At 46.8% G+C, this 101,996-nt stretch overlaps 1 protein-coding gene across 1 annotated transcript; it reads right to left on the bottom strand.

Moving 5' to 3' along the window:
- Positions 1–18,504: 18,504 nt before the first annotated feature.
- Positions 18,505–79,872, bottom strand: LOC139056161 (uncharacterized). Its single transcript, XM_070534140.1, has 5 exons — positions 79,726–79,872; positions 65,653–65,717; positions 58,865–58,942; positions 50,735–50,770; positions 18,505–18,582 (listed from the first exon to the last, which is right to left on the bottom strand). Exons 1-5 carry the CDS (start codon positions 79,853–79,855, stop codon positions 18,505–18,507), a joined length of 387 nt encoding a protein of 128 aa, XP_070390241.1. The 5' UTR covers positions 79,856–79,872.
- Between the last annotated feature and the right edge of the window lie 22,124 nt (positions 79,873–101,996).

The raw sequence follows: 101,996 nt of genomic DNA on the forward strand, positions 1-101,996 counted from the left end.
TGTCGCTGTTCCCACTGGGACCTTGTGTTCAATTCTGTCCCATTCCTTACTTGTCATCCTTCTGTACTCCTCCTCTAATTCTGTCCTGCTGTTGTCATTATTCTCCATTTCGTTACCCACTGGCTCTGCAAATGCTGCCTCTATTGTTAACCTAATATATTCCTGAGCTTCCTCTCCCTCTACCTTTGTTCCATCTGGCAAGGTCAGTGAGTGCTGAACCACCTCTGTCTTCTTATTCTGTTGCCTAATATGTTCCCAAAATTTCTTAGAGGCATTCCTGTCTTTTTTTCGTATCTCTAACATCCACTGTACCCCAACTTTTGCTATCTTGGTTTGAATTAATGCCATTGCTTCTCTTTTCATTGCAAGGTATTCCTCCCATTTAGTCTCCACCTCTTCTGGTGTGGCTCCCCTTTTCTTCGCTGCTCTGTGTTTTCTGCACGCATCTTTGCGTTGCTCTACGGCTTCCTTAACTTCTCGGTCCCACCAGCTTTTCGGTTTATATTTACCCTGCTTACTTCCTAGTTTCCTAATCTGTCCCTTCTCTAGCTCTCGTTTAAAAATACCTATTAACTCGTCGTATGTCCATGCCCTTTGTGGTTGCTTGGATACCATGCTTTCAATGTTTTTCGCCACTTCTTGTAGCTGCCTGTCATTCAATTTGCTCATACCTTTCCTTTCTTTAGTTTCTACCAGTGGTACTGTCCTTCCAAAACTGATTTTGATTCGTTTGTGATCACTCCCCAGGCTTTTTGTACCTTCCTCATCAATTTCCATACATCCCAACCGTTCATACAGCTTGTGGGACATTAGGCAGTAGTCGATTGTCGAGTGGGTGTTATTTCTTTCCCATGTTATTTTCCCATCACATTTAATTTCAGTATTAACTATCACAAAATCATGAGCCTCACAAAAATCTACTAACATCTGCCCTGTTGCATCTGTTGCCCCGTCAAAGTATTCCAAATGTGCATTCATGTCCCCTAGGATGATTATCTCCCGTTTCATAGCTACCTCCCTGATGTCCTTGGCCATACATTTGAAATGTTCTGCATTCTCCTCTTTCGACCCATTCCCCGTTTTCAGATACACAACTCCCAGGATTGTCTCAACATTCCCTACGGTGCCCTTGAGCCACATGTGCTCACTGCAGCTCTCTCTTACCCTTTCCCAGTCCTGTCCCTTCACTAGCGCCCCAAGGCCTCCTCCTCTGCGTTCTTCCCTTTTTCTGTTGCAACCAACCCAGGTGTATCCCGCAATGAATGGTGGCTCTTCCTCATCTCTTAAATGGGTTTCGGCAACTCCATATACCTGAAAATGTTCCGTTTGTAACTGTTCTGCTATTTCGTCCCACTTAATGCGATTTCTTCCCCCCTGCATGTTGATGAACCCTACATTTACTGCCTTCTTCCTCTTCCTCCTCCGTGCTCCTGTCCTGCCCCCCTTCCCCTGTCCTTCATTGTTTACGTTTTGGCTTGCAGGGTCGCCCTGCGCGCCTGGGTCGCCCTGCGCGCCTGGCCAATGTTGCCAAAGGAGCATTAGTAGTCGGCTGTCCTGCGTTTTTTTGATAGTGCGACTTATGTTCGGTGCATTCGGTGGCAGAATGGCACAGCCTGCAATAAGCAGTAGATTAAAACAATTTTAAAGGGAGTTTATATTGCAACAGTTTACTGCCATGTCTACAGGAACAGGCCCGCTAGTGCTAGGTAGTGTGTACCATAGAGTTTCCTGCAATAATTTTTGTAGGAAACTCTATGGTGTGTACTAGACTATGGCGGAGTGGGACGAACGGCGCTTTCCCGCTGAGGCAACGCGCCTGGATAAATTTTGCGAGGGTGCTGCGAGCGAACTGGATTGGTGTGCAGACGCGCTTCACGGCTTATTCAACGTAACTTATATGGTAATTTCGCTGCTGCCGCTGAGACCGATTGCACACGTGCGCTCTTATAATGGTGCTTTATTTTAATTGCAAATTTATAGTGACGCCTTTTTGCTACGTATATATATTTGACGCATCGGTTATACAACATGACGTCTTCAATTTTGCTTTCGTTGTCAAGTGCGCCGTCTGCTAGCGAGCGCGCGTCCATTGCGCGGGCGCTGGCGGACGCCCAGTTTTTCTCGCAGAAAGTCTGTACAGTAAAATTTTTAATGGTTTTACTTGCTTTGGTGCGCTCGCGACTTTTGTAGGCCGGTACCAATTGTAGTTTTAGCCAGGTGAACTGCTATTTCTAACATCGTTTTCTAAAGGTAACACGTACGTAATTTTTGCCACAGAAGCCGCCTATCTGCAGTAGGAAGCCACATTAAAAATGCTATTGATATCGTGTCATTTGACGCGCGCATCTTGGTGGAATATCGATCCGGGACAATGATCAAAGAAAACAATATTATAGTGAAGTAAACTAGGTTTATTGACTGCGTGGCGCGAAGAGATGCAGATGACCAATGAACTTCTAGGAAATGTAAGGGTGCATATACATGTATGACAAATACATGCGTGTAAGAGAAAAATAAAATATTCTAAATGCACTGATTGAAAAACTTAAAGCTCCCGACCGGAATAAGCGTGTTTCTTTTAAAAGCTACACCAGCCCCAGGTGAACCAATAGACTTTCCAAGAAAAGGAATCAAGGCAATTATTGGACTTTAATATGAACAACAGTGTTAGCGAAAATATATTGCATATGGTACTCAGACTGAATCGGGGAGACCGGGAAGTCTTTAGCAATTTAATCTCCGTGGCTTGTCTGGTGATCTCCTTCAACGTGCCAGCAGGCTAATTGAAGTAGAAACATATAGTATAATAGAATAGTATTTGCTATTCAGATCGTATTTGACTTCAGGATTCTCTAAAAAATTAGAATAGCCGTTTCCGTTCGAATGTAACGCGTAACAGCACTTTTGAAGTTTCGAAGGTGAGGGGTCGATGCGAGTGAGGACTGGTATTCCGAATGATTGTGCTGCTAGACAGTCGTGGCTGTTGCGCAGAGGCGCATCAGTTCCTGAGAGAATTAACGCAAGGGTGCTAATCGCTTTTGCTGAACAAGTTTCCAGCTGTCATTCAATATAAGCACTCCGTTTTGGGGCAGCCATGTAAATCTCCTAACTTGATTCAGGCAAGCAATTTTTTTTTTGTCAGTATCACCATGTCTGCAACGCCTTAAAACTGGGTGCCCATTGTGGTACCACACTTATCTTCTTCAACGAACACAGCAGATCTACAAATATCTTTACGTGTAAGTGAGGCATGCGGTTCCTTTAATCACTTCATTATTGTTCTTATGATAGTGCACCGGATAACTGAAAGCAGCTGTTTATAATGCAGAATCTTCTTATAGTTGAGCGGACGTACAGTTGGGAACCGCATTAAATTTAGTAATGAAATATAAGATAAGCGCAACGTGTTTTTCTCAGAAATCATACTCGACAATGATTTCTTTCGTTTGCACCCCTGAAAAGAGGTGAAGAGCGCAGCGACCTCCCTTTTTTTTGTATTTTTTTTTAAATTAAAGAACTTCTGGCGTTTTACGCCTGGCGATATGATTATGAGGCACTCTGTTCAGTTCTTACCACCTGAGGTTATTTAACGTGCACGTATATAAACGGAACTACACGAGTGTTTTTCCCATATCGTTCCCATCGAATTCCGCGACCTGGCTTGAACCCGTGAGTTCGAGTTCAGCAGAGCTGCGCCATATCCTCTATATATAGCCACTAATTAGGCTACCGGGCCCCCTTTTCCCCCTTTTTTTCCTTGTTGTTGTTAAGCATGGAGTGGGGAAAAAATTTCACACGGCTTACGGGCCCAAGGGTAGCATGCATACATCTACCTTAGAGTGCCGGCCGCAAATACTCCCGTACCAAATACTCCGCATTGTGTTACGCGAGTAACACAGAAACGTGAATGGGATGTTGCACTGCAGCTTTCTTTTTTTTTTATGAGAATACTGCCCGCAAATCTGAGTACAGGGCGCCGGATGGGGCAGATGTATCTTATTTTTGTTTGAAGTGGCGATCAGGAAGCTTAGATATGTTTTTCTGTCTGCGTATCGCAAGACCTGCTAATGGTATACTATATGCGCAAAAATACACGCGAGAGATACAGGCTGCCTGAAGAACGAGAAAAATATTTGTTCTCCGAACGGAACCGTACAATAACGTAGTAGAATGAAAACTGACACTGCGGCCGCAATGCACACGCAGTCGCCGAGTAGCATTAAAAAAATGAAATAAAAAAGATAAGGAAAGGAATCTATTGCGAAGGCATAAATGCTTGTCATATACAATTATAAACATCGTTTGAGCGGCCTGAACGCATATAACAGCGCGCGAAGTAGAACGAATGACCCTTCCGACATAGCGTTACTATATATGCCCGAGAAGTATAGCCAGCAGTTCGGCGCGACACCGATGCGGCCCAATCCACCTTTAAATCCACTTCGATCGCAGCGCCGCTACAGCATTTTTCGTTGTCGCGCCTATATAGGTACAGTGTACTAGAACACTGTAATATATATGTGTTCCGTGGTCACGCGCGTCACTACAAAGCATGCGCCGTCCCAGCCACTCGGTGCTCGTCCCACTCAACCGTATGTACACTCTAAAAACAGTTGCACCCTTGATAATCGTCATCTGTCTTGTCCGCATTTCCTTTCTTTAACGCGGCGAGCCCGGTACTTTCCAGTTACAAATGGCATGCGCGTTATCAGCATGACATAGCATTCCCGACAGGAAAGTAACGAGCGCAGCGTTTTCGAGAAGCACCGCGCGCGTAAAGCTTGGAAACTTTGTTTTTCGATATGTCGTTTTTTTTTAGCAGATAGGCTTCGTTTTTTTTTAATATACGCAATTGCACCGCCAAGTCTAGGTTAGTTTGAAACTTGTAGTGGCGTGCTTGAGTAACAGTTCACTTTTCATATGTGGTCGCGAGATTATTTTTTTAAAGTAAAATTCGTTATTTAGAGGAATCCGTTGAACCGCGCGATTTAGAAAGTGTTAGTACCTACTGTCCCTTTGAAGCGTGTCGTGCTCGGACACAAAGAAGCATAGCATTTGTGCGTGTCTCGCACGTGTATTCATCGGATGACAGCGTTTTAGAATCGCTTAGAGCCTGCGTGGTAGAAATTAGAAGTAAGCTCGAATCTTCGTGTAATTTCAAGCGCGCAATTTACGCAACATTTTTTTAAAATTTTTGCATTAGTGCGGTTCCTTTGTGGACCAGAGCAAGAAAAGCTGGTGCGTGAGTCGCACAATAGGGGAAGATTAACGGAGCTTATTCGGAAAAGTTGCATTGCTTGAGAAGGAAGCTTTGTCTTCACGGCGTGTGCTTGTCTCTTGTCTCCTCTGCGGCGAATGCATTCTGTGTGACGCCAGCAACCGTGGTCAAGGTGTCATCCTTGCCCAAATTAACGAAAACGCTGGAGCGCATCCTGGCCTGTACCTCAGTCGAAAACTGACACCGCGAGAAGAGGCTTTTAGCACCTCGGAGAAATAGTGTTTTTGCATGGTAGGATGTGATATCCAAGGCGCTAAATTCACGGTCGAGAGCGACCATGGCCCCCTTGCATGGCTGAAGCAAATGCCGGTAAGAAACGGGAGACGGATGAGATGGTCGCATTTGGCCGGAATCAGAAGGCAGACGAGCTTAGCCGGGGACACGAGCTCATAGTTTTTTTTTTTCTTTAGGAACGTGTTTTGTGGGCATCGCTAGGGATGCTATTGAGTTAGGCACGCTATTTCTTCCTTGTCTATAGCTGACCACGACTAGAAAGGAGGAAAACAGAGAGAGAGGTAAAACAATAATGTGAAGCGATACGGGGATCATAGCGTCAGGCGTGTCGCTCGGGCGCGCCGACGAGTGTGTGTGTGTGTGCTTGTGTATTCCCAGGGACGTGGACACAACGAAGCGAGGGCTGGGCCTTCGAGCTGCTGTGTGACATCAGTCATCACTTCTAGAACGATCCCCGGGGCCGCGACCGAACATCGACGCTTCGGGCAACCTGACATCTGGTCACCCTCAGTCGAATCTCTTGGCCACGGAGGTGTTTGTTACCCACCCCACCATTACCTGGAAGCCTGAGCAAAGGATGAAAAGGAGGGGGACAACGACGACGAACTGCGTGTCGCGGGTTGCTTTCTTGCCACAGATTCCAAACCAGTCTCCTCGGAGGCAGAGTTGCAGCGGGTTATTGCGAGCATGGGATTGGTATGGTCGCGAAGTCGAGGAGTGTGATTTGCTGCTGGATAGTCTTCAGATTCCATAGTCGACTCGCCTAAGGAAAACGACGGGATTAAAAGTAGAGACTTTTCGAGAGTGAAGACAGAGGGTCCTGATGTAAACTGAGACGTTTAACTTGCTCCTGCATGGAGTGGGCTTCCGTAACTGGAGCCGTGTAACTAAGCTAAATAAACCCATTTTCTTTCATTTTCTACAACGACGTAGCAGTAGATGGACTTGGTAGATTCCATGCCCTGAACGCGACCCTAGCCGCAACACCTGTAACTGAGGAAGAGGCAATTAATTGAATTCATTTGTACAAGATCTGTGCCACTCTCAAACCTGCTTTTGATAGGACATGACAGAGTTGTTCAAAGGAACGTACCCAGCGAATTTCATCGACATCCGCTCACATGAAAAATCGCCGGAGCTGCAGTTTAATGGTTGTCGGCTTTTGTCTTTCTCCCACTCTTGTGGTGAAGGCGCTCGCCTAAAGAGTTCTCTCGGGGGAGGGTTCTTTGGGCATCCTTATAAGATGTGATCTTGGTATATGCCAGAGGGCAATTACAATGTTTGCAGTTCGGTGGATATTGACCACCGGTCATTGCAGCTAGTCTTTTTGGACTAAGTACTGACCTAGTCTGTACTCTCCTGAGGTTAGTGGCCTGTATTCTTGTCACTGTCTCGTGCGGGGATGGATATATTCACCTCGATTCACGGTGATCAATGGTCATCTCGTTAAAGGTGTGGATACTGTTAAGAACGGCCCGCTGACGTGCAAGTTTTGCCAGTCAGTTGCGACAGCGTGCGTCAACTTTTCCTGGAACGCCACCGCAAACCTCTAGCCACGGCGTCACTAAGTCGACTGTGTGTGGAGAACAATACGCGCGTCCTCGACTCTTCGTTGCTGGAGCCAAGATAAGTGCGACGAAGCAGGCTTTGTGCCTGAACCCGCCACCGCCAACCTGGTCTGCTGTGAACGAGGGAGTCCCCGAGGGAACGCAGTTCGAGGTCCCTTCCCACGCGCCGTTCAAGACGCAAGACAATGGGCAACCGGCGGGCGCGCTGCGGGGGTCAGCTCGGGGAATAAAATGCGCCTTTATTCACGTAAGCCCCGAGTTCTGCGAAGACCACCTGACCTCGGTTAGGGACCATGAACCTGTGAGGAAATGTGTGTGTGTAAGCCTTCCCGCCTACGGTGCCTGGTCGTCTCGCCTACGGTGCCTGGTCGGCTCGCCTACGGTGGCTGGTCAGCTCGTCTACGGTGCTTGGTCGAACGTTTCCCTCACCTTGGGATCGAGGGAGGACCAAGTGTTTATAAACCGCTGTTGTGCGGCTGCTCAGTGCACTTTTCTCTCGCAGTCATGCTAGACTGATGAACTGCAACGTCCTAATGTAGATACTGTAAATAAACTCATATTCCTCGTTCTCGATGAGTAGCAGTCCTTCCCTTCAACAACGTCCTCAGCGTGGATAAGTTGGACGACGGCATGGGCCAGCTACCATCTAATTCATGCCCGACTCCAATCTTGACAACTGGTTACGAGCGGTGGGGTTGAGCCCCCAATCATAACAATACCTTCATGCCGGTCAAGCCGGTCGGGCAGGCCCACCTTCTGCATGGTTACTTCCTGCTCGGGCGGCCAGAGGGTTGCCGGCACGAGCGGGTACCCACACCAACTTCAATTCATTGAGTTCTTCGTTGATGACTCTGAACTGTCGAGGTGAAATGAAACCCGAGGTGTAGTTACGGATGGCTGTTTTTGAGTCGGATATAATAATCTTGGTGCCCGGGACGGAGGCGCCGATGGCGACGGCGGCCTCTTTCGCCTCCGCAATGGAGGATGTGGTTACTGTCGCACAGCTAATGGTGTGTCCATCGCCATTATAGTGACGGCTGTAGTGTGTCGACCGTCACTGATGCGAGCAGCATCCACGTATATGGCGGGTTGGTTTTTGTAGCGTTGCCAGTGCGCCGCTTTGCGTCTGACGCTGTTTTTTATAGTGCTCATGTTTTTCGGAAGCAGGGGGACAATGATCTTGGTCCGGATAGTGTTAGGTATCCGGTGTCGTTGCGGGATGTCTAAGGCTGGGCGATACCTCTAGGCGCGGTATTCCTCTACGATTCCCTCCTCACTGTTATGTATCCCTCGACTTAAGAGTGTATTCGTATTAGTCCATTTTGGTAGCCCAAGAGCCCGTTTGTATATGTTCGGATTAGACCGTTAATCCGTTCCAAGTCCCTCTTCCTGAAGTGTAAGTAAGGACAGACATACACCACTCTGCTCATGAAGAAAGCCTGGATTAGTTGGCAAGCATCTTTCTCCTTCACCCCGTGCTATCGGTTCGACACCCTCCTGAGGAGGTTCTGTAGTTCGAACTGTATGTGATTTCTTACATATCGGAATACATCCCATTTGGTAAGTGTAGTTAGCTGCGTTTTTCTTTTGTGCCCTTTGGAAGGGGTAGTGATGAGAATGAGATAGTGATCGCTCCCAAGACTAGTTTCGGTGTTATCCCAAAGAGCCCCATTGGCACTTTTGACGAAGCATAAGTCGGGCGTGGTATTCCGGTTTACACTGTTACCGATACGCGTGGACCTATATGGGTCGGTGATGAGTGTAAGCTTTACGAAAATTGAGTCCTCACAAATAGCCGTCGGATTTTTATTATGTGGTCCTCTTCGGATATGACTGCTTTACAGGTCCAAAAGGCAATGCCGAAGCACAAAACGTATATGTATCATGCTGATTTACCAAGCGTAGTGATCGCTGTGTTGAGCAATGCCATTGGCATCATATAGGAGGCTAACGTAGACAAAACATGGTTTTTCAGGTCTGCTAGACTTGAAATGCGTGGACCAGATGCCGGGGGCTGACGCAGATATTTTATAACGATTGGGGCATAGATGTTTCGGGGTTGCATTAGGTTGGCCGTAGACGGGCACTCTTGTGTTTTAGTTCTTACGTCAAGTGATCAGATATTGAGGTTTTCCAATAAACTGGGGCAACTCAGAGACGCCGCTGCTCCTCGTTGAGTAAAAATCGATACAGCCAAATAGTTCACAACACGCACACACACCGCAGCTGATGATGCCCTCCGCATGTTTGCGCAGCTAAGAGAACCGCAAAATGTAGTTTACGCTGCATCGAATTGCCACACACATGGTTCTTCAACGACCTTGTATGAACTGAAGTCACGTAAATTTCGCGGAGAGCGAGCTTAAAACAATTCCAAATTGTTCCGCAGCACGAGACGGGAACACATTCAATCAGCGCACAAGCCAGAGACACGGAAAGGCTCGCGCGCGCCCTTCTCGCACGGAGAAAAGGGCTATATAGTGTGCTTATAGATTAGCACGGTCAGTGGCACAGTGTAAAAAGAACAGTATTCAAGCGAAGCTTTCTTTGCGTGCGACAGTGTGTCTGATATCCAATGCGAATAGAACGCATCGAGTGTCGGAGCCCCGAATTGGCTGTGAAGCATAATAATAAACAACTTTTTAGCTTCTGTAGGATCCATAAAGGCTTGCTTACGCTCTTCTATGACTTGTTTTATTTCCTTGTTCCCCACCGCTTACGCGGTTTTCCCTTCCCACTCCAATAATTCTTTAGCCGTGCTTGTATTATCTTCTGCTGCTTGACGTCCACCAGTTCATTGGAATCCCAGAATGCTGTAGGAAACGACCTCAATTTTATTCTCCATGCTTGTTGTGGTCTCTACTATGTGCTTTTCATTCTTCTGCCGCTGTTGGTTTCTGCCTTCCGTCGTTATCTCGCCCAATATATATATATATATATATATATTGTGGGGTCTGATTTCGGATTCTCACACTGTACTCTTGGGACAAAGGAACGACAATACAGTAGTGCAAACAATCACAAGGGCATTTATTGCACCTTTCATACATCAATGCCTGCTAGCCGAGTTGCTATCCACAAAACATGCCGATGGGCGCGCGACAAATCTAGAAGTCCGACTCACCGCGTCCTCGCGAGCGAATATGTTCGCTCCATGCTGGATCCCAACGCCTGGTCGTTCGCGTGTATAGTCACGCGAATCGTGGCGCGTTCGAAGGCGGCCACGCGAGGCGGTCTCGCAGATGCATCGGTCGCCGCGCGCGCGGAATGTCCGCGCTGTTCGGCGACCCGCCGGGGAAGAGGGTTGCTGCACGTGCGGCACGTCCGTCCCGCTTCCTGTCTCGAACCCAAGAGAGAGCGCCTTGTCTCTCCCGCACCCAAGTAACCCCGCAGCAGCGCACACTAGCGCCATCTCTCGGACTGCGCTTCAAACACATCGACCGCGCGGACGTCACGCAGGCCACGCGGCAAAGCGGGATTACAGGAGACGCGCGAGAGTCGCGCATCCCCACAATATATATATAGTAGGCAAAGAGGGATTCCTCAGGCTACCTATCAAACGTAAAGAACTTTAGTGGTGCTACAAGGTAAACAGAACAAGTATTTAATTTCGACAGCTTCGATATATATATATATATATATATATATATATATATATATATATATATATATATATATATATATATATATATATATATATATAAATGTTCAGCGGTGGCGTAGAGGTAACACCCGCCTTGCGTGCAAGAGGTCCGTGGTTCGAATCCCGGTGCCGCGCAATTTTCCACCGGATTAAAACAAAAAAATCCGCGTGTTGATAAAATTGCATAAACAGGCCTGGAGTGTCTGGAGGCCTGCTGGAGTCCCCAGCAGCTGCGAAGCAACTGACCACGGCGGCGGTCAGACCTGCGACGCTGCAGAGGGTGCTAAGAATCCCTGGCTCCGGACAGGCCGCCATTGGAATATGAACCTGGCAACGTTTAACGCTAGAACGTTATCTAGTGAGGCGAGTCTGGCAGTGCTATTGGAGGAATTAGAGGGCAGTAAATGGGATATAATAGGGCTCAGTGAAGTTAGGAGGCCAAAAGAAGCATATACAGTGCTAAAAAGTGGGCACGTCCTGTGCTACCGGGGCTTAGCGGAGAGACGAGAACTAGGAGTCGGGTTCCTGATTAATAAGAACATAGCTGGTAACATACAGGAATTCTATAGCATTAACGAGAGGGTGGTAGGTCTTGTGGTAAAACTTAATAAGAGGTACAAAATGAAGGTTGTACAGGTCTATGCTCCTACATCCAGTCATGATTACCAAGAAGTCGAAAGCTTTTATGAAGACGTGGAATCGGCGATGGGTAAAGTCAAAACAAAATACAGTATACTGATGGGCGACTTCAATGCCAAGGTAGGCAAGAAGCAGGCTGGAGACAAGGCAGTGGGGGAATATGGCATAGGCACTAGGAATAGCAGGGGAGAGTTATTAGTAGAGTTTGCGGAACAGAATAATGTGCGGATAATGAATACCTTCTTCCACAAGCGAGATAGCCGAAAGTGGACGTGGAGGAGCCCGAACGAGACTAGAAATGAAATAGACTTCATACTCTGCGCTGACCCAGGCATCATCCAAGATGTGGACGTGCTCAGCAAGGTGCGCTGCAGTGACCATATGATGGTAAGAACTCGAATTAGCCTAGACATGAGGAGGGAACGGAAGAAACTGGTACGTAAGAAGCCGATCAATGAGTTAGCGGTAAGAGGGAAAATAGAGGAGTTCCAGATCAAGCTACAGAACAGGTATTCGGCTTTGACTCAGGAAGAGGACCTTAGTGTTGAAGCAATGAACGACAATCTTGTGGGCATCATTAAGGAGTGTGCCATAGAAGTCGGTGGTAACTCGGTTAGACAGGATACCAGTAAGCTATCGCACGAGACGAAAGATCTGATCAAGAAACGCGAATGTATGAAAGCCTCTAACCCTACAGCTAGAATAGGACTGGCAGAACTTTCGAAGTTAATCAACAAGCGTAAGACAGCTGACATAAGGAAGTATAATATGGATAGAATTGAACATGCTCTCAGGAACGGAGGAAGCCTAAAAGCAGTGAAGAAGAAACTAGGAATTGGCAAGAATCAAATGTATGCGTTAAGCGACAAAGCAGGCAATATCATTACTAATATGGATGAGATAGTTCTAGTGGCTGAGGATTTCTATAGAGATTTATACAGTACCAGTGGCACCCACGACGATAATGAAAGAGAGAATAGTCTAGAGAAATTTGAAATCCCACAGGTAACACCGGAAGAAGTAAACAAAGCCTTGGGAGCTATGCAAAGGGGGAAGGCAGCTGGGGAGGATCAGGTAACAGCAGATTTGTTGAAGGATGGTGGGCAGATAGTTCTAGAGAAACTGGCTACCCTGTATACGAAATGCCTCATGACTTCGATCGTACAGGAATCTTGGAAAAACGCTAACATAATCCTAATCCATAAGAAAGGGGACGCCAAACATCTGAAAAATTATAGACCGATCAGTTTACTGTCCGTTGCCTACAAAGTATTTACTAAGGTAATTGCAAATAGAATCAGGAACACCTTAGACTTCCATCAACCAAAGGACCAGGCAGGATTCCGTAAAGGCTACTCAACAATAGACCATATTCACACTATCAATCAGGTGATAGAAAAATGTGCGGAATATAACCAACCTTTATATATAGCTTTCATTGATTACGAGAAAGCGTTTGATTCAGTCGAAACCTCAGCAGTCATGGAGGCATTGCGGAATCAGGGTGTAGACGAGCCCTATGTAAAAATACTGAAATACATCTATAGCGGCTCCACAGCCACCGTAGTCCTCCATAAAGAAAGCAACAAAATCCCAATAAAGAAAGGCGTCAGGCAGGGAGATACGATATCTCCGATGCTATTCACAGCGTGTTTACAGGAGGTATTCAGAGACCTGGATTGGGAAGAATTGGGGATAAGAGTTAATGGAGAATACCTTAGTAACTTGCGATTCGCTGATGATATTGCCTTGCTTAGTAACTCAGGGGACCAACTGCAATGCATGCTCACTGACCTAGAGAGGCAAAGCCGAAGGGTGGGTCTAAAAAATTAATCTGCAGAAAACTAAAGTAATGTTTAACAGTCTCGGAAGGGAACAGCAGTTTTCAATAGGTAGTGAGGCATTGGAAGTGGTAAGGGAATACATCTACTTAGGACAGGTAGTGACTGCGGATCCGGATCATGAGACTGAAATAATCAGAAGAATAAGAATGGGATGGGGTGCGTTTGGCAGGCATTCTCAGATCATGAACAGACGGTTGCCATTATCCCTCAAGAGAAAAGTGTATGATAGCTGTGTCTTACCAGTACTCACCTACGGGGCAGAAACCTGGAGGCTTACGAAAAGGGTTCTACTCAAATTGAGGACGACGCAGCGAGCTATGGAAAGAAGAATGATAGGTGTAACGTTAAGGGATAAGAAAAGAGCAGATTGGGTGAGGGAACAAACGCGAGTTAATGATATCTTAGTTGAAATCAAGCAAAAGAAATGGACATGGGCAGCACACGTAATGAGGAGGGAAGATAACCGATGGTCATTAAGAGTTACGGAATGGATTCCAAAGGAAGGAAAGCGTAGCAGAGGGCGGCAGAAAGTTGGGTGGGCGGATGGAATTAAGAAGTTTGCAGGGACAACATGGCCACAATTAGCCCATGACCGGGGTAGTTGGAGAAATATGGGAGAGGCCTTTGCCCTGCAGTGGGCATAACCAGGCTGATGATGATATATATATATATATTGATACGAGGGTCTTGACTAGGGTGCAGGCTCCTTTCCCAAGCGTATATCACCCTCTGAAGAAAGCCGAACCCGAGGTGGGGGTACACACTTGTGCCCATTTGAGTGAGTGAGTGAGTGAATAAACTTTATTGTAGGTCCGGCGAGGACGCGAACTCGTCGCGCACCCGGCTAGTCCCACGTCGGGACCGGCAGGTCTAGCCCGGTCGCGGGCACGCCGGACGGCCAGGATTTGCTTTTCTAGAGCGGGGCTACGCAAAAGCGAGTCCCACTCCTCCTTGATGAACTTGGGGTATGTCGACCCGCACTCCCAGAGCATGTGAGGTAGAGTGGAGGTCTGGCCGCAGGATGGGCAGGCGTCGTCGCGATACACGTCGGGGTAAGCCTCGTGGAGAGCGGACAGACACGGATATGTGCTGGTCTGTAGGAGCCTAAGCGAAACGGCTTGCGCCCTATTCAACTTGGGGTGAGGGGGTGGAAAGACCCTTCTGGACATGTAGAACTATTTAATAATCTCGTTGTGAGTAGCGGGAGCGTCCCTGTGACCGTAGAGAGAAGGGGAGTCAGTGCTCCTTATAGAGGAAGCGCGGTCGGTGAGGTCACGCGCAGCCTCGTGGGCAGACTCATTGAGGTTGGGGGGAGCACCCTCGACCGATCCTACGTGAGCGGGAAACCAGTGAATTGAATGGTTTGTGAGGGCATGTGGACTCGAGCGCCTAAGAAGACGAACAGCTTCCTTGGCGATGCAACCCTTTTGAAAAGCCCTAACTGCCGTTTTGGAATCACTATAGATTTAGGACCCACGACCGTCTAGCAGGGCGAGGGCGATGGCGACTTGCTCGGCGACTCCGGGGTCTGAAGTGCGAATCGAGGCGCTATTGGAAATGTTTCCGCTCGAGTCGACCACAACGACGGCAAAAGTCTTCCCGTCACTGTACTCCGCAGCGTCGACGAAGCTTGCGCTAATGTCGTGTCGCTTGATCTGTTTGAGGATGGCTGCTGCTCTGGTCTTGCGTCTGCCCTCGTTGTGGACGGGATGGACGTTTCGGGGCACAGGGGCCACTACGAACTTGTCTCGAATGCACCTAGTGATCGGGGTACTGACCATGGATCGAGAATTCCGCAGGGTGGTAACCCAGCTCTTCGAGGATGCGTTTACCTGCCGCTGTGGTGGCCAGGCGACTGAGTTGCGTGCGTTCTTGGGCTTCGGCAATCTCCTCGGCGGTGTTATGTACGCCCAGCTTCAAGAGATCCTCGGTATGGGTCCTGATGGGTAGCCCGAGAGCCCTCTTGACTATTTTGCGGATAAGAACGTTGAGCTTGTCTCGCTCCGCTCTGAGCCAGTTGTGCATAGAAATCGTGTACGTGAGGTGGCAGAGTACGAAGGCATTGATCAGCCTGAGAAGATTGCTCAGTGGGTGCTCTCCATGCGCACCATTCATGTCTCCTACTAATATCACCCTGCCCGATTGCTTGAACTCATTAATATCGCCTCTAATACAGCCAGTCAATCAATCCGCTGCGGTAGCTTAGCGGCTATAGTATTGCGCTGCTAATCACAAGGTTGCGGGATCAAATCCCGGTCGCGGCAACCGCATTTCGATGGAGGCAAAATACAAAAAACGTCCGTGTACCATACTTTCGGTGCACGTTAATGAACCCCAGGTGGTCAAAATAAACGCGGAATTACGGCGTGCTTCACAATCAAATCGTGGTTTTGGCACGTAAGACACCATAATTCAATTCTTTATTTTGATCTCTGCTATCCTGTCCTGCTGTACCTGTTCACAAGTAAGGTACTCCCAACCACGTCTTTTTTACTTCCCATGCATGTGCCACTTATCCCTAAATGCTCCTTATATGTCTATTTTACCCTTTGCTTGACGTATACGCATAATGAGAACGTCGCTACCTCTCATTGACTCAGTCATAATGTATAGCACCCTTACTTTGCAAAATTATCAATCACAGGCACCTGTTCCAAATCGCGTAGATGCGTTTCAGTCAAGGCGCACACGCTATTAGCTTCGTCATTCAGCTGCGTTTGAATTTCTAGTCATTTATCCTGCTTTCGACCATCTTGCATGTGTATGTAAGAAATTGTGCGGTCTATATACTTACTTGTGCGGCGTTTCTTTGCTCCTTGTATTTTAATTCTGCTCTTTGCTGGTGTGCCACTACATTAAATATTTAATTCGTCGGTTATCTTTTGCGGATCACTGCATGGTACAGTCGACAATCTCAATTGTGGACGAGCACTGTCATACGAGGATGAATTAGACAGCCTTTGTCCTTATTTTTTTTCCGGCCAAATTATGGCTGTAAATGCGAAGTCAACATATTCATTCCAAGCGGTGGACCTTTCTTAGACCCGCCCGGTCTTACCTGCCGGTAGCTCCGCGGCACGGCGCTGCTGTCAGTTGAAGATGGCGGTTGTGCTTCACACGTCCACTACAGTGTGTTAGAATAGGGCGCAGAAGGTGGGCCTGCCCGACCGGCTTGACCGGCATGAAGGTATCCACACCCAACATTCTAGTACACTGTACGTCCACGGCGTACGAGAAACGAAGTGTGATTCATTTTCTATGGAGCAAGGGATGAACGACCAACGAAATCCACAGGGAAATGCTGCCCAAGTATGGAGAAAGGTGTATCACTTTCAGAAGCGTGAGGTGGTGGCGTTTTGAGCTCGCAAAAAGCCTTGAAGACTTTGCATGACAATGAGCGTTCGTGGAGGCTGCGTGCGTCGCTGACTGACGACAGGAGCATCTCCAATTTAGTGCTGCGATGGGACAAATGTCTGAACCGGTGTGGGGACTATGTGGGAAAATAGTGTAAGGTACGTAGAATAGCACGTATATTTGTAATTACGTGTATGTACCTTACTTTGGCTAATAAAAAATAGGGGCGAATACTGTTTGATTCGCCATCGTATTTGACGGCTCTTGACTTGTTCGAAACGCCGACATTCGTTGAAAGTGGCGTCAATGGTGGTGCAGTTGAGGTAAACCAGGATATCGAAAGCGTCGTCCGCAGTGCCCATGCCGGGCCTTCTAATTTCCACCAGCTTATCGCAAACTTTCCTGAAACAAGTCAGCGCGTCCTGTGTAGTATATGCTGTGTAGGGCTCCGTCGATGTCCGAACGGGAGATACAAGTTCCCACTTCGCCACTATCTGACGCCCAACGGACTTCCCGAACAGGTCAACGAGTCTTTTGTTGCAAGTCTCCCAGCTGTTTAAGTGATCTTCGCGATTATGAAACCGGACGCGAGGCGTCTATCGGAGAGGGAATATTGCAATGGCAAGCATGAGTGTCGCGCCCCACCTTTTGTGATGCTTACGCGTTAGTATCGGCGCGGCAACTGCTAGCGGGTACACGGGAGGTCGTGGCATCGCTCCGCTGAGTGCCACCACCGGCGCCTCGCGAAGCCGTGGCAGACGACTCACCATATAGCAGACGACTCGCCGGGCTTTTCGCCAATCGCTTTGATTGCACCTGCGCCGCAAGAGCTCATGAGGCGCCGGCGGTGGGGCTGTCCGCGGAACGATGCCACGACTCCCACTAGCAGTGGCCGCACCTGTGCATGGCATGCAATTCATTCCTCCCCTTCCATACCACCAGTTCCGGATAAATTAAGTTCCCGGGTTCCGCGGTTGCGACAAGATGACGGCAGGCGCGGGCTGCTGCGCCGGGGATTCTGACATCTTCTTGTGCCATCATGAGAGAAGCAAGGTGGCGACCGCTGTGAAGTTCCGCGCCTGATAAAGCGGGCGGCGGCAGGGTACTCCATACCTCCGCCAAGATGTCGCGTGGAAAAACAAAAAATGATTAACCATGCACTAATTATATTTCGGGAAAACAGAAGGTGGCGAATGGCTTCACTAACTTGCGTCTCGTCGTCGCTGTCCGAACGTCTCCAGACAGCCAGTTAGCTGAGTTGCCTCGGGGCACTGTCCTCGAACGCGGTCCTCAAGTCCACCTATAAGATACTTGGAGAAAATACCCTGAACTGAAATGAAAATGGCGGGCGAGCGCTGTGCCACAGTGCGGCATAGCGCAATGAATGGACCTCACGAGAATGCGCGCAACGCGTAGTTTTATGAAGTGAAGCTGACATAATTTCGGCGACGAATATCGTGAAGTAGAATGCCAATAGAAAAAACTAAGCGCGCGTTTCCAATCTGCACTATGGAATGCCCTATAAGGTGAGCAATTAAAAAATATTATTTGCGAATTTTTTTGCTCCAATTACTAATTCACTGCAAAAGTGTGAGAGCGTCATTGGCGATTAAAAAAAAAACTTGTTCAATTTAAAAAAAGACGGGGAGGGGAGGGGGTGGGCACGGCTGTTATTTACAGCAGAAAATTACAGGTTCAGTAGGCTAACGCCCTGAACTACAATTAGAACAAACAGCGAAAGATGCTGTGGCCATTTGACCTCCAGTTCAAAAGGCCACAAGCTTTTAACAAATTTTACAAACAGAGCGATATTAAGCGAAACTTCGTCAATGCAAACATTCGTTTAGGGCACTGTTAAAAAAAAAAAGGTATTTTCCAGCTTCAGCCAACACAGACGCTGTCAGAAGAAAGAAGGACATTTATTCAAACATGAATGCGTCGTGTTTAACTCCGAAGCTGCGTTTCACATTTTTTGAAATCTTCATGTAAGTCCGGTTCCTCAGCTTCACCGTCAGTTTTGTTCTGTGATGTGGGAGGGGGAAAAGACACGAGTAAACAGCGGTGAGTACCATGCTCTTACTACTTATACTCACTAAGAATAAAACTCTACCAAATGTAACACCTAAGCGCAGTGAGACGCTGACAATCGTCCCAGCCTTAACTGATCTGAATTGTCGACTTCGTCCATAAATATGCAAAATCAGCGCCTACAACTGCCGCAAGCTGGAAAAGGGGCTAGCGCGTCGTCTGTCGCAAATATCTAAAAACAAATTATATTCTATGGTTTTACGTGCCAAAAGCACGATCTGATTACGAGGTCTGCCGTAATGGGGGAGTCCGGATTAATTTCGATCTGCCGGGCGTCCTTAACGTGCGCCCAGTCGGCCCGGGCGTTCTTGCATTTCTCCCCCGCGAAAATTCGGCCGCCGCAGCCCGCATTTGACGCCGTGACTTCGTGCTTAGCAGCGCAGCGCCAGAGCCACGAAGCAGCCACGACGGGTACATATCTCATCACACAAAACATGAAGTGATGTGCGGAAAATATACACGTTTAGCTGAGCATCATGCACGCCTACAGCAGTACTTTTGCTACGTGTTATGGCCGAGTTCAGGTGCAAACAATTTGTAGGCAGTAAAAACCGCAAATTATTGCACAGTTAAGAACTATGTGAACGAGGTACGTTACGGAGGGAAAATTCCCAGTATACAATAAAGTTTATATCAATGTTTTTGTTTTTGAAATGTATTATTGTACCTATTATATACACGGTGTTTCGTCGAACTTTACAAATTCTTAAAGGTCGCCTGTGGCAGATAGCACAATTTTATAGTTCCCGGGGTGGTCTACTCGAAGTGGCGGACATTACTTGCACAAAATATTGAGATGCATAATAGACTAATTAGCAAAAATTCATTAATTAAGCGTTCAACTAATTAACTTATGACCCATATTACAATTTACAAGTTGTAGCCGTGGAGTTCGCAAGGCGGATCCACTTGAAACGAATTCTCAGGATGACACCAATTTCGAGATATTAATTCCCGAACTTTGCAGAAAAATGCATTGGCGTTCAAGTTACTTGTGTGCTTGAATGCATAAACGAAGTATTAAGCAAGTAACTGGAAGGCCAATGCATTTTTCTGCAAAGTTCGGGAATTAATATCTCGAAATTGGTGTCATCCTGAGAATTCGTTCCAAGTGGATCCGCCTTGCGAACTCCATGGCTAGAGTTTGTAAATCGCAATATGGGCCATAATGTAATTCGTTAAAACATAATTAGCCAAATTTTGTTAATTAGTCCATTATGCATTTCATTCTTTTTGTGCAAGTAATGTCCGCTTCTTCGAGTAGACCAACTCATGAATTAGAATTGCGCTATCTGCCTCAGACAGCCTTAAATAATTTTGAAAGTGTTCGCTGAAACAACCGATATAATATGTGATTCAAGCAGGAGGTAGTGGGCGTAAACAAACGTGGTCGCTCGAACACAAGCTTTATTTTTCGTCTTCCTCTTCCTTTCAGACAGCGTCCATCTGCTCACCGTTAGGCATTCCCCGTCCCTCCAGGAGAGCGCGTGCAATAAGCAACATGAAAGTGAGCAGGGAGACGATGATAAGCGAAAATACGAGAAGCTGCAATTAGTGCAATGGTTCACCTGTAAACTCATTACAACCTCCGAGAAATGTGGGACAGTTCGGTGACGTACAGCCGAGCTTAGATGGTTGATGCTTCCTGTTGCGCTCCAGTCGGCATATATGCATACCCCGATGAAGGAAGGTTTTGCAGCAGTGGAGACTCGGATGTAGACGGTGTCGGCTTACTTATCGCTACTTGTAGACACGCGGTGCCTCCTGCTCGAACGTTCTGTGGACTGAGTAGTTGCGACATCTATGTTGGCCCGGTATGCCCGGAAAAGTGCCCATGTTCTTTTCGCCGTAGTGCACAGCGTTGTCGCCGGAATTCTTGGGGTAGGAGCAGTCCTTATAGATGGCGCTGAAGGGGTACTCGGCAAAAAACCCCTCAATGCATCATCATCATCATCATCATCATCATCCTGGCTACGCCCACTGCAGGGCAAAGGCCTCTCCCATACTTCTCCAACTACCCCGGTCATGTGCTAATTGTGGCCATGTTGTCCCTGCAAACTTCTTAACCTCATCCGCCCATCTAACTTTCTGCCGCCCCCTGCTACGCTTCCCTTCCCTTGGAATCCAGTCCGTAACCTTTAATGACCATCGGTTAACTTCCCTCCTCATTACATGTCCTGCCCATGCCCATTTCTTTTTCTTGATTTCAACTAAGATGTCATTAACTCGCGTTTGTTCCCTCACCCAATCTGCTCTTTTCTTATCCCTTAACATTACACCTATCATTCTTCTTTCCATAGCTCGTTGCGTCGTCCTCAACTTAAGTAGAACCCTTTTCGTAAGCCTCCAGGTTTCTGCCCCGTACGTGAGTACTGGTAAGACACAGCTTTTATACACTTTTCTCTTGAGGGATAATGGCAACCTGCTGTTCATGATCTGAGAATCCCTGCCAAATGCACCCCAGCCCATTCTTATTCTTCTGGTTATTTCAGTCTCATGATGCGGATCCGCTGTCACTATCTGTCCTAAGTAGATGTATTCCCTTACCACTTCCAGTGCCTCGCTACCTATCGTAAACTGAGGTTCTCTTCCGAGACTGTTAAACATTACTTTAGTTTTCTGCCGATTAATTTTTAGACCCACCCTTCGGCTTTGTCTCTCCAGGTCAGTGAGCATGCATTGCAGTTGGTCCCCTGAGTTACTAAGCAAGGCAATATCATCAGCGAATCGCAAGTTACTAAGGTATTCTCCATTAACTCTTATTCCCAATTCTTCCCAATCCAGGTCTCTGAATACCTCTTGTAAACACGCTGTGAATAGCATTGGAGAGATCGTATCTCCCTGCCTGACGCCTTTCTTTATTGGGATTTTGTTGCTTTCTTTATGGAAGACTACGGTGGCTGTGGAGCTGCTATAGATATCTTTCAATATTTTTACATATGGCTCGTCAACACCCTGATTCTGTAAGGCCTCCATGACTGCTGAGGTTTCGACTGAATCAGACGCTTTCTCGTAATCAATGAAAGCTATAGGGGTTGGTTATATTCCGCACATTTCTCTATCACCTGATTGATAGTGTGAATATGGTGTCTTGTTGAGTAGCCTTTACGGAATCCTGCCTGGTCCTTTGGTTGACGGAAGTCTAAGGTCTTCCTGATTCTATCTGCAATTAGTGTAGTAAATACTTTGTATGCAACGGACAGTAAGCTGATCGGTCTATAATATTTCAAGTCTTTGGCGTCCCCTTTCTTATGGATTAGGATTATGTTAGTGTTCTTCCAAGGTTACGGTACGCTCGAAGTCATGAGGCATTGCGTGTACAGGGTGGCCAGTTTTTCTAGAACAATCTGCCCACCATCCTTCAACAAATCTGCTGTTACCTGATCCTCCCCAGCTGCCTTCCCCCTTTGCATAGCTCCCAAGGCTTTCTTTACTTCTTCCGGCGTTACTTGTGGGATTTCAAATTCCTCTAGACTATTCTCTCTTCCGTTATCGTCGTGGGTGCCACTGGTACTGTATAAATCTCTACAGAACTCCTCAGCCACTTGAAATTTCTCATCCATATTAGTAATGATATTGTCGGCTTTGTCTCTTAACGCATACATATGATCCCTGCCTATTCCTAGTTTCTTCTTCACTGCTTTTAGGCTTCCTCCGTTTCTGAGAGCATGTTCAATTCTTTTGCGGTTGGTTTTATACACACACACACACACACACACACACACACACACACACACACACACACACACACACACACACACACACACACGCACGCACACACGCACGCACACACGCACGCACGCACGCACGCACGCACACACACACACACACACACACACACACGCACGCACGCACTCACACGCACGATGTCAGAAAAGCTGGTCAGGCCCCCGTGGGCCTGACCAACTGACCAGTCGGGCCTGATGTGAGGGCGGCAGTCCAATCGGAAAGGGGAAACGGGAAGCGGTAAGGGTGAGGGAGAAGGTCGGAGATCCCGCGCGGCTGCGGAAAAATTCAAAAGATGACGCCACTTTTAGACATAGGCGTGATTTTTCATTTTCCGAAGGGGGGGAGGGGGGACGTTAGGAAAGCTCATTTTTCTGAAAGGGGGGAGGGGGCACGGGGGCCTGACCAGCTATACACATGCATACATACATACATACATACATACATACATACATACATACATACATACATACATACATACATACATACATACATACATACACACATACATACATACATACATACATACATACATACATACATCATCATCATCATCATCATCAGCCTGGTTACGCCCACTGCAGGGCAAAGGACTCTCCCATATTTCTCCAACAACCCCGGTCATGTACTAATTGTGGCCATGCCGTCCCTGCAAACTTCTTAATCTCATCCGCCCACCTAACTTTCTGCCGTCCCCTGCTACGCTTCCCTTCCCTTGGAATCCAGTCCGTAACCCTTAATGACCATCGGTTATCTTCCCTCCTCATTACATGTCCTGCCCATGCCCATTTCTTTTTCTTGATTTCAACTAAGATGTCATTAACTCGCGTTTGTTCCCTCACCCAATCTGCTCGTTTCTTATCCCTTAACGTTACACCTATCATTCTTCTTTCCATAGCTCGTTGCGTCGTCCTCAATTTGAGTAGAACCCTTTTCGTAAGCCTCCAGGTTTCTGCCCCGTAGGTGAGTACTGGTAAGATACAGCTATTATACACTTTTCTCTTGAGGGATAATGGCATCCTGCTGTTCATGATCTGAGAATGCCTGCCAAACGCACCCCAGCCCATTCTTATTCTTCTGATTATTTCTGTCTCATGATCCGGATCCGCAGTCACTACCTGCCCTAAGTAGATGTATTCCCTTACGACTTCCAGTGCCTCGCTGCCTCTTGTAAACTGCTGTTCTCTTCCGAGACTGTTAAACATTACTTTAGTTTTCTGCAGATTAATTTTTAGACCCAATCTTCTGCTTTGCCTCTCCAGGTCAGTGAGCATGCATTGCAGTTGGTCCCCTGAGTTACTAAGCAAGGCAATATCATCAGCGAATCGCAAGTTACTAAGGTATTCTCCATTAACTTTTATCCCCATTTCTTCCCAATCCAGGTCTCTGAATACCTCCTGTAAACACGCTGTGAATAGCATCGGAGATATCGTATCTCCCTGCCTGACGCCTTTCTTTATTGGGATTTTGTTGCTTTCTTTATGGAGGACTACGGTGGCTGTGGAGCCGCTATAGATATTTTTCAGTATTTTTACATATGGCTCGTCTACACCCTGATTCCGTAATGCCTCCATGACTGCTGAGGTTTCGACAGCATCAAATGCTTTCTCGTAATCAATGAAAGCTATATATAAGGGTTGGTTATATTCCGCACATTTTTCTATCACCTGATTGATAGTGTGAATATGATCTATTGTTGAGTAGCCTTTACGGAATCCTGCCTGGTCCTTTGCTTGACAGAAGTGTAAGGTGTTCCTGATTCTATTTGCGATTACCTTAGTAAATAGTTTGTAAGCAACGGACAGTAAGCTGATTGGTCTATAATTTTTCAAGTCTTTGGCGTCTCCTTTCTTATGGATTAGGATTATGTTAGCATTTTTCCAAGATTCCGGTACGCTCGACGTTATGAGGCATTGCGTATACAGGGTGGCCAGTTTCTCTAGAACAATCTGCCCACCATCCTTCAACAAATCTGCTGTTACCTGATCCTCCCCAGCTGCCTTCCCCCTTTGCATGTCTCCCAAGGCTTTCTTTACTTCTTCCGGCGTTACCTGTGGGATTTCGAATTCCTCTAGACTATTTTCTCTTTCATTATCGTCGTGGGTGGCACTGGTACTGTACAAATCTCTATAGAACTCCTCAGCCACTTGTACTATCTCATCCATATTAGTAATGATATTGCCGGCTTTGTCTCTTAACGCATACATCTGATTCTTGCCAATTCCTAGTTTCTTCTTCACTGTTTTTAGGCTTCCTCCGTTCCTGAGAGCATGTTCAATTCTATCCATATTATACTTCCTTATGTCAGCTGTCTTACGCTTGTTGATTAACTTCGAAAGTTCTGCCAGTTCTATTCTAGCTGTAGGGTTAGAGGCTTTCATACATTGGCGTTTCTTGATCAGATCTTTCGTCTCCTGCGATAGTTTACTGGTATCCTGCCTAACGGAGTTACCACCGACTTCCATTGCACACTCCTTAATGATGTCCACAAGATTGTCGTTCATTGCTTCAACACTAAGGTCCTCTTCCTGAGTTAAAGCCGAATACCTGTTCTGTAGCTTGATCTGGAATTGCTCTATTTTCCCTCTTACCGCTAACTCATTGATCGGCTTCTTATGTACCAGTTTCTTCCGTTCCCTTCTCAGGTCTAGGCTAATTCGAGTTCTTACCATCCTGTGGTCACTGCAGCGCACCTTGCCGAGCACATCCACATCTTTTATGATGCCAGGGTTAGCGCAGAGTATGAAGTCTATTTCATTTCTAGTCTCGCCGTTCGGGCCCCTCCACGTCCACTTTCGGCTATCCCGTTTGCGGAAGAAGGTATTCATTATCCTCATATTATTCTGTTCCGCAAACTCTACCAATAACTCCCCCCTGATATTCCTAGTGCCTATGCCATATTCCCCCACTGCCTTGTCTCCAGCCTGCTTTTTGCCTACCTTGGCATTAAAGTCACCCATTAGTATAGTGTATTTAGTTTTCACTCTACCCATCGCCGATTCCACGTCTTCACAGAAGCTTTCGACTTCCTGGTCATCATGACTGGATGTAGGGGCGTAGACCTGTACAATCTTCATTTTGTACCTCTTATTAAGTTTCACAACAAGACCTGCCACCCTCTCGTTAATGCTATAGAATTCCTGTATGTTACCAGCTATAGTCTTATTAATCAGGAATCCGACGCCTAGTTCCCTTCTCTCTTCTAAGCCCCGGTAGCAGAGGACGTGCCCACTTTTTAGCACTGTATATGCTTCTTTTGGCCTCCTAACTTCGCTGAGCCCTATTATATCCCATTTAATGCTCTCTAATTCCTCCAATAGCACTGCTAGACTCGCCTCACTAGATAACGTTCTAGCGTTAAACGTTGCCAGGTTCATATTCCAATGGCGGCCTGTCCGGAGCCAGTGATTCTTAGCACCCTCTGCAGCGTCGCAGGTCTGACCGCCGCCGTGGTCAGTTGCTTCGCAGCTGCTGGGGACTGAGGGCCGGGGTTTGATGGTGTTGTTCATATAGGAAGTTGTGGCCAAGTACTGCACCAGGGTGGCCAACCCTGCTCTGGTGAGGGAGTGCGTTACCGGTTGTGGTCACCGGGATCAGGCCACACTCCAGGCCTGTTTATGCAATTTTATCAACACGCGGATTTTTTTTTTAATCCGGTGGAAAATTGCCGGCACCGGGATTCGAACCACGGACCTCTTGCACGCGAGGCGGGTGTTCTACCTCTACGCCACCGCTGCAACCATACATACATACATACATACATACATACATACATACATACATACATACATACATACATACATACACACACACGCACGCATGCATGCATACATACATACATACATACATACATACATACATACATACATACATACATACATACATACATACATACATACATACATATAAAGGTAGCGTCATCTTTTGAATTTTTCCGCCGCCGCGCGGGCTCTCAGACCTTCTCCCTTAACCTTACCGCTTCCCGTCTCCCCTTTCCGATTGGACTACCGCCCTCACGTGACAGCGCGCGTTGTTCCATTTTGTTGTTTTTTCATCAGAGAAAAAAGCGCACGGTTTCGGAAGTCTCTCCGGTGCCATTTTCGTTGCAAATGAATGAATACGCGGCGTAGCGTATGTAGTATGTGGTTGATATGGTGACGGCGGCTTCCGTCGTGAGCACATCGTTAAGAGCAGCGCACTTCCTTGGCGATATTTTTACTCTTCGTCATGAGTTGCTGCAGCTACGATTGCAGTAATCGCTTCAGCGAAAGAAAAAAATATTTTTTGCGTCTGGCAGGCATGATGTGGAGCGAAGAAAGACAAGGATGCACCGGATTGGTGGCACCAGCTTCAATGGGCCGCCATCCACGAGCCTTCGTGAGGTAAGTATAGCGGGTTTCTAAATAATACAGTGTATCCGAGGAATTTATTCCCAAGCTTTCACACCACGCGATGTTACCGCGAATGTGAGTGAGTGAATAAACTTTTATTGGGTCCAGCAAAACGCGATAAAACGCGCACCCGACTAATACCACGACGGGACTGACAGATCTAGTCTGCCGGCCCGATCGCCGGCGCGCTGAACGGCCAGGATTTGGTCCTCAGAGACCGGACTTCTCAGGAGCGCGTCCCGCTCTTCCTTGGTGAACTTCGGGCCCAGCGACCCGCACTCCCAGAGCATATGAGGCAAAGTAGCAACCTCACCACAGGACACGCAAGAACAATTCGGATAAATCTCGGGATATATGCTGTTAAGGGACGCCGGATTTGGGTAGGAGTTCGTTTGCAAGAGTCTGAGTGTGACCGCCTGCGGCCTGCTTAGCTTGAAGTGAGGTGGCGGGAAAACCCTTCTCTCTAAGTAAAAGAATTTAGTAAGTTCATTGTGCGTCATAGGAGCGTCTCTGTGTCCGGGGAGAGAGTCGGCCGATACGGGGGCAGCGCGGTCGAGCCTCGTGGGCAGGCTCGTTGAGGTTCAGAGGAACCCGCTCAATCGCCCCGACGTGTGCAGGGAACCAAAGGACGGAGTGTATGGAGGTGTCGCCGTGTTTGGCGCCTTTCAGAAATTGAATTACCTGCCGGGCTGCCCGGCCTTTCTGGAATGCCATTACGGCCACTTTCTAATTGCTATACACCCTTTCTCTCCGACCTTCTTGCATGGCGAGTGCAATGGCCACTTGCTCGGCCACCTCGGTGTTCGTCGTCCGGACGAAAGCACAGTTGATGACTTTGCCCGGCGTGTCCACGACGGAAACAGCAAAAGCCTTGCCGTCTCGTTATGCAGCTGCGCCCACGAAGCTTGATTCGATCTTGTCATTGTTTATTTGCTTCAGTATATTCAATGCTCTTGCCTTGCGACGACCTGCGTTGTGAACGGGATGAACGTTGCGGGGCAAAGGGGCGACCACGATCTTCTCCCCTATTTCTCTGGGGATTTGGGTTTTTTCAGTCAAGTTCTTGGTGGGTGCGAGTCCGATCTCCTCGAGGATACGCCTGCCGGCCGGCGTGGTGGACAGCCGAGTTAGCTGGGCCCGTTCCTGAGCCTCGGCTATCTCCTGCATGGTGTTGTGTATGCCGAGCCGAAGGAGGTCCTCGGTATGTGTTCTGACGGGCAACCCAAGGGCTCTCTTGACGAATTTTCTAATGAGGGCATTAAACTTTTCCCGCTCGGTTCTGAGCCAGTTGTGCATGGCCACCGTGTAGGTGAAGTGACACAGCACAAGGGCGTTGATGAACCGAAGCAGGTTGTCCTCCTTGAGGCCACGATGTCTGTTCGTGACCCTTCAGACAAGGCGAAAAGCATTGTCGGTTTTCGCAATTATCTTGCGTAACGCAGTGCCGTTGCCGCCGCGTGATTCTATAAACATACCCAGGACTCTGATGGTGTCGACCCTGGGTATCGGGTCACCGCTCCGAGTGAACAGGTGAACGTCACTTTCCGAGACCTGTTTTCCAGCCCTTGGGTCTGCCGCCTTTTTCTTTTCCATAAAGCAGAAGCGCAGATTTGGTCGGGGAGCATCTGAGTCCGGTGGGTAGCAGGTATTGCTTCGTGACGTCTACCGCCTCTTGCATGGCGCTTTCCATTTGCCCTTCGCTACCGCCGGTGCACCAGTTCGTGATGTCGTCGGCGTAGACGGAGTATTTGATACCTTCAACTTGGGCCAGATTCCTCGAGAGGCCGACCATGCAGGTGTTCAAGAGAGCAGGCGAAATGACCGAGCCTTGCCCCGTGGGCCCAGGCGCGCCTCGCCGGAGACAAAGTCGCCGATCCGCAGCATCGCTTTCCTCCCCGTCAGGAACGAAATGACGTAGTTATATAGTCTGGGACCAGCTCGAGGTCTGCGACGGAGGCCAGAATGTATTCGTGGAGAAGGTTGTCAAACGCTTTCTCGAGGTCGAGTCCGAGTAGTGCCCTGGTGTCCCTGGTACTGCCGTCGGTGATTTAATGTTTGGTCATCTTCATGGCATCCTACGACGAGAGGCCGGCACGGAAGCCAATCATGTTGTGAGCATAAATGTTGCTCTCTTCGAGATATCTGTTTAGTCTGTTGAGGACGACGTGCTCCGCCACTTTCCCGACGCAGGAGGTGAGAGAGATGGGTCGGAGGTTGTCCACGTTCGGAGCCTTGCCAGGTTTGGGGATCAGGACGACGTTGGCGGTCTTCTATTGCTCTGGGACGCTGCCGTTTTTCCCCGTCTCGTTGATCTTCTCGGTGAGGTATCCGATCTCGAACGGTCGTCAAGGTTCCGCAGCATCCTGTTGGTGATTCTGTCGGCACCTGGCGCACACTTGCCGTTGAGTGCAAAAATGGCTTGTCTAATTTCCCCCACGGTGAAGTCTTCGTCCAATCTCGGACGGGCTGGGCCGAGGTAGTCGGGAAACTGGTCTTCCTCGTCTCCGTGCTTTACAGGGAGGTACTCCTCCATGAGCTTGGCAATCAGCTCGTCCCCGGAACAGGATGTGGTAGCTTCGTGCAGGGCTCTGGCGAGCGTGTGTCTCTGACTGGAGCTGGTGCTGCCCTCGTTGAGGAGATGCTTTAGCATGCCCCAGGACTTGCCGTTACGTATCTGCCCGTCAATCGAGTCACAGACCGTCACCGCGGTGTCACCGCAAATGTCGTGCGATCCTTCGTTGTGCACCATGTTGACGTAGTTTTTCTTCCTTGAGCAATAGTGCGCAGTTCTTTTTATATACGGAAAACGGAGTGATACTTAAAGACTAAAAATTGCGGGTTCTGAGCTAGTGCATTTATCATTGGAAAAATCGCGATCATACTTTAGCAAAAAATTGTGTTTCAGCTTTAAAAATTTTGTGGCAAATGCTGCTCATTCGATCAAAATTTACGATCTCCTTACTGAGTTTTTTCATTAATGTTTGTATGCGCCGAATCGTTTTATGGGCGTATGATGTTTGATTTATGTAGTATGTTTTTGTCGTTTGTTCATTATTTGGAATCATCTTTCGGACGACAAATTTGAGCATTTGATTGCACCGAGATAGTTCTTTGCGGACCCCATTACTGCGGTAATGGAGTGCGGTAATTTCAGCATCCGCAAACTCAGCGCTAAGGTCTTCAGAACAACAATAGCATTCGGAGAAAATAATCGGATGGTACAAGTGTACAAAATTGTTCACACAATGGTAGTGTAAATTACGCTCCGGCCCTTACACGTGAGCCCAATTCGTGATCTGGCTAACCAAACTAGGGAGCCTCTTTTATTCAGACGGTATACGAAATTAGTAAGTAAGTATAAGTAACATAGCACCTCAGTGCAAGCAGGGGAGAACACCGCTTGCACTGAGAGTGCTCCAAGGTTTTCAGCCAGAGCGCACAGTCAGTGCCACCATAATAAATTTTAATCCTTATTGAAAGGCCATATAACAAGGTACGCGTCTGCTTCGTCTTCCTTTCAGATGCCGTCCATATCTCTATTGTTGCACACACAGGTTGTGGGTTCGGTTCCCACCTGCGGCAAGTTGCTTCTACTGAACCAAGCAACTTTGAATTATGAGGCAGGAAATTTCAGTCACCTATAGTTCTAAGGAAGAATGAGTATCTGTAACAGCTTGTGCGTGCAAAAACAAGTTTCACACTTTTGTTGTGCTCGTGGCGAGATGCTCTAGTCGTGTCATTTTTTATATGCTCTTCTGGTTTTATACCCAAGTTTGCAAAATAAAGTGAGCGGAAGAAGTGTTGCTGACTTACGTCTATCCTTCAACGAGTCTGAATAGAGCATCTCGGGTGCAGAGTCTCTGCGCCTGAAACGGTTGTAGACAAAGTGGTCGACTAGGCGTTGATTTTTACCAGCTCATTTTCATCGCCTGCTATGTGAGGGTCCCAGATGATGCTAGCGTATTCAAGAGAGGGTCTGACTATTGATTTATATCCCTTTAATCTTAACTGACGGGTGGAGCTGCCTCATTTGTTTTAGAACCCTCATTAGCGTCTGCCGTTAGATCAAACGTTAGCTTCATGTTTTGACTATTTTAAAGGAGAAGTTATCGCGACATCTAAATACTTAGTGTGCTAAACATGTGTCAAGGGCTTTCCCGGGATGTCACATGCAAACTCAAACCTATTAATTTTGCTAGTGATGTAAATGTAAACAGTTTTGACAAAGTTTATGACCATGTCCGAGGATTCAGAGCAGCTTGCTCGACGCTGAAGATTCCTTTTTATAACGCAATTGGATCCCTTCGAGAATTAAGGTTATGGAAGATAACACAGTCGTCTGCGAATAGTTTGATGCATATAATATCATAAGATATATATACATATAGATAATATATACAATAGTACGTGTATGTACACACAAGAGAGAAGAAGGGAAACCGAGGGGCTCGATTTTTGTTAACCATATAAAGCCGACAGACAATGAAGTGAGTGAAAGCATCGGGGAAATTAGCTGCGGTTGAAATTGAAATGTAGAAAATAATACAGGAAAAGCGAAATGAAAGTGGACGAAAAGATAACTAGTCGCCGGTCGGAGCCGAACCCACAGCTTCCGCATGACGCGTGCGTTGCACTACCAACTGTGCTACGGCGACGGCTATCAATCCGTTCACTAACTTGGGAATCTATGTTTACTAGATCCAGCCCTAGGAGTGTTAGCCAGCGCCACCCAGAGCTATGGTGGGCGGATGTGGAACATCTTTTTTTGGGGGGATGTTGGAATCACAAGGCTGATAGTGTATGCTCGGTAATGGAGGATTATGGAAAAATATGTGAATTTGAGATGCATTCGAGTAAAATCAATAATAGCCCTAGCGAATTGTGGAACGGTGATAGCACTAGAGAATATAGGCGATGGAAAGCTGCGTGGAAAAAAAATATGCAGCTACTACGCGCTGTTACGACACCCAACCGGTGCCACCAGTGTTACGAACTTGTACCGCTGCACCACGATTACGGCTTTGTGGTCCCGTAGCGCTCGTCACCCGTTTCGTGACAGAGCGTTGGTAGCGAAGACTCCGAGCCTGGCGTCGATGAGAATAACAAAAGGGACTTTATACATTATATACAGGTTATCATACAGGACATGAACGGGTCGGCACTGGGGCCGAGTGCTCACAACAAACGCGACTGTTCTCGCACGACGACGTCCGGCGAAAACGCGTGACACATCTCACCCCAGTCGGGAGCGACACTCTCTCCCGGTGGGACGGCGGATCCTGTTTTTCAGGCAGCGCGACGCTGCTTTTATAATCCCCGAGGAACCATTGTCACTCAAACGGCCCAATACAAAGTCAGCACACGACGGTCGTCCGAGGGGTCCAACCAGCGACCGCGCTGGCCACCCGGTTCAAAGTTCGCGCGCGCGGAGACCTCCAGGCAAAGGGAGGTGCGGCGCCGGGCTGTCTGGCACACGCCGACACGTCCAAACATGCGGCTAGCCGAAACTTCTCCCGCAGGACCCCGCTGCCTGACGGCTCAGCATCTTGACTTGTGAAGGGAGAATTAGGGCGCTCGCAGGATAGATTCTGCATCTTGCAGATTCGGAATCCGGGCTTGTGGTAATGGCACAACAGCATCCCCGCCCTCAGATAAGGCGCCGGGAAGACGAGCTGCCTCCACGTGGCTCGGATGCCAGACGCGCACGTTCGTCAGGCTCGTCCAAGTTCACGTCCAGTGTCGGGACGCCAGGTAACTTCACGTGCCCAGGTCCGACTCGCCAGGACAGGAGCTCTGCTCACCACGTCGTCGCCAAGGCACCTTGACCAGCTCCGCTCGGGTCGTTCCTAAGACCTTGCTTCTCGCCACTGGTCCCGCTTGGTCGTTCTGCAGCTTGCAAAACCGACCGGCAAAAGGCAACACCCAACACGAACAAGTGCCCTCTGTCTCCCGTCAAACACCAGACAAGGCCATAATTCAAATCAACCTAACTAAATTGCTATCCCTCTTTTTGCTCCCGCTGCAACAAGAGGCAGGTGTACGATCTAGTACACAAGGCTCAAACAACCAGTTTTCAAATTAACAACACAACAAAATAGACAAGAAACAATTATTAATCAGCAATAATAATTACAAATAGAATGGTCCCCTTGAAATCGCTTTGGACCGAAAACATACTTCTGAGGAAGCAAATGAGGTCATTCATTTTTCCCGGCGATATTTTCGCGGAATCCGAAGCTGCTTATATTTGCGACCCTGCTTATCCGTGTAGCGGCGGTACAATAAGCCAGATTCCTTGCCAAATGAAACCCTCTTTTTTTTCACTCCCCGTTTGACGCTCTTCCTCAGATCGGCTAATGAACAGCCTTCCTGTTGCTCGCGAATCAGACTTTCTCTTTCAACTGCAGCCTGCTCCTGCCGGCTGGCGGAAACCGGAGCGAGTGGGGAGCCCGCGTCGCCTAATTGCGGCGTCGCGTCTATATCGCGGCTAGCACTGTACGCGTCACTCCCACTCACTTCCAGGACCCGCTCGTCTAGGCCTGCGTCCGAGCTCTGCCTCTCCCGTGACTGCTCGCCACTAAAGTTACCTTGATCAGTCCGTGTGTCGCACCGCCTTTCGCTCACCGACGCTAAGTCAAGTTCCCTCGACAGCGGGCGCGCTTTGGATCGCGTGAGCGCCATGTACGCCACGTCGGCAAAGAATGATTTGCCCTGATCCCTCAGCAGCTGCTCCGAGCTATTTGAGAAGAGGTAGGAAAATTGCTCCGGGAGGGCGGCTGACACAGCGGCTTCGGTGTTAAGTTTCCCAAATTCTCCTTCAATGATAACCGTTGCGATCGGTAAACAGACACTCTCCTTCTCGGCCACTTGCCGTATCCTAACGCACTCTCCCGTAAAATCCCTCGAGGAGACGAAAGACGGGTGAACAACGTCCATAGTTGCTGCAGAGTCCCGCAGTGCTCGGCACTTCTTGCCGTTTACCTTAATTTCCTGCACATAGGGCTCCAATAGACGTATGTTTTTGTGAGTTTCCTGTATCGTTGCAAAAGCAATTCTCTCTGGGCAGCTTGCAGCGATGTGCCCTTGCTTTTTGCAATTGTAGCAGGTTAACGGTTTCCGTTTTTCAAAAGAACGCGTCATTTCGTTTCGCTGTTTCGGACCATCGTCATCATTCTGAGATGCATTCTGTCCTTCCCTTACAGTTTCTTTGGTAAGGGATTCGTCGTCCCGAAACTCGCGACGCGTGATTTGCTTCCGTTCGTCGGGCTTCCCGGAAAACCAATCTCTCCTATCAGCTTTTTCTACGCGCACCGCCTTGCTGTGCAAGCTGCGGCGGGTGTAATACTCTTCCGCTAACTCTGCTGCCTTGTTTAGCTTAACCTCCTTTAGCCTATCTTGCAGCCAGAGCCGGACATCCTCATCAATGCAACGGTAGAACTGCTCCAACGCGATGCATTCGACAATTTTGTCGCGGTCGTCGTAAACCTCTTCGCCCTTCAGCCATTCCACCAAGTCGGCTTTTAGACGAAACGCGAAGTCAACATTCGACTCCTTACCCTTTTTTGCATACCGGAACCTCTGCCGGAAAGCTTCGGGCGACAATTTGTACTTCCGCAGTAGCGCTTCCTTCACATCACTGTAGCTCTCAAACGCCTCTTTCGATAAGCAAGTTATTACGTCTGATGCCTCCCCAGGAAGCAACGCTAACAGATTCTGTGCCCAAAGGGATCGCTCAATGCTATTCCGTTCGCACACGTGCTCAAACTTCACGAGGTATTTGGCCATATCCTCTCCGACGACAAAGGGTGGAAGTTGATCGCGTATTCTTGGAACATTAGAAGTGAGACTAGGCGCTGGCGAGTTATTTCGGGTCTCCAACTCTTTCATTTTAAGCTCGTGCTCACGAATCTCTCTCCTTTCCTCCACGCAACGTTCCTTCTCCCTCTTTTCCTCCTCGCGACGTTCCTTTTCTTTCCTTTCCTCCTCGCAACCTTCCTTCTCCCTCTTTTCCTCCTCGCGACGTTCATTGATATCCGCCCAGGCCTCTGCGGCTTCCTCAGCCGTTACGTCCCCAGTCCTCATGACCTCAAGGATCGCATTCTTTCTTTTGGTTGAGCCCAACTCAATGCCCAACTCCTCACAAATTTCGAGAAGTTCCTTCACCTTGTACTTCTCCATCGTTCACACTGTCCTCCTGCTGTTTACCCTTTTTGAATATACCTGCCGTACGCTACTATAATGCTACTAGTAAGACATATGCAAGTATTTCACACACTGCCCTGTTTACCCCCTCAGCATCCCCTGGTTTCCAAAACACTCTTACTAGGCTTGAAACACTCAAGGTTATCACAATGCAACACCAAATCCTTCCCTAAGCTACTATAACCTGTGTCAGAGAAAGTCTGGTGTTTGAGGTAAACTTCAGGCACTCACCGCGCCGAGGTAGCTGATGCCGGTCAATCCCGTAGCTGCCATCCAGTGTTACGACACCCAACCGGTGCCACCAGTGTTACGACACCCAACCGGTGCCACCAGTGTTACGAACTTGTACCGCTGCACCACGATTACGGCTTTGTGGTCCCGTAGCGCTCGTCACCCGTTTCGTGACAGAGCGTTGGTAGCGAAGACTCCGAGCCTGGCGTCGATGAGAATAACAAAAGGGACTTTATACATTATATACAGGTTATCATACAGGACATGAACGGGTCGGCACTGGGGCCGAGTGCTCACAACAAACGCGACTGTTCTCGCACGACGACGTCCGGCGAAAACGCGTGACACATCTCACCCCAGTCGGGAGCGACACTCTCTCCCGGTGGGACGGCGGATCCTGTTTTTCAGGCAGCGCGACGCTGCTTTTATAATCCCCGAGGAACCATTGTCACTCAAACGGCCCAATACAAAGTCAGCACACGACGGTCGTCCGAGGGGTCCAACCAGCGACCGCGCTGGCCACCCGGTTCAAAGTTCGCGCGCGCGGAGACCTCCAGGCAAAGGGAGGTGCGGCGCCGGGCTGTCTGGCACACGCCGACACGTCCAAACATGCGGCTAGCCGAAACTTCTCCCGCAGGACCCCGCTGCCTGACGGCTCAGCATCTTGACTTGTGAAGGGAGAATTAGGGCGCTCGCAGGATAGATTCTGCATCTTGCAGATTCGGAATCCGGGCTTGTGGTAATGGCACAACAGCGCTGTGGGAATCGATGTAAGCGAAGCTTTGTCTGCTGTTTGCTGATCGCTGAATACGCAACCAAGCTGTGCCGAGAGAACTGGATGAGTACGTGCGACGGGCTGCAGGGAACGCTGTCGGCGCGCAAGACCTGGTGCCTGCTCAGACACCTGATCGACCCGTTGAGCAGCAAGACCGCAACCAACCGGAACCTCACCAAAGTTCTGAACGCTTACGATGGCAACGGCCAAAGGCTCATTGAAGACCTCAAGGCGATCTACCTCAAGACGGAGAGAGGGCGATTTCCGATACCGGAGGAGTACGGGGGACCGGAAAATCCGGCATTGGATGAACCGTTCACCATCACGGAGTTGTTAACAGCCATAGACGAGAGTAATAAGGCGAGCGCACCAGGAATGGACGCCATTACACACAAGCTGCTCAATAACATGAGTGATGCGGCGGCACGTGGGCTCCTGGGTCACATCAACAGAACCTGGGAAAGCTCGAAGTTGCCCGCAGAATGGAAAGAGGCCGAGGTACGGTTCATACCTAAACCCGGCAAACCTCTGACCATCGAGAACATGCGCCCCATCTCGCTCACGTCCTGTGTGGGCAAGGTCATGGAACGCATGGTTCTCAGAAGACTTCAAGCACACCTGGACGAGACAAATCAGATGCCGGCGACCATGTATGGATTCCGCCAGCACCTGAGCACCCAAGACGTCTTGATCCAATTACACGAATTGGTGATTAAAAAAGCAACGAGGCACGCGCCCCGGGGTATACTGGCTTTGGACCTCAAAGGGGCCTTTGACAACGTGTCCCACGCCAGCGTGCTCGAGAACCTGCGCAAGACGGGGTGTGGCCGCAAGACCTACGGTTATATCAAAGATTTCCTAACCAATAGAGCAACAGCTATCCGGATAGGAAATGAACGGTCAGAGCCTGTGGAGCTCGGAGACAGGGGTACCCCACAGGGGTCTGTCCTGTCGCCTCTGCTTTTCAACCTAGCACTCCTGCCCCTGCCCGAACTACTCAATCAGATCGAGGGCGTGGACCACGCGTTCTATGCCGACGATATAACGGTGTGGACGAACCGCGCGGGTTCCGATGCCTGGGTGGAGGAAGCCCTGCAGAGAGCGGCAACGACCGTCCACGAGTATGCCAGGACCTGTGGCCTGAGCTGCGCTCCACAGAAATCGGAGCTGCTCATGGTACAGCCCGGAAGACCGAAGAAAGAGCCGCCGCCAAACATAATCATCACCATCGACGGCACAGAGATCAAACCAACGCAGCAGATCCGGATACTGGGCCTGCTGTTGTGCAGCGACGGCAAGGCGCACGCAGCCGTCAACAAAATCAAGACCACATCCGAGCAAGTCCTCAGCATGATCCGGAGAGTCACCAACCGGAACAGAGGAATCAAAGAAGAAGACGCACTGCGCCTGGTGCAGGCATTCGTCGTGTCACGCGTAACGTACTCCGCCCCGTACCTCCAGCTTGCGAAGGTGAACCGCGAAACGCTGAACACGACGATAAGGAAAGCAGTAAAACTCGCCATGGGCATCCCAGTCTACTCGTCAACGCAGAAGCTGCTGGAAATGGGTGCCCACAACACGGTGGAAGAGCTGGTGGAAGCACACCTATCCCACCAGAGGGTAAGGCTGAACCGGACAGAGCACGGTCGGGCCGTCCTACGCAAGATAGGATGGCAAATTGAACAGCTACCGACAACGGAGCCGCTCCCCACAACGTGGAGAGACATTATTAAGACCAAGCCCCTCCCCCGGAACATGCAGCCGGGGAGGAACAACGAGAGACGCTCTGCGCGGGCCAAGGCACTGGCTCGACAGCTGGAAGAGGACCCCGAGGTCCTCTACGCGGACGCCTCACTTCCCAAGCACGGAACCAGAGCAACGGCGGCCGTCACCACCATAGATAAACTTGTCACAGGCGCGTCGATACGGACGACGAATACAGCCGAAGCAGAAGAAGTGGCCGTGGCCCTCGCACTCGCACAACCGGGAGTGAGGACCGTTGTCACAGACTCCCAGACCGCCTACGCAAGCTACCGCAAGGGGAACATCTCTTCCGTGGCACTAGCGATCCTCAACAAATGCAAATCACCGGGGCGGGCCGTTGAGCTCGTGTGGGTCCCGGATCACTCGCAAGTGGAAGGCAACGCACTCGCCGACCACTATGCCCGAGAACTATCGATCCGGGCCGAGGACGAGCCAGGGCTACCGCACCCCGTGACAAGCTACAAAGACATCACGCAAATGTACAGAAGCGGCAGATGTAGGCTTCCCGTCCGCATCCGCAACTCAACCGAATTCAGCAAACGATCGTGCGACGCATGCAAGCGGGGTCGCTAGCGCATCCAGTGCTCTTGCATAAGATGTTCCCAACAGAGCATGACACTTCATGCCCTTTTTGCAGACGGTCAAAAGGCACTCTAGCACACATCCTTGCAGAGTGCACTAAGCTCAAGAACCCCCCACCACCCCTACCCCCCACCCTCCCCAGCCCCAACCCCCCAGAGCGATGGGAGACCTTGTTGTCCAGCCCCGACCTACCGACCCAGCTCGCGCTGGCGGCTAGGGGCCAGGAACTGCTGGACACATATGGGACCTGAGAATAAGGTTCCACCCCATCTGGTGCAAGCGCGCACCACCCGTCACTAAGGGCTCAGCACAAAAGTTGATTCTCTCTCTCTCTCTGCTGTTTGCGTTAATCGACGTTATTTGGCGGTGATATACTGACGGCATACGATAGTCGTGACGTAATGTGAAATGCTACCTTGCCTGCTCCACTTGTGTTTGTTGTTATTGCTTCGCTCGACCGTCTCCTCGGAACTAAATGCACGCTTCGGCGCCATTCCGGGTTGTAGCGTTGTAGCTCTCAATACTGCCTTTTATCTCTCTCTATTCCCTCTCTAACATTCTCCCCACATCCTCCCTCTACTGCCGTTGCTGTTGCGGGTGAGCACGGAGACGAGCGTGTCAACTCCTGCACTGCTTTTGAAGAGGGGCCACGCCTAATTACGGCGTCCAGAGGGCATTGTACTTATACGACGCGGCGTAAATGTCGACATGAGCTTCTCGGGTCCTGTTTCCTTTGTGCCACACCCTTGTCACTAACGCGATAGTGGGCCCCGCGTTGCAGAAAATGCGGTGTCGGCGCCGGGCGTCGCTTGGCGAATAATCATTCTGAACCACAACCACGCAGGTCCTCCACGTGGCTTACACCTTGTCTAGCATTCTTTACAAGTTTATTCCTAGAAATTTTGAGAACGACAGCTCGTAAACAAATGTCATGAAACAAAACACCGACAGCGCATGCCTTGTATGTTTTTTTGTGACATGGCCACGTCTCAAACCCGTCCCGACGAGGCCTCCATTAGTGTTTAGGCCTGCTGCTGCTGCTGCTAGCGGCGGCAGCGGCAGGCGGGGAGAGGCAAAGAAAGCTTCGCTTTAAAAGCGTCTACATAACCAGCGTCCGACAAACTGGAAGGATTACAAATACATAGCGGCCACTTTTAACCGTATAGTTTCTAAAGCGAAGAACGATATAACACCAGACATTTTGATTTACTGTCCCAAACACGCAACAGAGGAGCATTGTTCCGTTTTCTGAGATTACGGGAGATGATCCAACCATCAGGTAATGCTGGCTCACTTGTTCTGATGCCGAGTGATATTGCTGAGTCCTTGGAACAAATTGACAAAGGCCTACAGAAAGGCGTTACATCTTGCCTTCCTCGTCGGCCTTTAAGGCTTGCTCTAGGGACAATTTCTAGGAGTTGTCGCTACCGGGACCGCAATGATAACAATATTTTATAAGGAGTATCCTGATTGGCTCTTGTTAATCATTCTATATAGAGGGCTGGAATACCATTTAAGTGGGAACTTGCTAAGGTATAATAATACTGTTAACAAATCAAGGTATAGTTCATATACACTGGGGAACATTAGGCATATTTCGTTAATGTCAAACCTTCTTAAGGTAATAGAAACAATATTACGTGTCCGAATCATGGAGTTACTGAAATTTATACAAGAGAACTGCTGAGCTCTATCCAAATTGGTTTCAGACCAGGCTTGTCCATCTCAGATGCACACACAAACACAGATAGGCGATTTCATCTTGCATGGCACCGCGGGGAATGTATACTGCACTCACGTTAGATGTTGCGAAAGCTTATGACGGCTTATTCAATATTGTTTGACAGAATGGATGACCTGGGTCTTCCTGGGTACTTTGTAAGATGGACAGCCGAGGACTTGAGGGAAAGAGAAATAGTTTGTGTTAAGAATGGTATCGCGCCTCTAGCAGGTTTAGACATACGCAGGGTATACTTCAAGGGACTGTTTGGTCTCCACTGTTCTTCAGTATATTACTTAATGATTTCCCTTGCTATTACGACGTAAACACATATGTTTACGCCGGTGATATTGCCTTCTTTGCTTTTGCAAAGAAGGCAATATCGCCGCATTTCGATGCGGGCGAAAAAAAAACAAAGCCAACAACAACAACAACAACAACAACAACAGCAACAATAACAACTATTGTGTTGAAGTCCGAGAAGTGTTCCCGTAACATTTTGGCGGCAGTGGTCGGATCGGATATGATTGAGCAGTTGCAGGAGGATATCGTAAGCGCACTACGTGAGGCTCTGGCGATGTACGATCGGAAATCGGAAGTGATGCCCCGACAGAACGCTTCTTGATTTGCCGAAGAGAGTTGGGCTTTCCAGTGCTGCCGCGTGCTGCGTTACCTGAGCGACAATTGAGCAGGATGTCATATGCGAGGAAAGGTTGCCAGACGAGTAGGATTGGCGTGGGATTGGGTCCCCAGAAACGCGCGATGGCTGTGAAAAGGTGTATGAGCATTCGGCTGATAGGTGTAGCTTTGGCAGCTCCGGCATGCGCCCTGTGCAGGCGTCGAAAGAAACCAAAGTCAATGAGAAAGAACAGTTGAAGGAAGGGCTGCTGGTGGACTAGCTCGCCGTCGACAGCCATGATGCGCGTTGTTTTCTCTTCACAGCCTTGCAGGCTGTGAAGAGAATCAGCCAAGGTGATTGCCAAACTTGCAGCTGTAAAGATCTACGCAACTGGGCGCCGACGCCTGAGAACAGCGGACCCAACTGCCAGTTCACGAACGTGCAAGCCTCTGAGAGTCACCGCGAGTGCGTCGACGAACGAAACAAACTTAGTTGCTAACCGCATCTTGCAGGCGAGATCTAAGGCAGAGATACCCTGGCGTGGCGGCGGAAAGTGTTCGCCAAATCTACGAGGGACGTTCCGAAAGTGAGTTTCGTCATTTATTTTCACACGGAAGCTTTATCGCAAAAAAATACACCATGGAATCATAAACTATACGCCTTGCACTATTTTTCCACATAGTTGCCACGACGTTCGGCTACTGTCCTCTGTGCATTCTTTATGTGTCCTGTCCTCAAAACGCGACGTTATATAACCATGTTCCTAATAGAAGCTGTAGTCAAGAGTTCGACGAAAGTTCGTCTGGTCAGGTAACGTGATGAAGCGAAAGTGAAAAAAAAAGAACGTTTTTTTTCCCACTTTGACTTGGTCGGTGACCGCAATTTCTTCTTCATAATAGAAACTATAGTTCATGTAAATGGCGCCCGCTGAGGGTCGCTTAGTGGCTTTGACGTTGCGCTGCTAGGCCCGAGGGCGCGGGATCGAATTCTGGCCGCGGCTGACGCATTTCTATGGCGGCGAAATGCAACAATGCCCCCTGCACCGTGCATTGGGCGCACGTGAAAGAACCCCAGGTGGACAAAATTAATCCGCAGTCTCCTGCTACGGCGTGCCTCATAATCAGATCGTGGCTTTGGCACGTAAAACCCGAGAATTTAATTTAAATAATCTAAATGTCCAATTATTACCGTCACTGCGCAGCATAATTGACTACGGCTGACTCGAGGTTTTAGTTTTTACCCTTCGCTAAGTTGACCTGCGTGCATCCGCGGATCTCTTGCGTTAGTAATGAGCTTGTAAAATCTTATAACTGCCTGTGAAACGTAGCAACTGCTTGGTAAAGGCAGCATTTACTAAATCTGAATTATCGAAGGTAGATAAACAGCTAGTAAATATGTAATAATGGGTGTTGAAGTCACTAACTGTACCCGTTACTGGCTGTGTTCTAATAGTGCATCATACAGACCCTCATAAATCTCGCTGATCGCCGACCACGTTTATAACATCCGCGATAATTTTTTTTTCTAGAGCAGATAAGTTCTTCACGGAGAAAAGCACGATTAATCAATAATTCGCGATTTTCTTAACAAAAAAGTTAGTTCACAGACTTTGCCGCGACGCGGAGTACCGAGTTGTTGCAAAGCCCCTCCATCCACGCGCCACCTCTGCTTTGCTGTTCGGCGGAAATGCGCATGGAAGGGCTTTAAGTTGGTGGTTGCGCAGCAGTTGTCACGACGCATTTGTTCCAATGCCGACCGCCTCAGAAAAAAAAAAAGTGAACGCAGATCCCACGCACGGTGGGATTCGATGCTATGTGAAGCATTTTGCAAGTATGTATGTGGGATACCCTGTATAATTGCTATCGCAATAAAGAAAGGGAAGTGTTTGTGCGTAGCGGGCCTCCGAAAGGTGCAAGCACTTCGGGACGTTGCTCCACTGGTACAGGTATAGGATACTTGACTGTTTTTGACCTTTATACGCAACTCCGCACTGCGACTCGTGTTGTAGAATATCACAGATAGAATCTCACAAAACATATAGGCAGTAATGTCCGTAGTGCTTTCGGAAGCTAAATACGGATGTTCTGCACTTACAGAACGAGGCAAGAAACTTTAAAGTTACCTGGCCAGTGTGTCTCGGGCTAAAAACAAATGAGAGTTCCGTTTGGGAGTCGGGGTGCACTCTCCTTTTTTTATAGTTAGCTGATACGCGTGATAAGCTCGTCTGCGTCTGACGACTGGCGCTTAATTGTTCATGCTTGCTGTACGCAGTGCTCGAGGTAGAACTCGTGAACACAGCAGGCACCCGCCGCCCGTAGATGTTCTTAAACCCAAGTGAATCGCGCGAAGTGAACAACAACCAATCGGACCAAGTTGAGCTTTTTTTCCAAAAGGTTTCTAAAATTTAGCGAAGGTTTTCTTTTGGGCGAAGTCACTTGCATTAGCGTAAACGCATGACTTGGAAACGAACTGAACCAGTTGTAATGCAATTTAGCTGTGTGCACTGTGTCGGAACGCACTGTATACTATAGTGGCGCTGTGCGCAGGTCGCACGCGCCAAGGCTGGAACGAGCATGCAGTTTGCTGTTGATTCTAAATTTCTTGCGAGCAAATAAACTGACCACTCAACGCGTTAAATGGGAAACAGCATCTTCTGTTTGCAGCGCTAAACTAAAGCATGCTATAAAAATGATATGTCGCCTCGTGGCATATGTCATGATCAACTTCAGATCTTCCGAAGCAGTTATCATTACTGCTTCCGTGCCTGCAGACAAAAGTACATTAGCGAGAGTATTTCTGCTGCTCAAATCATTAGTAACACTAATGCTGTGGCATGAAACTATGAACGAACAAAACCAAGCGAAGCTTAAGCGTACGTCACTATAATTTAACAAAGCGCCTGCTTAAGCAAATCACAATCTGCGATTTGGAACGCCAGCAAGATATTTAAAATAAATAAAAAGAAAGCTATGCTCTACTCGCCGGGAAGAAAGAAGTCGTCCCGAATGAAGTGTTTCGAACAAACCAGTGTAGTATCAGTCACCTTTTACCAGTTTGGAATATTCTAATCCGAGTCGATCTCCGATGCGCGTCGTCTGCTTCTTTCGGGAGAAGATGAAATCATACATTGCTGTCTTTCCACCGCGACGACACGCATAATGGTGCACAACAAAAGCCTTTTGACATCCGTATATTTTTCATTTTCGGGCTTGTGCGCGACGGCATCACGACGATTTGAGAACTACGAGGCACTCAGCGCATGCCGTGATAGAAGAGCCCCTTTCGCTTCAAGCTTGAACCTGGATCGCCTGTTTCTGGGCGCGGCCGCTAGGTAGCGAGCGTTTACTTGGAGTCACGAATAGGTGTGAGATTTTCTCACTTCCCGTTCTTGGGTTAGTTTCTTACTCTAGCGATTTGTTATTGATCACGGCTAAATAACGCGAGATGTGCCCACCACAACACTTGAGTATTTGATTTGGTATGCTCTCGGAACCATGATCGGTAGATGAACCTAGTTTACTGAGGATCGCCTCGGTTACTATGTGCGTCGTGTCATGTAGCTTTTTAGGTGCGAAGAAAACAGTGGCTGATTAGCGTACTGAAGGAATAGAGTGGAAATACTCGTTAAAGCATCCTGCCTTGCCAACGTCATCCTTGAAATTTCCCTCGTGTTTTATGGCCGGTACACGAAAAATATGTTTTCTATTAGTTTTAATATAGTGCCACACTTTTGGGTTAGTTTTAATTTTGCTGCCAAGGAACAAAATGTACTAATATCTTGCCATTTTCCTCTTGTTCATTAAATGGGTATCATACGATGTTTAATTGAGGGAGGTACAAATTTCCTTTCTTAGCCATGCGGTGCTCTCTAAACGTCAGGAGTTTCTTCGTTATTGATTTTCGTGGTTCTTTGTTAGTACAAGGCTTTTCGATACGATGCTTGGCAGAAACTATCTTTGAACGAACAAATATCTCAGTCGAGAAAGAAGTTTCCCATTGACATATGCCACAAGTTTTCAATATCTTTAGTTTGGCTATAGTGCATAAACCACGACAAAAATGTGTCCAGTTAATTGCCGATTTCAGTATAGTTACAGTTATCTTATGATAATACTTTTTCTCGCTCACGATGCATTTATTTCGGTCCTTTGCACAGGTTATACAGGGTTTCCCAGGTAATTTGCGGCAAACATTAAAAATATGCAAATGCTACGTAGCTGGACAGTACCAAGGTAATATTGTTTGCCGTCCCTTGAAAACACTCAGGTAATTTTTTAAAATTCCACCTATAATTAGATAACTAGTCTTAATTAATTAATCAAGTTCTCAGATATTATAATTTGATGAAAAGTATCAATGAGAAAATTGCAGAGCAACATGAAAAACTCCCGATAAAGCTTTCTGTTGCTCAGTATGTGCTACATAAAAGTGCTTTTCCGAGTGTGAAAGGAGCCCGCAAATAGTACACGCAAAACTGCCGCGCGACTGGGCGCTCGAGGCACTTTGCGTGTTCGCGGGCTGCGCCGACCGTCGGCAGATTGTCGACGTTGGTACAGTGTGACAGAGGCGCCGACACGAAGAAAAAAAAAGCGTTGTCACGGACAGTCGGCAGACCGAACTCGGTGTCGGGTGAGTGAGCTTTACGAGAAAAGTTGCGACAGAACACATCTGACTGTCGACGTTAATGCGATTGGCATTCAAGCAATGTATTGGTGAAGCAACCGCATTCCTGATGGCACATTTATTTACAAGCTGTAGTGGTCATTGTGAGATTTGATTGCTGCGGCTTCACTACCAATCGCACACATAAGGTCTCTGTTGATAATGAAATATTATAAGTATTTAAATCATTAAAAGTCACTATAAGTCCCCTAACAAACACATGGTCGAAGACCCCTCCTGTTCGCGCTGTGGATACAAAGTATTTGAAGGCCCTTTCGACTCCGAACGCTTCTCATATAAACTTGGGAAACCAGACGCTTGAGGTTCTGCATATGGTCAGAAGTTCAAATCCCCGGGTCTTTTTTTTTTTTTTTTTTAGAAAATCGGACTTCCAATCTGAAGGTGGTAAGCTCGAATTCACCTACAGTACACTACATCTCCAGGCTTGGAGTGGCGCCTCACACCGGAAAAAATGCCGAGAGCCAGTGGGGCTATACTAATCTAGGTACAACCAAATGAGAGAGGCCCACGGCCATGAGCCCACAAGCTTCAACAGACACCCTCTCACCAGAACATGAATTGGCCTCCCTGGTGCAGCATTCGGCCACTACCTCCCTCATGACTCCTTCAGTCTACCCATAGCCCTCAGTCCCCAGCAGCTGCGGAGCACCTGACCGAGGCGGCGGTCAGACCTGTAACGCAGCAGAGGGTGCTAAGAATCTCTAGACCCAGAGAGGCCGCCTCCGGAAACTGAACCTGGCAACGTTCGACACACGAACCCTCTCGAGTGAAGCTAGCTTAGCAGGACTCTTTGAGGAAATATCAGGCGTTGTTTGGGATATCATTAGCCTTAGTGAGGTTAAAAGAACTGTTGAGGCTTATAGTGCCGAATAACGGCCACGTCCTCTGCTACAGAGGACTCCCATATAAGAAGCAATACGGGGTAGGATTGCTAATCCATAAGGACATAGCGGGCAACATTGACGAATTCTACAGCCTTAGTGAGAGGGTAGCAGTGGTCGTAATAAAGCTAAATAGGAGGTATAGAATAAAGTAGTACAAGCCTATGCTCCAACCTCCACTGACGATGATGAAGAAATAGGACGGTTTGACGAAGATGTTGAATTAGCGATGAGAAAAGTGCAAACTCAGTACACTCTAGTCGTAGGCGACTTCATTGCAAAAATGAGCACAAAGCAGACTGGTGAACGAGCAATTGGCAATTACGGCATCGATTCTGAAACACTAGAGGAGAGATGTTGGTAGAATTCGCGGAAAAAAATAAGCTGGGAATAATGAACGCCTTCTTCAGGACGTGTAGCAACAGAAAGTGGGTCTAGAAAAGCTCCAATGGAGAAACAAGAAATAGATTTCATACTTTCTGCCGATCCCAGCATAGTAAGTATGTAGAAGTATTAGGTAGGGTAAAATGCAGTTATCATAGGTTAGTGAGGTCTAGGATTCACCTCAATTTGAAGAGAGAAAGTAAAATTGGTCAAGAAGAAACAGGCCAACCTGGATGCAGTAAGGGTAAAAGCAGACCGATTCGGGCCGGTACTTGAACATGACATAGAGGTAATGAATGAAACCTAACTAGGCTGGCTTCAGAGGCAGCAATAGAAGTGGGAGGTAAGGCACCAAGGCATCCAGAAAGTAAGCTCTCCCAAGTAACAAAGGACCCAATAAAGAAACGAAAAAGAATGAAACTGTCCAACTCAAAGATAAGATAGAATTCGCGGAACTGTCGAAACTGATAAACTAGGAGAAAATAAAGGATTTTAAATTATAACGTGAGAAAGACTGAGGAAGCAATAAAAATTGGACGCAGCATGAAATCAGGGAGAAGAACACTTGACACAGGGCAAAACAAGATATATGCACTGAAAGATAAGCAAGGTAATATCATAAGAAATGTTGAAGATATAGTAAAAGCAGCGGAATAATTTTATACTGACCTGTACAGTACCCAGAGCAGCCGCGATACCTCCATTCGAAGTAGTAATGAACAGGTTACAGAAGCTCCTTCTATGACTAGCGATAGGGTTAGAAGGGCCTTGCAAGACATGAAACGGGGAAAAACGGCAGGAGGAGATGGAATAACAGTCGATTTAATCAAAGATGGAAGAGACATTATACTTGACAAACTGGTGGCTTTTTATACGAAATGTAGATCTCACGATCGACTTCAAGGGTTCCAGAGAACTGGAAGAATGCCAACATTATACTAACCCACAAAAATGGAGTTGTTAAAGAATTGAAGAACAATAGGACCATTACCTTATTTCCAGTATTGTATAAGTTATTCACCAAGATAGTTTCTCATACAACAAAGGCAACACTTCAGTCAACCAAGAGAACAGGCTGGTTTCAGGAAGGGATACTCTGCAATGGATCACATCCATATGATCAATCAGGTAACTGAGAAATCTGCAGAGTGCCTCTCTATATCAACCTCTCTATATAATAACCTCTCTCTAATCAACCTCTCTATATGGCTTTCATAGATTATGAAAAGGCATTTGATTCAGTAGAGATACCAGCAGTGATAGAGGCATAAAGTAATCAAGAAATACAGGAGACTTACGTCATTATCTTGGAAGATATCTACAAAGATTTCACATCTATACCTTGATTCTCCACAAGAAAACTAGAGATATACCTATGAAGAATGTAGCCAGGCAAGGAGTCACAATCTCTCCAATGCTATGCCTTACATGCTTGGAAGAGGTATTCAAGCTATTAAAATGGAAAGGCTTAGGAGTAAAGAACAACGGCGAATATCTCAACAACCTTTGGTTTGCAGATGACATTGTCCTGTTCAGAAACACTGGGGACGAATTACAACAAATAATTGAGGACTTTAACAGAGAAATATTAAGAGTGGGGTTGAAGATTAATTGCAGAAGACAAAGATAATGATCAATAGCCTGGCAGGGGAACAGGTGTTCAGGATCGCCAGTCAACCTCTAGAGTAGGTGAAGAAGTACGTTTACATAGGTCAGCTACTCACAGGAGACCCTGATCATGAGAAGGAAACTTACAGAAGGATAAAAATGGGTTGGATCGCATACGGCAGACATTGACCGATCCTGACTGGAAGCTTGCCACTATCATTGAAAAGAAAGGTGTACAATCAATGAATTCTACCAGTGCTAATATATGGGGCAGAAACATGGAGGTTAACAAAGAAGCTCGAGAACAAGTTAAGGACCACACAAAGAGTGATGGTACGAAGAATGCTAGGCATAACGTTACGGAGACAGAAAGAGAGCGGTTTGGATCAAGAGCAAACGGAAATAGCCGATATTCTAATATAGATTAGGAGAAAAAAATGGAGCTGGGCAGGTCATGTAATGCGTAGGTTAGATAACCGGTGGACCATTAGGGTTACAGAATAGGTGCCAAGAGAAGGGAATCGCAGTCAAGGAGAGCGGAAAGTAGGTGAGGTGATGGAATTAGGAAATTCGTAGGCGCAAGATGGAATTGGTTGGTGCCGGACAGGGGTAATTAGAGATCGCAGGGAGAGATCTTCGTCGTGCAATGGACATAAAATAGGCTGCTGCTGCTGCTGATGATGATATATCGACATTAAAGTCCTTGTTGGGCCGCACAGCGACGTCGAGTAGCTTCAGCGCGGCGTAATTTTCGTTCTTATTGCTCGGAACAGCTATAGCAGAGATATAATTCTAAGTTCTAGCTCAGCTAAATTCAAATGTTCTTACTGCAAGGGAGGGTCTGTAACCAGTTTTGTATCTAGCCATAATGCACGTCATAGCGGGGCTAAGTTCAGCAGTTTTGTATTGGGTGACCTTGCACACACTCTATTCTTTCGTGAGCTCCGAGAGAGAGGTTTCAGGGACCGCAAAAAGCTACAGCTCCTGAACATTTGCGTTAGCGCAGCGGTTAAAGCGCCGGAATGGCAAATACACACCGCGGCACTGAAATGGTATCGAAGTCCAGAGTTAGCTGCTGTGAGATGTTTTCTTTTTCAGCGTCCAGTAGCGATGGTGAAGTGAGAGCGACGTTTCGGGGGCTAGATAACAGACATCAGCAGCAGTGCGCCTAAGTGATGGTAAAGTAGGATAAGAATGCTAATCGCAATCATATCGCTTCCGCTGTAGACGTGTATATTATCTTCTAATATTATCTTATTATTAGGGGTATGTGATTACTCGATGTTTCTATTGCTACACACTAACTATTCGCATTCGCACTCAAAGAAAAAAAACGGCATTTTCGAATATTCTAAGCTAACCAATTATGTATTTTGCAACAATCCAATGTTAAAGTCTGGTTAGTGTTCTTAGTCTGTTAGACAAAGTGTCGCAAATTATCAGAAGCGAGACAACGACAAATTTTCGAAGCAATGCCAAAACAAATTAGGCAATGCAAGATTTTTTTAGATTACACGGCGGAATCCTACATTACAACCTGTGAATTTTAGTTGGCTTGTCATTTAAAATTTTTGATAGTCCAATCATGCGGCAGTTTTATGTTTTATGCTACAACCTGTGATGTTTTTCTCACACGGGACATCTTACATGGATGTACGGCACACAAGTCCCTTAGCAGATTTTTTTTTTATTTTAAACAACTTCGGATCTTTTTTCGAAGCCATTAATTTAGAGCTTTTTTTTAAATTTCGTCATACAGCAGTCATATATTATTGTGAAGCTTGTTTGCAACCAGGCTTTAAAGTTGTGCGCCTATTCGTGCTGTTTTTTAAATTACAATCTGTGGTTTTGTGTTCAAAATTGATCCTTCTTTGTCCTTGATAGTTTGCTGTATTTTTCACTGGTACTTAAGTAACAGCGAAATAAATATTCCTGCCGTAAATATATGCGTCCTTATTTGACTATTCGATATTCAATTCGGTATACGACACTGTTTATGTTCGATTCGTGTTCAAAAAAGTTTATATTCGCCCACCTCTACCTATTGCGTTTACATGAAGTCGCGATATTCACCTCTTGCAGAGGCTAATCATGCGTCTGCGTTGCTTCACTGGCTGGTACCGATACCGCTCGCTCGCTCGCTCACTCACTCACTCACTCACTCACTCACTCACTCACTCACTCACTCACTCACTCACTCACTCACTCACTCACTCACTCACTCACTCACTCACTCACTCACTCACTCACTCACTCACTCACTCACTCACTCACTCACTCACTCACTCACTCACTCACTCACTCACTCACTCACTCACTCACTCACTCACTCACTCACTCACTCACTCACTCACTCACTCACTCACTCACTCACTCACTCACTCACTCACTCACTCACTCACTCACTCACTCACTCACTCACTCACTCACTCACTCACTCACTCACTCACTCACTCACTCACTCACTCACTGAGATGAAGTAGCAAGCGACGTGCTAAGAATTCTCTACTGCATACTCACCTCCCATTCCAGAAGTTTCTGATTGAACAAGTTGGGCTGAAAGAAACCGACCAAATAATAATGTTAAAACATTCGAGATGGATTGCACACTGCGTACATTTGAGGGTTGAAGTTTATTTCGAAGTGTAGCGTATACTTGTGCAGATAGATTTACATTCCAGAAGTATGGCAAAAAGTGACTGCCCTGATGGGGTCCCTTCTCCTTCCGTGCACAATGTATACAGGGTGTCCCAACTATCATGCACCGAGATTTAAAAATATGCCACGCGAATTGCCGCGCGACTGGCCGCTCGAAGCACTTTGTGTATATTCGGGGGCTTCTTTCACGCTTAGAAAAACACTTTTATGTAGCCCGAACTGAGCAACGGAAAGCTACATCGGGAGTTCTTCATGTTGCTCTGCAATTTTCTTATTGACACTTTTCATCTAATTATAATATTTGAGAAATTGATTAAGTAATTAAGACGAATTATGCAATTAGGCGGAATATAAAAAAATAATCTCAGTATCTCCAGGCGACGGCAAACAACATTACCTTGGTTCTGTCCAGCTACGTGGCATTAGCATATCTTTAAACCTTGGTGCATGATAGTTGGGACACCCTGTATATTTAACAGAAGGATACTTACTACATACAACAACATGATGAAATGTTGGGCGAGTTGACGAAACTGCATATTTCAACATTCAACATCAACTATTTAATCAATTCAATTATTCAACTTCCTAAATATTATAATTATAGCAAAACTGCCGATGAGAAAATTGTAGACCACCATGAAAAATTCCTGATCCAGCTTTCTGTTGCGCAATACGTGCTACATAAAAAAAAAAAAATTCATGTCTGGAAGAAAGCCCGCAAATACATAAAAGGCACTTGTTTGTATTGTATTTTTCTTACAAGTTTAATAATTAATGGGAACTAATTATGTAATGAGGCGAAATACAAAAAAATTCTGTCCACCTACGTTGCACTTGCATATATTGAAATTTTTGCACACGTTACGTGGGACATATACAGTACATACACACACAAAATCGAATCGAAATGCCTAAACAAATACGTGTCTGTATCAGCACCCTTCTTACAATGAGCTATCAAGGTAGTAGTCGAAACCATAGAGTTTCCTGCAAAATTACTAGAGGGAACTCTGGCGCTAGTGTCTACGTGAGCTACAATGGGAGCCGTTGTCCCCGCATGGGAATTATGGGAAATACATGGATATGCCTAAACTTCGTCTTTTTGGCTTCAAACGGCTTTGTAAACTCTTCATTTTCAACAGTTTATTGCGTAATAATTAGTTAAATAAACATCATTAAAATTGCCCGACGGCAGGATTCGAACACAGGGACTCTAGTACAGAAGCCTGATATTGAAACCACTAAGCCACGGATGCATGTATCGACAAGCGAATGAAACGCACTTATGAATTTATCGTGGGCATGCCAGTGCTTTGAGACGCTTGGCGCGTTTCGATTTGGGCACATAGACAAGCTCAATCGTTGCAGTTGATAGCAATTGTACGCGTTCCCGGTGTCTTCTGCACTTCGAAGAATATAGATTGCGCTGAAATATACGACAATAAGATTTATATAGCGTAATATACAAAGCCACAAGAACGTCTGAATCCATAAGCACGAAGATCAGACAAATCCATGTACTTCCCATCATTCCCATGGTAGGACAACGACTGCAGCGGCAGAGTTCCCTCTAGTAATTTTGTAGGAAACTCTATGGTCGAAACCGCTCACACGGCATTAGCCAGCCTTAGATTAGACTACCACAGAAGGAACTGGCGTACCTTGATGGCTCGTTGCAGGAGGTGTACTGATGGAGACACGTGCTTTTAATGTGACAGCATTACTTGGCTTATTGTACGACTCCGCCGTACAATAAAATGTACGACTAAAAAAAAAAGGAACAACTGGCCACAGCAAATATTCGATCCTCGAGGCGTCCCATCGCCACTGCTAGCGCTCCGCGGCTGAGCGCGTTAAAGGGACTGACAACCAATTTTCATGGTACCTTTTTTTTTAAATGCAATGGAAAGCTTACCAGTCAGAGTGTCTAATTATAAAAGGGTAACGCGGAAAACGCTGTAGAACATTTTTTATCAAAATTTTTCGATCTGCAGTGAGGATGTAGTCGTTAACCGGAGGCATGCTGAAAACGGTGATAGGGGAGCGCGATAGCGATTATACGCCGGCGTTAGTGGGAGGTAGACGACAAGTGCGGCCGTAACTGTGAGAAAGTATTATTTCGTTTATCAAGTCGATGTTTCTGCGATTCAGGTTTTCCGAATTGTTAAAGTATTTCTGCAATAATAGCTCCGTGTTTTCGTGGTTTCCTGTCCGACTGCTTTGACATTTAACCCGTCAAAACGAAACCAATCGGATTGAAAACGGAACGACACTTTTGCACGCAATACGCAGGTCAGCGTGCTGCCGCAGCCATGCGTGCCCTTTTGATTTCCAAAGCACAGACTAAAGCGCAAGTGTGTGATATAATATCGCAACTGAAATTTTAAGCAGTAATTATTCTGTACTTAATAACAGCTGACTTACGTACAGTAATCTCAGACTACATCCGAAGTATGAAGATTTCACCGCCAGGCCTCGCCACCTACTGGTTTTTGAGACTTTCTTTGCAAATTTAAAATTGTAGTTCCTGTTTAAATCGCGAACAGCGTGCTGGATTCTATCACTATGAATTGTGGTCATTTGATTTCCATCAACGTCTCACAACACATTCTGGCCAGTTGCCAGCCCCTTTAACTACTGCGCCACCTTTGCATTGCGACGCCGTTGCAACAGGCGACAGTGATGAATATCTTCGAGGCCGTGCAGGTAGTTGGGCTCTGCCTGGCGGGCAATTCACTAGATGGCGCGAGAGAGGAGCGGCGCCACTGTCGGCGCTATGGAGTCTTCATCGTTCGAAGTCGTATTGCCCGCGTCTACGTCATCAGGCGAGACAGCAAAGCGTGGCCGAAGGCGCCAGTTCACCAGCGACGAAGTACGATACCATCGCAACGCAGTGACACTATACTACTACTATGCTATAGGGCTAGGACATCTCCCCAGAGTATGAGGCGGAGTTCGCCTACGAACCCAACGAAGAAATGTAGTGTCAGCACCGTGGTGCCGCTCGGAATAGTATTGTCATCGATCGGAGAAGTGGTGTCGTCGAGAAAGAACACTCAATGCAATATGCGTGAAGCACTACTTTTATGAGAACTCCGCAAATAAAACTCAGCTGAGAGATCTCAGTATGGCCGGTTTGTCGTCGTCCGTTGTAGCGACCTCATAGCTAGCAACATTACACTCGGAAACATAAACGCAGCAACGCTAAACTCAGCAACATAACTCAGCGACACACTCAGTGGCAAGTAATGTCTCTCGCATTTACACATCATAAGAATTGCTTAGGCGCCCCCATAGTTCTTGTTTATGCATTTTGACTTGATTTTGTGTGTGGATATATATTACCTTGTTTTGCATGAATAAAACTTAGTTACGAGCCAGCGCATGTCCCGTGGCCTACGTCTTTGTGCGTTATCCGTTTTCGCTGTTACAATAGCTTACAATATACGACAGAGATAAATATAAGAAGCGCGATATTAAAATATCACAATGCTCAACTTTCTTTTGGAGAAATATACAGATCCCACGCGCCATGTGAAATAATGTTATGCATGTAGCATTTGAATACATAATCTCTGCATTGGTTAGGTAGAACGCAGAACGCATTGTGTGACGTCACCCTGCGTTAATGCAACACTTCTAGGATATATATATATATATATATATATATATATATATATATATATATATATATATATATATATATATATAACCGTCGTTGCTTGTGACTTTGGTGCTGCGCAGCTAAGCACGAGGTCGCGGAATCGAATCCCAGCTACGGCGGCCGTATTTAGATGGGGCGAAATGCAAAAACACCCGTGTACTTAGGTGCACGTTAAAGAACCCCAGGTGGTCAAAATTAATCCGATGTTCCCCGCTACGGCGTGCCTCATAATCAAATCGTGTTTTTGTCTCGTAAAATCCCACAATTGCATATATATATATATATATATATATATATATATATATATATATATATATATATATATATATATATATATATATATATATATATATATATATATTTCTTGCAGTTGAACAAAGTTCGTGTGACCTCGAAGAATTGTTCACTGAAGTGACGGCCTTAAATGAGAATTTCAATTTCACAGCCCGAGTCCTCTCCCAACACCATGAATCTGGCGTCTTTGGGTGTTGTAATCTTCCTTCGTTTAATTTTCCCATACTTCGCTATCCCTAATACTGCTTCGAGTACGTTTCCGGCGAAACTATATAGCCTCACTCTGCCTTCTTTCTTCTGCGAGTCCGAGTATAAGCGATCCTGCGCATGTCCTCTACTATAGATGTCTCCCGAATAGAAAGCAATACGGGGTAGCATTCCTAATCCATAATGACGGCAACATAGACGGATTCTACAGTAATAATGAGAGGGTAGCGGTAGTCATAGTAAAGAACAAAAGGAGGTATCGAATAAAGGTAGTACAAGCCTACGCTCCAACCTCCACTCACGATGATGAAGAAATAGAACAGTTTTACGAAGGTGTTAAATTAGCGATGAGAAAAGTGCAAACTCAGTATTGGCGGCGAGGAGTTACGGAGTCGCCATCTATCGGAAGCGCCTCGCTGGTGTAGTATATGAGGGATCACGCGGCCCGCTCCTTATAGGTTTTGCTGTCAGCGCTCACTGAAAACACCACGCGCGAGCTCTCCCGGGCATTTCTGTAAGTACTTTCGAAACGAGAGCAGTTTTTTTACTGTCTAAATAATTATCTTGGGCAAACTGAAAGCACAGAATCGTTTACAGACGCTATCGCTTTACCGGATACGTACAGTGAACGCCACTGCGCGCGGTCGCCGCGATGGAGTCTCCCGAACCGGCTTCTTGCGTGAGAGGTAGGTAAACGCTGAGGGCAAACTATGTGAAATACGTTATTATAGTGTTTGTATAACTAAATGGAGCGTAATAGAATGAAGCCTCAATGCAGCGATCGCACAGATTCACAGCGACCGACTGCGCGTCTGCATGCTTGTCCGCGCACTGCTTCGCTTTCTCCGCGTGCGCGTTTTCGCCCCGTGCCATGAGCTTTAGGCCGCAGAATATGAGCATTTGACAGTATACAAGCAACCATTGTTGCGTGGGCGCTATCAGAGCTGTTCAAAAATAATTTCATCGTAGAGGCTTCGACGCCTACGGGGACTGTGATGTGCCGTCGCGACGATTCAATCTTTTTTTTTCCTTCTAAATTCTTGGACGTTTCAATATTATTTCTCGAGTTGCGTCGCACTGTATGTTTATCGGTGTTCTCAGCGTGCGATTTCGCGCTGTTTCTTTTTTGTAATCCAGTACATTAGTTCATAACACAAGCATGACCATATGCCATGCTTTTTTTAATGTGCTTCTGACCGTAAGCTCCCTTTCCACTCCACTGAACTTGCCAGTATCTATAGCATCGACAAGTTCATAGACCAAACCGTCATGACATTAGTCGGGCAGCGGACTCGGGCGAGCGTCTCAGTGCGCGTTTTCAGAACATCGCAGACGCGGCGCCGTAGCAGGAATCTTCCGCGCGTCTGTGCTTGCTGCATACCCTAGTTGTAGCCGATGACTGTTTGCCGGTTTTATGTTTCGCGAGCCAAGCTTCACGCAGCTTCTTGTCCTGTGGCTACGTGTGAATAATGCTGACACCGGGCTCCGTTGCGTACGTCCGGCACTGCGGCACCGAGCAGTAGCCTACCATGTTGAGCGCCTTCAAAGGCAGCCACTACCTATTGTAGAGCTTTCAAGCGTTGTAAAGGAGACACTCGAAGCGGGAAAACCTCGCCACTAAATGAGGATCGCAGCGTACATCATCATCATCCTCATCAGTCTGGTTACGCCCCCTGCAGGGCAAAGGCCTCTTCCATACTTCTCCAACTACCCCGGTCATGTACTCATTGTGGCCATGTTGTCCCTGCAAACTTCTTAATCTCATCCGCCCACCTAACTTTCTGCCGCCCTCTGCTACGCTTCCCTTCCCTTGGAATCCAGTCCCTATAACCCTTAATGACCATCGGTTATCTTCCCTCCTCATTACATGTCCTGCCCATGCCCATTTCTTTTTCTTGATATCAACTAAGATGTCATTTACTCGCGTTTGTTCCCTCACCCAATCTGCTCTTTTATTATCCCTTAACGTTACACCTATCATTCTTCTTTCCACAGCTCGTTGCGGCGTCCTCAATTTAAGTAGAACCCTTTTCGTAAGTCTCCAGGTTTCTGCCCCGTACCTGAGTAATGGTAAGACACAGCTGTTATACACTTATCTCTTGAGGGATAATGGAAACCTGCTGTTCATGATCTGAAAATGCCTGCACAAGCGCAGCGTACGAGGGAATTTAAACTCTCGTTTTCAGCTTGCTTCGGCGCTCCCGAAGCAGCCGACGCGGCCGCTATGTCCATGTGATCCCAAATAGCACGTCACGCCGACGGTGGCGCCAGCTTTTCCAGTGGTGGCGCTCGAGGCCAATACTGTAGTAATGGGCGACTTCAATGCAAAAGTGGGGAAAAAGCAGGCTGGTGAACAAGCAATTGTCAACCACGGCGTCGATTCTAGGAACGCTAGAGGAGAGATGCTGGTAGAATTCGCAGAAAGGAATAAGCTTAGAATAATTGACACCTTTTTCAGGAGACGTAGCAACAGAAAGTGGACCTGGAAAAGCCCTAATGGTGAAACAAGAAATGAAATTGACTTCATACTTTCTGCTGGTCCCAGCATAGTGCAGGATGTAGAAGTGACAGGTAGGGTAAAATACAGTGATCTTAGGTTAATGAGGGCTTGGGTTCACCTCAATTTGAACAGAGAAAGAGCAAAATTGGTCAAGAAGAAACTGGTCAATCTTGAGGAATTAAGGGTGAAAGCAGACGAATTCAGGCTGGTACTTGCAAACAAATATGCAGCCTTAGAACAGAAAGATGATGACGACATAGAACTAATGAATGAAACTGTAACTAGGTTGACTTCAGAGGCAGCAATTGAAGTGGGAGGCCAGGCACCAAGGCAACCAGTAGGCAAGCTCTCCCAAGTAACAAAGGAAAGGAAACGACAAAAAATGAAAATGTGCAACTCATGAGATAAGATAGAATTCGCGGAACTGTCAAAACTGATCAACAAAGCGAAAATAAGTGCTATTAGAAGTTATAACGTGAGAAAGACTGAAGAAGCCGTTAAAAATGGACGCAGCCTGAAATCAGTGAGAAGGAAACTTGGCATAGGATAACACAGTATGTATGCACTGAAAGATAAGCAGGATAATATCATCAGCAAATTCGAAGATATAGTAAAAGCGGCGGAAGAATTCTATACTGACCTGCACCACGATACGTCCATTCGAAGTAGTAATGAACTGGTTACAGAGGCTCCTTCTATAACTAGCGATGAAGTTAGTAGGGCCTTGCAAGACACGAAACGGGGAAAAGCGGCAGGAGAAGATGAAATAACAGTCAATTTAATCAAAGATGGAGGGGACATCATGCTTGAGAAGCTGACGGCCATTTATACGAACTGTCTCACGACTTCAAGGGTATCAGAGAACTGGAAGAATGCCAACATTATATTATTCCACACAAATGGAGACGTAGAAAAATTTAACAATTATAGGCCCGTCAGCTTATTTCCTGTATTGTATAAATATTCAGCAACATAATAATGCTCAAACCTTGCAGGATATTGAAGTTAAAGATATAGGCCTGTAATTTTCCACCAGTTTCTTGTCTGCTGATTTAAAGATGGGATTAACAGCCGCGATTTTCCAGTCCTGTGAAACCTATCCAGTCTCGGTCGATAGTTCAAATATAATACAGAGATATTGTTCGTGCAATAATGCCATGACATGAGTACAGGTTTTATGTAGTGACCTTTTGTTTGATTTCGCAGAACGAAAGTGAGCTCACTGGCGCTGATTTAAATGTCAAAATTACATGCAAATACCAAGCAGCCACGCGGAAAGCCGGAGAGACAGGGAAAGTTTGTTTTAAAAAAATTTGCTACTTACATTTTCGCACAAGAGCCTCATAGTCTCCGAGCGATTCCTTCCAGGGCCTTCCACGTATGATTTTAATCTTCTGGCGTCCTAAAGAAATTTTGCGGTGAAGGACAACACGGGATTATAAGTCTATATAGAATTCATGAAATCATTGCATACATAGCAGCTGTAACGAACTCAGGACAATTTTTGCATTGCACTTGACCAAGTGTACGCACAATGTCAACCTTTTCCAGCACAAATCGAATACAAGCATCTAGCTTCGTTAGGTATTCCAGTAGCGCAAGCAGGAATACAGACACTGTAATACAGGTTCGGTCCCAGCATCGGACATGTAATTCATTTTTTTTAAATCTGAGCTATTCGACAAGACAGTATCGGCAGCACCCAACCAGCAGCCACGTTCAGGAGAGTCCGGGAGGGTTCTCAACGAAAGCCTCGCTTTAAGAAGATTGTTGTAAAAATCCAAGTCCAATTGTATTACTTACTCGGCGTGTTTAAAAAATTATGTCAACGTTAAAAAAGATGTATATAAACATATGTTGGCGTTACTAGCGTGCACAAAGTGACGCCCCAATTGTGACTGGAACCAGTCATTCAGTAGTACAAACGATGTGAAAAAAAGGAAGGTCGGATAAACATAGGTACATATCCAGAACACAGGTCTGACTTTTGTGCTTTTCTGAAAAATGGGAAGCAATCACCATTTTATGTGATGCCTAGCGTAAGCTGGTAAAGCTGCTTATTGTTGTGATTTGACTTGTGTCATCAGTTGTACAATTGCTACAGTTCATTATTGTGAACCTGCGACATGCTACCCTTCTCTTGGTTCTCGAACCTTGAGTATTAAGCGCTAGCCAAATGCCATGGCGTGAACAAGTGAACAAGGCTTCCGCACGCAAGCAGAACAATCTATATAATGCTTATTGATAACCTCTTTTTTCGTCAGCGTTCTTTCTTTTCCTTCTCACATGAATCTACCTGTAGTGTTACAGGCCATTCCCGTACATCGGAGAAGGCGCTCAGCGAGGTGACAAAGACAATGGTCGGAAAAGCGTTATAGTTGTCGACGCGCCATCTTTGCGGTACTTTCGCCCGTTATGTTGTGAAAATATTTTCCCTTATTTTCGCCTACCCTATCCTCGTTACAGTTTGGGGGAAATGTGGAGCACTCCGAGGTATGCAGTTGCTGGGTGGTCGTGAAGCTGGTGGAGAACAGTGGTGGTAGGGAGTACGAACAGATATTCGAGACCGTTGTAGTTAGCAGCATGGTGGCAGAGAATATCATCACGGAGCAGGAACAGGTTGAGGGAGGAGTACAAAACACGGGAATATTGCATTCATAAGGTCATATGTGCAGGACCATCACATGTAAATGTTTCCCCTCCTGCATCTACCTCCTCAACATTATTATTAGTACGAAGAGAAAGCAGGAGATTAATCGGTATCTCCGCGACCACTATCGCATGAAGACATCTGTAAATCCAAAATGTCGCTTACTTTGGTTGCTCTAAACAACACAATAATTAAACATCGCTACACAAATATAAAGATTTTATGACCTCCTTTCAAGTGATCCTCTATTCGTATCCAACCAGTCATCATGATATTGTCTAGTGACTAATACTGTGACAAGAAAAAGCATTTACGATCAGTGAAGCCTGCGTTTTTGTCTTTCATCGCCGAAAACAGTCATAGGGGGAAGCGCAAACAAATGTGGTGCAGAGGCGTAATTGCGCCAATGTTCTGTTCTCACAGCTGACGTCTCAAATGTACGTGACAAATTCGCACGTGGTGCTTAAAGTAATTTCATTCAAGTCTTTTACTTAGCCTGATGAACAGCATACATAGAATGTGCCAACTGGAACACACGGTATACAGGGTGTCACACGTACGTGACTTTAGCCAAACCTTAAAAATATGCGAATACCACGTAGCTGGACAGAACTAAGGTAATGTTGTTAGCCATCGCTTGGAGATACTCAGATTATTTTTTCATCCCGCCTAATTAGATAATTAGTCTTAATTAATCAACTTCTCAAGTATTACAGTTAGATGAAAAGTGTTGATCAGAAAATTGTAGAGCGACATGAAAATCTCCCGATACAGCTTTCTGTTGCTCAATACGTGCTACATAAAAACGTTTGTCCGAGCGTGAAAGACGCGCGCAAATGCACGCAAAACTGCAGCGCGACCGGAGGCACTTTGCGAGTATTCGCGGGTTCTGGTGAGGGAGTGTCTTTGTTGAAGCTTAGTGGGCCTTCCTGTATAGTATAGTATAGCCCCACTCACTCTTAGCAATTTTATTTTTGCCGGTGCCAGGCGCCACTTCAAGCAGCCTAAAGGTGTAGTGGACTGGAGGATTTGAACTTGCGACCTTCAGATTAGAGGCCCGGTGAAAGATGCTCCACGCCATCACCGTCAGAATAGTATGAGCAACCCAAATGAATCGGCAAGGTCATGCGTGCGTCAGACTCAAGGAGTTGCGCGATGAAGGCTTATCGTGGGTGCTCGAGGATGACAACTACTAACCAGAGACATTAGGGAGGGGGGGGGCGTTTCTATGATACAAGATCACCCCCTGAATAATGTAAGTTTGCGAACAGAGGTATTAGAAGGCTGAGTACCGCTGCCCTTGCCGATGTCGTCCAAGATGACGTCAGCGTTTTATTAATAGTTTAGTTCTGAGGAAATTAGTTCAAGTTAGGTTTATTTGCATCACAATGGCGGGCGTGCTCAAGCAAAAAGAGAAAGCATTTCATTTGAGGTTGCCCGAATACTCTGTGTACATTATGTACGACAAGGACATCAAGAGTACCGCATTATACACGAATAGAATTCGAAAATAAGTTCGTGTATTAGTACAGTGCAGTAAAAAAAGAAGCACCTTCAGTCTAGATGTGGAGGACGCAAATAATGAACAGGCTGAAAATGCACATTCATGCAAGTTTGCAGTAAACTGAATAGACCGTGGGCGTTTTGGGAGCAGGGTAAGCTTACTCATGAGGGCACAAAGCCGAGTGACCCATGTCGGCCAGTTGAGTCTCGCAATGATGAAATACCGCAAAGGAAGCGATGACGCCATGACGACACACGACTGTTAGCCAACAAATAAAGACAGTTTTTTTAGACTGCGAATTTTAGATTCGCGCTCTTCAATAGAATAGTTTCATTAGATGTGGAAAACAGCAGCTGTAGTGTCCACGGTAAAGTTGATTTAAACGGCTTCAATCCAATGGCCGTTGCATCATTGCGGACTTCCGCGGAAGCGTAGTCGTCAAAAAAGTGTAGAATCGATAGTAAATTCAGGAGGCTGATGAACGACAAGAAGGCATAAGCTTCCAGAAGGCCTCAGCAAAATAAAATGACTTTTTGAGCAGCATGGTCAGGTGGCGTTCTATGGTTACAACATCTATCAAGTATCCCCAAAAATATGAACAGAGGCCGACAAAAATGCGGGCACCATGAGAAAAGTGAAGCCGCTAGAAATTTCAGGACAGCACTAACTTTGTCAGGTTTAAGATAAAAAGCCTAACATGACAGGTTGGGCTTTTACAGTGAAGCTGTATATGGCTAGCCGATTCATCCGTTCGTCCGTCTGTCTGTCGGCCGCGTGTACGCCGAAAACTCTTCCGGTGCAGCCCCATGCGCATGTGCAAAAAAAAAAAGAGAGAAAGAGAGGCACGCGATTAGCCAACACCACTTAGATCGCACAAGCCCTGTTTACTCCGATCCACGACGTCACGCTACCTGGTCCGAAATTTCCATTGACAAGGCTGGCGTGATGAAAGCGGTGACGTCAAAATCACTTCTGCCTACTCGGGAGCATCCCCATTAGATTCTATGGCAGTATATGGTAACATGACGTCATGAATCGTAGTCAAAAGGCCTCGTAATATCTAGGTGGTGTTGGATTAGCTGCGCCAGTAGTGACGTCGTCCCAGGGGTGAATCTCCGCATGGCTGCCATTGGCTGTTTTTAAGCAGACGCTCTTTCGACGCTAGCGCCATGGTCCCCTTCAGTTACGGCCCTAGCAGGAGGGCGATACTTTGGTAAACTGGCGGCGCACACGATTGTTTACGTTGTCATGGCAACAGGAACAGCAGCCGCGCGGCGCCTCCTCACCCTAGCGCTTTGTTTTTTTTTTCTTTTAGTTTTTATTATGACGACCCGCTCCGCTCTCTTTCCACCTTTCCTCATGCCCCGTGCACCTTTATATTTGCTTTCTTTTTGCCCATCTGCGGCGCGTATCTTTTTTTTTTTCGCGCGCACGTGCTACGCCATACATTGACATTGTGAACTGGCGCGTGGTGCGCCGTGGGTTCTTTATGTGTTAGCACGCACGCAGTCTTGTCCATTCTTTGAGTACGCCAGCGTATGCCAGAACATATATAAATTCCACTTCCAACACAACAGATCTTTGGCCTCGTTTTATTGACTCCCGTTTTCGAAAACAAAGATTTTCGCATAAACTTGGTATGGTACGCGCTCAGAAAATGAACAAAAGTGAAAAATTCGACATGTACATGACTACTAAACAACACAAAAGTTCACAAACAGTGAAATAAAAAAGAAATAGAACTCAAGAAAACGCGAAGGCCGCTTCGTGTACACACATATAAAAAATAATTTTATATAATGCTCTAAAGACCAAAGTGTAGAAGTGATCCTGATATGCGCACTGAGAGCTTCTGATATACTCACTGAGATATTGCACAAAACTGGACGACGTGTGTGACATAGTGATGACAATCAAAGAAAAGGAAAATTCACTGGTAATGCCAAGAACAATGACAGGCAACATACCTAAAAAATTGAACAAAATGCTAAGATTGTTTTATTGCCAGCCATACAAAAAAAATCAAGAACTTACTTATATACCTGCACAACCGTATATGAAATGCGTGACACCTTTATTACTACTGAGCAGGCCTCAAAAAATCCTGACCATCTATAGAGGCTCACAGCTTTGCTGTAAAATATTTGGGGGCACCTTAAGGAAACTTTTAAGTCAAAGAACCGTCCACAAAGGCCTTTCTCACAGCCGATGTGCGACGTTCAGTCGCCAAGTCTTATGCATTCCGACTGGAAAAAAAGCTGCCGCAAAGTGCTTCCGACGATTATCCTAGTACGTTGACTTTTTAGCATACAAAAAAAAAAACCGTGGCTGCCTTTCGGGAAGCCTCTGAAAAGCCCGGAATCAACCACCGCTGTGTTTGCCGTGTCGCGATTAAACACTTCTAAGGATGATAAGTCATTTCCAGAGGCGAGCGGCTACTCTTCATCAAGAACAGCGATAACGCCGGCGGGCCAGCTTTGTGGTGAAGTTCCGTGCGCAGGAATAACTTTTAATTTTTGTTTTCGTTTTGTTGACGTCATCACTACGTCACCGTGGGAAGTTTGAAAAGCTTAAGGTCTTCATACTCTACATGGTGGCATCCACGCGACGTAAACCCTGATGCCTAGAAAATCTGGATAAGTTAAGTCACACATTTAAGCGCGCTATACGTAAAGCATGCAATTTAATATAAGGCTTCAAAAATGTGCATCACTGCCAATCGCAGCGGCGCCGCTCCCATAAGTTTTCGGCCATCCCGTGCACTGATACGTAGAGTGGACGCGTGGTGTCAGTCAGGCGAGCTATCCGAATGGCCACCCACGTTGCGTCACCGCTAATGTTTCAAACTTTATGGTGAACAAATGTGTTCATAATAGCTGTAATATTGGTTACTTTGTTTCTCTAAAGAAAAGTAACGAAATTACAGAATACACAACGACAATTTATCCCTACACTCAGGCACTTCCGGCACACAGCAAGCGTCGTCTGCTTGTGTTACAACATGCTCCATGTCGACGCGAGCAGCGCGGTCAGTATTGGTCTCGAGGTTTCTTATTCGCGAGCACCATGAATCGCCCTTGTTTCGTTGTGGGCTGCAAATTTGGCGATTGGTGACATGTCAAAGTGCGACATCGTGTCCCTCTGCAAGGCAACAGTCGAGCGGAGTGGCTGCAGCGCATCGGGCTGTCGGTATCCGGTCGGCGCCAGCATCTACGCGTTTGCGGCCGTCACCTCACGCCGGAGCATTCCAACCACAATACCGTGCTCGTGCAGTGATTGTGCGACAGCATGAATGATTTTCCCCTTAGAGCCGAAACTCTGCCGTCTTAGTTGTTTCCTGTTGCGAAGGTAAGCTCACAAACAATGCAGGTCGTCGTGCACGACCTCAGAACTATACCATCTTTGGGCACTGCCGCACAAGTATCTATGTCTTAGGACCACCTGAAAATCTTGGAAACGTTCGCGGTATATAGAGGCTGGCATATCTCTGTATGGTAGAAAACCCACCTCCTTGCTCGATCGACCGGCGCAACCGCTCCTCAAGCTCTGGGTCCATTACGTGAACGACAATCGAAACTGGGGTCGAAGCAGAACGCTCAAAACGCGCGCTGCAGCGCTTGGATAGCTCTCGCCGGTGATCGAGGGCCAGGCGGCTAGCGGAGAAACTAGAGAGGCTTCGCGCTGTGTCCAAGACACTGAAAGTAGACGACGTGACATCGCATCATGACGCAGAGACAGTGAAGCGGAGCTTAGCTCCGATCGCTGGGCGAACGAGTTCAGGAGGAAAAACATGACTAGGGAGGAGGGTAACTTGTAATCACCCGTAGCTATCTTAACATAAGGCGCTTCACTTAAATTGTGGTGCGTATGTTTTCACCATGTGGCAATGTATAAGTATGGCTTCCGGATTCGCGATAAGGTTATTGCCCGACATAAGTATTGCGCTAGAAAACTGTACCTCTCCGCTTCGGCCGAGCACGCACTCCAAGGTCTTGTTCTTTTCTTCGGTAGTCGTGCTGTTATCTGAAATAATAAAAATGCGTGTAAAAGCTGCGCAACATGTAAACACAAATTTAATTTAAACAGAATACGGCGTGAAAAATTGCTGAGCAGCACATCAAGAGCATTTGATGCTTGAGATGAGTGACACCCTCATGGGTTGTCAGTATGTCTAGTTCTTTGCTTGTTCACTGTGTTTTTGAGGTTATTTGAAAATTTCGCATCGTCGTGTAGCAAATCTTAAACGCAGGAATATATAGATATTTTTTTTTCTTTTGCCGCGACGCAACCTACGTTAGGCTCGGGATGGTAGAAACTCGACTAATATCAGTAGACCTTTCGAATAGTTTCGGTATTGAAAGTTCTTAGCACAAACTTCGTTATAGTGCCTCGAGCGGCCATGCAGTCGGCGGCAATTTTGCGTGTATTCGCTGGCTTCTTTCATGCTCGGAAAAACGCTTTTATGTAGCACGTATTGAGCAGCAGAGAGCTGTATCAGGAGTTTTTCTCGTTGCTCTACAATTTTCTCATTGACACTTTTCATCTAATTATAATATTTGAGAAGTTGATTAATTAAGTAAGTCTAATTATGTAATCAGGCTGGATGCAAAAAAATAATCTGAGTATCTCCAAGCGATGGCAAACAATATTACCTTGTTTCTGTCCAGCTACGTGGCATGTGCATATTTTTAAATCTTGGGGCGTGATAGTTGAGACACCCTGTATAGCACATGAAGACGAATTGCAAGCGCTAAACATCCAGAAAAAAAAAAATATGCCCAAGATGGTGTTGGTATAGCTGCAGGCGGGGTTGGCCTGACGTACTTAGCCGGGGAATTGTTCCGCCCGATCATTTCCATACATACGTTTAAACATACAAGAAAGTTCTTTATTTCCTGCGCATCGCAATGTTTTGTAAGAAACAAATAAGTATAAAGCGCGATCTTGATAGGGCTGGAAGTATTTTACCTAAGGATAAGCTGTGCTAAAGACATCTTTCAAAATGTGAAAATTCTTATTTTTTTGTGTTTTTGCATGCATGCTCGCGAACGTGCATGCGACTCAAGCGTGCGTTTTTGGCAGCTCAGGATAGAACTCTGTCCTTTCTTTCTGGCACTGTGCGGCATAAAGGCCTGCCTCGTAAGCAATGCCGGGCTCACTCGGACTCACGTGTCGGTCTTAGCCTGAGTGAGTCGATTTATGAGTGACTTTGCCGACCTATGGTCCGCGTACAGCTTGCAGTGAGGCAAACTAAGATCTGTCACAATTGATCGGGAGGAAAACATGTCCTGAATTAAAGGAATGATTCGTAGGGTAAATAAAAGAACTGACTACAGTGAGGGAGCCCTCCACTATAGCTGCGGTAACAGGAAGCCGATGCAGAACTTGTGCAATAGCGTGCATTTCCGTGTGGCTTTATGACGCCGTGCAAAAGCTTAGGTCTCATGATTGTGCGGTCGCGGCTTCGAATCACGTCGTGGGAATATTTTTTATAATTTCAAGTTGCTGCATTATTTATTATTTTTCTCGTTTGACTTCTACAGTACTTGTTCTTTTGTCCTATGCTTCACCACCACGCCTGACAACGGAGTGCTGATGACAAGGGGAGCGAAGCGACCCGTTGCGTAGGCCAGAACGAGGGAGTGGGGCCCTTAGGTAGATGCCGCTTTAGCGGCCGCAGACCAATTGATAATGACGCGTTGTTGTTACTGGGCACCCCAGGGAGACAGGCCCAACAACTGGCTAGCGAAACTGAATATTGAATAAAACTGAATAAAAAGGGGCCCCCTCACGTTAACAACTACACTGTGAGGGAGCCCGTCATAATAGTGTATAGACTGTTATGACGGGCCCACTCTTATGACAGGCCCACTCTTATGACAGGCCCACTCACCGTAGTGAGTGCCAATAATAAAAGCTACTGAAGTTAGCAGATTCTCAAAGCCAATGTTTTTTACACGGTTTCACCACGAGCAGGCCCTCTTTGAGAAATATGTGGCATGCCCAGCATTCTGAAACCTGTTGTTCAGCTGCTGATGTCACGAGGTCGCACGGTGTCAATCACCATCAGATCCGTCCGTAAATTTCTCAGGGCGACAGAATCTGAGTTCGACGTATCACACGGCAGTTCAATGGATGTGCTGCGAAAAGGTCTTGTCCAATTTCTTCAACCTTAAGGAAGAAATGAAAAGTTCGTTGCACAGAAGGATCGCCAGGAGCCACTACTGTTCACTCACGAGCATCCTTAGAAATCGGAATTTTGCTTCTTAATGGACCTCACGGATAAGCTCAGTGGGAAGCTGCAAGGAGAAGAATACCTCATTCATGACCTGTACATAGACATAAAAGGCTTCAGGACAAAACTGCAGTTCTCTGAAAAGGATCGTGCATAATGTAAAGTGGGGGCATTTCAGCTCCTGTTTAAGGATCATTGCGGAGACTGATACGGCTCTTCCTTCCGTATTTGCGAAATGAATCCTCGGCGATCTGCAAACACAATTTTGGGAGCGATTATCTGACCTTGATGACAGGAAGAAGGAACCACAAATGTTCCAATATCCATTTAGCTGTGATGTGGGTGCACTACCAGGTTATCTTCAATTAGAAGTAATTGAGCTGCCGTGAAATGGACATCTAGATGTAGAAGAACAGAGAAAAATATCTAATAAATTTGTAATAATTACTAGGTTCTGAACAATTACCAAGGGTAAAGCAATTTGTGAGAGGGTACATGTCAAGTTCTGGCACTAAAAACCTTTTTTAGCAAGCTTTCACGAGAATGAAACATGGGGAATTCGAGATACAGGGCTAATTTGTCTGACCAACTACCGAGTTCTTTCAGTCAAAGGAGTCTCAGGCAAAGCGGCCACAGTTCACAGAAATAATAAAGTCAAAGCTTCAGGTCCACCACTCACTTTTGCCCCCGTCCTACGTCCTGGCAACGGGACATAATTTTCCTTTATTCAAATATAATATATTCTATTTAGTGCCCTTTGCGGCATTTTGCGGTCGTCACATGCTTGGCTGTCTGTACTATTACATATGTTATTATGCAAATATTTAAATATGCTAGTGTGAATGTGAATACTTTGTTCCCTCCTGAATATTTTTGGTAAGAAATCTACTTCATATTTATTCATTGGCGTAATTATCACCTTTGTTATCTTTCTTAATCAGCTGCTGCTGCTTGAATAAGTTCCAACTTGTATCCGTCTCGATTGGAGCCATTCTGATATCGTAGTCGTAGCCAGCGACCGCCAGCGTTCTTAGTCGACAATTTAAAGGCTTTGTAACTTCGGTAAATTTTCTTTCCGTTTTCATACATACTGTGCTTCGTGCCTTGTTTCAATGCTGTTACGCGTTGTCATTGCCGTATGTGCCATTTTGATTCATCCCATGTTCTCTGTAAATGCTCATGTTCCTGCGCCCTCCAGACGGCCTTTAATTATACTCGATGTGTTCTTTGTCCAGCTATACAATGTGGTTATTATGTAATTGGGGAGTTCTCACACAAATAGAACTTGTAATCACCTAACTCAGATTGTTTTTTTAACCACACTTGAAAAGCTGCGATGAAAGGCTTACTTCTTAGAGCGTGTAGATATAGTCGATTAACCATAAACTAATTTATTAGTAGTTCAGTCGCGGTTAATTTGTTAACAAGGCTAAAAGGTTAAACCGGGCAAGAAAATTATCTTAACGTGCTATGCGAAAGTGCTTGTGAGCACCTGTATGTCTTAAATGATTAGTGCTCATAAATAGCATACCACAGGATACGGTGTTTTTTAGAGCTTACTGAATTTTAAAAAAAGCACCTTTGGCAGATAAAAATCCAGAATCAAGAAGGGGGCCGACCGATGGAGTAATACACTGAGTATAGAAGTTACTCAAATAGAAATAAAGGGCCGCGGAAAGGCTGGCCAACGTTTTGGTAGGTGGGCCTATCTTTGTCAAAGGCGACCTTGCCATCCTCGGCGGGTTGGTAAGGTGACGTTACCTGCTGTCGTCGTCGTCGGCTAGCTGTAAAGGAAGAGGCTGAAAATAAAATGAGTACTGTCATTTGGCGTTTGTATACATCGTTGCGGGAAGGACGGGGTTGGAAGACGAGGGGAATAGAGCGGGGGAGGGGGCTGTCGAGGGAGGGAGAGGATGGGCAGCCTTCAGAGAACTGCACAGATATTGTAGGTGTCGTAGGCGGTGTGCGCTTGTGGGTTTAGAAGAATGGTCCGGTCAGCCGGTCAGCACGGGAGCAAGCCATGGAGACATGAGTTGAAAGAATGACCTGAATGGATCTAGTATCAGTGCGCCGCTAAATCTTTGAAGCAGATGATTTGAGGGCAGGGTCAACGACGCAGCTTCACCTCCAGAAGCTGCAGTGCCTAGTTCTCCTGCTGGGTGCGGGCGGCGATAGGCGGCGAAGAGAAGCGACGTAGTTGGGGGTGAACGAGACTGATGGCGTCGAGGTGAAGGCGAGCGGCCGTATAGCGAAGGTTCAGAGCTGGGGCATCAGCAGCAGTGGGTTCATGGCGGGTAGCATAGGAAGCAGTAGGTTCAAAAGTGCGGGAATAAGCACCGGCATATGTCCGAGGGGGTGGTGGCCATCGGTTGCGGCATTGACGAGCGACGTTGTCGATGCGACAGCAGTTGCAGCAGATAGGCTTGTCATCAGGGGTACGCCATTCGGACGGGTTGCGCTATGCGGCGGAAAAGGACTGCCGGAGAAGAGGAGGGCCGCGAGAGAACTGGGGAACGCTGGGTTGAGTCGGCGAACACATGGAGTTGAGATCCATGTAGTTAAATTCATGTCTCACAACAGCCTGAATCATGACAATCATGGATGCGCTGGCGAATCGGGAGACGTCGCGGAGAAAATTGCCGAACAGGCGGCCTCGAGCTCGCTCCGAACAATACGGGTTACATCGTCACAGCTGGTGGGCTGACGCGGACGACCGTTACATGTCGACGTAGCAGCAGTATTGGGTAGGCACGTGATGTGGTGCATGGTACGGCGGCTCTTAATTAGCTGGTTCGAGGCGACGGCATTCGTTTACGATGGCGTCGGTAGTCGAGACGTTGCCGAAAACGAGCAAAGTGAAAGCGTCGTCAGCGATTCCTTTTAGTATATTAGCCACTTAATGTGCTACATAGTGTCGTCAGCTTTGCGGCAAAGAGCCAAGACGTCTTGGACCTGTGAAACGTACAGCGTCGATCACACTTGTCTAGAGTGGCCCGAAGGCTGCTCCGCACTGCGCCTGCGACGCCTAGCGACAAGCACCGGGTTCGAGATGTGTTGGCCGATAGCGCCACGCACGTGGACGCTGCGGCATTCGCGGGCGGCCAAGATACAGGCCGCAGCATTCTAGCCGTGTCACGTTCGCGGCTCAGCTGGCAGTGCTCGTCCAGTGATAAAAAGCCGGTGCTCGCGACCCGCAAATCACGCAGGCCTGTATCTTGGCCGCCCGCGAATGCCGCAGCTTCCACGCGCCTGGCGCTAACGGCCAACACATCTCGAACCCGGCGCTTGTCGCTAGGCGTCGCAGGCGCAGTGCGGAGCAGCCTTCGGGCCACTCTAGACAAGTGTGATCGACGCTGTACGGCTCAATAGATATGTCTCAACAAGAGTCGCAAGAGCTTTTCTCGCTGCAACCTTGCGCCCAAAGGGGTCGCCAAATAGTTCACGTAGCTTTTCTTTGAACATGGCCCAGCTGGTTATTTCGCATTGATGCGCTTGGAGCCGCACGCGTGAGGTGCCGCTGGTATAAAAGATGACATTGGCGAGCATAATCGTTGTGTCCCACCTGTTATAGCACTGACGCGTTCACATAGAGCTTGATCCACTCGTTAACGTCGTGTAGCTCCAGGCCAGAAATCAAACCAGGGTCGTGATGGTGGGCAACCGTGCCAATTGGATCAGTCTCACGAGCCGCAGCTGTTGCTGACGCGGTCTCTTCAGCAGGAGCCATGGTGACAAGCTGGATGTACCGACCGCTGCTAAGCTCCGTGGCGAGGACGGTGATCGCAAGCCTCCACCAAAATGTTGCGTGGGGAAAGGCACAGACAAAAGAGTCTATTTACCCTGTATTTACACTGGAGCCAGACCGCCAGGCAGATACTCTTGTCTTACAAGTTTCCAAACACTGGCGCATAACCACTATGGGGGATTGGCCAAGAAGCAGGCGGTTTCCAGTATGTTTAGAATTAAAACTAAACTAAATTTGAATAGTAGAGCGTGCGTGATCCCTAATAGCACGTCACGCCGACGGTGGCGCCAGCTTTTCCAGTGGTGGAGCTCGAGGCCAATACTCCTCGCCACGAGCGCCGTCGCTCTCACGACATTGCGCAGTACCGCTGCGCGCGCTCTTCGGCGGCTACCTGTGCGGTGCACTAGAGCGCGCACCGTGATTGGCGTAGCCGCGCTACAATAAAACGTCAATGTCTCTATCCACCAATCGTGTGTGACCGTCTTTTGTTGTCTTGGCCACGGTTGGCGGCGTGCGTGATGTGTAACAGCTTGCAACAGCACGAAGTGGGCAGCGGGTGCGTTGCGGCAGTGCATCTCTTCCGAAGACGTGGAGCAAGATACTGTGCGGTACGTGTCGCGATCGAAACGTTCATGGTGTATGTCTTCGGGAAGATTAAGTCCGCCAACAGTGCATCCACCGTCATTGTGGGAGGCTTCAGTGTCAATGAGAGCAGACCGGATGGGGCGTGGATACTTGCCTTCAAGTTGGAGCGCTTCGGCCTCAAGTGTTTGGCCGATGCCGCCGTAAAAAAAAAAATAAACAATTATGGGGTTTTACATGCCGAAACCACGATTTGGTGCAGAGGCACCCTGTAATGGGGGTTTCCGAAAATTTGGACCACCCGGGGTTCTTTAACGTGCACCTAAATCTAAGTTCACGGGTGTTTTCGCCTTTCGTCCCCATCAAAATACGGCCGCCATGGCCGGGATTCGATACCGGGACCTCGTGCTTAACAGATGCCACCACTCGTCACCAGTCGTGCAACATTAACGCAGTGAAAGTACAACCATTTGCCGTGTACCACAGTAATCTCAAGGCAATGATTACAATAGTCACGAAATAAATGATGACAACCGGGACCTTTGAGCAGATGTCTCGTTATTCGCCCAATACTAAACTCATAATAGCCAAATTCAGCGTATCAAATCCTCAACATAGCAAAACCCCAAGATAGCAAAGCCAACAATAGCGCCAGCTTCACTGGACTTCCCTCTTCAGAGGGTGGAAAGGCTCTGCACTTTTTTTGTCCTTTATTCTTAACGTATTATCTACCGTTAATACTTCGGTTTTTCCTCAAATGGAACGTATTACTGTTGACTGGGTCGGGATAAGAAATCTTATCCGTCATGCAAAAGTGTCGTCATCCGTTCGTGCTGATAATAACTCAAATTTCTTACAAGCACTGAAACATACTCTTCTATCATATTGTCCTCTATCGGCACTCAGTTCTTACAGATGAACATGCAACCGGGAGACTGGAAAGTGGGCAAGGTGGTTCCGGTGCACAAGTCAGGTGACGTCATTTTTCCACTAAACTATACAGACCCTATCTATAATCAGCACGTTGTAAACTTAGCGCATGTAATTTATTGCCCTCTAGTTACTTTTCTAGAGACTAACCAGATTTATTTCTTTTTTTCAGCATGGTTTTCGAAAACACCATTCCTGTGAAGCACAATGAATAGCACTTACTAACGACTTGTTAGCAGCTGTAGACTGATCACTAGATGTAGATTGCAGTTTTTTAGACTTCTCTAAGGTCTCTGACACTGTGTCCTATAAACTACTGGTCCTCAAACTTAACACGCTTAATATTGATGCCAATTTTATTAAATGGAGAGTGTTTTTTACACACTCGCACACAATATGTGATAGCTAATGAACATAATTCCCATTATTGTCCAGTGGCGTTAGGGGTCCCTCAGGGTTCCGTCCTCGGGCCCCTTCTTTTCCTCATTTACATCAATGATCTCCTCATATCAGTTCACATATATTATTCGCTGATGACTGCGTACTTTACAGGAAAATTACAAACTTATTTGATGCCTGCATATTGCAATCTGATCTCAATGACATTTCTCGTTGGTGCGACGCTTGGCAAATGAAACTGAACGCTAACTAACAAGTGTAAATCAATGAGAATAACATGGTTGTGATCGATTCTAATCCCAATTCTTATATTATTAATGGTTCCCTTCAAGCTACGATGACTTCGTACAAGTACCTAGGCGTTCACATCACTAATTACCTTTCGTGGGACGTGCATGCCGAATGCATTATTAACATCGCCAATCGCATACTTGGTTTCCTTCGCAGGAACTTTTCCAAAGCCTCAGTATCCTTAAAACTGCTACTATACAAGACCCTAGACCAATCAAAGGTAGAATATGCCTCGTCTTTCTGGGATCCCCAACTAGATCATTAATCACGTCCCTAGAATCACTTCAGGACCGTTCTGCACGCTTCACTCTCTCTAACTATTCGAGCCATTCCAGTGTTTTACAGATGAAACGAACTTTAGATATTCCTGACCTTTCTGCACGACGCCACCAAGTCCGACTATGCGTATTTGATAAAATTTATTACTTCATTGAAAACTTTAAACAACTTCTGTTCACTGCCCCTCATGACATATTATCGGGCGTTGATCATCATCTCAAAGTTGGGGTGCCGAATCGATGTACTAAACGTTACTACGAATCGTTTGTTCCAAACACCAGCATCGACGGGAATCACCTGCGTATACCTCCGTCGTTTCCCTTGCAGTACCTGCATGCTTCAAAACTGCAACTGAAGAAAATTTATTTGTAATCAAGTGTATCCGCTCTTGTGTATATATATATATATATATATATATATATATATATATATATATATATATATATATATATATATATATATATATATATATATATATATATATATATATATATATATATATATATTCTATGTTTGTTCACAATATATACCACACCTCTCTGTAACGCTTCTCGGCCTTGAGAGTACCTGAATAAATAAAAATAAGTTCCATTCCTACCACGTTTTCCACAGTTTCTGCTCTGGTAAAGAATGAATCTGCGAACAACTGTTATATCGTCAATGTTACACAGGAAAGACTGGCGTTGAAGTTGGGACACAGCGCACTGCTATTTTGTACATTTGATGCATGTTGGAATTCAGGCAATACATTTGAGCAAAATGATGCTTCTTGTAAGCCATTAGGTATAGCATTATAGTCTGCGTGCTAAAATCAGACTATTGGCAGCCTCCAACGTTATGGTTTCAAATCACATAATATATTAATTTTGGAAATCATATAAGAAGCCAAGAAACATTGACACCAAGGACAATCTAGAGAAAATCACTTGTACTTACTAAATGAATTTACTACTAAAAGAAATTTTAAATTAATGGAAATATATGTGGATGAATAAACAACTTGCTGCAGGTGGGGAACGATCCCACATCTTCGCATTACGCGTGCGATGATCGACCAATTGAGCTACCACGGCGCCGTTTCCCCATCCACTTTCCTGGGTATTTATGTTTCCCTCTACTCCCAAACCTTGGCGGCGGATGTGGACCATCCTTTCTGCCGCTGGCGTCACGAGTACGTGATATTTTTGTGGGAAAGCAACTGGTCAATAAACCCACGCATGCTACACGAAGGCATCAATGTTGCCGGATTCGAGACCATCGTTGTGTAATTTTGGAAGATTTTTATAATTCCTTACAAGTTTATTGCTTATGAGCTGTATATTATCTGGCTTTACTATGCTGAAAAGTCATTGCTGCTCGTACAAGAGGCTTCTGGAAGAACGACGCATGAGTAAAACAACCGCCAATCTCAAAGTTACACTACAGTGATTTACACCGGTGAGAAAGCGAACACAAAAGGAACAGACACGTTACTAGGTCCTACAGTGCGCATCCGTTTTTGCGCTTGAAAGTTTGATGTCTATTTATTTTTTGCTATATCTTAAAGCGTAGCTGTCGTTGATAGAGAGGGGCTAAGGGACAGATACATAAGGAAGTCATGCACTGTATTGGTTTGATGTAGGGGTCAAGTACATATATAGTAAGTCTCCAGGCTCACAGCATGGACTTAGATACAGGGCACAACTATAGGTCAACTGACAAGCACAACTGGTTCTGGTGCTGAGCAGGCGATCAAGGTATGGCTGCCCCATAAACATTTTTGGTCCAGCTGTTAAGCGGATAAGCGGGTACGATTTAGTTCGCTTGTGTGGTCAGTCAGGGCGCGTCACCACGAGCATCTAAAGCCTTCTCAGCAGTCGCATCTAAAGCCGAAAGTATATTCAGAAAGAATGAAGTATGCTCCTGTCGAGGAAAAAAAAGTGATGAATAAAAAACGGTGTTGAGAGCGAGGAGCTGCACGCGAATGTCACGAAGGACAGGGCCACGTCCCTGTCCCGGCGATCAGCGGAAATGTACTACACCGACAGCCTGTCTACTAGCATGTAATTGATACTCCGTTAAGGTCGTTGCATGTTTCTGTTGTGTATGGCACGAGCGTGTAGTGTAAGCGATGGAATTGGAGAGAAAGCGGTGTGCTAAGTCCGCGAAAAGTACTCGAGGATCGCCATATTGAACATCAACTCCGTGTCGAAGAAAGCCTGCATCTTCGTTGTTCACGTGGCCAGAAAGGCTTGAGTGGTAGCTTTCCGCTGGGTGTATTTGGTAACCACAGCGATAGACACGCACCTTGTGGAATCAAACAGAGGGACAGGGCCGAGTCAGTTGAAAAATAACTTTATAACAGCACTCGTATGGTATATATCAAGAGTCTGAAGAAGGCAATCAGGTTAGATGGGCGACAGCTCGGGCAGAGTTCATATGTGGCGACGTAACGACGAACAAAATAGTGTATGCCAACCCAAATGAATCAGCGTGGTTATACTTGCGCGACACGCCATGGTGGCCTGCCGCCAGGACATCATGGAATTGCGCGATGAGGGTTTACATTGGGTATTTGAGAATAATAAACGAGCACCTCAAAGGCATTCAATGGAATTTTCAATGGTACAAGAACGCATAAAAAATACCTTGCGAATAGGGGCATCTGAAGGTTGAGTACTGCTGTCCTTGTTCATCTTAATCGAGAGGGGACAGAGAGATGAGGCAGAGAATGGCTAGAACCGGCGGCATTCGCGAAACGAGTCAATAACGGCCTTGGCACTCTTCGCTCGCAGTTTCCATACAGGGGGGAAGGTCGAGATAGGGAAAAGGCGACGTGCAAAGATAAGGAAATGCTGACAAACTGGAGGTACAGTACTGTACATTTGTGCTGTTTCTGAAAAATAAACACCATGCAAATTTGTCAAGCGTACACCTGACACAGGGCGTGCGGCTGCAAAGCCGTATTAAATCACCGTGCGGTCTAGGCGACACACGGAAGCGGTCGCACGTCAAATCAACATTTCTTCGCCCGCCGCGATAGCTATGCGGCTATATATAGCACTGCTCGACATCGCGGGTTCGATCCCCGCCGCGGCAGCCGGATTTCGACGTGAGCTAGATACAAAAGCGGTGGTGCACGTTAAAGAACACCACGGTATCAAAATTAATCTGGAGTCCGCCACTATGGCGTGCCCTATAATCAGATTATGGTTTTGGCACGTACAGCCTCAAAATTCTGCGAACACTTCTGCCGCGATGCGATGTGCCATACGAAATAGCAATGCTCAACATTATCATATGTCATATAAGCAATGACGAACAACGCCTCAAGCAAACACGCCTCGTTGTATATGTTCTGTGTACTTAATTAGTTAGCAACTTAATTAAGGATATTTTTGTTAATTGGTTGATTATGGATTTCATTTTTTGTTCAAGTAATGTCCGCCTCTTCGAGTAAACCGGCTCATGGACTAGAATTGTGCCATCTGCCACAGACAATTTTTGAAAAATTTTGAAAGTGTTTGCTGAGACATCTTGTAGATGTCACAGGCACGTACCCAGTGAAGGGGGGGGGGGGGGCGGGGGGCCCGGCCTCCCCCTTTTTCCGAATCTAAGCGGCATATGCCCCCCTACCTGCGGCACCACTCCTCGCCGCCAAATCAATCTTGCGACTTGACAGCTACTCAGTGGTCGACATTATGCTGCCTTTTTCACTCCTTTTGGATGGCGGTAATTATCGGCATCTCTTGGTATGTCAAGGCCAGTTTCACATCGATTAGGTGCCCGCCCGATTCACTCGAGATGCGTTCAGTTGTCACCTCCTATTTCAACGTTCACGCGCATCGCTGTTTCTTCGTTAGTTCAACCTTTGTTTAGACCCCCACCCCCTCATTTGCACAGAAAAGTTACCTTGAGTTGCCCCCCCCCCCCCCAAAAAAAATCCTGGGTGCGTGTCTGATATGTCACACCCAAACGTGTTCATGGCCCGGTGGCCAGTAAATGTGACGTTATATTGCGAGCAGTTTCGGCCATAGCATGCTAATGGACGATGACACAGATACAGTTTGCACAATTCCTGTCGTGCCTTTTGCCTCAAGGTGAAAAACCAACTTATCCATGTATCTATCTTAATACTTCAGCACATCTCGATTTGCAGCTGCTGCGGTAGCCCATGAGTGCGGATATCAAAGTCGCTAGGGAAATCATTGGGACACCTTAACGAAACCGATTGGTCAAAATCAAAAGCCATCCACGACGGCGTCTCTCCTAGACGCTGTGCAGATGTAGCATGATCCCTCCACAGAAACATGCTGTAATCGCTTGTGTAATTAGATTTAGATGCACGTTAGAGAACCCCAGGTGTCTAAAATTAATCCTGAGCCCCTTTCTTCCTTTAAAAGTAGTGACGTGTGCAAGTAGCGCCGCACGGCAGATTGACGGGAATTCCACAATATTCACAACTTCAATGAGAACTACGTAATTATGAAAAGCAGATGAAGCTCTGCGTAATGATAGAGTTGCCTTAGTGGCTAATTGTCACATAATTTGTTTCGCGATAGTTTTGATAAAACAAGAGTTACATCCGTTTTCTGTAACCATACTCCCTCCGTAGATGGTCATGTATTGACAGCAGACGGGAATTCTGTACTGTTCAGAACTTCACTGTGAACGAACTAATTACGACAAGTAAATGAAACTCAGCATAATGAGGGAGTCATATTAGCGGCCAGTTTCAGTATAATTGTTTGCAAGAGGCCTATATTAGATTGAGAGCTACAGAGCATTCGCGAGAAACTGGATACAAAAAATATTTTCGTGTCGACGCGAAGCGTAGACGGACGCGGACATTGACCACCGCCGGAGGAAAGCTATACTACACAGCTTCGCTGTGAAAGGAGGACTCACGAAACACAAAAGGCTGCATTTGCTACACATTGCCGCGTGGTAGTGACGATGAAGGGCGACACAGAATTTCTTTCTCCATGAACACAGTGTCAAAACTGTGAGTTACAAATTTAACTTTTCATTGGGCGAACTTTTGCCCAGCAAAACAAGTAACCTTGACGAGCAGCGCAAAAAACACAGACAAAGAAGACACAAGTGCACAGCACGGGCGCAAGAATTTGCTGCTGTAAAACTTTTGTATAGGTTTTTCCGCTATGAACCAACTGGCGCTAACAAAAAGTTTTATTGCAACAAAAACAAGTAACACTCAAGCATAACGGTAACGGCGAGCAGAGTCGGCGATCGTCAAAAATTCGATCAGCGGGTCAGGCGCGTCGACTTTTATACATGAGTCGTCGAAGGTTCCAGCGTAATCACTGGTACTCACGTGTCTCTCAGAAAGTACTACACAATGCGCGTCGCGCATACAATCGGATTAGATAAGTTGCGGTGACAACCGACAACGGACAAACCATCGTTAACATTTCAGAAACTTCCGATACATGCAGGCGCGTCCTGTGCTGAGCGACAACGTTTAACATTGTTAGCCGGTGAAAGATGATCACTCGACAAAGGATAAACAAGTACACGTGTTAATATACTCACAACGTTAAAGCGGAACTAATTTCAGGAGAATGCCATACCGCAGAATTTGAGCTCCTCTTCGGCGCTGACGTCAGTGGTTGTCTCTGAGCAGGAGAGATCATTTGCCTGTGACACAAGGAAAATCGCGAACGCGATCAGCAGAGTTGCTGATGCCGCGCCTGGTCTCATTTCGCTCGCTCCCTGGTAGCGACGGTGATTTTCTGATCCGAGCCGTCAAGATACGACCAGCTTTTATGTCCCCGAAATGTGAGGTCAGTAGATCATCAGTGTGTGAGTGTGCGCTTGCAAGTGACGTATTGCTTGGCGTACTGTAAGACGCACGCTTTGCCGGACAAGTGCTTTGCGACCTTTTAGCATCGACTGTCAACGCGTAAATAGTCGAGGGCCGTTATGCCGCTCACTTTTCAAGCGAAACTTGCGTTGCCCCACTCGTGTCGGCGTCGGTGTTGGTGCTGCCGTACGAAAAAACTCAAGACGGGCAAAAATGAAATTGCTTGTCGGGCTGCGGATACGAGCTACTGGCCTCGGGGTTGCGAGACCACAACGCTAACCGATTCAGCCACTGTCGGTTTTGTTTTCTTATTTATTGCATGGAGCAGTGTCATTCCAAAATTGTTACATTACATTTGGACACACATGAGAAACAAATGCACACATTCTAAGCAGTCCAATGAAAGTTCAAAATACGGGCAAACAAACACAGGCGTCCAGACGCTAAATCCGTTCAGGAGCGGGATCAAAGGTATAGCAACTACGCTACGCACTTGAGCAGCCTGTTCACGAAAGACAGGCCTTGTCGAGTTAGGTGTCTCGGCATGTCTTTCGATCATTCGGTTTCTACATAATGAATGAAGTCCTGATAGCATAAATCATATGGTATATTACTGATTGTCTTTTTGAAAGGAAGTAACCGGATACCATAAGATTATATATACCCTGGAATACAAATTGCAGACTTTGCAATCGACCCCAGACAACAGAACATTGCTTTATTCTTTGTTGTGACGCATTTTAGTTTTGGGACATTCTACAAAGAACTAACGAAAAAGACCTTGCCCGTTCAGCTATTGTCGTTTTATTAATGAAGGGCTAATTAAAGAAGCACATTAATGTTTTTTTAATGAAGGTCTAATGGGCTAAGTACTGCTCATTAATGAAACCTCATTAATGAAGTGCTCCGTTTTTTACCAAAATGTTCGTGGTCTGCGCACAAAATCCTCCTATTTCTACGAGAACGTTCGAGCCTGTTCATACCATGTTTTATGATTAACTGAAACTTGGATTTGCAAACGACTTACTGTCCAAGAATTACTTTTCACCGGAATACACGGTTCATAGATGTGATCGTGTGTATGATGCTCGCGTTAAATACGGCGGTGGTGTTCTGATTGCCGTCCGTAACAGTCTTAGCGTTATAAGGCGTGCGGACCTTGGGATTGTACCAGAGACTGTGTGGGTTAAAATTCCTATTAAAAGCGGCAAGCATGTGTTGCTCTGCGCAGCCTACTTCCCTCCTAACGTGAGTGACGTGCAGTTTTCTGAGCATATGAATAACTTAGTTGAAGTTGTTGATGTCGCAAAATATAATGTCGTGGTAGCTGGCGATATCAATGTCCCGTCTATCGTTTGGGATTCTTCTTGCACGACATCCATGCCTTCATCATCCCCTCGCTGTGATGCGCTGTTCTTCTTTATCGAATTTCTTGGATTAACGCAGTTTAACACGGTTCCAAATTCCGCTGGCAATGTTTTAGACCTGATTCTGGCTAATTTCCGCGTTGCTAATTTTTCTGTTGCTGTTAGCGGTTTGGTTCCTGTTGACCATTGGCTCTCTTCCTCTCGCAGTCCCAATTTTTCTAGAGGTGATTCATGTGTTGGGCGAGCCTGTTCGCTAATTTGTTCTTCCAAACGGCGAATATCTAGGTCTTTACAGCTACTTGAATGATGCCGACTGGTCTGAATTGTACCGCGTGCCACAGATATCAACAAAGCAGTTAGCATCCTTACTGATAATTTAAACTGGTGCTTTGGAAGCCTTCATTCCCTGCAAAGAGTTTCGTCTTGTTCGCCATCCTACGTGGTTTTCTAAGGAATTACGCGGTCTACTCCATAAAAAGTTAAGGTGCCATAGGAAGTTCAAGAAAACAGAATCATCGAAGTGTAAAAGAAATTTAGTGTCTTGCGAAGCCAGGTGAAATGCGTAATGCGCAGAGACAGTGGTGCATACGTTTAGTTTGTCGAAGAGCGTGTAAAATGTGATCCAAAACGTTTCTGGTCCTACATAAAGATTACAGTTCTGAGCGGGCTGATATTAATGTCACAAATAATCCATCTCGTGGCATTCTTAGAAACTGCGATAATATCGCCAATGCATTCGATGAACATTTTTCTTCAGTTTTCCTAAATACAACGCATGCTCCTAGCTCTGGTGACTGTCAGGATAGCTTCAGTGACCACTTCAACCTTTAATGTTTTACAGAACACGATATCGCGGCGGCCGTAAAAAGGTGAAACCAAAGCATTCTCTTGCTTACGCCCGCATACCAAGTTTTGTTATCAAAGGCTGTTCTTCCATTTTTGTTCCTCTCCTTACGCACATATTTAATCGTGCTTTGCGTACAAGTGTCTTTCCTTCTTGTTGGAAGAATGCAGTAGTTGTGCCAGTTCATAAAAGTGGCAACATGAGCGACATCAAACATTATCGCCCCGTGTCACTCTTGTCTCCGTTTGAAAAAGTTTGAAATAGCTATGCTTACATATCTGCCGTTTCTATTTAAGCATAAGATTAGTGTATACCAGCATAGCTTCGTTCATGGTAAGTCTGTGGAAACAAGCCTTGTTTCTGTTCTTGATGCTGCAGGACCCGCTGTTGCTAACCGAAGACAGTTAGACACCGTATATATACTTCGACTTGTCAAAAGCATTTGATGTTGTTTCTCATGATCTTGTTATACATAAACTCTCGAGTTACGGTGTTAGTGCTAGCCTATGAACACTTATTAAAGGACTACCTGTCAGCTCGGTTAAATTATGTTCTCGTTGGTGCTACGTACTCTTTACCTTATGAATCAATTTCCGGTGTTTCGCAAGGGTCGATCTTAGGTCCATTATTTTTCAATATCTTTGTTAATAACCTTGAAGAACGCTTGCGTTATTCGAGTCTAGTTTTATACGCTGACGATATTAAACTTTACCGTGAAGTAGAATCAGAGCAGGATTGTGAATTATTACAGGAAGGAGTTAACTGTGTTGCGGAGTGGTGCGCTTCCGACGTTTTGCGCATTAATCCAACTGAGACACTTGTTGCTCCCTTTAATCGCAAAATGTGCCCGTTACTACACGAATACTCACTTGACAACATTCCTTTGAAAAGAGCGAGTTTTACGCGCGACTTAGGAATATTGAGGAGAGCACGTTGTTGGGCGAGTCGGTCGTACATACTTAAAGAAGGGAATTGCGCTAAAAAAGACACGGACGAGTAAGGACATGGACGGGCGCAAACTCGTGACTGATTTTATTCAGAAAGAACATACATACATATATATATATATATATATATATATATATATATATATATATATATATATATATATATATATATATATATATATATATATATATATATATATATATATATATATATATATATACCTACATTTTTATTCAATCATTGCCTAAGCGCACATGCCAAGAACGTTTTCTCTTTCTTATACAAATTGATACTAGAATCGCTTACGCATTTATCACCTGACTTATCAATGTAAAAAGCCTCTGCGAGTTCACATGCTACCTGGTTACGACTGCGCCTTAAGATCTTGGTTCTAGCCAGCAAAGGCTGGCATGCTTTATCAGGCGGAGCCAAAGGGCATGCGCCGCAATGTAAGGGCAAATTTGGTTGACTCCCGGATAACTTTCGAAGAACATGTTTCAAGCATTGTTAATGTATTCCACAGGAAGTTAGGCCTCATATCAGGGATGACTAAAAAGTTTACGAATGTGAACTGCGTTATTCTCTTGTATTCTTCTCTTGTCCGCTCGAAGTTAGAAGTTAGTTCTGTTGTATGGCACTGTAGTAATTCAATCAATGATGCAAAAATTGAATGTGTTCAGCGGTGCAGGCACGTACCCAGGATTTTTGTTCAGAGGGGCCCCCAACCCAAGGCAACTTTTCTATGCAAATGAGGGGGGAGGGTACCTTTACTAGTACAAACGTAAATAATGCCCACGATTCGCCATAAAGAGGCGTGCTCCCGCAAAAGAGAAATGAAATAAGCTGTATCTCACAGGCATGCCTGTCTTGTTCTTGGCAGTGTTCTTCCTGCGCTTCTTTCCTGCGCGAGTCCATGATGCCGTTCCTTGTTTGCCAAGTAAAGGAGAGGTGTATCTCACAGGTACGCCTGTGTGATACACCTCTCCTTTACTTGGCAAACAAGGAACCACATCATGGACTCGCGCAGAAAAGAATTAAGAGCAGGAAGAACGCTGCAAAGAACAACACGCGAAAGTGTAAATATTTCTAGTAGAGTTTTTTGAATTCGCTCTGGAAGAATTATAAACAATTACATATTTGCGGAACAATCACACACTCTTAGACAAAGGTGCACCCTTTGGGGTGTATATGTGCCACACAACGATAATCGTCATCTGCTTGCTTGTGTTTCCTTTCTTGGAAACGCCGCGCCCGCTACATTCCTGTCGGGAAGGCTATGTCATGCTGATAACGCGCATGCCGTTCGTTACTGGGAAGTACCGGGCTCGCAGCGTTAAAGAAAGGAAATGTGGACAAAACAAATGACGTTTATCGTTGTGTGGCCAGATACGACCCAAAGGGTGTATTTTGTTTTAGAGTGCAGTTCCTTTGGATTTCTCGTTTACTGCTCTACCAAGTGCCAAAACAGATGGGAAGTTGCTTAACGATGCGTGGCCACCAGTCCTGTACAACTGCGTAGAGCGCAGGACGCTGCGGTTTTAGCCGCACTGCGCCCACCGCGGAAGGTTAGAAAAACATCCACATAAGCACAGGAGAGAAGTGGCTACGTCAGGCGGCTCGACTGATAACTGTAGAAGCGTCATTCAAAATACACGGAATTATTCTCCACTTCCGACGCCGTTTTCTCTAATTCTTTTTTAAATAAAAATATGTTAATGCATAAATATTTTCACAAGGGTAAATTTGTTAATTTTCGCTTTTCATTGCAGCGACGTTTCATTCGTATCCTGTAAGATCGATTTCTCGTACGCCGTGTATTTCGTGCCTATGAGTGTGTTCTGCGCATGTTTAATATTGACACGTGTATTTATATTCATCGGGCGACCAGGTTTCACCGCCTAACAAATCTTATCGCGCAGCGCGGGACGCGCTTGCATGTATCCGAAGTTTCTGGAAAGTTACCGATGCTTCTATCCGCGTGTCTGTTGTCGCCGAACCTTGTGTTATCAGATTTCATCGCGTGACACGAATGGTGTAGAACTTTGTGGAAGACACGCGGGTCCCATCAGATAATCTGGAACATTCGACGACTGATCTATAAAAGCCGACGCGCTTGACCCGCTGATCAGTTTTTCCGACGATCGCCGACCGTGTTCGCCGCTATCGTTGTGCTATAAGTGTAGCCTGTTTTTGTGGGCACAGGTTCGCCCAATAAAAGTTAGTTTTCTCGTTCACAGTATTGCTACTGTGTTATTGCTTCTTTCTTCACCGTCACTACCACGTGACATCTGGTGGAGGTGCTTTTCGTCCATGTACAGGACGCCCCCGACAAGCCGTGATCCCAGCCCAGACCGCGAACAGAACACCAACGTAATCCCGGACCACCGAGCAAGCCGCCGTCTTCAACAGCTGCCCCCGGAGCACGGACTTCTACCTGAGAAGACCAAGAAGATTGTGGCCAAGGCAACCGCAATGGCAGCCCCAGCGTCCCCCATCGTCCTGCAGCAGCCCAGGGAACCACCGACGTTCCGCGGTTCCACATTTGAGGACCCGGAAACCTGGCTGGAAACGTATGAGAGGGTCGCTACGTTTAACAACTGGGCAAGCGAGGACAAGCTACGACATGTCTATTTCGCATTGGAGGACGCCGCCAAGACGTGGTTCGAGAATCGAGAAGCCACCTTGACGACGTGGGACCTCTTCCGAAGCGGCTTCCTGAAAACATTTCAAAGCGTCGTGCGAAAAGAGCGAGCCCAAGCTCTACTGGAGACAAGAGCGCAGCTGCCGAATGAGACGATCGCGATTTTCACTGAGGAAATGAGCCGTCTGTTCCGCCACGCCGACCCAGAAATGTCCGAGGAGAAGAAAGTACGTCTACTGATGCGTGGCGTAAAGGAGGAACTTTTCGCCGGTATGGTAAGAAGTCCACCGAAGACCGTCGACGAGTTTCTTCGTGAGGCGACGAGCATCGAGAAGACACTGGAATTGCGGAACCGGCAATTTGACCGACGCACCAAGCCAACAAGCTACTCCGGAATTCAATCACTGGCCACGGACGATTTATGCGAGACCATCAGGGCCATCGTGCGCGAAGAACTGCGCAAGGTCTTGCCATCGTCGCAGCCTCAAGTGGCCTCGATCGCCGACGTCGTGAAAGAAGAGGTGCACCGATCGCTAGGAGTTCCTGAGGTGCAACCACAATTACCGCAGCCCCAGCCAGAAGCGATGACTTACGCCGCCATCGCACGCCGTCAAGCTCCCCCTCCGGGACAACGCCAGGTCCCTGTAACGCCGCAATTCCGTCGTCCACCGCCGCCGCCGCCAGCACGCCCACCCGTCGCCCAGCGCACCTACGCGAGGAAGACGGACATTTGGCGCGCCCCCGACCACCGCCCGCTCTGCTACCACTGCGGCGAAGCCGGGCACGTGTACCGCCGATGCCCATACCGCGACCTGGGATTGCGAGGCTTCGCCGTGAACGCACAGCGCCCGAGGGAAGGTGAACGCCCTCGTGACATCGCCGATTACCTCGCCGCTACTCAGTGGAGCCCTCGACGACCGTCCCGTTCGCCGTCACCAGGCCGCTACCTGTCGCCGCAGCGCCGACCATACACCGGCCCAGCCCGGGGCCGCTCTGCGAGCCCATATCCGGAAAACTAAAAGCAGCAACCGATGGAGGTGCGGTTGCTGTTCGTCGAACTGACGAAGATCCTCCGCCGCTGACGAAGACGACGAAGAGGCCATCTGGACGACATCATAACGACACGCCGCCGTCCCGACGAAGTCAGGAAGCCAAGACTACACCGACGAAAGACGACTTGACGACGCGACGTTCCAGCCTCACTTCAGCACGACGCAGCCGTGATCCGACGCCAAGACCTAACTGCAACGCCAGACAAAGAACCACCGACCTCGACGTGCTTCTCGACGGCCACGCAGTTACCGCCTTAGTGAACACAGGGGCTGATTACTCCGTCATGAGTGGACACATCGCCGCCCAGTTGAAGAAGGTTAAGACTGCATGGGAAGGCCCTCAAATTCGCACCGCTGGAGGACACCTGATTACGCCGACTGGAATCTGCACGGCAAGAATTACCATTCATGACCGGACTTACCCTGCCACCTTCGTTATCCTGCAACAGTGTTCACGAGACGTCATTCTCGGCATGGACTTCCTGAACCAACACGGCGCCATCATCGACCTGAAGTCGCAGTCAATAACGCTGTCGGAAGATCAAGCGATACCATCGGAGCGCCCTTGTAGCCACCACGCCTTGAGTGTGCTCGAAGATCAAGTGAGCATCCCGCCTCGCTCCAGCATCGTTATTTCGGTCGGCACCGAAACACCCGCTGACGTAGAAGGCGTCATCGAAGGCGACCAACGTCTACTACTCGACCGTGAAATTTGCGTCGCAAGAGGGATCGCTCGACTGCACGGAGGAAACACGAGAGTGTTGCTGACAAACTTCAGCCAGGAGTTCAAGCACATCAACAAGGGCACGACGATCGCATTCATCGAGGAAATACAGGAAACCAGCGATGCCTTCGTCCTCTCGGATTCTGTTGCATCTACCCCGACGACCGTAGTTCCCGAGCCAGACTTCAACATAAATCCAAGTCTCCCCGTGATTAAGCAGCAACAGCTCAGAAGTCTGCTTCGACGATACAAAGACTGCTTTTCGACGTCATCAAGGATTCGACAAACACCAGTCGCAAAGCATCGCATAATCACCGAAGAGAGCGCTCGACCACTACGCCAGAGCCCTTACCGAGTTTCGACGCGAGAACGCGAAGCTATAAGACAACAAGTCGACGAAATGCTGCGCGACGACATCATCCAGCCGTCGAAAAGCCCGTGGGCGTCTCCAGTTGTTTTGGTGAAGAAAAAGGACGGAACCCTACGTTTCTGCGTCGATTATCGTCGACTGAACAAAATCACGAAGAAAGACGTATACCCCCTACCACGGATAGACGACGCATTAGATCGGCTCTGCAATGCTAAATACTTCTCATCGATGGACCTCAAGTCTGGCTACTGGCAAATAGAAGTCGACGAAAGGGATCGCGAAAAGACCGCCTTCATCACGCCAGACGGCCTCTATGAATTCAAGGTTATGCCGTTTGGACTGTGCTCGGCGCCTGCAACGTTCCAGCGCGTGATGGACACGGTTTTAGCAGGATTGAAGTGGCAGACCTGTCTTGTTTACTTGGATGACGTCGTCGTCTTCGCCGGAAATTTCGACGATCACCTTAAGCGGCTTGCGACAGTATTAGAGGCCATCAAGTCATCAGGGCTCACCCTGAAGCCGGAAAAGTGTCACTTCGCTTACGATGAGCTTCTATTCCTAGGCCATGTCATCAGCAAATCTGGAGTACGCCCCGACCCGCAGAAGACAGCTGCCATCGCAAAGTTCCCGCAGCAGGCAGTGCGTAAGAAGGCAGTGCGTAGATTCCTTGGCATGTGTGCCTACTATAGGCGCTTTGTCAAGGACTTTTCACGCATCGCTGAGCCGCTGACGCAGCTAACTAAATGCGACGTCGAGTTCAAGTGGGAAACGCCGCAGGCCGAGGCATTTCAAGAACTCAAACGACGCATGCAGTCGCCGCCCGTACTTGCGCACTTCGACGATCACGCCGATACCGAAATCCACACTGACGCCAGTAGCCTAGGCCTCGGCGCCGTCCTGGTCCAGAGAAAAGATGGACATGAACACGTGATAGCTTACGCTAGCCGGTCGTTGTCAAAAGCGGAAGGCAATTATTCTACAACCGAAAAGGAATGCCTCGCCATCGTTTGGGCTACAGCGAAATTTCGCCCTTACCTATATGGCAGGCCATTCAAAGTCGTCAGCGACCATCACGCCTTGTGTTGGCTAGCGAATTTAAAGGATCCCTCAGGACGGCTGGCACGGTGGAGCCTCAGACTACAAGAATACGACATCACCGTAACATACAAGTCCGGACGAAAACACTCAGACGCCGATTGCCTATCCCGCGCCCCCATTGACCCGCCGCCGCAAGATGACGAGGATGACGACGCCTTCCTTGGAATAATAAGCGCGGAAGACTTCGCCGAACACCAACGAGCGGACCCGGAACTTAAAGGCCTCGTCGATTATTTGGAAGGGCACACCGACGTTGTCCCCAGGGCATTTAAGCGCGGATTATCTTCCTTCACGCTTCAAGACAGTCTACTCGTGAAGAAGAACTTCTCGCCAGTCCGCACCAATTACCTTCTTGTTGTCCCGTCAGGACTTCGTCCAGAAGTATTGCATGCCCTACATGACGATCCGACCGCTGGACACCTCGGATTTTCCCGGACACTATCACGGATACAAGAAAAGTATTATTGGCCGCGCCTGACCACCGACGTCGCCCGTTATGTCAGAACATGCCGAGACTGTCAGCGACGCAAGACACCGCCGACAAGGCCAGCCGGATTACTACAGCCAATCGAGCCTCCTTGCCGACCATTCCAGCAAATCGGGATGGACTTGCTGGGACCCTTTCCGACGTCAATAACCGGAAATAAGTGGATCGTCGTGGCGACGGACTACCTCACCCGCTTCGCTGAAACAAAAGCACTGCCGAAAGGTAGCGCAGCCGAAGTGGCGAAATTCTTTATCGAAAACATCCTGCTGCGACATGGCGCCCCAGAAGTCCTCATCACCGACCGAGGAACGGCCTTTACAGCGGAGCTCACCCAGGCCATTCTGAAATACAGTCAGACAAGGCACAGGAGGACAACGGCTTACCACCCGCAGACGAATGGTCTTACGGAGCGGCTGAATAAGACCCTCGCCGACATGCTAGCGATGTACGTCGACGTCGAACACAAGACCTGGGATGCCGTCCTGCCGTACGTAACATTCGCTTATAACACGGCGGTGCAAGAAACAACACAGATCACGCCGTTCAAGTTGGTTTACGGCAGGAACCCGACGACGACGCTCGACGCCATGCTGCCGCACGTAACGGACGAAGAGAATCTTGACGTCGCTACCTATCTCCAGCGCGCCGAAGAAGCCCGACAGCTCGCCCGCCTGCGAATCAAGAACCAGCAGAGGACCGACAGCCGACACTACAATCTCCGACGACGCTTCGTCGAGTACCAGCCCGGCGACCGTGTTTGGGTATGGACCCCTATACGCCGACGAGGACTGAGCGAGAAGCTTTTGCGTCGCTATTTTGGACCGTACAAGATCATCCGACGTATTGGTGCACTGGACTACGAGGTCGTGCCAGACGGCATTTCGCTGTCACAGCGGCGCCGCTCACGACCTGAAATTGTCCACGTTGTGCGGCTCAAGCCGTACCACCAGCGTTGACGAACTTTGGTACTTCGCGTAACTGACCTTTGGACTTTATTTCTTTTCGTTGTTTTGTTACTTATGTTTAATAAGTGTCCCTTTGTGTTTCGCTCTCTTTGTAGCATCGGGACGATGCTTTTTAAGAGGGGGGTATTGACACGTGTATTTATATTCATCGGGCGACCAGGTTTCACCGCCTAACAAATCTTATCGCGCAGCGCGGGACGCGCTTGCATGTATCCGAAGTTTCTGGAAAGTTACCGATGCTTCTATCCGCGTGTCTGTTGTCGCCGAACCTTGTGTTATCAGATTTCATCGCGTGACACGAATGGTGTAGAACTTTGTGGAAGACACGCGGGTCCCATCAGATAATCTGGAACATTCGACGACTGATCTATAAAAGCCGACGCGCTTGACCCGCTGATCAGTTTTTCCGAAGATCGCCGACCGTGTTCGCCGCTATCGTTGTGCTATAAGTGTAGCCTGTTTTTGTGGGCACAGGTTCGCCCAATAAAAGTTAGTTTTCTCGTTCACAGTATTGCTACTGTGTTATTGCTTCTTTCTTCACCGTCACTACCACGTGACAATATTAGACCCCTAGAAATGAGGCAAATAAACTCTAATTAAACAAAACTAAAGCTAAGTATTTAGTGCTTAAATCGAAAGGAACAATAATCCGCCCTCAGCTACAACTGCAATTTTAGAAGGTCAACTTTGAACAGGCACTAACAGCCAGATTTTTAGGAATTATATTCAAAGAAAAATATGCCCTGGACAGCGCACGTAGATGTTCTCAGAAACAATATTGCTCGTGCTGTGGGTGTGCTAAAAAGGTTGCGATATTTGCTACCGATAAATGTGAAGCGCAATATTTACAACACGGTTACAGATTCACGATTAACTTATTGTTTCCTGGTTTGGTCAACCACTACACAAACTAACTTAAGTATGGTGTTGGGCTGCTGAGCACGAGGTCGCGGGATCGAATCCCGGCCACGGCGGCCGCATTTCGATGGGGGCGAAATGCGAAAACACCCGTGTACTTAGATTTAGGTACACGTTAAAGAACCCCAGGTGGTCAAAATTTCCGGAGTCCTCCACTACGGCGTGCCTCATAATCAGAAAGTGGTTTTGGCGCGTAAAACCCCATAATTTATTTTATGATTACAAACTAACTTAAGATCTATTCAAACACTTCAAAACCGGGCACTGCGCGCACTAGCAAACTTAGGACATACTGATACCACTAAACTATACTATACAAAATATGAAATATTAACAACATCAATACTTCACACTTACAAATTATTCCTCGAAATTTCACAGCAATTCTGGGAAGGCAAATGCTCCTTCCGAAGCAACTACCATGGCATAACGACAAGCTATAACATCAGAAAAAGTCCGATAGGAAAACCACGTTGCAGAACAAAATACGGAGATCAAAAACTAGCAGTTCAACTTCCTTACCTTCTAAACGACTACCCTTGGTATATTGGACCTGCTGAATTCTGGAATATCAAAGCGAAGCTTTAAGAAGAGGGTAAAAAAATTGTTACTATCCGAAGAGTAATACAAATGTTCAACTACACGTATAAAAAATGTCGTATATGTTTTTGTTCTTGTGTTCAAGTGCTTAGAAAACTGTGTAATGTTAATCTTTTTTCTTTATTTTCACGCGAATTCTGTACTTAAGTTTTCAAAAATGTGTATTACTTTAATTTCATGTGTGCTCTCGTGGAAGCCTGCCATTGCCTTTCTCTCCTCCCTCCGGAGGAGAGAAAGGGCGTGATCGCGTGTTTGCTCGCCTCACGCCCGCAGTTTCCCGCCAGTCCAGGCCCGGCAGTCGGACAGGGGGGCCGCATTTTGTTCGTTCTGCCGAAGAGCAGGCTGCGTTGAAGGAACGGCAGCGGGAGCGGGCCGCGCGTCGTGCGTTCGCCCGAAGAACAGGTGGCGTTTGATGAACGCTGCCGGGAACTCGTTCGAGAAAGGGCTCATCGTCTACGTGCCGACCTAGCCGTGAGACAACGACAACGAAGAGCCGTGGTCCCAAGCTTCGCTTGCACCCCTCTTCACAGTAGTGGAAGGGCGGTCAATTTTTCTCTTCAGCTTTGTCGTTTGTCTGTGCGTAGACTGCGCCAATGTCGTACGTCTGTGCTGAAATTGATTAACAGTAATTAAAATTAAAAGAAATCACCGCCCTAGCACTCCGTATAGATGATTAAACAGCGAAGCTGAAACGTGTGGTCCCGGTGTTTATCACTGGGTTAATCCCCACGGTTCATTAAACGACGGCTTGGTAGGATGCCGGATCCTCGGTACGCAGTTTCTGCTTGCCCTAGGCTGCACGAGCTTGCTCTTGTGCCCGGGCTGCAGCATCAGCACGGCGTAGACGAGCTAGTTCCCTGTTCTGCTCGCGGCGTTGCTGATCGAAAGCTGCCTGCTCCTCAGGAGTACGTATCACGCGGGGTCTACCCATTTCGGAGCCGGAGAGAAACTGTTACGCGCGCGCTCGGCTGCGACGGAGAGCAACGACGTCACTACTGGCGCAGCCAATCGCACCTTTTTTTTTTCACGCATGCGCATAGGGTTGCGCCGGAGAAGTTTTCGGCGTACAGGCGATGGACGGATGGACGAATCGGCTAGCCATATACTGCTTCTCTGTAAAACTGAGTCTCGCCTTTTGCTGTGCGTGGAAGTAATTAGGGGGTGAAATGGTGAAGGAAGAAGAGAAAAACAAAAGAGTAATAGGCAGGCAACACGACGAACAAGCGCGCGGATAGTCTACACCGTGACACAATCCCGCTTTAGATACGTCGAGTATCGGCTGAAAAGGCGCGCTAACGTACGATGAGTGTCCCCGAAAGTTTGATTTGTGTAGCATAATAATAACATGCTTATTTCCAACACCTCATACTTGATAGTCGGGGCCCGGAGTGAAAGCACTCGTAATGACAGCTTGACAGAACAATGGGAGCCGCACCGGCAGTCTGAGCGGACCTACCAGTCAGCTGTTTAAGTTGCAAACGTAAAAATTACATTCACTCTAACTACAGAAAAAAATATTCAAGGAAATACAAAACTGGCAACGAACAATTAGCAAATGCTGCTTGCACATGTTACATGGTTGAAATGACAAATAAAATCCAATAGAGTAAAGGTAATATAAGGCGAAAGAAACAGTGGCTTAGGCAAACTATCTTTTTGGGGGCGAGAGGGTGGAGCCCTTTACCAGAAACTGGGAGAGGGAGAAAAGGAGGAGGGGGTCTGGGAAGGCCACATAATAACACAGAAATTTCCGGGGGGGGGGTGGATGTGTCTGGTGTGCTACCCTCTTGTTATGCCACTTAAAAGAACAATTTAACTTTAAAAAAAGAAAAAAATCAACAACAGAAACAGCAAACAAATTAGTGCCGAGGTGCCAACGGGCGCCATCTCTAACGACGCCCCTAAATTCACCGTAAAGTAGCGTCTCTGTGCGGTCTCTTATAGCAACATGCTTTTAAAATATGTTTACCCTGTAAGCATGAGCAAAAATGCACGGCCGTTGCCTTTGCGCTTGTGGCGTCGAGTCCTACTTCATTCAGGATGTCTCAGCTATCATGCAGCAAGATTCAAAATTATTCCGATGTCACGTAGCTGGACAGTGCCAAGGTAATTTTGTTTGCCGTCGCTTGGAGATACTCAGATTTTCTTTTTGCATTCCGCCTAATTACATAATTAGTCGTAATGAAATAATCAACTTCTAAAATATTATAGTTAGGTGAAATGTGTCAATGAGAAAATTGTAGAGCGACATGAAAACTCCCGATGCAGCTTTCTGTTGCTCAATACGTGCTACATGAAAGTGTTTTTCCGAGCGTGAAAGAAGCCCGCGAATGCACGCAAAGTGACTCGAGCAGCCAGTAGCGCGGCCATTTAGCGTGCACACGTGTATCGCCTCAACGCGCTGGCTTGCACGCGGGAAATGCCTAAGGATGTGCTATTCCTCCGGCTGGGGCATGCGTTTGTTGTCTAATAATGGTTAGGCGTCGTCTGTTCGAATCTTGCCATAGGATAATTTTATTTATGTTTACTTAATATATATATATATATATATATATATATATATATATATATATATATATATATATATATATATATATATATATATATATATATATATATATATATATATATATATATATATCATAAGAAGCCAGCAAGGTCACCAATGACAACATAGGGGAAATTGTACTTACTAATCAAATTGAAAAATAATGATGAATTAATGTAAATGAAAGTGGATGAAAAAAAACGACTAGCCGCAGGTAGGATACGAATCCACGTATTCGCCTCCCACCTGCGGCCAGTTGATTTTTTTGATCCACTTTAATTAGCATCGTTTTATCATTTCTTTAATATATTTAGTAAGTGCAAGTAATTGCGCCTATGTTCTACTTGGTGTCTTTGTTTGGTGGCGTCTTATGATATGATTAATACAAATCGGGCCCCTCGGTTCCCTCTAATATATATATATATCATCTGAGGATCACGGCGACCAATGGTCACAGCGGCACATATCGGCCCACATTCTTAGGCTGCACTGTCTCCGTGATCGGCCCACGATAAGAGGCTAGTTCCATGTTTCTCTTCTTCCTGTGGTACGTTGGTTTGTCTAATGACCACGTGCCATGCACCATCAGTTGTTAATAGCGCTGTGTCTTTGTCTCATATGTCGTCCTGCGTTCCAGTGTGCGTTATACCTCACGTAATGCAAAACAGCTCGCCCATCAGTCTGTTCTTGTGGTTTAGACACTACCTGGATCACTTCATGCACACGCGCGAATTACATCAGTGCCGCCGTTCTCTGGCGTTCATTTTGACAAATATTATTTTTGTCATTATACTTGCTTGTCTATTTTCAATATAGCAAAACGCCCCTTTATGTAGCATGTTACGGCAAGATATACCAGTTGTCTCAGCAAACTTTAGCCAGAGCTTCAAAATATGCGAATGCCACGTAGCTAGACAGAACCAAGGTAATGCTGTTTGCCGTCGCTTGGAGATACTCAAACTATTTTCCCATTCCGCCTAATTGCATAATTAGTCTTAAGTAATCAACTTCTCAAATATTATAATTGGACCGGACTCTTCTGAAACTTACTTCGAATACCATTTTCAGACCGTAGACGTACGCTGCAAAAGATAACTGAAATAACGAGGAGAAAACATAAAACTGATATTTTTTACTACGGAAATATTCTTTGAACAGAAAATACAGGCATTCTTAAATTTGGAAAATCAATTTTTCTTCTGTTTACGTTGAAAGAGCCCGTGTCCCGTGCATTGAGGGCGCGTTAAATATCCCCAGGTGGTCTAAATTTTCGAAGTCCACCACTACGGCGTGCCTCATGATCAACTCGTGCTTTCGGCACGTAAAAGTGTAGCATTTAATTTTAGCGTTGAAAGAGTTGATCAATATAGGGTAAAGTGAAAATTATGCCCTGTATATTGAGAGCAAGATGCGCATTTATTGTTGTTGTTGTTATCCACAATGAATGCTTGTGCATGGCTTGAAAAACCACGTAAGTATCGACGGACGGATATCGTATGCGTCAGCCAATTAGAAGTAATTTTAAAAAATAATTAATTAAAAAAGTAAACGAGCCCAAAACGATCTAGAAAAGTTAGCCTTTTCTTAAGCCATGTCATGTCCTCGTGGCGCTTGCGGTGTCCAGATGACTACAACGCGAGACTAAAAAAAAAGTTTTAAGAAAGAAAAAGACGGACGTGTAGGAAACGCACGTACACGTATGTAAAGGGCATAAGCACACGAACCAGGTTCTGTGATCCGCAGGAACGTAAAAAATGCTTTTGTAACACTCGACACGAAGGCATCGGTCATTCACGGTCGAAAGTAATCGTGTCGTTTTTTTTAATTTATTTTACTGATTTACATGATACTGCAGGCTCATCTGGGCTGTCAGGAAGGGTAAAGTACAAAAGAAGAGACAGAAGAAAAAAAGATTGTACACGAATTAAAAAAACAAACAAATTATAATCAAGTTCTAAAAGTTTGACATCAGTAATTAATGTGGTCTAAAACGTCAGTGCTACTTAGCAATGAAAAGGGTAAAGCGTTCCGTTCACCAATGGCTCAGGGGGAGAAAAATGAAAAATTGAAAACGTTATACTTGCCTGATAGGGAGTTAAGGATTCTGAGTGACTATGTCTGGTTAGCCGTGATGCTACAGTGGACGAACATATGGGTTAGGGCCTAAGCAGAAGTTTTTATTTCTGACGAGAAAATGAAACTTAAATTTTGGAACTTTCCACCGAAGTAGCAATGTCTGAATGCCATGCGTTTGCATGAGAGTTGTGAGTGAGTCGGTTTTACGGTACCCAGAAAAAAATAAACCCTAACTGCTTACCATTGAACCATTTCAACTGCGTTACTAGTGCGTTTAGTGTGAGGATCCTAGACGGTGCAAGCGTATTCCATTTAGGCATAATTAGTGATGAGTTTGCTTGGAGTTCAGTTTCGGGATACGCGTGTGTTATTTAGTCCATGCCAAAAAGTACAAATCTTTCGGAAGGCGGCAGCACATTTGTTGGAGACATGAGAATCACAATAGTTTTATGGTAACACGCAACAACTGTCGTCCTCATCCCTTCTTATGATTCAGCGAACTCCCACACAGCCTGATGACCGTCCTTTTCATTTCACACACACGCATACACACGCGTGCGTGTCTCTTTTTACAGATGGATATTCACTGTCCTTTTTTCTGCGATACCTCGCTAGCAGGAACTTTCACGCTGACAACTGCCCTGTGCCCGCTCTGAATCTCCGCTTGACATTGAGTCGACCCCTCTGAGCAGATGAGCATAATCTTCAAGCTCATGAAGGACATGCATACGCGTTCCTTACAAACGTCAAAGTTCCAGGCCGAGACTACTGCTGATGATAACGTCATAAGAAGTGGATAAAATCACTTGAATCAAAAGTTTCTGGTATTATGAAAAGGCTAGACGCATTAGAGGAAGTCTTAAAACGTTGATAATGTCAGCCTGAAATTTGGCAGCATAACAAAAACAATTGACGAAGTTAGCACTCGGAATAATTTTTTTGAGTCTCGTTTCAATGAATTGGGAGATCAGTCGCGTCGCGACAACTTAATTTTCCATGGTCTCCCTGATAATAATTAGATATGGCAACAAACAGAGTCGAACATAACCACACTAATAAGTAGTATTACCGACCCACTTCCTGCAGACGCAATCGAACGTGCGTACCACCTAGGCTCGTATGCGCCTAATGAATCCCGTCCTGTTATTGTGAAGTTCGCAAAATACAAAACCAAAGAAAAACTTGAATTTTAATAAAAATGTTTTGGATACAACCATGCGTCTCCTCACGGGATTAAACTTAGTGATGCAAAGTCTAGCTTCAGAAGGATCGACATCTGAGCTGTGTTGTCTTTTCTACGTTCTTGTTCGTCTTGAGTACACTAAACTTTTCCTTAAAGCCTAGGTTTTGCTGAAAACAGAATGCAGATTAATCACAAAGTGAACATGTGTGCTGGTGTTTACAACAGCACGCGTTTCAAGCAAGTTTTGTTGTTTACCTTATAATAATAACAATAATGATAATCCCGTTGATCGCACTTCGTTCTTTTTAATTTGGTGGAATTAAAATGAAACATGGCATATTTCCAGTAGCGTAGCAGGCGACAGGGAGGGGGGGGGGGGTCAGTACAGGGAAAAGGGGCCTGCATGAGCATTAGCCCAGGGCCCCCATTTTTCTTAATCTGGCCCTGTGTATCGGTGTATGTTTTCGTCCGCCAAATTCGCCTTCTAGATTCACCCCCCCCCCCCAATTCCAATCATTCATTCATTCCTTTATTTCAGCATTCATCTAATTTATTAAATATCTGAACGAATCACTTAGTTTAATACACAACAGGTGTTCGACCCTGGTGACAATTCTCTGGCAAAACTTGGCGGACGGGCGCACCCACAAGCTGTGAGCAGAAAAAGTGTTTCTAAAGATGCGCTTTCTCAGCTTGGTTTGTCACAAACTGTTTCTGATCCGACACGCGACAAGTGGATGTTAGAACCTGTCTTGATAACTCATTCTCCAAATATCACTACCTTCCGCGGTGGCTTAGCGGCTATGGTGTTGCGCTGCTGAGCACGCAGTCGCGGGATCAAATCCCGGCCGCGGCGGCTGCATTTCGATGGTGGCGAAATGCGAAAACGCCGGTGTCCTGCGAAATGGGGACATGTTAAAGACCACCTGGTGGTCAACATTAATCCGGAGCCTCCCGCTATGGTGTGCCTTATAATCAAATCGTGAGGCCAGCTGTGCGACGGCTTGAACGGGCACATGAGTATAGCAAGAAAACGTGCATCTCCTGCATCACTTGCTCGATCCCGGCACATCAAAATCGTCGGCGCAGAAACAGATGCAACAGCTCCTGCACAACTACCCCGGAACGGACGTCGACTTATTCGACGAGCTAGCCGACCGCTACGTGGGACTTGCCCCGCCGAATACACCGCCACCGTCACTGCCCCTTTACAACGGCGACCCAAACCCCACGCTCGACGCCGGCTTGTCAGAGGCCGAAATGTATGCTGCACTCCTCAAACTTCGCAAGACCTCAGCGCTCGGTTCCGACGGCGTCACAAACAAAGCGCTACGAAACCTCGACACCAAATCGGTCGCCGCGTTCACGCAATACGCAAACAAGTGCTGGCAATGAGGCAAAATACCCACGAAGGGAAATACGCGAAACTAGTGTTCATCCTAAAATCTTGCAAGAAGATGGATATCGCCAATCTACGCTCCATCTCGCTCACCTCGTGCCTCGGCAAATTGATCAAACTTTTAGTCCTCGCCAAGCTGCAAACATACGCGGAAGAGAACGATCTGTTTCCACTGACGATGCTGGGGTTCCGTGCCCACCTTTCGGCGCAAGACGCACTCGTCAAGAAAGGCGACAGGACGTGCACTACATAACGAGAATTTTGATGACTTTTTGAATTTTGAATTTTTTAAATGAGGATAATGAGAATGCTCCTCAGCGAGAATTTCTGAGCGCAGGTGTTTAGCTGTATTGGATTACCACCAGCGACGTTAATTGGTTGGTTGGTCTGTCGTATCTTCTGTTTTGCACTGTGAAAATCTCACGTGGAACCAAATCCGAACAAACGTGTCATATTTCTGGGTGCATTAACAGTTATTGAAAGAACATTGAAGCTGGTGAGGCCATTCAGCTCAATCGGTTTTCATTATGGCCTTACCAAATGGAATTGCAGAAAGCCTGGATAAGCGCGGTCTGTAGGCAACGTTCTGTAGGCTGAGTACAGTATATAGATTTCCCACGATGCTATGATTTTGCCTTGTTATTCTAACGTTAATAAGGGAGCCGTTTATACGCAAGAGCTTCGTATTCCACGTGAATTACGTGTTTTCGCCACTTTCCGGTGCAACGGCCCGGCATTTGAGGCGAACACTCATATTTGTAGTCATTTTACCGTCCGCCCAGTGGCTTAGCCTTTTTTATTTAGAGTATATTTTGCTTCCTTGCGCTTCCCAACTCTGGTTGCCTCTGGTGTATGACTGTTTGCTGTGCATCAACGGCGAACGAAAACGCAACGGCGTGTTGACAGTCACCGTCAACGCTTGCACCGAAAGCACCGACTCATCTTCTGTATTGTTGTGTAGAATAGACCAAGACTGAAGATTGGGCTAGTTTCTTAGACATTAGGATCGGCGAAGCATCGCAAAGAAAATAGAATGACAGCGGACAGAGAACGGGAGCTTACCGACACAGGTGCAATCAGCGAAGCAGCGCAAGAGACAAACAATAGAGATGTACGTCTCCCATGTTTGTCCGTAATTTTTCTGTTGCTTCGCAAACTTGCATAAATAAATATATGGCAATGTTAATGTGCACTGCAAAATAATATCTGGAACATAAGTACTGGAGTTCCACGTCTATATAGTTGCCGCGATGAGCTCTGTTTGTGGGATGCATTTGCATCGCAGTTTGCTCTAATTTTCAACGTTATATAATACCTGCATGATGCCATATATGTGACCAGTCTCGTACAAGTGATCTTTCTCAAAAGCATACACAAGAAAATGCGTTTTTCGGTTTGTCAGGTCTTTAAAAAATCTGCGGATCCCGCGTACTGCGAGTCGATGTAAGCGAAGCTTTGTATGCTGTTTGCTTTGATTGACGATAATTAGCGGTGATGTTAGCCGCGAATGTGTAATGTTTTCAACGTTTAGTCGAGAGTGGTGAGCTGGTGTTAAAAATTACCTTGCGTGCACAACTGCTGTTTATCTGCGCAGTACACAGAACACACAGGGAGATGTATTCGCTTGAGGCGTTGTTGAGCGCCATTGTTCATAATCTCTGAGAGGGTTGATCATTGTCATTGCCTCACATGGCACATCGCATCGTGGCAGGAGCGGTCTGCACCACGTTTAGCTGCGTAGCGAAGACGCTCCTGTTCCGCGCGACGCTTCTTTCGGGCCTGGATTGCCTCGGCGCTGGCGCTTGCTTACGTGCTCCTTCTGCATACGTGGCCAGTACGCTGTTGAGACGCCAGCTCCAAGCGCTTTCTTCAGGCTGTGGACGATTGTAGTGCTTACACTGTGACAGCCCAGCAGGCGCATTTTTGTCGCATAGGAAACGCAAGCACAGCACGTGCCATATGCACAGACTGTGAAACGCTGCCGCGGTGGCGCGGGGCGGGATGCGCGGAGGCGAGCGGCTTCTGGTGCTGCTGCAAGAAACCCAGCGGCGCGCGCGAGCAAGAGGCCTCGATGCAACGCTGGCACTGACATCGAGGCGCCCTATAGCAAAGCCTGAAAAGGGGCTTCAGCTATACCCGGGGTGCCTCGATGTCCGAGTACTTGGGTGGAAGTTGAAAGGAGCGGCCGCAGCTACTGACTGAGAAGTCGAAGAATATATATAGCGGCGCTGCCAGTCGGCACGGTTATTTCGGTCACTTCTGTCGTGCGCTCCGATGGACGAACCTTCGACTTCTCAATCAGTAGCTGCGCCCGCTTCTTAGGACGCCCACGCATGTACGCGAACGAGGCCGACGCGTCGTCGAAGACATGTCACAATGTTTTCGCATTCATCCACGTAGGGATGCCTAAGTGCCCTTGACTTTTCGTGTGAAACTCTATATATGCCTTGTTCTACCTAAGGTACAGAATTTGGCCACAAGAAAACACCCAGAGACCCGGCACATACAGTGTAAGCACCAACTTCGATTATCGAACTGCTTCAGCTTAATCCAGATTGTTCACATCCATTTGCCCAAACCACTGCCTCGCCGCAAACAACATCAGAGGCTCCCCTCTGTCTAGAATAATGACGGCTAGAATAACAGCTAGAAAGGTTAGCCTCTTAAAACTAAGACATGTGCAAGTGCGGTGTCCAGATGTCACGAATCAAAGATAAAGACTGTAGACACTGTAGACAAAGTACGTTCACGCATGAACTTCAAGCACTGTGATCTGCGGGAAGGTAAAAAAAGCGTGTGTAACAGTCGACGCAGACGC

Source organism: Dermacentor albipictus, chromosome 1, assembly GCF_038994185.2.
Source record: "Dermacentor albipictus isolate Rhodes 1998 colony chromosome 1, USDA_Dalb.pri_finalv2, whole genome shotgun sequence".
In the NCBI taxonomy this organism is placed as follows: Eukaryota; Metazoa; Arthropoda; class Arachnida; order Ixodida; family Ixodidae; genus Dermacentor; species Dermacentor albipictus.

Bases quoted from the DNA above. Each gene is read 5' to 3' on its own strand.
- LOC139056161 (XM_070534140.1), bottom strand. From the start codon at position 79,855: ATGAGACCAGGCGCGGCATCAGCAACTCTGCTGATCGCGTTCGCGATT. The intron at 65,718-79,725 runs GTATGGCATTCT...TTATTATTTCAG, and splicing joins AGAGGAGCTCAAATTCTGCG to ATAACAGCACGACTACCGAA. The intron at 58,943-65,652 runs GTACAGTTTTCT...AAATTTCTTTAG, and splicing joins TGCTCGGCCGAAGCGGAGAG to GACGCCAGAAGATTAAAATC.